Source organism: Lytechinus variegatus, chromosome 11, assembly GCF_018143015.1.
Source record: "Lytechinus variegatus isolate NC3 chromosome 11, Lvar_3.0, whole genome shotgun sequence".
NCBI lineage: Eukaryota > Metazoa > Echinodermata > Echinoidea > Temnopleuroida > Toxopneustidae > Lytechinus > Lytechinus variegatus.
Window position 1 is genome coordinate 26,614,901 of NC_054750.1, and position 107,044 is coordinate 26,721,944.

Here is a 107,044-nt window from a genome sequence, read left to right on the forward strand (position 1 = left end):
TAGTCAGTTCTTGTATAGCACATAACACATTATGAATGACGTCTCTATGCGCTTCCAAAGGACTTGGATATTATTACCCCGGCTGTAGCTCAAGCAGCCTTTCCAGCGCTCGGCATTTCAAGGAATAAATTCCTGCCAGGTACCCATTCACCTCACCTGGTGATTTCAACCTTAGTTAATGTTTCCATATTGGAGGGAGAATGGTCTGATGAGATCAGTACTGAGATTTACATGTACTACTAAAGTTTTTTGTTTTTAAATTTGATTATTTCAAGCATACTCAGATTCTAAATGTATTTCTTTGGTAAATGAAACAGATCTATATTTGTCAAAGAAAAGTATCTGTATTGCAGCAGGCAGTGGTTTCATGAGAAAGTCATTAAAATCAAATTCAATTTTCACCATATCATGGCAGATCTAGATCTGTTTTAATGTTCTTTTTTTTGGTGAAATCATGAAATCTAAGCTTGAAAATGACCAAATAGTGGATCACCAACACAGATAAGTACATGTGGGATAGTGTATTATTGCATTAAAAATGCTTATTTTGTCTATTTCTCAACAATTTACATATTTTCTTCCAAAATCGTTTCATTGGCACATATTTTTTATTCATACCCTTCATTGGTTATTCAGTTGTGTTCTTTTCGAATTCTTTACCAAAACTGGCATTTGTGATATATGATTATTCATTTCTGGATTCTAAACTCATTAATATACATTTGTTAAATTTTTTTTAAAGAAAATCATTATGATCAAATCAATGCCTGGAATCTTTATTTATAGTAAAACTTTCTTTTGTAAACAAATCACGATTTATTCTTTTCAGTATATGTCTAATATTTTTAATTCAGTAGTTACAATATTATGTTAAAAGTTATTGAACCTGTATTAGAATGAATGTGTGTATTTCTGCTGACATGGAATTGATTTATATTTGTTATCTCCATAAACTCCATTCCTTTAAGGATTGCTTCTGTTAAGTAAACATCATTCATTAGGATCGATACATGCCTGGAATCTTAAGTTATAGTAAACATTTGTGGATCACCAACATGTGTGGGACAGTGTATGATTATTTCTTGGAAAAAGACCCAACATTTGGCTGGAATTCCATGATTGTTTCATTCATATCTCAGCAATTGCCCATTTTCTGCCAGAATCGTTTGGCACATATTTTTTCTCTTCACACATATCAGTGGTCATTTAATTTGATTTCGTTCAACTCTATTGGTTCGTTATTAACAACAGGCATTTACATTTTACATTATTTCTTCTGTAAACGAAACATCATTCGTTACGATCAAATGCATTGGTGAAATCAAAATTCATAGTAGATTGTTGACTCTATTCTTTTGTTAGCAAATCATGATTTTGTTCAACTCTAATGGTTCGTTATTAACAACAGGCATTTACATTTTACATTATTTCTTCTGTAAACGAAACATCATTCGTTACGATCAAATGCATTGGTGGAATCCAAATTCATAGTAGTTGATTGTTAACTCTGTTCTTATGATAATGGATCATGATGTGTTTATGAATCGTCAAATGTATGTCCGGATTTTTAGTTCAATAGTTAAAATCTATATTTGTAAACTTTATTTATCGGTGATGCACCAGTGAAATGCAAATTTCCCATATTGGGATAATAAAGTTCAATGCAATTCAATCTTACAAATGTTATGACTGCGTATCCTTAACCAAGTGTCTATCCTATAGTGTAAAATATAGCCATGAAAAATAGCGTGTCAAACGTGTTTTGCTGTGAATTTCTACAAAGTCGATTGAGCCTTTTGAGTCCAAACAAGGCACAAAATGACCTTAGACCCCATAGAATATTGAACACTGGAGACAACTTCAGTAAAAGTTATAGGCTAAAAGATAATAACGATGTAGTTGCAGAAGATGCATCACGTTAATTTATCACAATCGCTCATCATATAGGGAGGTGTGATAGCTCAGTTGGTAGAGCGGGGTTTCAGTGACCCGGGTTCGATTCCCACTTGGTGCAGTGCCTTTGATAAGGCATTAATCCTCATTACCAGGTCCCCCGGTCCTTTGCTTGCTTACAAGCATTCATGCTTTCTTATTAATCAAGTAATCAAGATTGTATCACTCATTAGACCCTAACAAGTCTTTACAGCAATGCAACAATACACACAAAAATTAAGCAAGATACATATTAAAAAGTTATTGTTTCCAGACTTTTATTGGATCTTTCAAATACACCATTTTTTTTTCTTGAAATAAAGCTTCATTTAAAAGTTCTTCACAAAAGCATAAAGTCAATGTATACTGCAGTGCACATCGTAATAAAGGTAATCCAAATTTAGAAGGCCAGGATTCAAAGATTCCTCAATAATACAATTTCAATTATTATATGAATATGAAAGACAAACTCCTACCACTAACAACTCTAATACCTGAAAGAATTGATCTGAAAGTTCAAAGGTATTAATGCCAGTTTTCCTTAATGTTTAGTCTATTGGATGAGGGGGACGGAAACAGATCAGTTAATTCAGTGGGGGAGGGGACAACCTTTCCAGACTGGCATTCATCAGCATACTTTTCAACAAAGGGCTTTTCATGTTCAGTGGTCACGTCAGCAAAGTTAACACATCAATATTACATACCAAAACTTGGGGAAAATGAAATTCATACAGTTCTGTTGTCTTAGAGAGTTGTGTTAGAGCTACAAGGTATCAGCAAAACGCTGAAGAGTTTTTTTTTATTGTGATATTCCAAACTCTCTGAATCTCAAGACTTCTAAACTTGGATTACCTTTTTATATATATAAATATATATTTGCACTGTACAATACTGATAGTTCAAGGGAAATTTCCTCCAAAACCTTTTACATACATGATGGCCACTCTGTACTTAATACAAGGAACATATACCTCCCAGCGGAGAGGAGAAAATGGATTAATAAAAATGTCTAAAATGCCGTGAAAAAACAAATTTGGTATCCAATCTTGTTAGTTCTTTAACCCGAATAAGACTGTTTTTGTGGGGTGGGCCTTTACCCCATAAGATCTCGGCTGTTGATTGCAATGAACGTGCATGTCAAAATATTTTCCTATATATTTGTTTTTTATGGATAATTTTGGCAACACTTTTCCGGTCATGGACAACGTGAGAACAATTGATGATTAAGTTATGAATTTCAGCTAGAAATGGACTTTGAATTGTATTTGTACACAAAATTGTGTTTTTCTTTTTACAAATTTTTGGTAGGTAATGCACATACATAATGTTGCGTACTTTCGGAACCACATGCCGTGGTGTCGCAAATTTGGCCTCGAAATAAAGAAGAGCTATAAAATGATGAGGTATAAACCTTTCATATTGAAGATTTATCGCAAAAAATGCACCACCTCAGTCTTTTCAGGGTAAAAAAATAATTTATTGTGAAAAATGCCCCCCCCCCGTCTTTTTGAGTAACACAGACTTAGCTGAATACCTCTGTGGGCAGTACTGTAAATTGTAATTAATGATGTCAATTTTGAGAGGTTGACAAATAATTAGTATATTGTATACTTAAATAACCACATCAGTACGCTATCCCCCTTATTAAACCATTAATTATTAACAGGATTTGTTGTTACATTGTAACGTGTATCTGTTCCATACAAATGACCAATGCATGTCATTTACATTATCTCATATAGCACATGATAGTTTTTAAGATAAAGGAACTATATCCCGTATTATACTCCAACCAAAAGACCTTTCACACATAAAGGAATGGTTGTTTTCTTCCAAACATTACAAAAAGGCACTGCATAATGGTATGTACATATTAGACATCATTCTTCTGATTCCGAAGTGTGGCCTTTACATACAACCCATTTTACAAATGTACATAATAATCTCTTGGGGCCTTGCAAGAAACCTTTGATTTCAAATCAAGCGTAAGTCCCAAAATCAAGCGTTATTTGGTGTCGCAAATAAGTGTACTTGCAATTGAACAGAAATCAACAACCAATTTGCGTCTAATCAAATGACTAACAATTGATTTTGGAACTTACATGTACGCTTGATTTGGAACTGAACTTAGTTTTCACTTAATGAAAAAAAAATGTAGAATGAAATACTGTAGTAATTCTGCAAACATGTTATTTTCCATAAATAGTACACTTAAAAGAAAGTTTAATTTATTAATGCTGTGTATTTCTCACAAAAAACAGTATAGAGGTCTGAAAAAATAACATCAAAAGCCTGACCAGCAGGCTAATAATCATTACTCTTTTTTTCTTTTCACTGAAAGCTTGTCAATACAGGATGGTTTTTCATAAAGCTATTTGTAAAGTTACGTCTGACTTTACACATGACTGGCACATATGTGATAAGTCAGCTACCGTGGGATATGTCAGCACAAGAGAGTAAAGGTCATTCGTAACTTACGAACAGCTTTATGAAACAATCACCTGGAAGCGTAAGTAGCTATAATTTAACTTAAATATACAGTCCGACCTTGTTTACGAATTCTCAGTCAGACTTAAATATTTTGAACCACCCCCTGATGCAGAAAACAATTACAGACTTTGATGGTTTCAACATTGAGAACTTTAAAAAATGAAACATGCCCATCAAAATGACGTCCCTCGCTTGGGAATTAATTATAAACAATATAAAACGTAATATAAAAAGAAACAGTAGCAACTCTGTACAGAATGCCAAGCTTCTACAACGCACCAAAGGAAAATGAAAACCCGATATATTTGATATACAAAACAATTTATATGATGGAAATCTATAAAAAAAAATTGCATTTCCTATTTATATTTGCTTCAACTGACCAGTTTGAGGAAAATCTCAGTGTATGTGTGATTATTGAGAGTATGAGGGTGATAGCAAGCGATATCCCATGCACACCACTACATCAAGCTTTCTGGCATCCGGGAGGGTGAGGGCTATAGTAAAGAATATCACATGCACACCCCTACATCAAGCTTTCTGGCACCAGCCCTTCTTCATGATCTTAATCAAATTCAATTCCATTCGAACTTAATTGTCGGCATGGAAAGTCTTTTCGCTCACATTTCATAACAAAAATCATAGTCAAATACAAAATGACAAGGCATAGAACTTCAAAATACTGGTGGTAAAAATAAACGAGAGCAACTACAAAACTGAATGTACAGATAATGATACAAACGGTAATGACAACCTATTACATCCTCAATGATCACACACACCTAGCCATTAATATAGCATGTATATATCAGGAAAATCAGCATTTTGTAAAGCTCAACTTATATTGCACATATATTCTTGAGCAAAAGGTAACCTTATTTTCTTATGTGGTAGGTTTTGCGTAACAACAAATAAACTTAATATGTTTTATTTGAATATATCACAATCTTAACACATTGGCCATGAGCATCTCTGTCCCGTCACTGGCAATATTCTGCTTAAATAATCCACAGAGAGAAAAGAGTGTCAACGACACCTATAAAACTTTGATAGAAGACCAGCTTCTAATTGTCTCTTGAAAGAGATCAACATATAACATACGAGTAGATTCCTGAAGTCAAACCTGACTTTCTTGGTGACTAACAAAAGTTTTGAGAATACATGGAACCGTAAAGAGCCACGTGAAAGTCTGAATGAACGGAAGTAGAGCAATGATTGTACCGGGTTCTTATTAACAGCAGTTACAAAGGAGCACAACAGGGTCCACTCTTACAAAGAGTTGCGATCGATCACAACTAATATGGAAATCCATCAATGTCATAATTTTTCGTACAGGATATTTACACAATGCCCCTTGTTAACCAAAGAGGAGCACACTGTATTGTCCAAAAAATAATGCAAGTGTGAACATTGACATACATCATAGGAATCGTCTAAAAAAAACATTAAACAGAAACAGATGTTGGCACAGCTGGCTTTCCATAGTTGCAGTTGATCAGATCAATTGCAACTCTTTGTAAGGCGGGGCCCTGGACTCCAATCACACCAACCCTCTTAATCAAGATTGCACAAATAATAATTCATTGTCTAAAGAAGTCAAATTGTCTAGTTTATGTTATAAATTCTTTTAAAAGAAAATACAGAAGGATGTATGATTGGAAAAGATCCCTTTCAATTTTTTTTAAGTCTATTTTTTTCCTTTAAATTGTGCATATTTTTTCATACTCTCTTTTACAAACATTTTTCCATAATGCCCCCCCCCCATGCCTTTTAACCTTCCACTTTTTTTCAGAGTCTAAGAAATATGACCAATAATAAAAATGATGCACCATTGTTTAACATTTTAAACAACCATCAATAGCACAAACCAATCATTCGTTTAGTAAACCTTTTTGACCGTAAGAGGGGGAATCCACCTTGAATTGGTGGAGAAATCAATCAAGCCATAACAAAATGTTAGATTGATCAGTTGATAAATATCCCTTACACATACTCGGTGAATGAAAGACGATCTCCAACATAGCATCTTAGTAGTAACACTCAACTTTAGATTGTATATTAAAGTGTGTATCATCTGTTGTTTTAACCAACAATTACAAGGAAGACTTGAATAGTTACCACTCATACCAGGCCGCCATAATTTCACGACACAAACAAACATGGAATCCCAAACAAATCAACCATGTTAACCTTAACAAGATATAGCCACAGCTAGGGTAAGACATACCAGTGTCCATAATAGCCATAACTTCTGGTTGAAATATCAAGATATCATGCACACGAGTTAACATACAAAATAAACAAATGTGTCTCCATCTCCGGGAAAAATGACTTATCCCCAAAAAGACGTTCCAAACCAACCACCTCAAAGTGATGTTTTCAATGTTCTCTTCATGCAATGTAACAAAAATTTAGTTCTTTCCCAAAGTCATGGTATATTATTTACAAATCTTTACCAAACCTAATATGTACACAAAACTGATTTTGCAAAAAAGGTCATTGGAAAAAAAACTTTGCATGATTTACGTAGAAAACAATCACTGTCATGAAATGGACTTGTTGTAAATTTTATCTGACAGCTCCCACAGAAATTGTTCCACTCTGGCAATCAAAATCAAGGAACGTTGCCAGATCTGACACCTTTTGGATACAAAATTTTGAGGAAACGATCTGCTGGAGTGCATACAATACCAACTCTCCCCCCCAAAAAAAAAAATTAATATATAAAGTAAAAAAATAACGATGATAAATTAACTCTTTTATTTATTTCAGGCAATGTCATACCAATGTAAAATACAAATTACAAAATTGAACACCTATTAAAACTAATTTTCTTTTCAAACAAATGGAATGGTTTAATCTAGGGTTGAGTTGGTGCAGTCGGTCAACCAGTACCTGACCCAGACGGACGGACACCGGTGTGAATTTATCCAGACCAGTGCCCCAACAAAATGAAGAAATAAGAAATTCATCAAGTCATAGAATAATCGTTCCACATTTCATCAGGAGATAACAGCACATGGTTACCCCAAATCTAATGTTACTCCCTTCTGACGGGAAGACTATCAAATCACTGACAATAACTCAAAAAATTAAAAAAATACACTGATGTTTAAAAAAAATATTTGATCTTTTATTTTACTTGTCTACGAATACCAAAATGCTGTTAAAAAACAACAACAACATTACAGACCTCTTTTCATGGTTCAGTTGCCCAATAATGTTGATATGTTATTTCTCGCATTATCAATGCATGGAAATATAAAACATGTATATGAATATCATATACATATCTCAAGAAATAAATTCAATAGCCAAATAAACCTCTCCCTTTACCGTATTCTGTCTTTCGGCCTGAATACACTGGTCTATCACTTTATTGAACATCTCTCTTTAGGCCTGGTCTATCCGTTAACTGTGCTTCTCTCTTTAGACCTGAAAAGTAAAACACTGGTCTATCCCTTTACTATGCATCTCTCTTTAGGCCTGGTCTATCCATTAACTGTGCTTCTCTCTCTCTCTCTCTCTAGGCCTAAATAGTAATACACTGGTCTATCCCTTTACTGCCCATCTCTCTTTAGGCCTGGTCTATCTGTTAACTGTGCTTTTCTCTTTAGACCTGAAAAGTAAAACAATGGTCTATCCCTTTACTGTGCATCTTAGGCCTTGTATATGCCTTTACTCTGCATTTCTGTTTAGACCTGAAAACTTGTCTATCCCTTTAACTGTGCATCTCTCTGAAGGCCTGGTCTATCCATTAACTGTGCTTCACTCTTTAGACCTGAAAAGTAAAACACTGGTCTATCCCTTGACTGTGCACCCCTCTTTAGGCCTGGTCTATCCCCTGGCTCTGCTTCTCTCTTTTAGTCCTTAGGCCTAACTAGTAATACACTGGTCTATCCCTTTACCGTGTATCTCTCTTTAGGCCTGGTCTATCCATCAACTGAGCTTCTCTCTTTAGGCCTGGTCTATCTCTTGACTTTGCATCTCTCCTTAGACCTGGTCTATCCCTTGACTGTTCATCTCTATTTAGGCCTGAATAGTAATACACTGTTCTCTCCCCTGACTATGCATCGCTGCTCGTCGCTTCGCCAGCGCCGACTGACCCGGAGGTGAAAGGCCAAAGTTGATGCCACCGTTGTTGAGTTGACCCGAGGGTCTGATGATGCAGATTCCATCATCGTCGTCTTCTTCTTTGTTGACTTCGTCCTCTTCTTGGATTTCATCCTCTTCTTTCTGCGCAACGAGGCGGTTGCAAGCCACGGCTTCTGCTGCAAACTGACTAAGATCTTTGGCACTGTTATTACGTTTGATGATTGCTGGCGTCAGTAGAGGTGTGCTTGGAGGCTGTAGGAATACAATCGATCAAAAGTATTTTTAGTCTTTTGATGGATTTGTGCCAGGTCTTAATTAAAATTTTTTCTGCTTTTATCACCACCAAATTCCCATCAGGGTGGACTCCCCATTAACCCTAACATGACCTGCCTTTGGGACTTTCGGTACAATTCTTTCTTAATATTATGATTTCAATGATAATGCAAATTCATGCATGAAAGCAGAATTTCTGCTGTAGATATAGACAATACTCTCCAAATATGATAAATACAAATAAAAAAGAATGAGCCATTTTTGGCACGATAATGTCAAATATCATGTCACATGTTGTCTTGATGCTATACCCATATCCATCAATTTTGGTTTAAAAAGCTCTGTTCTTTGAGCATTCCAGGAAAATGCTGTGAGCAGGACTATGATACCCCCCCCAAAAAAAAAGGGGGGGGGTCAATTTAGTGTTGCATAGGGACGTCAGTGATCACAAAGAAACAGAACCGAAGAGAATGAAGAGTGTTGGAAAAGGTCGAAACTGAAAGAGCTTCCATACTTTTGTACGGAGGAAACAAATACAAGCTAAAAAAATTTTTTTTAAAAGCCGATCTCTCACAGCCCAAGGGTTCGTTGCAGAAAGAGTTGCGTTTAAACACAAGTCAAATATCAATCGCAAGTCCCGAATGCGCGCTGTTGATTGGTTGAAAATCAAGTCGCGCATGATTTTTAGAGTTCTGATTGATTGCAACTCTTTTTGCAACGGGCCCCAGGACTTCAGAGAAGTTTTGCTCAACGTACCTGTTTGACCCAGGGGTGATTGAGGACCATGTCTGCAGTGTACCTCTGTTTGGCGTCCCGGACCAGTAGGTGTGAGATGAGATCCTTGGCTCCACAAGAGATGTGTTCCCACTCAACACCATGGAAGTCGTACTCTCCGGACTGGATGCAGTGCAACAGCAATTCCTGTAATCATCAGGGAATATTAAAGATAAATGAATGCAGTTGCAGTAAACACTGATATCATGAGAAAGTAAAAACTATGGTCAATTTTCACTATATCATTGTAGATTGAGACCTGGGCCCTGTCTTACAAAGAGTTACAACTGATCCAATCAATCTCAAGTATATGGAAATCCATCAATGTCATAATTTTTTTGGGGAAATTTTCTCAATGTCCTTTGAAAACAAAGAGAAGCATACATTGCGACGCGATTTAGAGGCTGAATATGACTTGCATGCATTGGTGATCTGCAGCTGGTGCGTCTCTGACAACTCCATTTACACATATTCCTATATCCTCTGAGGGAGGGCGATACAAGATTATGACATCATATGCATAAGGTCTACATAAAAGAAAATTTTAAAGGAGAGATTAATTACCTCACAGTCTGGACACGCCTCTCCCCTGTCCCAGCCACAGTCCTCTCCACACGAACCCACAAACGGCGGATGACCGCACAACAGGATGTACAGGATCACCCCAAGACTCCAGAGATCGCACCTCTTGTCGTACACCGTCGCCTGAAGGTCGTAGATGAACGCCTCCACGATCTCCGGAGCCATGAACTCCGCCGAGCCGACGGGGGTGAGGAGCTCCGGCGTCGTGACGGGGGTGTTGTACTGGCTACTCAGGTGGATCCCGCTCCCGAGTCCAAAGTCGCATATCTTGATCGGCGAGATGCTTAGCTGGCTCTCGCAGAGAATGTTTTCGGGTTTCAGGTCACGGTGGGCGATACCTATTTAAAAACAGCAATTCAAGGAGAATGATTTATACCAGGTAAAAATAAATTTATTTTCGGATGCTGCTTTCTCAATTGACTCCCAAAATTTGCAACATTGGATAGGCTTTAATAATGCACCGAATGGTTATTTTCCTACGCTCTTTTTCATTTCGGGAGCAAAATCACCTCAAGCCCCTCTGTAAGTTTTTTTCCATGATTCATTGGTATCAAACAAAATTAATATTTATGAGCCAACCTGAAAACATCAAAGGACATCACATATCACCATTTGTTCTGTTCTTGATTCTTGTTTATCTAAAAAAAAAACCTGTTAACTGAAATTAAAAATAGGGATTTACCTTTATTGTGCAAGAATGAGAGAGCGCTGGCGATGTCTTTGATGACAAGACTAGCTTCCTGTTCTGTGAACGTTTTACGCTGCTCAATGTGCTGCAGTAAGGCACCGCCGTACATCTTCTCAAAGATAAGGTAGAACCTGACAACGAACAAATGTGAGCTTATTGTGAGCAAACAAATGATATAAGTACTTGGTATAATTCTGATTATTTCTAGATTGTATTGCTAACTAGTTGACGCAACAATGGCTTGACATTGAAATTTATTTCATATTCATGAAATGTTGTGTAATTTATACTTTTATCTTTTCTTTTTAAATTGCACTTTGAAACATGCGAAAGGCACTCCATAATTTTTCTGTATTATTAACACCATTTTCATAATTGACACATGCATATACTGAAAAATTTGGAAGGGTTCAATGAATTGTCACTCAGAGGAACCCTTTAATTTCATTTTTTGAATATAAACACAACACACTTGAAATTTATTTTTAAAATCAACAAGAGTAACAGGAGTTATAGGCAACTACATTATGTTGTCCAAGTAAAAATGAAATGTGAATTTGTGATAACTTCAGCCCCGTCTTACAAATAATTGTGATTGATCCGATCAACCATAACTATGGACAGCCAGCAACGTCAACATCTAGAATGCAAGTTCGTTCAAAATATTTACTCGATATTATGTTCAATCATACACTCATCATTCTCTTTAAAATTCAATGTGTTTACTTAGGAAATCGTGCAAATTTCCTGGGAAAAAAATCATGTTATGGAATGGACTTCCACACAGTTGAGATTGATTGGATCAATCAAAACTTCCGGAAGAAGGGGCCAAGATATCTTGCAATCAAGTAATACCTGCGTCAGGTTCTGTGAGCCTTACCTGTCATTGTCTTCGAAGTATTCAATAAGCTGCAGAATGTTATTATGTCCCTGACAGTGGTAGAGAGTTTCTACCTCCCTGAAGATCTTGGTACGGCTGTTTCCTGGTCTCTTCTCCATCACCTACAACATCCAAAGACAAAGGACCGGAAGACCAAGGACCAATAAAAAAGACTGGTGTACAGCTCAACCATCAATCGCTTTACCAGTGCTGGTGATAGCAATTGGCGTTGGTAGTAGTGATGGTTATGGCAGTGAGAATCAAAGTCCTGGCCCCCCATTGCATCAAGAGCTACAATTGTTTTAACTTTGCCATTATGGCAACTACCATGGAAACCTTGATTTTGACTGGCTGTTGAGCTCTGCTGCCATGGTAGTTGCCATAATGGCAAAGTTACCACAGTTGTAAAACCTTTATGAAATGGTCATCAGGGCGCCGTTGCATTAAAGTTATTACTATGGTAACCTTGCCATACAATGGTTACTACCATGGTAACGTTGTCAAACAGATTCAAAGATTCCATGATCGATACCATTGGATGGCAAAGTTACTATGATAGGTACTTATATGCAACCAGACCCTGATACTAGATCACTGGACCAAAAAACGTTCCAGCTATCAGCACAAACTTGTTGCTTTGTTTTATAGAAAGGTGGTTATCAGATATTACTGGTAAACCACATATTCAAAAAGGTAAATAGACTCCATGGTTGTAGACTTTCGTTTGACTGCTTATCAGGCCTAGTGCATGTTGGACACATTGGTTATCGTCATGAAGTTTTACAAAGTGCGAATGTACAAAAGGAAGCACGGGGGGAAAGAACGTACCTTGACTGCATACTCCTTCCCTGTAGATATCTGTCGACATGTTTTCACTGAAGCATATGACCCAGAACCTAACAGCTCATCAGTCAACTCATACACATCTAGAGAAATGAATACAAAAAAAAATGTATGCTTTCTATTGACTCATTCCCAGGATATAAATTTAGATAATCAAATACCCAGACAAAATAGTTTAGGTCTATTATTGCCAACATTTCTGTTCAAAATTGTTTATACACTAGATGGGTATTTTTTTAGACACTGCAGAATGACACCTACATCTCTTCCATTGCTAGATATTAAGCAATCTAGCTTTTTAATATACCTACATGTATTCAGAGATATACACTGTTCATAAATCAAGTTTACATCTTATTTTTTATTGAAAAGTTATTGAAAAAATAAGACTTCTTTGACCTAGGATCCTGTGACATGAAAATCTGATTAGTTTTTTTTTATCTCATGTACACCCAAAATAAGCAGTTGCACAGTGCAACCAAAAATAGATGAGCCATCATTATTAGCACAGCTATAACTTTTGGATGACTTGGGGGGTGGCACCAAACTATACAATCATCCTATAAACTTCATGAAATCAAGTCAACTGAATTGAGAAAAAGAACAAATAATTAGAGCCAGGGAGAGCGTGGGTTTTCATAGCAGTCTCACCTTCGAATCTATTTGGCACAATTCCTGAAGTTCTCTTTTTCTTCTTCTTGCGTTTTCTCCTTGAGTCTTCGAGACCGTGATGGAAGTCTTCCACTGATGATATACTCATCATCAAATCCATTTGCTCTGTAACATTAAAAAACATTATAAGTCATAATACAGATAAAGAAAACAGATTTAGGAATTACATGTAATAATAGATAACAAAATGGAACTGTATGAATTCATTTTGCCACAAAAGGATTATAATTTACTTTGCCCAATGTCAAAGCCACATCTCTCCATCCCAGTTACACCATACCTCTAATAAACATAACCATAAACAAATTATTTAAATCCAATAATATTTCCCACCCAGTAATTCATAAGGAGATAGTGAAAGAGAATCCCACGAATGCTGGCAGGTTGAGTGTGTGTCCATGTACACATACAATCAGTAGCATACGCAGGATTTTTTTTAAAGGGGAGGAGGTTCAAGTTGACACCCCCCTCAAAAAAATCAACAACAAAAAAAGGTCTTCACCACCAATTTTAAGTCATTTCCTACCCCAAAAATTGACAAGAAAAAAACAAGTCTTCCAAATAATTTTAGGGGGGGTTGGGTATCAAAAAAATTTAAGGGGGGAGGGGTTGAACCCCTGTAACCACCCCCTGTGTACGTCACTGCATACGGTTATTACATGACTTTCATGAAAGGGTATGTTGTAACTCACATTGCGCAATATCTTTCAATCCCTTGGAACATGTGAATTGCAACATGCATGGCCAGGTAAACAAATATCTCTGCTATGACATCATCCATTACGGATGATCTGAATGCAAATTGTGGTTTCTCTTTCTGCTTTCGTTTCTGAATACCCCCACCAATGTGAAATCTTTTTGGGTGGTTCACTATGGTGTATATTTCAAAGGGGAACTTGCTGAGTGAATTGGCACTGCGAGTTGGGGGATTTTGTAATTTTTTAACTCTAGAGGCTGACTCCGAGGAAGGTAGATTTCCCTGAATATGAACCACACTGTTCCCCATCTTACAAAGCTATAGAAATTCATCAATATCATAATTTTCCACACAGGAAATGGGCGCAATGTCCATTTGGAGACAAATAGAAGCCCACTGAACGGTCAAGTTAATGTTGCATCCATGATCATGTCTAGAACACACTTTGAAAAGACATACATTTTTTATGCTGGAGTTGTAGGCTTCCATACTGCAGTAAGTCAAGGCCCACTCTAAAGGTAACTGGGCCATGTGCATCGGGATAGTATTGATAACAGTATAAGAAATAGATAGCGAATTTCGGTTCAAATATTGTAATATTCATTTGATCTATGATGAAATTAGGGAATGCTTGGAAGATTACAGTAAACATCATTCTAGGTAAATAATGCGATATAAATGTTGTTAAGAGTTGTAGAAATCTATAGCCGGTTACCTGATAGTAAGCATGTATCACCGGCTATATTGTTGTTAGCGTAGTTCTCAGCTGTGGCCTTACAGTCTGGCATCTGGACGGCTGCAGTGGCAGGCGGGCGCTGAGAGACACCCATTTGATCACCTGTTGGCATCTTGGTTACCTAGGAAGAAATAATGTTACAAAAAGGTAAAATGAATTGAAATATGAATTTTTATGTGTCACATATAGTAACTTTGGCTGGCTGTATGTCGTTTCCTACATGTAAGCAGGTTGTACGTTCGTGTAGATAGCCATAGTACATTGTTTGAGCATTCGCTGTGTTGATCCATGCAGTGGTTCATCTACAATCTTTCTTATACAATACGATACAATATTGGTATTTATATAGCCCTCTTCACATTGACTCTAATGCTTTACAGAGAAGCAAACACTCAAAGAATAGAATTGATGGTGCTTTACAAAGAACTGAATATTCCTGGAATATTGTGAATGAAATAAACAACAAATGACAAGTACACTTATGTAATTAACCATTACAAAAAAAGGTCTTCATGAATGACCACTGGAAAGCTCCCAGAAATGACGATTCACTGATACAGCAGAGGAGCTTGTTCCAGAGGTGTGGAACCTTTTAATTACATAGATAACAAGCCCAATCAATTTCATTATAAGATGAAAAGAGGGCTAATGTTTAAAGATAAATTCCGGTTTTGGTAACAATCTCAAAATGACTTTTGACAGAATCTAATATAATGACCACCCAAGTGTCTGTTTGTATGAATAAAAAATAGGTGCCAAAGGATTCTGGAAGAAATTTTGTAATTGCTGAGAAATAAGCAAAATAAGCACGGATTCGGTCACTTCCGTTGGGTCTTTATTCCAGCAATATTAATACACTGTCCCACATGTGCCTATCTGTGTTGGTGATCTCCACTGTGAACATTTTTCTGCGTAGATTTCAAGATTTCACAAAGTTCAGTTTATGTAACTGTACGGATCTAAATCCTCGATGATATTCTGACAATTAAGCCTGGTTCTACAGACTTTCGCATGAAATCAGTGTTTACTGCAGCTACTGGCATTTCTCTTTAATGCAGTACTCTGTTTGCAGTATTTGTTTGTGCTGGCAGTATTATAGCGTATTATCATGTTTAAGGTTCTCAAGTTTTTTTACCTGTATGGTTTCCTGGCTCTGGGCAGAATCCTGAGAGTTGTCGACAGTTGGGAACACAAAGGAACGCATTACCTGTATCATAAGAAAACAAACAACAAATACATTATTAATTATATTTAATTATATTTTGTTTCAAACTGAAAACTCAGCACTTAGGCATAAATAGTGCAGTGAATGGGGAATGGGGGGGTTCCTTTTTACTTATTTTTAAGGCTCTATGGAACATTTTTTTTTGGGGGGGGGACGAGCCCCACATAATTTTTTCCCTGCATGGCTGGGATTTGAACCCATGGCCCTCCGTTTCAAGGTCCAAAGACAAATCCACAGGGCCATAATGCTCCATCAGGAGAAGAATTTACCAAAATTTAATATTCCCCCCCCAAAAAAAGAAATTCACAACCCCATATATGAATATGCATAAAGCTATGCTATATAGGCCTACATCCTTGAATTCTTTAAAAGGCAATGGAATGGAATTATTGGAAAAACGTCACATCCTCTTCCTCCCCTGCCTTCACTAGGCAAATGAATTCTGCCATGAACTGATCATAATCATATACTCTATAAGCCATCCGGAAGTACAGTCACGTGTCATGTAACTAGTCTGCAGTCACAGACCCTGATTGAAAATTTGATCAACAAGTTGGTTTTCACACAAGACTAGCACAAATTATACAACTTGTTTCAGTTCCTGAAATGAGAGGGGGCATTCTGTACAAGTCATTGGAAGATGCCTTAGGCTGCATGTTCAGACCTCAGAACACTTTCCTCAAGTGAAATAGGTTCATCCTATAGGTTCACCATAGTGAAATCTACTGTATGCCTACATGTACATGCATGTATGTATTACATACAGAGCCTGCCATATCTCCGTTTCAAGAGTTCCTGTGATAATAATCTTGGTTTGAAGAAAGCATCAGATGAGGATCAAAATATCTGATATGAATTAATGATACTGGGTCAATACTTAGTCTGCGGGAAAAGACCCTGATTGAAACTTCGATCAACAAGTTGGTCTATTACACAAGACTTGCACAATTGCATAACAAACATATGCCATAACTTTTTTTTTACTTCATACCCACAATTAGCATGGCTATAGATGTATAGTATACTGTCTTATTTTTCTCTCATAATTGAAATCAAAATATTGTTAGGGTGGTCTTGCCTTGAAACATTACTTAAATTCATCAATATATTTATTTATTGGGGAGGGGGGAATCGGTTTGGTTTCAAATTTATAATTCATAATTGAAATTTCATATTGCATCCATTGTTTCATTCTAATTGTTGAATTTATTGAAATATGTATGAATTCTATATGTTTGTTGGAAATGAGAAATGAAAATAAAAACTGAAAACCGAAACTGAAGCTACATTGTATATGCTTGTATGCTATTAATATTGTAAAGATTTGAAGAAATTACATGCATTCATTTTTCTGATATAAAAAAAATACAACATCCTGACTAAAATGTTGCGTAACCAGGGAATATTTCAGTGGTTGCATTTATTAATGGTGACACTGGCACTGCGGGAGTTTCTATGACGTCACGAATCCAAACTTGGTGGTTTTTAATTCAAAAGGGAAGGGGAATTCCCTCGAGCTAACACTTGGAGGGGAAGTCCATCCTGTCGCAAGTTCATTATAAGGAAAATGTGAGAAATGAATTTTGGCACAATTCCATTTAAGTGATCAAACATCCATTTAAGTGATAAAATTAATGTAAAACAGTTTGGACATGCCCTCCCAAAGAGTTCCATCGAAAGAAAAGGCATTTCCTGTGCATCAATCTTAGCTTGGGTGAAGATATCTTCAAACTATTGAAGAAAAAAAAGAAATTCGGGTGAACAGAACGTCCACTGCAAAAATTTGCAGTTTCACTCTTTCTCTCTCATGCTCTCTCTCTCTATGCATATATATTTTTTTCAATTCATTGCAGCCTCCATGGATATCTTGAAAAGGCATCGTTTGCCACCAACATTGCAGTCCGTTCAATACATACATGTACATGTATGTGGGAATTTTTCCATTGAAATTGATGCGGAAGGGTGTGATCTACATGTACATGTACTTTTCAAGTTTCCACGGCCACGTACCAATACTCCTCGGTATAAATATAATACTACATGTAAATCAACAAAAAATATTAATAATAATAGTACTGTAAAAATGTAGCCTACCTTGACTTAGAGTAGCACACAAAGTAGAAGATAGAATAAGCTTTTTAGCAATGGGCATTTGCATAGTGAAGTTTGAAAACGGTGAGAATCTCAAGTTGATATTGCAGGATGAAGTAGCGTTGGAATAGGAAAATCTATTGATTTCATTGTGCTATATATACCCTACCCAGCCATGTCACAACAAGACACGTACGCTGCCTACATTGTATGCGATGACGAAAGCCCCTAATGTATACACGCATCATGTGAGCTGTTCATACATATATGGAGTGTCCATGCCCTAATAAGGGCAAAGCTATTCCTTTTGTACAAGTAGAGTGATGTGATTGGCTGGCTTGTTCCTGAGGGCTGATGAAATAATCCCTGTTTACGTGGAAAGGTTCACTCAATGCTACAGCCTTCTGGGATAGTCTTTATATTCAGACTCTATGTTTTCAATGGCATAAACTCTACAGACTTGCAACATTGGTTGCATTGCCATGATGTAACCAACACCAGTCTATAACAATATCAATATTACTAAGATAGAAACAATTGCAGTTTAAGCATCGACAGAGAGATTACTGTATCGACTTCATCATCGTATGATTCAGGTATTTGTATTGGATAAGACAATGGAGGTAGAAAAGATAAGACTAACACCTAGTTGTTTGTAAACGTTCGCAGAAGCCTAGTGGACTTTAGAATGTTCAAGAAGCAGTGATACCAGAACCACAATAGCATGAAATTCAATGGGAGGGGGGGGGCAAAAGGGCGACCCCACCTTAATGTAAGAATCATCCATTCAAATTACATATTTACATAGAGATTGTTGAAAAATTAAAATCTGCACTCTCTATTCTCAAATTTCCTATTTGCATCCAGGCATCCTCTCTATTTCAAATCATGGAACTGCCACTATGAACTTTATATAGGTTATTATAACAAGATTGTAATGTTATTGAGAAAACCAAGAAGTTTTCGAGAACGGAGCCACAACGAATGGCAAAGTAATTCATACAGCTTCCCATTTCTAGAGAGATAATATAGAATCCACAAGCGCATTGTAACCTTTGACAGTAACATGTGATGTGATGCCTACGGATTCATGGGACATCTTTAAAGTGATTTTGTGTTAAAAATATATAATTATGAAAATTTTCTGGATTATTTCATTTTTTTCACTCTATGTGCCCACATCGCCAACCAACCCTTTTACATGCTTCGCAAATTTTACAAGAATTGTTTCCACCTTGTCAAAACAGTGCCTTTCCCCACCCCCTCCCATGGCTTCCATATTTTAGACAGTATGTTAAATTATGTTTTAAGAGAAACAAAAAGATTTCGCAAATTTTCATGAAATACAGTTTATTTTCTCAAATGTAATTCTGTACAAATGACATACATATTTCTGCATTGCTAATTTCATATCAATATTTTTATCTTATATTTCTTTCATTTATAAGTAGTGCAAGATATCATTAAGTGAGTCAAAGTGCCTTCAACTATAACATGAATAAAACAAACATCGGATACGGTAGTCTAATCTACGGGTGAACAGACCTTGGAGTTAGGCCAGCCAAACTTCTTTTGTAACCTTTGCCTTGCTGAGAGAAGGCAGTTTTGGTTGGAGTAAGGTTAAAGGAAATGTTGTGATAGTGCCTATTTTGATAATCTTGTGACCAGTAACTTTCTACATTTAGTCAAGAAAATTTGCCACGACCTCTTCCTCCAACAAAGACGCTCCTGAATTTGTTAAACAGTATCTCGCTACTGCGACTAGCCAGTTGGAGTGAATTACCTATTCAGACAAGCCCTGGAGTATGAACTTATGACCTAGCAGAATTCAGCGGTCACAGGCTTATCAAGTTGACTTGCACAGTGCTACCACTTCCATATATTTCACCAACCTCAACGATGATGTCCCCCCCCCAGGCAATGGTAAATTAGGTTGAGTTAACCACAACCATTGTAAGGAAACAGGCTTGTGGTAAGATACCTATCCAATTAGTATCCCTGGAATTTTATTTCTGATGCCAGAAAATTTACTCCAACTCAAAATCAACTTCTCAACATGGTTAATGTTTTTAAGACCCCTGTTACATCTGAGAGATTCCCTACCTCGGGCCGGCCCGGGGCCTACCTCGGGTCGGAAAGAAATCAGATGTAAACATCCCAAACCTACCTCGGGCCACCTTTTAGCGAACCTACCCGAGACCACATCCAGAGGTAGTCTCGGGTAGGTATCGGGCCGGCCCCGGTCCACCGATTGGTAGATGTAAACGCACACAAGCTTTCGAACCTATCTCGGTCCGTTCGCCAGCTGTCAAATTACGTCATATAGTGCGTGCTATCCCCTCCCCAGCCCCGTCGTTCTTCGAATGTTTTTGCGGCATGCGACATGTGAATTGTGATTGATAAAGTCTTTGATTTGAGTGAAAAGAAGCATTTTAAACGTATCCTTTTCAAGTCGATCATATCTTCCACGACTGCTGGGATCATCAGCATTCTTTCAGAATCTCGGGTAACTTCAATTAGCGCGCGCGAATTATTCGGAGATAGATCGAGAGCGCCTTTTAAAGGTGTCAGCAATCAGATGCCGCTCGAAACAGTACAGATAGGGCGATAGGGAGGGAATGAACACTGTGATGTAAACAGACCACATTTCGGACTCGGTCCGTTCGCGAAGCTAATCCACCAATAATCCAGTCAAGGTTGCAAGTGGACTCGGTCGGGTCTCGGGTAGGAAACTTTCAGATGTAACAGGGGTCTTAGTCATCCCTGGATGGACCTGATTGTCCATCCCAAACCTTTGTCCATCCTAAATGTTGGTTAGCTTTATACAACTCTTTGTTTACATGTAGGTCAACATCTTGGAAAGCCCAGGACTGCCTAGTCTGCTCTGCAAACCCTTCACTCCAGATAAGTGGTCTGAATATATACAGCCTATGGTCCCTGCCAATGACTTGTGTACAGAAGGCACCTTACAATTTTTTTTGGTAACAATACATCAAGTTTTATTTGTGCTAGTCTTCTGTGAAGACCAACTTGTTGATCAAAGTTTCAATCAGGGTCTGTGCCTGCAGACTAGGACTACCCGAAATCATTTTCATAAAAAAAATAAGGGTCAATAACATTAGAATAGTAAAAAGTCTGTAGTTGCATACTATGCCATAATGGGGTGATGTTTTTTATCCAGGGAACGAGTAGTCTCGTGATCTGCATGTAAATCTTGGCTACATGCCATGTGTCAACACGAACTATAGCCCCTCCAGGAACTATCGCATGCAATAATATAAATAAACACAATTCAGTTGAACAACAATCTTCATGCCTTACATTGAAGCCTGGCCATAATAAAGATACATGTAGGAAACATCATTTAAAAAAAAAACAAAGGTAGTGCCTCATATCAGTCAGGCAACATTTTTAAGAAAACAAATATGACTAGAAAATATACCTAAATATATCACACCCTTTTCAATAACTAATTTCCCACATTTCAAAAAGAAGAACGGGAGCAGAGACAACCTAGGCTAGACAGAATGAAATGTGAATTTCAAGCAACTTTGGAGAGGCATTTTTTTTTTTGGTTGTCAATATAGAAAACAGTTGTGCTTTAACGTTTTGCGATTTATATTAACTGTATTAATGGTTTACCATTTTGTGTCAACCCTACATGTAGCTGAAAACACAAATTTTTAACCTTTGGTTACTGATAAACTTGACCCCAAATGACCTTTGTCCAGAGCAGTGACCTGAAATCTATTCGCCAATACTTGATAACCATTTGTGTACACTTTCAAAAATTACCAGTATCTTGAAAATTCAAATTCTAAACCAAGATGGGCTCAGAATACTCTATACAAAGCTAAAACACCACATACCTACATGTAATTGTGGGGTTCAACAAAAGTTTTTTTTTGCACTAATACTGTGCAACTACATACTTTTACGGTTTCAGAAAATCGGCAAACAGCTTTTACCAATTGTTCATCCAATTAGCGATTCAATGGGGATGTTAGCCATGAACTTTGGGAGTAAACCCGGAGTGAGCAAACAATGCGATGATGTCATCAGGCTTCCACCTGATGGCAAATCCCAACAAACCAAGCTCGGAGGAACCCAGTGGGTGGACAATCATAATAGACCCTGGGTATTTTCTGGGAAGTTCAAGAATAAACTTGCTATTCACTGGGATGAGTAAGAAAGGGATAATCATATATGGAGGACTATTGAGTTATAACAGGTGAATAGCAATAGACTATGGGCTAGTTATTATTCTATGGGAAGTTCAAGGATAAATACACCATTCACTGGGGTGAGAAACAAAGGGATAGTAAGTAGTTGGTTGGACAGTAAACAATAGACCCTGAGTATCTTCTGAGAAGTTCAAGGATTAACACACTATACACTGGGACCAGAAAGAAAGGGATTATCACATGCAGGGTTACTGAGTAACTGGGTGGATTATAATAGACTCCAAGTGTTTTCTGGGAAGTTCAAGCATAAGCATATTATTAACTGGGATGAGAAAGAAAGGGATAGTTACATACACAGGCGGCAGGCGTCCTATAAAACACCACCCCTTTCCAAACCAATGGAAAAATACATAGGTATTTCTTAATTTGGTTAGGTAAAATGAAAAAATACATTTTTATAAACTGTTTAAAAAAAATTTCAAGTATAAAGAACATGGAAAAACCCAAAACTATATTTCAAAACAGGAAAGAAAATTTCATACCGAAGCATAATTTGTTTCATTTACTTTAAAACTTTTACTTTAAAAAATTTAGCTATTTTAATATCAACAAAAAAGAAGTTTGAGTGCAAAATGTTTAATATACCTTCCCTCAGAAAATATGGCTGGTTTCAATAAAAAAAAACTTCAGGTTCAGGAAATATAAAAATGAAACAGAATACACACAGGGTGTACTAGAAACTGAAAGTCGTGACTGAGTCAGAGTTCTAATAAAATAAGAGATTTACCTCTCTTTGATTACTCCTCCGATCATGGAAGAAAAAAAGTCAAACTAGATCCAAATCTCCTCAACAACAGTCAATTGTTTCTGCCAAAGATAATGCACTTCTCTCAGAGCTCTTGGAAACACAACATCTCTAACCTGAAAGTTGTGACAGAGTCACAGTTCTGATAAAATAATAGATTTACCTCTCTTTGATCACTCTGATCATGGAAGAAAAAAGTCAAACTGGACCCAAATCTCCTCAACAACAGTCAATCAGAGCTCTTGGAAAGACAACACCTCTAACCTGAACATTGTGACCGAGTGACCACAGTTCTAATAAAATAATAGATTTACCACTCTTTTGATCACTCCGTTCAAGGAAGAAAAAAAAGTCAAACTGGATCCAAATCTCCTCAACGACAGTCAATTGCTTCTGCCAAAGATAATGCACTTGTCTCAGAGCTCTTGGAAAGACAACACTTCTAACCTGAAAGTTGTGACCGAGTCACAGTTCTAATAAAATAATTGATTTACCTCTCTTTTGATCACTCCGTTCAAAAAGAAAAGTCAAACTGGATCCAAATCTCCTCAACGTCAGTCAATTGTTTCTGCCAAAGATAATTCACTTGCCTCAAGAGCTCCTAGAAAGACCACACCTCTCACCAACAATGTTCGTATGAATCACTAATTCAGGAGCAATCACAATAAATGAAATATGAATTAAAACAAGTCAAGGTAATCATTGAAGCACGCATGATGCAACAGCTCATATCGATGCAACGACCCACATGTAAACAAGAGACTCATGTGATGTCGGAAGGGGAGCCACGTCAGTGGAAAATACCATGTAACCTAGTCACTCAGTGAGAGATCGACAAGTTTGAAATATCATCACATCTGGCATCGGTCCCACCAGGGGTGTCTTCATCAGCACAAAGGTTGTCTTCTAGCCCTGCTATTCCCGACCCAATGATTCATCTCTGTATTCAGAGCCCCAAACACGCCATTTTACCCTGTTGGTCCAGCCTGTTTTTGTCGGACCAGTAGATACTATACATGTAGTTTTTTAATTTTTACTGGTCCGGACCAAAAATTTACTAGTCCCAAAATAAAGGGGGAAAAGGATTAATAAGCTCATTTTGCAGTCTTTCATTGCTTATTGTTATCTCCCCCCCAAAAAAAAAAAAACGAAAAATAAACAAACAAACAGTACACACACACAACATGATTCATGAGAGACATTTTTATAATTACAAAAAAAGAAAATATCAATTTGTATCAGTTTGATATATTTTTTTCACTGGTCATGTCAGACCAGTAAAACTGTCTATTTCTTAAAAGTTACTGGCCCGACAGCAATTTTTTTCTTGTCTGGGACCATCAGACCAGTGCCAGTGTCGTGCGCTGCTGTAAAGATAACATGGCTTTAGCTCTAAACAAATTATTTTGTTTTCAAAATAACCTGCTACATGTACATATGTAAAAATTGTAAACCACAAATTAGCAGATGTATTTTGCCAGGCATCTTGACAAAATTCAGCCCGCACCAATATTGCCATATATGGAGAACTACCCATTTTCTAATGATGGTCTCTTAGCCCCAGAATATTGTCAATCCCATACTATCCTTCACCCCATAATATAATTTTCTACCTAACCCCAGTCATGGATTTACATGTACATTCTGTTCAATTCCAACACGAAATTTAGTAATCCCAGACTAGTGGTAGCCATTCTTTCATGGGTGCTCATCTCTTATTGGACGATAGTGCTGCTGGCTACTATGTTCCGTGGCTCTCGGGCATACTGCACATGGAGCATCATTCTCGGCCTGGCCAGAGGTCTGTTCTCATCATAGGTGATTTCAAACTGCCTTGATCACAAGAATCCCCGTTAAATTACAAGAACTTTTTCAGGCTATGAAAAAAGACCTGTTTATTATTCTCCCATTCACATCGCCCTGAAACATACACTTCGGGATAAGTTCCTGAAGTATTAAAGCAAGCAAGGCAGGAGATTCAAAATCGCTCACTCAGCAGCCACCCACGGCGCCCGCTCCCAACTACAAGCTGGGCTAAAAGTTCCTATTATTTGCTTTCACACCGCCAAAATACCTGCGACATTAGAAAAATTCCAACGAAAGCTGTCAGTAGGTGGTTTCAAACCGCCTCGATCACAAGAATCCCTGTTAAATTATGAGAACTTTTTAAGGCTAAAAAATACCCGTTAATTATTCCTGCATTCACACCGCCCCGAAACACATCCTTCGGGATAAGTTCCCGAAGTTACGAGCATGCGCAGTGTGGTCTGATAAGCAGGCAAGGCGGGAGATTCAAAATCACTAGCCCAGCAGCCACTTACGCCGCCGCGACCAACGACACGCTGGGATAAAAGTTCTAGTAATTTGCTTTCACATCGCCAAAATACCTGCGACCTTGGAAAAATCCCCACGAAAGTTCTCGTAATTTCGCCAAGTACCTACTATTTAGCGGGTATTTTCTTTCGGGGAAATTACGCGTAGTTTGCTTTCACATTACCAAAATACCTGGTATTTTCTGATCGGGGTAAATTTCCCGATCAGAGAATACCTGGAACTGGCGAACTTCGAGGCGGTCTGAAACCACCTAGTTTCCATTACAAACATTCATTTTATATTATAACCTCTTTTAGTTTTTATTCATTTTTTCTCAATTAAAAATAGAGATTGAAAAATGACAATTTTCTTGAAATTTTACTTTCTCATACAGGGCCGGCCTACACAAAATATGCCTCAAATTTAAGTTTGTGTGCGCTCTGCATGGTTAATACAGAAATAATCACCAAGTTACTAATGAAAAATTAATTGCAATTGTATGAAAATTAGCATTTTGGGTTACAAATGTGGTACCAGTATTTAAATTAATTTTTAAAATGTGTGTTGTATCCTACATGTAGATTTCCCTCAGGCAGGATGGTTGCAGCTAACAAGTAACCTAACCCTGGTATGTGCTATTTTGCATTGCAAGAGAGTTACACATTATCGGTGGGGTTTGCCCACTTCGCAAAAAACACTGTGTGAACAGAAAATTGACTGGGTGTAACCCCAGACTAATTAAAGTAAGCCCCACCTTCATATCTGAATGTTACATGCCTTAAAACCCAAGATAACAACAACACCTATGGTACAGGGTTAAGGAAAATTTTGCTCATGAAAAAATGGAAACACATTATAAACAACACGGGCTTGCAGCACAATAATTATCACATGTACAGTAGGCCTAATGTACATTACGTACACCTACATGTATCACTTGTGCAGCAACAACAGGGTTGAACTTGAGTTCAAACTCCATTCTGACTTTGTTCTGATAGAGTCCGCAGATGCAAACAGACCCACATGAAAGCAGACTACCATTCAGTACAGCCCCACTTTGTTTTGGTGAAGACTCGCCTAATGACATATGAATACAAGACTGATGAGGGGCAAGTGATTCACAATGGGTTTTACTTGGAAGAGTTCATTCAATGGTCATCATATTGAATGCCTCCTTTTCCATGGGTGAAGATGTCACTTTAGTTAAAGGTAGAGTGGGGTCTCTAGACTCTATTAAAAAATTTCCTTTCGCAATGAGGCTTGCAATATATGCACATTCAATGCACTTTAAAAGTTAGGATTTATGTTTTTTAAAACCTAATAATTTCATGAGTGAAAGACATGACGGCAGAAACATTATACAATTGATTATTTCAGGATTAGGCCTGCATTAAGATGCAGACCTTCTCTGAGAGGTGAAAAAAATTGGTATTTGTTTTTTAAAGAGTGAACATTCACACAAAAAACAGGGGAAAAATCTAACGAAAGAACTATTGCGAAGAAGTTTAATTTGCATCATGATGATGGGCCCCAAGTCTGCACACGGGCACACCTAACAATTTGAATTCTTCTTATTTCACAAAATCTTTCAGTTAATAATGTTCCTTATATCATTATGAGTAAATGTACCAAATTTCTCATCAAAAAATGAAAGAAAATATAGGATTTTGATGAGAAAGGCTGCATTTTGAGGCCGTCACATGAAATGCCCTAAATTCAATATTTTTCCACCATTTTGAGTCAGATTTTTTTATGAATACCTGTCTACAGTGTATGTATTGCATGTGTAAAGTTCGTGAAGTTTGTGCTCGTTGCGTATCTTCTTTTACTAGAATCATGCAGATACGCGTGTGCGCAGACTTGGGGGAAATTGCCATAAAAAGAAATATAAGCAAAACAAATTTATAAAGAAATTTGGCGAATTGAAATCAGCCTAGTTTGAAAGAAAAAAAAGGAGAAATTTCTTTACAACAAATAAAATGAAGAGAAGAAATAACCAAAAATAAGAAATAAAACACAATTAGGAAAAAAAGTACAAAAGCAGTACAATGTATACTTGTAGATTTTGTACTTTACAATAAATAGATGGGGAACATTTTAAAAGATTTTGGACCTTTGTCTTTCTGGAAAAACGAGTGAAACCCTTGCCAGCCTTGGGGCACTTGTCCATCACTACTTTTAAAAATAATGTCCGACATATGAACAAATTGAGGAAATTTGTTTATGTCAGAAAAAATGGCCAAGTTAATATTATTAGGGACAATATGCTTTCAGATGTTCTAAACAAGATTGTGTAATTAAACCCTCTCGTCTCTCATTCCGAAGCAGGTGGTCTGTCTATGACAGATCACCTATTGATTTCGTCAGAATTTTCTTTCTTTATTATTTATTTTTAGCACCTATGTTTGTCGCCAACTTTTCTCGGAATTGGCTGAATCAATTTTGCTGATTTTTACGTCATACATAGAAACTATGATAGAGACGGCATACTAAGCTTTTGAAGGTCATATGGTTATGATGACGTCATCTACGTGCCATTTTGTAAAATTCTTCATTTGATCATATCTTCATTATCAATTATCCAAAATTAACAATATTTACATGACATTAACTTCATGTCAAGGGTCAAATGTCAATGTCATCAAAGGTCATGTAGAGGTCATGACGCGCGCGTACGCGCGCGTCAAAGGTAAAAACATCGTCCAAATGACCTATAAAATTTTTTGGGTACGTTTCAGGTCATTTTAAGCATTTCAAAAATTTGCGCGCGCGCACATATGCGCGCGCGTTTCCGCGCGTTACACCTTAACGCAACGCAGAAAAACCGTTTTTTTTTAATATCATTGCATTGCTAATAAAATTCTGAGCAATTTGATACCTTGATCAACCTTCTACAACCATTAATAACGAAATTAACACCCGTTAAACTTTGCAGCACGTGTGCGCGCGAGCTCTCACTATAAGCCATATATGGGCAAAAACATGCCTATTGTAAATTCACTGTAGCTCTTTAAAAAGTCCGTTGACCCCCAATTTTTTTTCATATATCGATAGAGTATTAGTTGTAGATTTGATTTCATGTCACCATTGTCCCTAAATTATATCGTGACGTCATCAAATAGGCGCCCAAACTAAAAATTTCATTTTTTTCAAAAATGACGTCATCAAATTTATGCAAATTTGGCTGTAACTTCTCGAATATAGATCATTTTTCGCCCAGATTTCAATATGTTGTAGTTTATAATGTACTCTTTCTCCTCAGATTACATGAATATTCGTTTTGAGAAACGCATCATTGCGTAAAACAGCGATGAAAAGAGGCATGTCATTTTTCCTCATTTTGCGTGTAATCTCTATGGGACATGACTTTTTCCCAAAACTAGATTCGACATTCCTCTATTTCGTGAGCCATATCTCCATTTTTTCTTGTCAGCTTTCCTTGAGCTTTTAACATGTTGTAGCTGAGATTCTGGGCTATCGGAAGTGTGCCCTTCATTTTTTGATCAGATGCCGGGATCATGCCCGTATTTCACTTGCAAAATTGGAATTGTAATTCTCAAAATTGCTTACGTGTAATCTCTATGGGGAATATCGTAGCTCAATGGATAACGCATTTGACTTGCTTTCTCGAGGGCGGAGGTTCGATTCCTGGGGTAGAAAAGATGATTTTTTTCATTTTTTTTTTCTTTTTGCCACCTCTTACATGATCCTTTATGATAATTAAAAGGTATGAAAGTTAAAATTTAGCAAGATAAAACAGATTATAATTGTTTTTTTCATATCACATGTATTTTGTGTGTAATCTCTATGGGACATGACTTTTTCTCAAAACTAGATTTGACATTCCTCTATTTCGTGAGCCATATCTCCATTTCTTCTTGTCAGTTTTGCCAGAGCTTTTAATATGTTATAGCTGAGATTCTGGGCTTTCGGTAATGTGCCCTCCACTTTTTGATCAGATGCCGGGATCATGCCCGTTTTTCACTTGCAATATTGGAATTGTAATTCTCAAAATTGCTTACGTGTAAAGTCTATGGGAAACATTAATAATCACATTGAGCAATGGTCAAAATTTATTCTTAGGATGTCTAGAATCAAGATTATCAATCATATCTAAATTATTCATTTTATACATTAGCCGACTCTGAATGAAAAATCATGACAGACCACCTAATTCGTCCGCATGACGAATTAAATTCTAGTTATATTTTCCTCTTTTTCCGTCTTCTTCATGGATCAAAAAAAAAAAAAAAATTCCAACACATGTTTAAATACATTTTTTTTTTAAGTACCGGTAGACTAGGTAGCCCTTTCATTCAGAAATTATGGTCAAGGTCAACTGTATTAGACAAATCTGGCAAAAACTGAACAGTGGCATCTCTGCTAACATCAATCAATAAACTATGGTATTAGGCCTAGTTGAAAATCAAATTACAGACTAAATTCCTGTGATGTGAAGTGAAAGGTCACTCACTCAGTCACACTCACTCACATGATGATGGAGACACGACACTCGCTCAACAGACAAGGACAAGGTGGTTGCACATTTTACACACTGGGCCAGGCAGGTGCGAAACTGCATAGCGCCGTCAATTGGACTCACCTGAACAAAAACATAAATGATACTTCTTCTAATCTTAGTTAGGACTCAGTCTAAGTTAGGAGTCGACTTGTAAAAAAGCCCTGATTAAAGTCAGTACTCTTGTTAGACATGGAAGCAGGATGGTATGGTTGAGAGTCTAGTAACAGAGTTGGGTTTCTGTCCTGGAATGTTGTCGAAGAGTCCGAAGGCAAAGAAGTTTTCCGAAAATTTCGACGTGGTCGTGGAGCTCAGGCAGGTCCTTGCGAATACTTGCCACGTTACGTTCGGCATTTAACGTGATTTTCATTGATTAACCAAGCTGAAGGAAAACGGAAAGAGTCTTCGAAGAGTATCGGTGGGGCCTGGGCCTTCAATGTTGTTATTCCAGTGAGCTTCCCCCTCATTAAAACCTCCAACCATTACCCTTCTCCTCGACCCCCTCCAGCTCTCACATTCCGACGGCCGACTCTAGTGATTTTCCACAGCGCTAGCTCTAGCATCGGCCTCCAGCTAGCTCTGTGTGTATGTACGTACGTGTATATGCGTAGAATCCCAATTTGTTTACAAACATAAGACGATACGTCATGCGTGCGTGTACGTGTACAGTAATATGAAAAAGCAATGGACGCGGACGTAGAGGGTTTACTCTGGTTAATTTGATTGACAAATTGACTACCATGCACCTGTATTTGATTTTACGTGTAATCCTCTACAGCTGACTGCTGTTGATCTCCGCCACCCCTAGTTAGCGGAGGAAGAAGAAGTTTCCTCGAACGAATTCCAACATCCTTGATTTATTTGCCACTGGCAGATGTAAATACTTATTGAATTTTTCAAAAATATATAATTCGGAGCGCGAAGCTCGAACTGAAAGTATTTATATACTTTTTTTATTTGTAAAATCAATTCAGTTCAAATCATTGTTATATAAAGCAGTGCTTCTCAACCTTTTTTTACTCGAGGACCACTTTGACTCTCAGATTTTTTTCGAGGCCCACCTGATAAAATCTAAAAAAAAAGGATATGACTTCTTGTCTCGACAATTATAAAGAGCATGAGTGCGTAACTTTATGATCTTCTGCTGCAGTGGCTGAGCTAAAAATTGAGGGGGGGGGGTTGATGTGGCATATCGCGTACAATTAATTAAATTTTGCAAGCGAGCATGGCGATCAAGCAAAAATTTTGACATTTTTATTATAAAAATCCAATTTTGTGATAGATTTTGACACAATATTTAAAAAATAATATCATATTTCACCCTTATCCCTTTTCTTTGCTTTTCTCTTTTTTTCTTGGTCGAGAAACATTTGGGGCCAAGAGCCCCCCCCCTATCTGTACGCAAGTGTCCAGTCTTTTTCCTACTGAAACAGTCTTTTGGTTTTCCTGCACTCTTCGGATGTTTTGTGTTTAGGTGTCTCTGAAGCTCTAACTTCAGCACATTCGACACACATTGCTTTGGCTTATGTCGAAAGGGTGGGTGCTGTCGCGTTAGGGTGCGTCAACGCGAACGCGAAGATTCGTCCAAAGCCCCCCCCCCCCCGGTTTGGCCGAAAGGGTGCGTTGGGAGCGCCACGTCGCGTCGCGTTCACTGGAACGCGCCCTTTCGTCCAAAGCCCCCCCCCCCCCCCGGTTTGGACGAAAGGGTGTATTTAATAATAATGAATAAATAAATACAAATATTTATAAGAAAGCTGAATATAAGGTATTTTGTCAAACATTGCCAATTTGCACGTAAGATAGTGGATTTTCAAACATTTAAAGCATTGACAATTTGAGGAAAAGAAAGAAAAGTTCAACTAAGAATAATAATGATAATAATAATAATGATAATAATTATGATAATAAAATCAGATACCCACCTTTCCAATTAGCCACTTGGCGCCAATTTTTCACTCCAAATTCATTTCCATAAATTCACTCTTTGGGGTGAAAATTATTATTATTATCATTATTATAAGTATTATTATTATTATTGTTATTATTTTTATTATTATAAGTATTATTATTATTATTATTATACAAACAACACGCACATATTATTATTATTATTATTATACACACAGCACGCACACATACACAACAGATACATCTCACAAAATATACTGAGGCAGGGTCTCAAGTGTAAAATATAGTAAGGTAGGGTCTGAAGAGTTAAACGTTGTGAATGCTGACCCGACATCAATTTTGGCCTTGCCCTTCCAGGACACATCTGCCGTAAGTTTTATAATTTGGGGGACACCAAATATCTCCAGGTATACGAATGTTTTCCTTTGTAATAAATACACACCTGCAAAGTATAAAATTGAAGGTAAGTTACTTTTTTTATTTGAAAGAACCTTGAAATCAGTCATAATTTTTACATGTATCAATATCACACCATAAAACATTTCCACCGAAAAATCCTCATGCAGCATGCCGTCATTGTTTTTTTTTTTTTACCTTAAAAAGAATGTTTGTGCCATATGATGATTTATGTTCCTATGCAAATTTCACATATCACTCGTCTTTTTTGTTTGTTCAGCTTTCTTATAAATATTTGTATTTATTTATTCATTATTATTAAACACACCCTTTCGTCCAAACCGGGGGCTTTGGACGAAAGGGTGCGTTCCAGTAAACGCGACGCGACGTGGCGCTCCCAACGCACCCTTTCGGCCAAACCGGGGGGGCTTTGGACGAATCTTCGCGTTCGCGTTGACGCACCCTAACGCGACAGCACCCACCCTTTCGAAATAAGCCCATTGCTTTTGGTTTTGCATCACTGCGCAGTTATGATAAATCCAAATTTAAAATATTAAGGGTCATATATTTTTAGTTATCTTCTGAGACTTTTCAACAGTAGTTTGTTTCCTCCTTCACCCTTTCGCTTTAAAACACAGTCCATTTTGATGAAAGTATGTTTCATAAAATTTGAACATTAAGCTCTTATAAGCACATTCGAAGCAATCATTTTGAGAAATGAATGCATTTGCAAAGGTCCGGTGCCTGGGCGATAATTAACTACATTCAAAATATGCATACATGAGGCCCGAGGTTCACATGAAAGTTATATGTCTAAAGTCCTTTTTAACTGCATGTAGGCCTAATACACACCCATACATAATTATACACATACACACCCTCACTTTTTTTGACAAGTGCACACCTATTAACCAATAATGCATATAGCATTTCCATAATTTATTTGAAAGCAGGATAAAAGAGCATTGTAGATTAAATGCCGGACTCCATAGCCAGGCGCCTATAGACACTCGGCCACGGCACCTCCACACATGCACACACACAGACTCAAGATAATTATTTAAAAAAAAACACACAAAATCACAAAAAGAGGGGATAGAAAAGAAAGGAAATGAAATGAGAACAGAATTAAGAGAGAAAAGGAATTATTATATAAACGAAAGGAAAAAAGAATAAAGAGGCAAATTGAAAGGAAAAGAGGCAAAGAAAAAATTGAAAGCTTTGTATCAAAGATTTCAGCTTGTGCTTCGCGCTCTCATACCTCTGTTTCAGCGATAAATGTATCTTATAGGCCTAATGTAGCTATTTTTTTAGACCGCTATTTCCGCTCGCATGTATCATCTTGTATGAAATAATTAAGCTACTTAAAACGTCAGTGTTTAGATATACCCTCCTCCTTCAGAAAATCGAACCCCTAATCCAAAACAGCTATATATAGCCGCCGATCTTGGAGAATGTGGATGAAAATCCTTGCCCCCCCCCCCCTCTTTGGCGAAAGTTGTATCCGCCAATGGGCATGGCGAATTAAAATGTGACTGAGGAGAGTAAGGAACACTGTCATCACGATTTTTTTATGTAACTGCTTCCCATTACGTAACCATCTGCAAGATAGTGAGTCCTGATGCAGTGAACGCAAAATGCTGTTCCAAGAAAAAAGGGGACCATTCTCGCCTTGAAATCGTTTTATTTTTGAGGAAAAGGTGATCGCCGGCAAATTCCCTCACCCTTTAATCGCTTGAAAATGCTGAAAAAATATATAAATCGTTAGAGGGCTGTTGCCATTAAAAAAAATGCAGAGTTCTACTTTTTGCCGTTCCGAGGGTACTCACCCTATTAGGCGCACTATTGGTTGAATGAAGAACAAATGTATTCTCTCCATAAGCTGTGCCTCGTCCACTGATCTCCCCTCTAAGTCAGTGGCCCGGCCCGTCAGTGGCAAAAAAATACCCAGAATGAAAATCAAAATTAGTGAGAAATATGTAGGCCTACTCATATAATTAATTATACAGGTTTCAATGCACTCGATAATTTGGGAACAAATTTTGCTAACCCTTGAGGGCACTATGAGATGCCCCCCCAAAAGTCCTTTTTAGGCCTAAAACACAAGTTGAATATAATTCATCTAAGATTTCGCCTTCTCTTTAGTGCATAGTGCCCGGCCCCTCGGTAATGAAAATAAAAGGAAATAATTCACAATATGAAAAACATAAAAATAAAAAAAGAAAATGTGCAGATTTTAAATAGTTTTATTTCACAACGACCACATTTCATTTTGAAAAAAAAAATTTCATGTGGGAAATGTTGTGGGCAAGTGACCCCGGTTCTACCGCTCCGATAATGTCTCGACTTCCGTATTATTACGTGCATTTTTTAAACTTCCAGATTTTACCCAGGTACAAATTGTTCCAATTATCGTCTCGTCCTGATTTATGAATTATGTAAAAAAAAAAATAATAATAATAATACTAACATTCTTAGCTAGTTTACTTGTAAGATTGTAAAATTTTATTGACTCTATCAACCCCCTCGCGGGGAATGAGAGTACAAACATATTTACAATACATGAATACAAAAACATAAGCGATAATATTAACATGTACATGTGAAAATAAAAGATAACATATTTACAAGTCAAGTCGTTTGACTACTTTACCACTACATACACACATTCTCATCTATAGATCCACTTTACTTTCTATTTAGATCATTAAGCATTCCCATAGGTATGTACAGAAAATTTATGACGTTTTCAAAATTTTGCCTCCCCCCTCCCACATTCGAAATTAACATGGATAGATGCAAATGGTATATTTGTTTGTTGTTTCTGTTTCACTTTGAAGTTGGTTTCATGTTACCATGACATCTTATTCTTTGGTACTTGCCGCATCCATGCCATACGTACACTATCTATAGGGGAAGGCGGGGTAAGTTGTGACAGTTTTTGCTTTTTGCATGTTAGAATTGATGTGATTAATAGTCTTGTCGAAATCAGTACCTTGCCTTGAAATTTAATTATTCTGAAATATTTTCCACCTATATATAACTTTCTATCCCCACACTGAAAGTCATCGTGACCTTTGAAAAAAACGATGTCAAATGGCTCAACTTGCCCCATATATGGGGTAAGTTTGAGCCACCTTCTGGGGTAAGTTGAGCCACAAAAACTATGTACAAAATGTATGAGGAGAGAACCAGCATGTCAATTTTTTGTTTAAAGTTTTTTCACTTGCTAATTCTCTATAAATACTAACATCCTTTAAAAGGAAAAGAGCAGTCATGTAAATTTGCTCCTTTCAGCAAGCATTTCAATCGATTTTTATGGTTTGTTTGTTTTTTAAGATACATTACCATAGGAATTACCATGGCTCAACTTGCCCCATGCTGTTTGGCTCAACTTACCCCAGTCCGAACTTAGTGCGATAATTTTGTATCCACACATTTATTATGCATCCATCATATAAAAGACTATGACAAGAATGAAGATCCATACCTGGACTAATAATGTTGTTATTATGTCTTTATTATATTTAAAGACGTGTGTATTTATAAAGCACTTATCTATTTCACACTCTTTTTTACTTTTTTGGCTGAAATTCATATTTTTCCCTCTAAAAAACTACTTTTTGTTTCAAAGTTGAAAACAATGTGGTGGGGTTAGGGGTTACGCTGTGGGTCATCAATACATGACACCACCACAATGTCTGACTCATTCATTATTGGCCTGGGGCTGGTGGCTCAACTTGCCCCTATGCTCAACTTACCCCGCCTTCCCCTACACTTAACGATCAGTTTCTTTTGGGTACGTGCGTTTTAAGGAGAATGAAGAATTTAATCGAGAGGTGAGGGTCGTGCACATCCCGGATGCACGTGTGTGATTTAAAGAGGAAGAGAGGAAGGAGAGACTGGGGGGGAAACCCAATACTGAAGGAAGTAAGACGGATAAAAGAGAATGAAGAGGAAGAAAGAGTCACTGTCATTTCCGGAAGCACCTTTTCATTTTTTCCTCACATTAAAAAAAGGGGGGGGTAGATACGGATGCCACATCAGGCATGCTCTCATGTGACCAGGGATCAAGAGAAACTCAATCCTGACGTCAGATCCGGGGGGGGGACATCCCGCCCGTGCCCCTCCCCTTGAGAGCCCCCCCCAATAATAATAATAATATTAGTGGAATATATCATACTTACTTAGGCATGGACCCCCACCCCTTTTTTTTTTGCTTGTCAAAAAGTGCAACAAATTACCTCGATTTGGTAGCCAATTAATGTTTTTTTTTTTGAGGGGGTGTCAAAACTTTCCTGTACAAAATTTTCCCTCGTTTTGAAAATCCTGGATCCGCGACTGCCTGCTAGCAGGTATAGACTTTCAGTTTCGCCACTGCCGGGCGCCATATGCCCCCACAAGATCCCAACCACAGATAAAACGACTGAGGCGAGAATTGATATCAATACTCGATTGCATAGCTAAGTTTCACTAAATAAGATTTATATATTTAATTATCCGACGAAGATTCTGCTAGGATCGAAAGCTTAGGCCCCTTTTGACTCTCTATATTTAATTCTGTATGAATTATTATACTAATCTTTTCACGAAATCATTTTGCTCTATTTCACTAAAAAAGCTCCAAGAATGCTTATTTTTTTTGGGGGTGTAAAGTTTCTTTATATATAGAGCATTCCTTATATCATGACTGAAGAAAAAAATAATTACCAAAGTTCGACTTCTTATGTATTTCATTGTTTATTTTGACCTTTTTATTTCAGTTATTTTTTTCTAAAAAAAGAAAATCGCCGGCGACCTTATTCAGGTCATAAATAGCATAAAAGCAATTGAATGTAAATTGTCAATAATAGCAAATATAATAAATCATTCATAAATTTTGGCGGGAAGTACCGGTATAGTATGTATTAACTTTATACATGCATGAGATCACATTTGGGGCTATTTTTTGTGACATGCACTTATAATAATTTAAAAATTTTGTAACTGCTTTTCCGCTATAGGGTCGTGAAATTAGTCTCAAAAGTTGTCCGAGACTTGCCGAGAAATAAACGACGAAGCTCGATATTTAAAGAACAATTAAGTCCACTTCAACAAAATTTGATTTGAATAAAAAGAGAAAAATTCAACAAGCATAACACTGAAAATTTCATCAAAATCGGATGTAAGATAAGAAAGTTATGGCATTTTTTAAATTTTGCTTCATTTCACAAAACAGTTATATGCACATCTCGGTCGGTATGCAAATGAGAGAGTTGATGACATCACTCACTCACCATTTCTTTTGTATTTTATTATATGAAATATGAAATATTTTTATTTTCTCGTCATTAACATGTGAAATGAAGTTCATTTCTCCCTGAACAAGTGGAATTCCATTATTTTAACATTTTGTGCTTCAGGCAAGGAGGTCCTAATCGTCAAATTCGTAAAAATTCTAATATTGTATAATTCAAACAATAAAAAAGAAAAGAAATAGTGAGTGAGTGACATCATCGACTTTTCTCATTTGGATGTAACTGGCTCGTTCATATAACTATTTTGTTAAAAATTACCGAAACCTTGAAATGTCATAACTTTCTTATTTTACATCCGATTTTGATGAAATTTTCAGCATTGTGCTTGTGTGATTTTTCTCTATTGATTCAAATCAACATTTTTCTGAGGTGGACTTGACCTTTAAATGCTGCAGATTCATCGTGAAAAATGTCGAAGGTTAAGGGGCATGTTAAGGGGTCATATTACAAGGCTTTTGGGTCATTGGCACGGGCGTAAATCCCGGGGGGGGGGGGAAGTTGCCTGTACAAACATCCCCCCACTTTTTAAGAAAGAAATGAAGAAAAAAAATCACAAGAGATAATTGTTTTATTGTGAAAATTCTTCCGAAAATACCGCTTAACAAATAAAACCATATTATTGAATCATAAAATGCAAATAAAGAGCCAGTTCACCATTTCCAAACGAAATACTTATGTCCTTATTATAGCATTGAAGAGAACCCCCGTTTCTTCCAATTCATCAATGTTAGGGTCTTTGGGAAGGGATTGAGATGGAATGTCAAAAACTTTGAATGTAATCTCTAATAAAACCATTAAACCATCATGGGGTAAAAAAGATAATAATATTGGAGGGGTATTTGCCATATGGACATACAGTGGCGTAACTACGGGGGGCATGAGGGGCACATTACCCCCCCCCCAAAAAAAAAAAAAAAAAAAAAAAACGGGGAAAAGGGGAAAAGGAGAAAAGAGGGAGAAAGGAAGATAAACGTGGTGGGAAATAAGAAAATATAAGTTATAATGTTATATTATGTTATAATTATATTATGTTACATTACATAAGAAACATGTTTATCATAACTTTATGAAACATAATTTGCCCAGGGCCTACGTCTTCAGTTGCTCGCATGTCTGTTTAACTAGATATATAATCCGGTTGTACTAAAACATCCCGTTTTCAAGTCAATATAAACCAAATATATTTTCTAGCACTTGAGTTATCATTGTTTTATATAGTGACATATGCTTCTTGTACATGACTCAAAAAGTGATTGCCCTATGTTAAGGTCTTCGTATAATGAAACATTTCCTGTCCGTGATTACGTTCGCATTAGTGGATTGGTGAGACATGTCTGCTCTTCATGAATTCCTAAAATCAGTCCTTAAAATGTCCCTTCTTCTGATCTGAATATCAGAAATTTTCAGCTCGCGCTTCGCGCTCGCATCATTTGGTTAATGAAATACGTATGGTCCTAGTTAATTCCTACAAAGAAACTTTAGAATGCCCCCACTTCAGGTCTGAATTATCTAAATTTTCAGCTCGCGCTTTGCGCTCGCAATATTTGATTAGTGAGATGCGTGTGATAATCATGATTGCAATGACTACAAAAAGTGTTTCATGTGTTCAGATGTAATTCTAATAAAATCAGCATCGCTTGGCACTCGCATTAGATGATCATGGTGAGATATGCATACTCATGGATTCCTAAAATATATTCCTTAAAATCTCGCTGTTTGGGGTCAAAATATACGAAAATTTCAGCTCGCGCTCACATTGTTTAGCAAGACAGGTACCTATCATGATTATACCAATTTGATTATTCAAAAATTTAGCTGGTGCCCCCACAATGCCGTGACCCACGGTCCGGCCGGCCGGCCCATGCAGGTACGCCACTGTGGACATATCAATGACAATTCCTTGCATATCTAAAAACATGATTGCAAAAAAAATGCCAAAATATTTCAGTCATCCCCCACCTGTCCCCCACCCATCAACACGGATTTACGCCAATGGTCATATTATTAGCCCCTACCCCTCCCCCAAATCCGTTCCCGAGCCCATTTCAGCGTTCCATACTAAAGCTAGAATTGACTGTATGACGAGCGAAATGGACATGTGCGCTGCCGCTGGAAACACTGGAAACGACCAGTTTTCTGTTACTAAAAGCCCAAATGACAAAAAAGATTACAGGTAACGGTATTAATTTGATGTCTGGCCGATATTGTCTTAACAGTTATTTTCTTAATTATTCAATTATCACTCTGATGTACTTGCATATGCTCTGCCTGGCCTGGTAACTTTGTTAGTGTCCCACCCGCTGGCTTCCGTGTGTGTTAGATACTGTTGTGAACTTGTGATTTCGACTGACCCAAGATTCGACATGTATTGTTGTTTTAAATCTCTTTTCACAAAATTACATTCGCAACAACGCTTTTGAAAAATCATCATTTGTGAATTCCAATGTTAATCTTTATCCTTTCATCTCAGTCTCAATAAAAATGGGGAAAAAGAGATAAAGAAAATTTTAGATTAGTCATTAGAAGAAACGAAGGGGAAAAGAAAGGCATAGAAAGAAAAGACAAAATAGGCTTAAATTTAAAGGAAAAAAAGAGAATTTAAGAATGAATAGAAAAAAGAAAAAAATGAAAGAGAAGAAAAATACATTTTAATAAATGACTAAAGAAAAAGATGAAAGAACGAAAAATACCCATCCAGATATTGAGGTATATGCAAACTTTAATTTGATATTTGTCTGAATTATTCCTGAATGACAACATCCGAACAGCTATACAACCCTGATACCAATATTTTCCTCCTTCACACTGCACTGATGCTTTTAATATCCTAAGTTTTGAATCATCGTTATTGATCGTTTCCATCAATATTATGTATATGATACAGACATCAATTATCTGGCCAAAGCGATAATGTATTATTTTGAACGAAGTAGTCAAATTTCGATTTTAGGAAAATAATCCAGCTTTCAAGTTATTGACAATTCCCCACCCCTTCCCCCCAAAAGATGATTGAGTGTTGTCTCTTCTTTTGTCTTTTCTTCCTCACCATTTTCTCTTTTTTTTAAAACTGTTATCGCAATTTGACTGTAAGAATTCAGATTAAAAAGAAAGTGCTCTTATTCTCAGATACTCATTCTAGTTTCACCATCAATAAAAAATTGAATTTGTATTAAAAAAAATAATTCTTTAAATTTTGTGTTGATATTACCCAATAGAATAAAAATGCCTTTGAATTTATCATTGACACTAGGGTTGTAAAACTGGAGAATGGCCTGACTGCTCTACTGATAAAGGACGTAGACAACAATGATGATGATGGTGATGGAGAAGAAGATCAAGGATTGGAGGAGGAGGAGGAGATAGCAGAAGATAAAGATCAAAACTTAAAAAGAAGGAATGTCGGATGTTGTGGAACAGGTGATGAGGAGATGGCAGACGACGGAGAAGATGAAAGCTTGAAGAGAAGGAAGGTTGAGTCTTGTGGAACAGATGATGAGGAGATGGAAGAAGAAGAAGAGGAGGAGGAGGAGGGAGATGAGGAAGAACCAGAAGGGGGAGATGAGGAGGAAGAAGGAGAAGAGTTACCCCAAAGGAAGAATAAAAACAAACGGTCAAAGATGGTGAGAAGTTTAAAAATTGATAAACATTCCTCAACAACATAAGGGAACAGATTGTGAGCTGATTTGAAAAATTATTCAAAGTCATTAAAATTAAGATTGATATGAAAAAAAAATGAAAAAGAATTGAATAAGATGTATTGGATTGGTTGAAATTAGATATTCTGGCAACATATTATTACTACAGGAGAAAATTAGAAACTGCCTAAATCAAGAAAATCAAATCTATGGTATCTTAAGGTATCACTTAGGTTTTCCCTCTTTTAAAACCTCCCAATGAATATAACAATATTACAAAAGACATTTAGATCATTATTTTTCAATTGGAACTCTTGTGTTTTCTCCATTGTTTAGCTAACAAAATTACACATCTCACAGAGAAATCAAATCAACCATTACAGGAGGTTAAAGTTAATGTCAACTGATATTGTTCCATTAATGGCTCAGATATTTTTGCAATCTTCCCATGGATACTACAGTATAAAACTTTGATTCTTATTCTTGGTACACAGCTCATACCATGTTTTTCAGGGGGCTGTTTCATAAAGCTTACACTACAGTTATGCTTGACTTTACCTATGATTTTTTGCGGTACATGGTAATTCTATGTAGTTGACTAAGCACCTAAGAATATATTGCACTTGTGCATAACTTAGGAACAGCATTGTGAAACACCACCCATATCTACTCTTTGTACATGAACAAATGTATTTTTGTTGACAGGCAGCAGCAGCTTTGTGTGTCGGTATTGGAAGCTTTAGTGACCCTGATGACATTCCAGGCTTTGCTCATTTCCTTGAACACAGTAAGTCACAACCTTGCAATCACCATGTTCAGTAGAACACGGCAAGAACCTACAATCAAACTGATCCACCGTAGAATAATATGAGTGCAATAACACTTTTGGGGCCGTTTCATAAAGCTGTTCTTAAGTTAAGAGCGACTTTAAGAACGACTGGTGCGCTAACCACCGGGCTAAACCATTGCCAATTAACATTTACCACAAGAAAGGATCACCAGTCATTCTTAGAGTCACTCTTAACTTACAAACTGCTTTATGAAACACCCACCGGGGGCCCATTTCATAAAGAGTTACAACTGTTGTAACTTTGCCATTATGGCAACTACCATGGTAACCTTGATTTTAATTGGCTGCTGAGCCATGTTGCCATGGTAGTTGCCATGATAGCAAAGCTACAACAGTTGCAAGTCCTTTGTGATGCGGGCCCATGATTAGGATTTTTGTTCCTGAGAGATTGATGACCTCTCAAGAAATAGTAAATACTTTGAATAAGAACATTCATTTTTGAACAGTACCTTTTCATAAGATACTATATACATTGATTGTAACTCAGCCGGGTGAAGAAGCTGCTTTCAGCCCCCCCCCCCCCCCCCCTCGACACTTTTGTGAGATGAGTCCAAACTCACAAGAGTATTTTGTTGTTGTTTTCTTTTCAGTGGTGTTTATGGGGAGTGCGAAGTACCCTTGTGAGAACTCCTTTGATGCGTTCATCCAGAAGCATGGCGGAAGTGATAATGCCGCAACAGGATTTGATAAGGTATGTATGCTGTCCGGTACTATCAGGGGTTGGGTTATAGTGTGTATGCCATCAGTGGTGGGGTGAGGTATGATAGGGTACTATCGGGGTTGGGGAAAGGTGTTATCAGGGGTAGGTAATCAGGGGTGGGGGTGAGGTATGTATGCTTTCATGGATAGGGTACTATCAGGGTTGGGGGAAAGGTGTTATCAGGGGTGGGGTGAGGTATGTATGCTTTCATGGATAGGGTACTATCGGGGTTGGGGGAAGGTGTTATCAGGTGTAGGTAATCAGGGGTAGAGTGAGGTATGTATGCTTTCATGGATAGGGTACTATCAGGGTTGGGGGAAAGGTGTTATCAGGGGAGATTAGGTATTACGCTCTCAGGGGTGGGGTAGGGTTTGTATACTATCAGGTAGGGGTAATCGGGGGTGGGATGGGGTACATGTATGTATACTTTTAGGGGTAGGGTACCATCAGGGTTGGGGGAAGGTGTTATCAAGGATAGGTTGGGTATTAGGATATCAGGGGTGGGGTAGTGTTTATTACTATCAGGTAGGGTAATTGATGGGATGAGGTATGTATGCTTTCATGGGTAGGGTAATATCAGAGTTGGGGAAGGTGTGATCAGCGGAAGGTTAGGTATTACACTATAAGGGGTGGGGTAGTGTTTGTATACTATCAGGTAGGGTTAATCAGGGATGGGGGTGAGGTATGTATGCTTTTATGAGTAGGGTACCATCGGGGTTGGGGAAAGGTGTTATCAGGGGTAGGTTAGGTATTACGCTCTCAGGGGTGGGGTAGTGTTTGTATACTATCAGGTAGGGGTAATCAGGGGTGGGGTGTGGTTTGTATGCTATTAGGTTGGATAAAGTATGTGTACCATGAGGGATGGGAAAGGTATTATAGTATGAGATTGAGGTAAGGTAAGTATGCTATTGGGGGTGGGGTATTAATGGTATCTACGGAATCAGGGGTGGAGTAAGGTATGTATACTATGAATGGTGGGTAGCTTATAGTTGAATGCTCCATTTGTCGCTGAGTGAGAACATGCCAATATTGACCAGAGCCCTGCTGCATATCGGTTACAATTATAGTAACTTTGCCATCTAATGGTAACTTTTCTGGAATCCATGATTTTGATTGGTTACCGTGGTAGTTACCAATGGATGGCAAAGTTACCATAATAGTAACTTTTATGCAACTTGGCCCTAAACTGACATTAGCTATCAAAACGCAATTCAAAGTCACTTAAGAAATATTTATTTCCATCTCTTGCAGACTGTTTTTCAGTTTGAGATTCAGAGGAAGCATTTTCGAGAAGGATTGGACAGGTTTGCTCAGTTCTTTACAGAGCCCCTTCTAAAGCAAGATTCCACCGACAGAGAGCTGGAAGCTGTTGATAGTGGTAAATATATCCCGATAATTATCATATTTGCCTCGTGTATCCCTCGGGGTTTTTTTAATATTTTTTTTTTCCATTGTGATAGCATACAGAGCTGCCAAGTAGTACTGGTTTTCAGTAATTATTACTGAAAAACAAGAAAGATTACTGGTTGTTTCATGCAACTACTCATTTCTAAAGTTTCAGTTTATGTACTGTCCTATGGTATTTCTGTGAAGACACTGATTTTCTTACCAAAATACTGATTTTCAGTCTTTAAAATACTGAAATGTTCTGATCAGGTTGGCAACTCTTGGCAATGTGATAATCTAATATTTTTATACAGAGAAGGTCAAGCAGATTATTTGGGGTGGTTTTCTGCACTTTGATGACTAGTAAAAGCAATGATTCATATTGCACCTGCAATGCCCATATCTGATCAATTGCTTTTTGGACGTACACTTCCGATTTCATGGTGCAGTGCAATATATAATTATGATTCAGAAAAATTAGAGCACCACTGGCAGCCAGATTCGGACAGCTATAGGCAACAGGGAGAATTGGTCCTTGACCATGTTATTGCATCATCTAAAACTTAACCGGGATAAGATTTTGAACTTTCATAATGATTTGAAAAGTATAAGGCCGTGTTTATGCTTCCACTTTTCAGGCCAGAATCAGCGTTTCCAAACGTGATTAGTCCAAAACACGGTTGCGTCCATGCTTACTTTCATTTAAACGCTGTTTCAAAACGCCGATCGTAAACTCACAAAAAGGTGCGTTTGTAAACGTCGTTTGACCATGCAGAATCAGGCTTTCTGGGGAAGTATAAACATAACTACGATCGTAAACGTGTTTAAATGACGTCATTTGGTACATGCTTCCGGTGAGATGAAAATCCGCGGGCAAATACAGTCGTATTGCGCCATGTTATCTCCACGTAATAACAATAAAAAAAAGGCGTGCCCAAGTCGACCTCGCTTTACGATGCGAAGCCAGCTGGAGATCATGATTTGCTCTAAAAAGTTAAGCATAAACAGCACTCCCAGAACCACGTTTACGATCGGCGTTTTGAATCGACGTTTGAAATCGCCGATTCTGTCCTCGCAATGGAAGCATAAACACACCCTTAGTCGCTCTTTCATTAAATCTACATATACTTGTTACAAAGCATTTGCAAATATATATACAATTTAGACCACGAGGCAGCACATGGTATCGGTTAATACCCGGGCCCGTATTCTCAACTTAGACCATGGTCTAACTCTGTGATAAATTTATGGGCAGCCAAACATGTCAAAATTTGTTACCTATTCTTACTGTGCTCTTTCCTAATTCTTCAATGGTGAAGACAATTATCTTATTCATCCTTCCCAGACAGTTAAGAATGACTTGAGAGTCAAATGAGCTTAAACTATGAACCTCTACTGTTAGAGATTTATGTCACAATTGGCTATCCATAGTTAAACCACAACTTTAAACCCGAGTTTAAAGGGGAATCCAACCCAAATGGAAACTTGTTTTTATAAGGACAAGAAAAATCAGACAAGTTGATAGGTGAAAGTTTGAACATTATTGGACAAACAAGAAAGTTATGAATTTTAAAAAGTTGTAAATATTGGTAATCACTATATCCATGGAGATTTCAAATTGGCCGCATATGGGATGTCATGGTGATGTAAGGCAAGGACTACTTTTCCATGTACTCCAATACATATTTTGGCTAAAATGTCATTTTTCCCAAAAGTTTTATTTCAAATTATATTTTTCTTTCATGAGGACATAAAACGAAATACTACCTGGGTTATATTTAGATTACTCCCCCCTGGGAATTGGTACTTAGGAGAAAACCACAAATCCCTGATAATAAAGTACATGGCCTATGGGAAAGTTGTCCTTGCCCCTTGTCATAATTTACTTACCCAGTTGCCAATTTGAAATCTACACAGTATCAGTGATCTCAATTTTAAAACAGCTATAACTTTTTATTGCTTGTCCGATTTCTTTCAAACTTTCACCATTCTGTTTAATTTATTTTTCTCCTTCCCTACACAACATTTTATTGCCAAGGCTGGATTCCCCTTTAAATTAAATCCAACTTTAATATGGCTCGTGTTTTTCACAGCCTGTTCTGAATGAAGAGATTTATGATTTAATTCTTAAGTAATTCTTTATTGATATTATTATCATTAGTATAAAAGTTATTGTTATTGTTATTATTAGTAGTAGTAGTATAATTACTATTATTACTTTATTATCATCATTTATTCGGCCATAAAACAAACAAATCATACAATATAAATACGAAATACACACATTATGTTCAAATATGAATAAGAAAAATTCCAGAAAAGATGAAGTGAGTAAAAGGTGTTATGAATGAGCTTTTATATGTTTCTTTATTGTTTTCTTCTGTCTTCAGAATTTCAGATGAGTGTTCAGAATGACTATCATCGTAAACAGCAGATGATGAGTGTTTTCTGTAAGGAAGGACATCCAATGGGAAAGTTCACCTGGGGTGAGTCATAGACACCGTTCTCATTATACTTTCTGAAACTAGTTTACTGGAAACCGGTTCAGGAAACCAGTTTGGAAGATCGCTTTGCGAGCGTTCCCACTTGACACGAAAGTGGTTTTCAAAACCACTTCGCGGCCGCTTCACTGTTATCCATTTTTTTGGTATTGATACGCTCTCAGTTTCACGCAAAATTTGAAACCGCAGCGTAGGCATTCTACACGCAACATGTGCAAAGATCGCTTCCTGAAGGACGGTTGTGTCCTTACTTATACTAAAACCAGTTTAACGAGGCAAAGCGATCTTGAAATTACATCAAGAGGTGGTTTTCCGAACGGGTTTTGAAAGATCGCTTCCAAGGCCGCTTTGACGTTCTCATAACACACTAGTTTCCACTAAATTAGTTTCCAGTAAATTAGTTTTAGGATGTTAACTAGAATTGGGTCATAATACTCTATACATCCCTGAAATCCAATGGCCAGCACTCACCACACTCTCCAACTATGACACGATTTTGAGCAAATTACACTTTGATTAAAATTTAAAATTTCTGTGAAGTAAAATCATTTATTTGACGTTAGGCATAATGCAAATAATACTGAAGATATATTCTGCGTTGCTGCAAGCCTTATGGTCCGTGTTCAGGCCAAATTGGCTTCAAGTCGCAGCCGATGATGACGTCATTACGAATTGGAATTGATTTGCTTTTATTCCTACAGGGCTTGAAATCAACTTGAATATTTGGTTTTAATATTCATACCACTATTCAGACTTTTGATCTTTCAGATTTTATAGGTTAGAAAGTTCCTATCATGTGGTATGGATTGCAATGGGTCATGTACTGTAGTATGTTCTCTGGGCTTTACCTTCCCACAGCCCATCAGTATATATACATTGAAGAGGTTTATTATGACTATCAACCATATGATTTGAGCTGCAAGATCAGAAATTCCTGGCTGCCCCTCTCATTAAGGACCTAAAACTTTGAAAGCATTTCTTCAACAGTTTTGTCCGACAAGTCGACGAATCTGGCAACTTTCCTTGATTTCGATTGGCTGAGAAGCTAGGTTACTATGGTAACCGTCTGAGAAAACAGGATATGTCAGATAAAGTGTTTTTCAACTCCTTTCTTGTAATGCTCCCCTGGATAAAAATACTGCTACATACAACGCAAGCTGTGACTGACTTAATGCATGTAATCCAATTTTGACCGAATTCAACAACTATCTCTCTATTATGATGAATTATAAAATCTAGGTAACTCTAAATCCTTGAAGGTTGACCCTGCAGCAAAGAATATCAACGTACATGAAAGACTTAAGCAGTTCAGGAAAGACATGTACTCTTCACATTACATGACGCTGGTAGTCCAATCAAAAGGTGAATGTATTATTTATTACTATTATTGTTATTATTGTTATTTGTATTGTTATTTCTTCTCCTTCCTCCTCCTTTTCTTTCTATGTCGCCTTCTTATTATTCTACTTGTTCTTGTTCTTTCCTTCTTCTCCTCCTCCTTTTACTTCTCATCTGTCTCCTTTTCTCTTTTATCCATCTTATTCTCCTCCTCCTCTTTCTCCTTCTCTATCTTCTCCTCCTTCTTCATTATTATTTTTGTTTGTTTGGTGTCACCTTTGCCTTGGAGACAAAGATCAAACTTTTCAGGTGAAAATACAAAAATGGCAATTAATAAAACAAGTTTATTCCTCCTGTAACAATTTTCCTCAGGGTCAACAAAATGATGTCTACTAAAATAAATTTAACCAAAAGATAAGGTATCAAATTTTCAAGAGAATGGTGATATTGTAACTAATATAGGAGTAAAAATTATTTCAAACTTGGATATCATGTTACACAAATGTAAGAATTCAGATAAGTGTAATTTCAGGTTACTTGGTAAAAGGTAAATGTCATTTTCAGATCATTTGATTTGGATAACAATTTGTATTTTTTCTGATATTTATAGATATTAAATCAAATGAAAAAAAATGTATATGAGATGGTTGTAACATATCACAAATAATATAAAATTAATATCAAGTTTCTTAGTCAAGGTCATAGGTCATTTGAGGTCAACAAAATTTTTATTTTACTTTCAAAGGAATGTTCTTTTTCTTCTCTCTTTTGAACAATTTGTCTTTAATTTAGTTGTTTTCAAAGTTAGCACTGCTACTATATTGAATTGCATAATGCAGGCATTACACTTGTTTTATAAGAAAAATCATCTTCCACCCAATCCCCTATTGTTATTTTGAACATTATCACAAAATCTTGAGTAAATATTGCTTAGAGTTTATTACTTTTTGAAATGTTTTGTTTTTTTGTTTTAGATTCTTTGGATGATTTAGAGCAATGGGTTAGGGAATCGTTCAGCAATATACCAAACAAGTAAGTACATAAAACTTCTCCTCATAGCATTTCATTCAGTCAATCGGAATGTGAATTTAGTGGTAATGGTTTATTTAAAAAAAATCATTAGCAGCCAACATGATAATAAGTCACATAATTACACAATTCTTAACAAATTAAAATAGTTATACGACAGTTATTTGTAATTATTAACAACAACATAACATAATTCATGACAAACTACTAACACATACATGCAACCATATTCAAACATTATCAACAAAGTACATTATATGCAAAATTTCAATAACAAATTAAGAATTCCCTATCGTATCAATCGTATTTCGTACATGTATGTATTGTACTTTGAATTGTATGTAGAATTTGGTTGATTTCTTCATAAAAAAAAGAAGTTGCAATAAAATTGAAATTCACAAATGTCAAAAGTGAGAAGATATTCATATTAACTGTAGACACAGAAGAAAAGTTGTTATTAAACAGAAATCCAAAACTTAGCATGACTGATAGTTGAGATTTAAACAGTCACATGTTTTGTAGTAACTTTCCTTTGATAGTGTAATCTAAATTAAAGCCAGGTTGTTAACTTACCAAACTTGTTTACCTTTCTTCCTGTGTAGTGGTTTAGAGAAGCCATCATTTATTTCTTGTGGACAGCCTTTCCAACATGAGAAATTCCATAAGCTTTACAAAGGTAAGCTTTATTCATATTTTTTCTCCTACTAACCCTTTCTAGGCTGGGGTATTTTTGGAGTTCATATGGTCGGGGGGGGGGGCCTCCCAGGCCTCCCCTTGAGATCTTGGCCGTCGATGACGCCGAAAATTGGCACGCGGGTTGTCTTGGAAATAATCTACAAAATTGCACAATAATTCATTTTATGAGAATTGCTATTAAGTGATTATGCTAATTTAAGTGTACATGTAATTAGTAGGCGAAATCATACTTTTTCCTCTAACTCCCTCAATAGAGCTCCAAATGTTCTAATTATTGGTAAAGAAACTCTTTGTGGTGTTCTTAGCAAGTGCACATGAACAAAACTGCGATATCATATCATTTTCTTATGTATTGTTTTTTGCAATTTTTTATGTTTTTCTCTGTTTTTTTACCTTTTGTTTTTCATTGTTTTTTCAAAGAAATTTGTTGGCGACTCTTCTGAGATCATAAAAAGCATAAAGTAAATACATTTGGAAGTAAAAAGTCAGTGAGTGGCGCGGTCAAAATTTGACAGCAAAAAAAAACACTTTATTTTCAAAAGGGGGGGCACACACTTCTGTTCTGACAGCATTTTTACATTACAAATTTTAATTGTGCTTCTCAAAGGGGGGGGGCATGGCCCAGCTTTGACCCCCCCCCCATCCGCCAGTGCTCCCCACACAGTGACACAGTGACCATGATGTTTTCATATGTTTAATATGTAATTTCTAATTATCTTTTGTTTGTATTTTCAAATTTCCTACATTGATATGGATTTCATGAAAAGTGCTATATAAGACTAAGATGTTTTATGATTATTATTATCAATCTATCATGTTTCAGTTATACCAGTTCAGGATGATCACACCCTTGATCTAACATGGTCTCTACCATCACAGCAGAAGCATTACAGGTAAGCTAGAATTCAGAATTAATAATAATAATAATGTTTTATTTATCCAGGTTAGCCACTTCAGTTAGGCAACTGCTCTACCAGTGGGCCCTGCATAACATAATAAGGTTATTATTACCATTCTCTAATCTAAATGCTGAGCAGTCTTTGGTATGACCCGGCCGAGGAATGAACCCATGACCTCCTGTTCATGAGGAGGACGCACTACCACTGAGCCACCTTGCCTGGTTCAACTTCAAGTCTATTTTTTTAAATTCAAATTGGCTATCTTGTCTTTATTTCCTAAAAATTGTATTACTATCGAGAAAATAAAGAATATATGTGTTTTTATCTTGACTCTGAAATATAATTTTAGTCTGTTATGTAGACTTCAATTTTAGTAGAACAGGGGCCCGTTGCAGAAAGAGTTGCAATCAATCGCAACTCTAAATATCATGCGCAACTTGATTTTCAACCAATCAACAACGCACATTTGGGACTTGCGATTGATTTTTTGACTTGCATTTAAACGCAACTTTTTCTGCAATGGACGCCAGGCCCGTTGCAGAATGAGTTGCGATCAAAAAATCTTACGCAACTTGATTTTCAGCCAATGAAGCATCCGTTTTCAGGACTTGCGCTTTATATTTTGATTTGCATTTAAACGCATCTCTTTCTCCATCAGGCCCCTATTGTGACATCAGCAGAAAATGATCTTGCTTACAGAATAGATGTAAACCTCTTAATTTACATGTCTATGAAAACCAATGTCCTTTCTCCCAAGTTATTTGTAAATTCATTTGTAGATGTATAAAGGTGATATACTGCCATACTTTGGCAAAAGGAAGCAAGTTACAAAAGTATCATTTGTTGTAAATGAGCAATGTGTTTGTCATTTATATAGGCGTTGATGCATTTTAACAAGATATTTTCTTCAATATCTTTCCATAGATAGATCATTTCTTCCCCAATTTTGCCTGAACGTGCAACATACAAAGGGTGTTTCAGAAACAACAAAAACTCAAATTTGACTGATGTGTCACCTGCTTCCTTTTGCCAAAGTTGGGCAGTATACATGAACAAGACCTTGAAACCTTTAGCTGTTTGAATTCTGAATAAATTGATAATAGTCGTCATAATGCTTTCTTGTTGCTTTCTTGACAGATGTAAACCTCTTCATTATCTTGGCTGGCTCCTGGGCCATGAAGGTCAAGGAAGCATTATGGCTCTTCTCAAGAAACGGTAAATAAAAAAAAAAACATGTTTTATGATAAAAGAAGTTTACCTGATTTGGAGTAAAAGTATGTGTATGAGCCTTCCATTGTACAGAGGACAATGATATTATCAAGATGCACAAACTGTGTGTGAGAGACTGCAATGTATGACATATTTTTGTTGTAAATATGTTGAAATTGAGTTGGTCTCAACTGCTTTTGAATAACGTAAAACATGTCCCAAATAAAATGTCCATCTATTAGACCACTGATATGTCTGCATTTTATTTTCATTACTTGTTATTAAACCACCAAGTTCAAGTTCATTTACCCCTTTGAGTAAAAAAGAAAAAGTAAGAAAAGTTCAGTTCCACTGGTAATCTTTGCTCTCACAAAGTGTAAGATGCTTAGCATGCAGCAGGGGGTTAGTCATATAACGTGTTGAGCTAAGCTGGTACTATGCTTTTTTCTGAAGGTAGTAAGAGAATTTTCAGGAGGGATGTATGATATTACTTGGTCCATAGCTTTCCGCCTTGAAACAAGAAACATCTTATGCTATATTCAGTTTTGGGGCAGTTCAAAGCCAGTTGGTCATTTCCAGACCATGTTTTGTATATAGATTTATCTGAGCTTTAGTAGGAGGGACAAAAAGATGTAAATGAGACCTTTAGCAACAATTGTTTTAATCTGTTTCATTTGGCTAAAATTTGCAGAGCTCTTGCCTTGAGATTGTTCTGCGGGAACTCAGAGAATAGCACCGAACACAATGAGACATATGCTGCTTTCAACTTTAATATCGTACTATCAGATGAAGGACTAAAGAGAGTTAATGAGGTAAATTCAGCTTTGAAGAGAAATGCCGGTTGTCATTAAATTTAAAATAGAGTGTGTACAGAATCCATTCAAATGACCATCCAAGTGTCTATGTATAAATAAGAAATATGTTCAAGTGTTCTAGAAGAAATCTTGTAATTGCTGAGAAATCAGCAAAACAGGCATGAAATTCAAGCTTAATGTTGGGTCTTTTAAGGATGCTTCACAGTTAAGTGAAATCTATGTCATTTTTACCAAACTTTGCAGATAGATACCTTAGAAAATGAATATTCCAAATATGCAAAAATTAAAATGGGTCCATGTTGTTTTCAAACTATCAGCTTTTTTATTAGAGCAAATGTGCTTTTTAAAACACCAAAATTGTGCGAAATGCTTTGCATCTGTGTGAGGAAAAATTCCAAACCACTCTACCATTTATTCAAACTCGGGGTCATTTTTGCAATACTATGTAGCACTGCAGAGTAAAGTAGTTTGAAATTTTAGAGGTATTTAAAAACATGGTCCGTGGAATAATTCCAGTTTATTAGCTTCATAAAATGACACATCGGATCTGCAGTTAGTGCAGATTAGGAGAAAAATCAGCTAACATATATGTACAGCTGCTTAATCACCTGCTCATCCATTGTGACGTCAGCGCGCAGAGTGTAAAATATGCATAGATCATGATATGCACAAACATAACTGTGGAAGGTCCTTAATTAACTATGTTGGTAAACTTTAAGGAGACCCCTTTTCAGCTTAGATTTCATGATTTCACAAAGTTCAGTTAATGTAAGTGTATCAGATCTAGATGTAGGATGATATATTGGCAATTATCCTTTTTTATACAGACTTTCTCATGAAATCAAATGTTTCCTGCAACTGTAGTAAAACTATTTAAGAATTTTTCTACATACAGCAGAACTAATGTTGTAACCCGCACCCGTTGCGGTACGGGTTAACCTGCCGGTATGCCTCCGATCGCGGGTTGCGGGCCGGGCCGAGTTCATTCTCAAACCCGCAGACCGTCATGCGAAAAAAAGGGAGAATAAACGATGCATAATAAAAACATTCACAGTGAAAATTGAGTTAAGATCATGTGCTTCTTACGTGGCAGATTCTTTTAGAGACGTAGATATTTCCTTTTAAAAATGCCGGCGTATTTTTGTCTTGTGAATAGTGAACAGGACTGAGTCTGAGACAGTTCAACATGATAAATACATCGAGTTGCTCTCTTTCAAAGGCCAGCGCCAGTGCGTGCATGCAGCGCAGTCAAAAGCAACCGCATGGGCCAATGAAACTCGATGTTGAGTTTCCCGTCCCATTTTTTCCAGCTCATAATGAGGAACCGATTTCATTATTCATTATTTTTCAGAAGATGAAAGTTTGACCTTTTGTAACCTTTTAACGAACTTTATTCTGTGGAACGTGAAGCCAGGGAAAAATTAATCATTTTGGGGGGGGGGCTCCATTTTCATTTTTTTTTTGCAATATTTCAGGGGCTCTTTTCAAATGCTACGTTTTTGTATTTTGAGGAATACCTGTTCATGACAATTATGACTTGTTGTTTAATATTGTATGATTTTTAAAGTTTTTTTTTTCATGCCTAGAATCTTGGATGTGGGTGTGTTTGTGTGGGTGAGACTGTGAGTTGAACTTGATATAAATGAATTTAATATCTAAATTTTACTCCATCTAATCCAGTACTTGGCCATGTAATAAAGGCCCACATACCCTTACTTTTCCTGAAGTTCTTTGAAAACGCAGATCTCCACGAAAATTGTATTTCTCTATGGGGGAGTCTAAATTTGGTGAGAATGAACTCATTAATAACTTAAATATACATGACAATGAAGAAATCATCAAACTTCATTGGCAGTTTTGAAAAATATACCCGAAATATAAACTCTGTCTGAAGCAGAAAATCACCATCATTGAGGCCTTTACAGAGCGAATTGTCCCCCAGAGCTCTGGCAGAGAGACAGAGCTCAGACTAGCTAGCACAAGCGCCAATGCGTACGTGGGTGAGTCTCCCGTCGGCCTTGTAACAGATTGAGCTTTGATGATTTTTTTGTCTGATATTTAACTCATCCCCTGGAAAAATAAAACAAATGATTTTTTAAGTTATAATTAGCAAATAAGATAAGTTATTTTGGATGAGTACTAGGCCGTATGATAACTCACCAACGCGAGTTTACTAGACTTTGGGATTTATTGAGGTAGCTCAACCATACCTCGAGCGATGTTCGTGCAGGCTCCACCACTTCTACGGTTGTGGAGCCTACGGGAGTGGAGCCTGCACGAACATCCCTCGAGGTATGGTTGAGCATGCAGCGTCATTCCATTCACAAAAAAAGAAAGAAAGAAAAGATTTGCAGGTATTTACAAGATATACAAGTAATTGTCTTACTGAAAAGCTTATATTAATGTTTTAAATCAGTTTTGAATCTAGATATCCAAATAGTTTATTTTCAGAATTTGATTTTCAAACGCGGGCCAAATTTCATGACGCGGGCGACGGGAAACTGAACATCGAGTTTTAGCGGCCATATTATCGAATGAAATACAAAACAGAAGGAAATAATATAGAGATAAACGAGAAGAAAAAATTGACTGTATCATTATCCAGGTATTTATTGCAATTTTGATTACTTTATAGACGAGGTCCCATGGAATTGAATATTGTAATTATGATTGTTGTGAGTCGCATTGTCGACCGACCTGGACTGAAAAACAACATTGCCGTCTGCCGATCCTTGCTGGGCAGCCTGGGCTAGCTAGCGCGCGCGCTGAGCTGCGGCTCGCTAGCTCCGATCCGAGGCGTTAATTGCGTAATGCTTTCAATTTCGAGATCAGAGCGGACCCATTTCGTGGTACAAAGTCACCCAAAAAACATTTTCTCTCCGGAATAAAAGGCGAATTTGCAAATTGTAAGTAAATTCACTCTAGGCTAGGTAGTAGTAGACATATATTTTCCTGATTTGAGCCTGTATAGTGTGGGGATTGCAGAAATAATGTTTTTCATTTTTCAAAGATAAATTGACTTGCGGGTTAAAACCCGACGGGTCAGCGGGTCCCGCTTGCAAATTATTGGATTATACGGGACGGTACGGTTCGGGTTTTCACTTGTGGGTTACAACATTAAGCAGAACTATAAGAAATGCTTAACAAATACAATATACATGTAATTGCTTGTTGCTCAAATAAATAGCCCGTGAAATGAAAGAAATAACTCTCAAATATTTGGCAATTACTCCAATTTGTAATTAAAAGCCCCTATAAAATGGAATTATTTCCTACCCCTATATAAATAGAGTACGGAAGTGATGACGTCACAAAAAACTTCTTTTTTTTTACATTTCAGCATTTTTGTAACATATTTCGTAAGAGCATGATGAAATATCTCCACAAATCAAATTTGATGGGAATCGGTCCATGGGGGCCTTATATATGACCTCATGAATAAATAATTAGCCCCACTGAAGTCAAAGTATTATTAGCCTGGTTCGAAATATTTGAAAGTTATTTTCTTTCATTTCAAGGACCAGACCAATAATACAATGACTTTGATGGGGCTAATTATGTATTCATTAGGTTATACATGTATCTTGGGGCTCCATGGACCAATTCCCACCAAATTTGTGTTGTAGAGGTATTTCATCATGCTCAACCGAACTATGGTATCAAAAGTGGTAAAATACAAAAAATTAAAATTGATGACGTCATACTTTGTTTCTCTATAGTACATTTTCTCTCACCCTCTGTCAAATTCTCTTTTTTTTATATTGAAGGTGTTGGTGATAATCTTTCAATACATCAATATGCTGCACAAAGAAGGTCCACAAAAGAGGTAATTTAGTCTTTTTTCATCAATGACGTTTACTGTACCACGTACCTACAAATTAGCTGGCTATGTAGCTTTCTCCTCTACTTCTCCAAGGCTGTGGAATAAGCTCCCTCCTCTCCACAGCAACCTAGAATCAATTGAAGCAAAACGTGAAGGCATACCCTTTCTGATGTCTTGATATGCATTGTAGAATACTGTCACTGCCTGGTAATTTGTAACTATTGTTTCTCTTATGCTGACCAGGGACGGCATCTCAAAGTACTTTGTATCTCGCAGAAAAGGCACTTTATAGATATGAACTATTATTATTAGTCTTTCAGGGTAGGGGAGGGTCTCCTAAAGATCTCAGTTGTTGATTGCGCATTTGAGGCTGATTTTATGGTCGGTAAATATATGTGAGAGGAACAGTTTGTGTTGGATTTTATTTTCTTTTTCATGTCCTTTTTTTTGGGAGGGGGATATATACAGTGCTTTAGAATGTTTGATCTCTGTACAAATTTATAAAGTGTCTTATTACTGAGACAATATTGAAAATAAAATAGTCATAAGTCATCTAAACCATGTAATATTGACTTCATGATTTTGACATTATCCAGCTCACCTTGATCAAACAAATGGAAATGTATGAATCTAAATGTAATAATTTATCGTTTTAGTGATATATTTTTTTCTTTGCTCTGGTTCATTATGATTTATCACTATGACCCCATTCTCATCTAATTTCATCAACCAGTTTAATTTAAATCAGTTTACTGGAAACCAGTCAGACGGTACATAGGAACGCCCGATACATTCTTGGAAGTGATCTTCCAAACCAGTTTGGAAATACATCTTGCGATTTGCAAGTTTTCAAGACTGTGTTGCCTCATTAAAAGGAGAAGGATCGAATTGACCCCCTTACTATATGTTGGTCCGAATAGCCCAGTTCAGATAGGGTTAAGGGAAACCAGTTCAATAAAGTAGATAAGAATGGTTTCAAACATTTGTGATTTTGTTTATCCACAGAATATTTGATGAGATCAAGACGGTGGGGGACAACACCTTTAGGTTCTTCTCAGAGGTTAGTCTAGATTCAGACTTTCATCGGTATAAGCTGACTACAGTCAATTTGTTTAGAGGATTTTAATTATGATGATGTTTATGATGGAGTTGATGAGATTTTGTTATTGATGGTCGTGGTGGTAATGATTGTAATAATAATGATGATGATAGTTAAAGTGGTGGTGGTGATGATGATGATGATGGTGGTGGTTATAATGGTGATGATGATGATAATGATGGTGATGATGATGATAATGATGGTGATGATAATGATGGTGATGATGATGATAATGATGGTGGTGATGATGATGGTAACAATCATGATGATGGTAGTAATAATGATAATGATGAATCTGTCAGAACTCTTGCAAAAGTAGTTTCAATTATTCCGTGGTACAAAAAACATGGACTATCCAGATTTCTTGTACATAATCACGCTTATTTCCTCACATGCACAAGAAAAATCCAATTATAAATGCATGGGCACTTGATTTATGCTTTAATGAAGCATGATGATAAAAGAAATCGTCATCCATGGTATTGTACCATGGTACAATTAAAACTTCTTTTGAGAATGCAGGCCTATGTTTTTACTTGTTTTTACCTTTCCTAGATGGATCCTATTGATAATGTAGATGACATGTCAGAGAGGATGCAGCTCTACCCCCTCAGGAATACATCACAGGACCTCTCATACAGACAGAATACAAGCCTCAGGTAATCACTAAAAAAAGCAATTTAGAGATTTAAAAACAACAAAAATTATTTTAAAAAACATATCCACTCCCTACAAACAGTTGATTTGAATAAAAAGAGAAAAATCAAACAACATAACACTGAAAATTTCATCAAATTCAGATGTGAAAAAAAAGTTATGGCATTTTAAATTTTCTCTTAATTTCACAAAACAGTTATATGCACATCCTGGTCAGTATGCAAATGAGGGGACTGATGAAATCATGCACTCGCTTTTTATCTTGTATTGCATTATGTGAAATACGATATATTTACATTTTTTCCTCAATGTCATGTGAAGCAAAGTTTTATTCCTCCCTGAACATGTGGAATTACTATTGTGTTGACAAAATAAAGTTCAGTCAAGTTGGTCATTATATTGTGATATCTGTAAAAATTGAAATATGTAAACTTTAAACAATAAAAAACTAAATAAATAGTGAGTGATGGACATCTTCGACCCCCTGACTTGCATATCATTGAGTTGTGCATATAACTGCTTTGTGAAAAATTAGCAAAATTTAGAATTTTAGTTTACCAGTAAATTAATACTAAATATTTTTTGGTTCTTTGCTTTCATGTGGAAATTCATTGAATTTGCCTTTGTAAAATGGAATTCATTCATTTGCTGTGCTCATTTTCTTTGACATAACAGAATTTCCATTTTTGATCATGTTAGAATTGGAATTGCAGGTTTTTCTGAAATGGAAAAGACCATGTTTTGAAATGGAACATCACTTTCCCTACAATCTGCTCTAATTTTCTTTTCCTTTATTATTTCCACTCTACCATAAATGTCAGGTGATCAAGGAATGTACCGACCACTTGTCTCCGGAGACGGCAAACATCATCATTTCATCTAAAGAGTTTGTTGGGGAGACGGATCAGAAGGAGGAATGGTTTGGTACAGAGTTCACCGTTCAAGACATCCCGGAAGAGTTGATGGCGAATATACGGAGTGAGTTATACATGGTATCATTTTGATAAAGAGTAATTTTTATATGATATTAAATAGCAGAGTAAGTTGTATATTTTATTACCATACCGCTGCCAATCGAAGTTTGGAGGGGATATATGTGGGAATCAGTGTATCAAGTTAAGAGTACCCGGTAAGTTTTATATGGTATTCAGAATGATTAAGAAATAGAAAGTATGATTGAAGAAGCAGATTTTTTCACTATATTTCACAATATTTCACAATATTTCTTGTTTCGCATATCCTGTTTCGTATTTCCTGTCTCATTGTCAAGATATCTATCACTGTATAGTGCCATACATGAAGTAATCAGGCAAAAGATTCACAAAGTTTCACAAGACTAAGATTGATTTTTGAGAATTGACAAATTATGAGAAGCACTGCTTAGAATTACTTCAACTGTCACAGTAATGGCTGTTTTCTGATTATTTTTCTCCATTATCTAGATGCCGGTTTGAACCCTGAATTGTATCTTCCAACACCAAATAAATTCATTGGTAAGTTTTACTTCCTCTGACAAGACATTGGTCAATAATTGCCTCACTTGATCCAGGTGAGGTAAATGGGAACCCAGGAAAGAATTTATTCCTTGAAATGCTAAGTTTTTATTATTGGCAGCGATGCCAAAGCTGGGTAATGATTGTGGCATTGCAGAAGTGTTGTATCTGGTAGACATGAGTGTTTGGGCCTGTTCTATGGTAACTTTGAATTTATTACTATTATAATGGAAACCTTGATTATGATTGGCTGCTGAGCCCTGTTACCATGGTAGTTGCGATAATGGCAAAGTTATAACAGTCTTAAGTCCTGTATGAAATGGGCTCCTGATCTTGTTAAACAAGGATGAATCTTATCGGAGCTTATGAATTCTTTGTATTAAAAGCCACTGGGTCAGGCTTTGCAGATTAACATTATTTTATGTTAAAAGCAATATTATACACATGATGCATGTTCATAATGCAACCATACTCATATTGAGTCTTAATGGCTTATATTTTCAAAAGAGGTTTCAGTTGTACCATGGTACAAAACCATGGCTTATGTAGAGTTCCTGATAATTGCACCTTTAGGCACCCTTTGCACATTTATAAGTTGAATTCTCTTAGTGTATGCAATGAAATATTATAATTATGTACACAAATCTGCTTAGTCCATGCTTTTGTGCCACGGTACAATTGAAACCTCTTATGAGAATACCGGCCTATGTGTATCTTGGAGTGAAAATCAATTGATGGATATACTTTGCAATGTCTTTGAAATTTGTTAATGAACTCCATTCTTAAACCTGATATTGGACATACATGCATATCCAATCACTTTGAAATAAGCTTTAAGTGTTTTTAGAACATTTGGGACAGTATTCGTCAGTTTTGTAACCAATGTGTTCTTTATTGATATCCTGCATTTTTATCAATCCATTTTATAGCAACTGAGTTTGAACTGAAGAAAGCAGACGTACCAGACACCGATTACCCAACATGCATCTTGGATAATGGATACAGCAAGTTATGGTATCGCCGTGACACAAAGTTCAACATGCCAAGAGGTAGTTAGAATCATATTTACTAGTAAATGTTTTTTACCTAGGACATTTGATCACTTTTGGAATATCTATTCACAATTGTATCAAAGAGAATGCAGGTGACTGGGTCAAGGTCAAAGGTCATTTCCGCTATTTTTTTTATTAACCCTTTGAACCCTAAATTATTAGGGGCGGTGGTGACCTTTATCCTGAATTATTTGCACATATTGACCACATTCACAAAGTCCAATGATATGAGACCCAACGGCACCTTCCCTCCGCTAGTACCCGGACCAAGCTGACTGGAGTTGTTTACCTTCCCGTAGACCTAGTCTACAAACAGAAATATCAACTTTAGTGTCTGTTTTGGGCTCAAAATCACTGTTTTACCAAAGTCAGATATATCAGTTGCTTCCCCATAGTAAGCACATGACTCGCCGCGTATTACATCATGTGTTACCGCCACTTTTGGCCACTTTTGATGCGAAAGTTTCCAAAACCATTGCTGCACTTGACTGAAATTATCAACTAAATATTCCTACACGTTTTGCTACGTACGCGTACTAGAGAGATGACGTCATTGTAAAAGATCACCTGACATTTTGAAGTCATGTGGCTCTAGGCTGGTATTCCGGCTATCGGGTATAAGTGCGTTCACCAGCCTATCGGGTTCAAAGGGTTAATCAATACAGACAATTATATTTTGCCATAACTCCAAAGTATTTAATCAAATCCATTCATTCATCCGTCCATCTTACAGTTTTTATAAAGCAAGCTTTCCAATAAAATTGGAAAGTATTTGTACCTGTTTCATTTTTTATGTTCATGTATGAATTTAAATTGTCCCAGGAAATGTTTGACAATTAGATGTCCCAAAATCAACTATGTTTAATTTCGTAATTCAGACAAGACTCCAGGGGCATTCCACAAGTTTTTTTTTCAGATGTTATTTTCCCCTGGAATAGCATTCATGCACTTCCATTTTATGGCCCTTCTGCCTAACCTCTCGTTTAAATAGTGACTTTTGACCTTTATATCTATCTTTCCCTTCAGTCACATCCATGTACTTTCCACTTGTTGAGCCCTCTCGTTAACCTCTCACCTAGACATGTGACCTTTGAACCCTTTTTTCTATCTTTTCTTGAATAGCATCCATGTACTTCCACTTGATGACCCCGCTGGCCTACCTCTCACCTAAACATGCCGTGACCTTTGACCTCTTTGTGTCTCTCCTGGAGCATCAGTTGACGGAGACAGCGTACGAAGCCGAGGCGGCCGAGCTGAATTATACATTGAAGGCCTTGGAGACTGGGCTGGAGATCAGGCTTGATGGCTTCAATCACAAGCTTCCTGTAAGTTGATGATATGATTAAAATCAAATACTTATATTGTTATAGGTAGTGTGGATAAGCCTCTGGACTTACAGCCAAGAGGTTCGGGGTTCGATTCCCGCAGCAGCACTCGCATTTATCTACATTTGCCATTCTCCATCCCGGTAAGGTTTTCATATTACGGTGCGCCATCTATCAGTTGCCGTAATTCCTAATGCCCCATGAAAAAAGTCGACATCTGTTGTGCATGCATGCACAGTGGCGGACTGTGACCCGGAGGAGACAAAGCATTGGCGGGACACTATTGTTTGTGAACAATGCTGTGCCCCTCCAATGCTTTGTCTCCTCCGGGTCATGGTCCGCCACTGTGCATGCATTCATGCACAACAGATGTCTGCATGCACGCGTGCGATTATTCAGCACTGACCGACGCGGCTCGACCGGCTTGGATATATTGTTGTTTACTAGGGTCCAGGAGGTGGGAGAGAAATATACCCGCATATTTCTTTGCGTAATTTAGTCTGTTGGTGAATTCTTTGTCCGCTTTTGCCATATAGATTTCATTTCGAAGCATCACAGTCACATACCACACTACGCGTGATGTTGACCCCGAAGTTAGAAATTTGGCCTATTCGCTGCAACCGATACGTGGCGCACTGTATTGTAAATCTACCGAATTATTGTTCATGTGTATATTCATTTTATTCATTTCCTTTAAGCACCATGAGCACTGAAAGTTGGACCTGTGCGCTGTAATATGTAGGCACTATTTGGTGAATTGTTTGTTCGGTCTTGCCATATAGATTTCATTTTGAAGCATCACAGTCACATACTACACTTTGCGCGTGAATGTCAACACCAAAGTTAGAAATTTGGGCTATTCACTGCAACCGATAGATGGCGCTTTGTATTGTGAATCCACCAAATTAATGTTCATTGTGTATATTTATTTTCTTCAAGTACCATGAGAACTGAAGGTTGGACCTGTGCACCATAATAAGTAATCACTTTTATTATGGGTGTGGATAATTATAATTATTTTTGGTAGATTGAAGCAATAAGTACCATTAACTTTTGTTATGCAAATGAGCTTCAACATTAGCTTTAAACATGATTGAGTAGCACCACTTCGTTGAAAGTAGAAATGTGTTGAAATGATTTTCATTGAGACTTCATCAGGGAAAAATCGTGGAAAAATTAGGGAATTTATTTTCTTGAAATGCCGGGAATTCGATATAGGGCCTGGTGAAAAGCTACTGCATTTGAGTGTTAATGAATTTCTCTTTACCCTTCCTCATTCTGTCAGCTTCTCTTTAAGACCATCGTAGAGGCTATGACAAACTTCAACTTCTCACAAGACATGTTTGTAGCTGTGAAGGAGAATCTCAAGAATTCTTACCACAACTACATCCTCAAACCAGCCAAGATCTGCAGGTAAATTCTGATTTGCTACATCTCCCAAATCAACTTGATGCAGTTCTCCAGATCCTCGTATGCTTACATAGAGGTATTTCTACCCTTTAGTCAAAGGAGATTGAAACCTTGGAAATGAGGAGAATTGTACAGTATAATCGACAAAAAATATAAAGAAAACAGAACAATGAGAATTAAGGGGAAATTGAATGAGTATCAAGGTTTTGACAGGGGTGTGAGAGTTCAGATTTTAAGCTGATTTCAGATTTTTTTGTTTTGATTTTCAGCTTGATTTCAGCTTATTCTTGGCTTTCCTCTGTACAAAAACTATGGAAGCTCTTTTTATTTCATACTTTTTCAACACTCTTCAGCTTTTTTCAGATCTTTTTTTTGTGACCACTCACACCCCTGTTTCAATCATTTTGGCCAAAAATAACAGATTTTCTGCCAGAGTCATTTTTCTTCGTGCATACAAAACTATTTGTGATAAATCTGATTATTTTTTTGTTGTCTTTCAGAGACCTGCGACTGTCTATTCTCCAGAAGGTCAAGTGGACTGCAATGGACAAGAACAGCGTCGTCCAAGCGGTCAGCTCAACAGACGTCATGAAGATGGCCAAAGACTTCAGATCCAAGCTCTTCTTTGAGGCATTAGTACAGGGAAATTTTACCTCACAGGTAATTCTTATTCATCTCCATGCTGTAGTAAATGTATCACAATAAACTTGTGTGTCTTTGAATATACATTATATCATATTGTGATATGCACTACGCAAGAACTTTTTGTTACTGTATTATTATTATTATTACTAGTGTGTTGGCTCAGTTGGTAGAGCGTCCATCTCACAACTGGGAGGGGGGTCAAACACTGGCCACGTCAGACCAAAGACATTAAAAGATGGGAGTTGCTGCTACCCTGTTTTGACTTCAGCAATTAAAGGAATGGAGCCTCGTTGATCTGGCGCTGCACAGCAGCTGCCGGGCCCATGATCAGTTGGGCAAAGCAAATTTTATCTCATTTCATGTCTATTTCAAACAATAAAACAAAATATTGATTTTCATTATTAATATTTATTATTATTATTACAGTCTTTCAACAGTATGTGGGTTTTTTTTTTTATTTGCAGGAGGTTAAGATGCTGGAAGAGCACTTCCGTGAGAAGCTTTGCTTTGCATCCATCCCAGAGGATGAGAGGCCGGTAACCAGGGTTCTATGTGTTCCAGGAGGGTGCCACACACTGAGATGGAAGGCATATAATGAGTCTGATACAAACACAGTCATCACTAACTACTTTCAGACCGGTCCAGGCACAGTCCAGAGTTTAAGTGTTCTTGATGCACTCGCGGTATGTTAAGGAAATGGAAAAAGGAAAGAAAAAAAGAATAGGAAAAATTTATTTTACAATCGAAATAAAAACTTGTATTTTGAAGGAAAAAGAAACATCAGACAAGTTGATAGGTGAAAGTTTTAACAATATCAGACAAACAATAAAAAAGTTATGATTTTTTTTCAAAAGTTTTGCTTCAAATCAAATTCTTCTTTCATAAGGACATTAAACATTATGCTACCTGGGTCATATTTAGATTACTGCCCCAGGAGATTGGGTACTTTGGAGAAAACCACAAATCCCTGATAATTAAGTCCATGACCTATGAGAAAGTTATCCTTGTCATAATATACTTACACAGTTGCCAATTTGAAATGTACATAGTCTTAGGGATATCAATTGTAAAGCAGCCATAATTTTCTTATTTGCTGGTCCAATATCTTTCAAACTTTCAGCATTCTGTTTTATTTATATTCCTCCTTTCCAACAAAACATTTTTGACCAAGGCTGGATTCCCCTTTAATGATTACTGAAGACACACACATGCACTTCATTATATCTACACGAATCTTCATCATTGCACAGTAGGTGGTAGTTTATGCAAAGGAGGAGTATGGGGAAGAGAAAATGGAGGGAAAGTAGGAGGAGAAGGGGAAGTAGAGAAGGAGATGGTGCAAGACCTTTGTGTGTTATGTTAATGAGATATTATGTAATATTCTCTTTTATAAAACGGGTTCAAGGATGTAGCCAATGGTGAGTGCGTATTCAAGTCACGTGTTCATGCTTTAATTATGCGCAACCTTCCAGTCGTGCATTTTTCGTGCAGCACTGTGCATTTTTTGTGCAGCATTAGTTCCAATAGCACGTAAAAACTGATACGCGTTCAGTAAAAGAGGCTGGCTAGGATTTTGATGCGCTTACTTAGGCGCGCATAGTAGATACGCCTGTGATGTCATAATTGACAGTTTTGTGATCTCTTTGTCTGTGCGATCGTACACAAGTTGGAGGGATTTGAACAAGATTTCAATGAAAAATTCATTTTGCCGACCCGTTTTATAAAACAATTAATGCACATTTTAAGATTCGTGATGTTAGTGACGATGCGAGCAACTCTCGGGCATTCACAATATTATGCAAAAGCACTCGGCGCAAGCGCCTCTTGCTTTCGCATAATTGTAAATACCCTCGAGTGTGCTGCATCGTCATAACACACTCATAAATGTGCATTAATTGTATATCATATAATATTGTCTTTATAACTTTTTTTCACTGTATTCTCATGTATATCGCTGTGAATTATGTGAAACAACAATAAATAAGTAAATAAAAAAGAAGAAGAAAGAGAAAAGAAGGAGAAGAAGAAGGAGGAGGATGAGGAGAAGAAGAAAGAAGAAAAGGAATAAGCAGAAGAAGAAAAAGGAGGAGGAGAAGAAGAAGAAGGAGGAGGGGATGAATTTCCACTGATGTTGAATTTCCTTCAAAGTAAGGATCACTTGTGCATAAACTGTTATGAAGCACCCATGTGATAATCATCATCCTAACTAATTATGCACTGTTTGCCTCTTCTACTTCTTTCTCTCAATAGATTGTTATGGAAGAGCCATGCTTCCATGTTTTGAGAACACAACAACAATTAGGGTAAGTAGCAGGGATACATTCAACATTTCATCTTTGTTTTCAGTACAAGGGGAACGCAAGTCCCAAATCATGGGGATATTGAACTGTAAGCAAACTACAAAGGCCTTATTTTCTTATACAAATCTGTCCTTCATTCGAATTTGTCTTACCTGTGAGATAAATGATATTGATTGTAATGTTAACTGTCTCTGTTAATTGAACTCATCACCTATTAACTCATGGAATAGATTAGATAAGTTTAATTCAATATATTAAATTGTAAGATCGATAGATGATTCAATATTAAGTGTTGTGAACTTAAATCTAACATCATTGTAATTATTAAATGGAGCATTGTGGCCCAGTGGAATAGTCCTCTGACTTTGAAACAGAGGGTCTTAGGTTCGCATCCCAGCCATGGCATAATTTTCTTCAGGAAGAAATTTACCCACTTTTGCTGCACTCGACCCAGGTGAGGTAAATGGGTATCTGGCAAGAATTGATTCCTTGAAATGCCACTACACTGTAAAAGGCTGCGGGGCTAAAGCCAGGGTAATATTATCCAATTGTGCGCATAGGGACGCATTTGGCAGTGATATGCACGATGTAAGCATGTTGGTAGTATTATTATTAATATTATTATTGTTATCATTTTCATTATTAGTTTTATGTTGATCTTGTGTTTTCTATTCACCACGTTCTTCAATAAAGAAATGATGGATACCAGCTAATTTCTATATGAATTTGTATTAATGTCTTGTATTGATGGGTTGGTGTATACATTTATGTTTATACATCACATTTACATTGTTATTATCTTATCACAATCAACAGGTATACAGTGCATGCATCTATGAGAAATACCTTTGGTGTGCTAGGTTTTGCCATTTCAGTCCACACGCAAGCAAGTAAATTCAGGTAAAAAATTTGCATTCTAACTCTTTATTAACATTATGGGGAGCCATAAAATTCAGAATTGCATTTTCCATATGTTTCCGATCCTAACTTTGCTCTTTCCTTGTGTTTTGAAGATGACGAGGAGGTAAATTGTCAATTCGTCTACTGCCAACTTGTCCACTCACCAAATGGTCTACCTTCATTTTGTCTAATGCCATTCCGTCCATCAACATTTGGTCCAATAACCATTTGGTCCAATCATCACTTCGTCTAAACACCAATTCGTCTGACCATTTTGTCTTGTAAACAGTTGGTTTAATATCCATGTTATTTTCATTCATTTTGCCCAATGAACACTTAATCCAATTAGACCAAATGATAAATGGACAATTAGTCATTGTTCGTACCGTGCATTGTTTGATACGAGTAGAGTCTCATTTACATGTACTAAATGAACCAACAAATCTAGGTCAGAAATATTGTGGATAATTGAGAAAATGATTGAAGTGTGTACACCTTGTATTATATATCCACTAAATTGGTATAAGTGTTAGTGCTTAAAGGAGAATGAAACCTTTGGAACAAGATAGCTTGTGTGAAAACAGAAAAAATCAAAGAAACAGATCAACAAAAGTTTGAGAAAAATCGGACAAATAATAAGAAAGTTATGAACATTTGAATATTGCGATCACTAATGCTATGGAGATCCTCAAATTGGCACTGCGACAAAGATGTGTGATGTCACTTGTGAACAACTCTCCCATTATTTTAGTATATATTTCACTTAAACTGCCTCTTTTATCACATCTCTCAGTAGATCATGTGTTCTTTCTATAGGAGGACATGTAATACAGATTTTTAAAGAATACATCATGGATAAAGAGTTTGTATCACTATAAGAAAAAGTAAAAAGAGACATTTTGAGGGTATTCATAGTCCATCAAAGGGAAAGTTCATATGTGACATCACATCCTTGTTGCATTGCCAATGGGAGGATCTCCATAGCATTAGTGATTGCAATATTCAAATTTTATTTGTCAAATTGTTTATTTTGTCCCCCTTTAATAATAGTATTAGTAATAGTATTGGTAATAAGTATTAGTATTAGTACTAGTATGATTGTTTTTGTTCAGTGCCAGCTATGTGGATGGTCGTATGGATGCCTTCCTGAAGACGTTCAGTGAGCAGCTTGATGATATGCCTCAAGAGGACTTCAGGACTCAAATGGACGGTCTGATTAACATGCTCCTTTGCGAAGACGCTTCGTTACTGGAAGAATCGGATAGAAACTGGGGATATGTCCTCAATCAGGAATACACATTCGATAGGATTCACAGAAAGGTGAGGAGGGGGGAGGGAAGGAGAGAAGAACTAAGATGTGGAGGAGGAGAATGGTGGTGATGATGATGATGATAGTGATGATGATGATGATAGTGGTGATGATGATGATGATGATGATGGTGATGATGATGGTGATGATGATGATGATGAATATGAAGATGGTGATGAGGAGTACTATGAAGATGATGGTGGTGATGATGATGATAAGTTGATGATGATATGATGGTGATGATGATGATATAATGGTGAAGATGATGATATGGTGAAGATGATGATGATGGTGGTGATGATGATAATGATGGTGGTGATGATGATGATGATGGTGATGATTATGATGAGGAGGAGGAGGAGGATTATGATGATGATGATGGTGATGACGTTAGTGATGATAGTAATGATGGTGATGATGATGAGGAGGGGGGAGAATTATGATTATGGTGGTGATGATGGTGATTTTGGTGAAAATGATGATGATGATCATCATGATCATGATGGTGATGATATGGTGGTGGTGATGATTTTAATGATTATGATGATGATGAATAAATTGTTCGATGGCAGTGAAATTGACTGTAAGGTTACATTTTTGTTCTAGAAATTGATATTTTGGATGCTGAAATGTTCCATTCATGAATATTAAACCGTAATGTCAACCAACTGAATTAATTAAATTTTTGCCATGGTGTTCAAATTCTCAAAATTGAAACCTTGTTATGTATTCCATTTATTAACGTGATCATCTCAAACTCAACAATGTAGGGGGAGCGTTTCATGAAAGGACTAGTGAGACATTTTATCCGACAAGTCCTGTTTTATCCAACAGTTACCATAGTAACAGTACCTCAGCCAATCAGAATCAATGAAAGATGTCAGATCCGACAACTTGTCTGACAAAAATGTTGATGAAACCCGGGGAGCGTTTCATGAAGGACTTGTCGGACGTTTTATCCAACAAGTCCCATTTTATCCGACAGTTGCCATAGGAACAGCGCCTCTCAGCCAATCAAAATCATGGAAAGATGTCAGATCTGACAACTTGTTGGATGAAAATATTGATGAAACGCTCCCGGGGGGAGCGTTTCATGAAAGGACTTGTCGGACGTTTTATCCGACTTTACTATAGTAACGGTGCCTCTCAGCCAATCAACATCAGAGAAAGATGTCAGATCTGACAACTTGTCGGATGAAAATGTTGATGAAACGCTCCCCTGGTCTCTATTCTGGCTTTGATATTATTGAATGTGCCTGATTTTTTTTTAAGGTTGAAGTCTTGCGATCTCTGACTCTGAGCGACATTAAATCCTTCTTACTGGATCACATACATGATGGTACTCACTTCCGCAAGCTGAGCGTTCAGGTATTCATCATTTGCAGTCTTAATGTTGTTAAGCTGACACATTGTAACTAAAGATAACAACTTGAGAATGACTTGTATAATGTCTGCCAGTGGCATATTACTTGTTTTTGTATCTGCCATCAGTTGCAAACTTTGATGATACCGGGGGGGGGGGGGGGGGGATGTACACTTTTGCTCTTGCAACAATTGCATTAATATATCTAAACTGTACCTGTTGGGTTAGGGGTATGTTATGGTTTGCAATATAGAGGTGTATGCTAGGTTTAGGGTAGTGTTAAATTTAGGGTTGAAGTTGTCATTCGATTAAAGGAGAATGAAACCATTGGAACAAGATAGCTTGTATGAAAACAGAAAAATCAAAGAAACAGATCAACGAAAGTTTGAGAAAAATCGGACAAATAATGAGAAAGTTATGTGCATCTGAATATTGCAATCACTAATGCTATGGAGATAGCAAATTGGCAATGCGACAAAGATGTGTGATGTCACTTGTGAACAACTCTCCCCATTACTTTAGTATATATTTCACTTGAATTGCCCCTTTTATCACATCTATCCATAGATCATGTGTTCTTTCTACATGAGGGCATGTAATACACATTTTTAAGAATACATCATGGATAAAGAGTTTGTATCATCATAAGAAAAAGCAAAAAGAGACATTTTGAGGGTATTTTATAGTCAACCAAAGGGAAAGTTGTTCATCAGTGACATCACACATCCTTGTCGCATTGCCAATAGGAGGATCTCCATAGCATTAGTGATTGCAATATTCAAATGCTCATAACTTTCTCATTATTGGTCTGATTTTTCTCAAACTTTCTTTATTCTTATTCTTTGATTTTTCTGTTTCTACACAAGCCTATTTGTTCCAAAGGTTTCATTCCCCTTTAATGTGTTGAATTCATAGCGGAGCAATATTAGCTGGAGCAAATGTCATGGAAGCGTTACATTTGTTGTATTCAAGACTAATTATGCAAGGCAATTAAAGGGGAAGTTCACCCTGACAAAAAGTTTATTGTAAAAATAGCAGAAAAAATAATAAAAAAATATTGCCAAAGGTTTGAGAAAAATTCATCAAATAATTAAAAAGTTATTAGAATTTCAATTATTTGATTTGTGACGTCATATGCGAGCAGCATTCCTACATAGCGAATGGTAAAAAATCAATGAAATGTCATTTTCTCAGAAAATTGAAAATGGTTTTCACTGTAACTTTTGTATGTCAATAGACAAATTATTTCACACCCGATCATGAAAAGAAAACAAAATTAAGTTATCAGGAACCATACAAAATTTGAAATTCATACATTTTATATTACATAACACATGGGGCAGCTGCTCGTTTATGACGTCACAAATCCTAAATTTGGAACTCTAATAACTTTCTTACCCCTTAGCGGATTTTCCTCAAACCTTCACCAATATTTTTTACTATTTTTCTGCTATTTTTACAACAAAGTTTTCTTCAGGGTGAATTTCCCCTTTAAGGTTGACAATATGGACCGGGTGACTCAAAAAGTCATGGCATCACACAGTTTGTATTTGTTTGTGATGCAGACTTATCCCACACAGTGCCAAGAGTATAGGCCTTGATTGTTTGCACATTGTTGGCCATGCGATGCCTCATAAAAATCAGCTCTGCAATCAGGGAGAAAGATGCCAAATTGACAACGTTCCTCTCTTTCATTTGTTTAGGTCATCGGATACGGTGAGCACGAGAAGAACAACCCCTTGAAATCCTCCTCCAATGAAAACACAGACATGGATGACATCGCCATCACATCAGCCAATCAAAATGGAGATGAGATGGATTCAACCAATCAGAGCTTGATCCACACAAAGATTGACCAATCGGAATCAAGAGTTGTCCCCCAGGATGAGGGCGTGTCGGGGGCTTGTATAACGGACATTGGGACTTTTAAACAAGATCTGTCACTTCTACCAGTTAGTAAGATAGATCATTGATGAAGGCCCTTTCATGATAGGTAGCTCCTATTTCATTTACATTTGGAGATGAATAAATACATGTTTGTTCCAACTGCAACCCGTCATATAGTATACATATACGCCCATGACAGAAATGCTGCCGTCCCATGACAAAAAAGAAGCAACCCAGTGGATTGATTTCTCTTTAATAGCGAATGAGAAAAATGTGATATTGTTTAATAGGGAAATTTATAGAGTTACTAGCTTTTTGAAATGTCTATATTTCAAAAATAGGGGTCTGTGTGACTCTGATTCTAATCATGTAGAGCATACAGAAAATATCCCAATTCAATAAAAAGAAGTCAATTTTGAAAAATAGTTGCTCCTGTTTGTCACAGGATGGCAGAAAAGCTTGGTGACAATATCATTGCTATGTGACTCTTTGACTTTGGTTTTGCTTATTTTTAATTACAGATCAAGTATGCAATCTTTTTATCTGGGTACAAACCAAAAAATAGAATATCCCCACTTTCTCCTGACACACACATGTATAGTGATGTAGGGACATTCTTTCTTAACTATCATTTTTAGATATTTTAAAGTTACAATTTATGAGTTAGATTTGTAAAGTGTTATACTGAATATGTATGAAATAAGTTATACCCTACAATATATATCATGTCCTTCAGATTAAAATCTTATTTCAATTCCAGAGTATTTAACACTGATCATGATACATCAGTTCATATTTAAAACCTATCATGAGTGAATTCATAAACATGGAAACTAGGTTCTGGCCTTTGTTATCACAATCCTCCTGACACATTTTGGTCATCATATAATTCAGGCTGCTAACAAGCAAAATACATGTAAAGTCTAGTTTCAAACATAATTTTTTTTCCCAAGCAAAATACTCTACTGGCAACAGTAAATATGCATAAAACTTATATTGTTGCACTTTAGCTGATTTTGTTGCTAAATTTCAGTTTTACTGATTTTTGAAAAATTATAACAATGGATGATTTTTAAGTTTTATTTCCATTTGCATATGGCTATATTTTTATAACACCTGAATGTATTTTCAAATTTTAATATAGATGGCAGCATTATGTTTTATCATATATTCATATTTAATTGATCAGAAATAATGAATGATTTTATTTGGGGTATTTGTAAATGAATTCTGTAATTGTAATCTTGAGCTTTTTCATATCAGGGTTAAATGAATGCATCATTCGTTCATTGCTACCTCCTTAACTTAAAGAAGTCTAGATGAGACTGATTGTAGATTCTACGTTCCTCTTTGATAAACTAAGTATTTGTTTTTAAATCATTTTAATCAGTGTATTCTACAAGAAAAATTACAAGTTAAAGACAATGCTTTAATAGTTTCCAAAACTTTGGTATAAAAATACTCAAATTTGTATATTCAGTGGTACAGCTCGGTTTATTAAAAAGGAAAAGAGAAGCTAGGACCATTCTCATATATCTTTCATTTCTTTTATGTATAGATTTAGAATACATGTGACTTATAAAGCATTGAATCCACTCTGTAGAGTGCTCAAGGTGCATAAAGAAATTAATAATATAATAATAGTGGTATATTTACCTAGGGTAGCCACTTCTGTTCCGGAAACTGTTCTCCCAGCGGGCCCTGCTATTATAACCCCGGCTTTAGCTGGGCTGCCTAGGCGCTCAAGCATCCAAGGAATTAATCCTGCCGGGTACCCATTCACCTCATCTGGGTCGAGTGCAGCACAGTGTGGATAAATTTCTTGCTGAAGGAAAACACACCATGGCTAGGATTCGAACCCACGGCCCTCTGTTTGAAAGGCAAGAGTCAGAACCACTAGACCACGACGCGACCAAGAAGTGAATAGGAATGTTTTAAGATAATTTTCGAAGGACTCAACAGAGATAGCCAACAGTTTTTTATGTCTTCAGGTAGTCTATTCCACAGCATCATGGGGCATGCATGAACAAAGGATCTTTTCCTGCAATTATAATATTTCATGGATTGCTTCTGTATTGTCATGTAATTTGGCTCACACATTGGTTTCAAGGTTAAGATGTGCCAGACACATATTTTGTGTCTGTCAGAAATGCCCCAAATTAGTGAAAAAAATCTTGCAGTTCATACTACTTCATCAGTTTTCAACCAATTCTCATGAAATTTGACTCACATGTTGGTCTTGAGGTAAAAATAGGCAAAACATATTTTTCATAATAATAATAGGCATTTATATAGTGCCATCTAACACATTGGTTTCAAGGTTAAGATGTGCCAGACACATATTTTGTGTCTGTCAGAAATGCCCCAAATTAGTAAAAAAAATCTTGCAGTTCATACTACTTCATCAGTTTTCAACCAATTCTCATGAAATTTGACTCACATGTTGGTCTTGAGGTAAAAATAGGCAAGACATATTTTTCATAATAATAATAATAGGCATTTATATAGTGCCATCTATCTAGAAATATTCTATTCCGAGGCACACAAGAAAGGAAAGAATGAAAGAGTTTGGATGAGTGTCAAAGTGCCAATGACTAATACTGTTTGAAAAGATAAGACTTCGGTTTAGATTTGAAGGTCCCTAGTGATGGTATAACTCATGTGATGGAAACTGTTGCCATGGTAACGGTGTACGGCAGGGGTATCAGTCACCTTCAGTGATCGTTATAGTTTTCAATGATTTCATGTCCAGTGTTCAAATATTCTTTTCTTAATTTGTACAACACTGTATTTTGCATGGGTAAGAACCTTTGTGCTGCCATTATTGTTTCAGGCTATCTTACTAAGGCAATGATTTGTTGTGTCGGTGCAGGAACGCCCTTAGCACCACACTTCCGCGCACCTCACTGGTGCAGAAACATCCTTAATGCCCTTATGCACGCAACTAAGGGATTTTCTGCGCTCATGCAATGTGCGATAGTATGATGCTAAGGGCATTCCTGCAATGGCACAATGAATTTAGGTCCTCACAAATATACATGTACAAAGTGAAACATATCTCTTGGTCTTTTGTTTGTGATGTGCCTTTCATTCTTTCAGATGGGGCTGGCTTATAGAAAGATAGGGGGTGAGACTATCATATAGGAGCTGCTTTTCTGACAGCAACGGTGGCGGTTGCTTAACCAAGGTTAAGTTTTTGAAATGTCATCAAAACCTGAGACCTATTTAATGAAACGCTTTTACTGTACAATTGCTATCAAGGGGCGTAGTCTGAGGCAATCGAGACCAACCCCCCCCCCCCTGACGGATTTTGCTGAGAAAATCAAAAATATACCGGGGGAAATAAGAGCAGAGGAGAGAAGGAAAGAAATGGGAGAAGTGACAAGGGTAGAACTAAAGGAAAAGGGAAAGAAATTAAGAAAAGGAGAAGAGAAAAGGGAGGTCGAGAGAGGGGGAAAATGTAAAAATGATTGTGGAAAATAGTAAAACATCCAGGAATACTAAGAAATCAGGGAGAGGGGGGGGGGGGTAAATTATTGAATGGTAAAATGGAACAGGAAGAGAAAGAAAAAGTATCCTCTTCTTCCTCTTACTGGTATTCTGTTCCTCCTCTCTTCCTAATCTTCTTGTTTTTCTTCCCTTTGCCCTTCTCCTCCTCTGTTCTTTCTTTCTCCCTCTTTTTCTTTCTTTCTTTCTATTCTTCTCTTCGCCTTCTTCTCTTCCATCTTTTTATCTTCTTTTCCTATTTCCCCCTTCTTCACAACTTTATGTCATATGTTTTTTTTCATAATAAACATAAATAAAACACATAAAAAGCAGATATATATCGCACAAGCATATCGAGCTTGCTTTTGCTAATGGGAGGTTAGTACCACAAAAACAGCACTGGGAAACGTACAAGATTTTTAACATTAATACTAAAAACAGGGTTTGAAAATGGTAAACAAATATTGACAGTAATGAAAAATGAGGACAAAATGACAATAACCCTACTGACGCGGACAAAGTACCATTATGGATAAGTATGCAGACTATTTAGGCACGAAACTCGTGATAATGAAATTCCCTTATATAAACTTGGATGTAAAAAAAAAAAAGTTTACTTCCATGACATGGCGAACCCCAAACTGGAGCACGGCTGTCGGGCAAAAACAAACTGGCGTGCGATGGTAGTCTTTCAGCCTAAACTTTTTTTAATGACAAGTATATGCATAAATTACAAGTATGATGAAAAACATGGAATATAATTGGGGTGGATAAAACGGGGTGAAACTTTGATGTGACGCACTTCGGAAATTCGTCATCTTTTTGTTGACATTCCTATATCTGGTACGGTCATAGATGACCAAGTGCGTCTCTAGATCCAAGTCTATATATATATATATATATAGATATATATAATAATGGAGCAAATAAAATAGGCCTACTGACAGTGGAATATACTGAAAATACTATACTTTATCAGATGGAAGCATTGGTGAAGACGAGAAAAAAAATATCGACGTCTGAATGATTGAGACTAGACCGCAGAGCTTTTTAAACCAGTTTAAACTGGTTCCCTTTAGATTTTCACGCATCTCTCAAATCGGTTGTAAACAGGTGAATCACAATAGAGACGAACTTTTTATATCCATGTCTATTTTTTATATTTTCATTGTTGGCTAGAAGCGATTCCCAGGTAACATTGTGTGGGAGTTTTTCATTCTTCTTTCTTTCGTATTTCCCTTCTCTCTCACTAATTGAATTAACTATTTCCTCTAATTGAAATAAATATTTCCTCTTCTTTTGCAGCGAGATATCTCACCAAATCAAATAATAAAAATCACAAAAATCAAGCTTTCAAATCAACTAAAAGTTTATTTTCGTGTCATTGCAATACCGGAATTGCCTTCCAATCGCTTTTGCCCTATACCTACCCCCCCCCCTCCCTCTCCTTTAAAAGTGGGGGATACTAATATATCCCCTGGACTTACGCGAGTGCTCTCAACCAGTGGGGTAGAGGGCCGAAAAAATTGAGGGCGGGGCCCGTACGGTGTATCGGCAAAAATTGTGAAGTTGCGAGCGAGCAATAATTTCGAAAGTTCTATTACAAAATCCAATTTCGGGATAGATTTTGACATAATTTTCAGAAGATATCATTCTTTGATTTCCATTCTCTCTTTCCTTTTCTCGTTTTGTCAGAAAAACTCGCCATTTGCATTTCAACACATCATTTTATTCCAGGGGTACGTTCTTCCGCACCCTCAGAAGAATATTGCACCCCCCCCCCCCCCACTTCCAGGGGTACGTTCTCCCGCACCCTCAGAAGAATCTTGCACCCCCGCTTCGAGGTGGCCTATCTGCGGAAATGTTATTGCGACGGTCTCCTTGTCGACGCAACACACCATGACCAGCATGATAAACAACGTGACTTCGCAAGAACATGCCATTGTCCATGTGACCGTGAATGTGCCCCACTGATCTGTGTATCAGCGATAATGACCTCGAATGTTCTAAAGTCCACGATTAGTCTTGGTTTCCCAGACATCGTTTTTCAGTAAAAATTGTTTTCTTAAAACGAGTTTATTATATGCCATCGTGAAAAGATATTGTGACTACAATAGAGTTAAATTTGGAAGTTAAACACACTTCCAAGCCCTTTCACTTTGACCTGTCAAATATTTTATTTACAAGCTTACCTCATCTCATGATTATCTTCAGCGTAGGCCTATAATAGGCCCTATACTATACAGAATTCTTTCCACAAGGTATAGGCCCCATTGTTTCCTTGTCAAGGAGAATAATAACATTTTGAAACTTTGATATCAATAAACATTTTCCTATTTCATATTAATTATATCCTGTATTGTCTTCCAATCACTCCCACCTAAGATCTATACCCCTCCTCTCCCCCCCCCAAAAAAAGTGGGTGATACCCCTCCTTGGAGATAACACCGTTGATATCACGAGCAGATCACGAGCACTGATCTATCAAGAGATCAGTGATCACGAGTCTCATTCTCATTATTGGAACGTTTGAATTTATTTTTTCAACCATAAAATGATCATAGCTTGAAAGAGAGAGATGAGGGGGGGGGGGGCTTATGTAACTATGAAAGCAGGGCCCTGGGAACAATTTTTTTTCTGGGGGTGCTGATGTAAATTTGACACCAAAAAAAATCACTTGATATTAAAAGTTATTTCTGTCGCGAGAAATTTGACAAGCAAAAAAAAAATTGGTTTTGCTTATATTTCTCATTTTTTAAAACTAACCAGAATTCATGGGTGCTGCCTATGGAGAATAATCCACGCAGCGCCCCAAGGATTTTTTTTCACAAAAAAGGTGGGTGTATACGGACAGGGCCTGGGAACGATTTTTAATGGGGGGTGGCTAATTTTTTTTCGGTTTTTTTTTTTTTTTTTTTTAGTTTGTCAAAAAAAACTTTTTCAATTCCAAATAATGTTCAAAATAGTTAGACCATTTCGGTGAAAACCGAATAGCTTACCAATCTATAATTTCCAGTGGTTGCGCTGCACCCCCCCCCCCAAAAAAAAAATGCACCCCGCGACCCATGCAGAAGGACCTTGTCCGGAAATATTATGACAATTTACTCTTTTTTTCTTCGACGACCGACGCTACATTGTTCGACCAGCATGATATGCAACGTGACTTCGTATAACATGCCATCGTCCATGTGACCGTGAATTTGACCCACATGCATGTGACCTCGAATGCTTCGAAATCCGCGACTAGCCTTGATTTTCCAGACGTTGTTATTCAGTACAAACCGTTTATACAATTTCAATAATTATGTCATAATGAAAAAGAATTGTGAGTACAATGGAGTTAGATTTTGAAGTTTAAACACTTTGAAACCTCTCTAATTTAGCTATCCTTATTTATACAACCATATACCTCGTCTCATAAGTCTCATATAATTTTAGCACAAAAAGGCCCTAGAATTTTGCTTATATTATGATCGCTGATGGCCCCTGCGTTTTAATATAATTATTTGACGCGGCAATACTAAAGACTTATGTATGTTTGTAATGAAAATTTTGAAAAGAGCTATAATCTTATATCAATATTCATGAACTTCATCGATGTTATCTCCGTTTGTCAGCATAATAATCACAAGATGCAAGTACATTTTTATATCAAATGTTAATTCATAATATATTGATCTTTTCTTTTGTGTCAGCAGATTTGATGTACACTTCATACGCCAGTGCTACCTGAAGATCAAACTCAGCAATTGAAAATTAATGTAAACAAGTGTACAAAAGTGTCATAAGCAGGGGGGGGGGCGATTATTTATTTATTTATTTATTTCACATCTTTATCCAGAGTAGCCTGTTCAGCTTTATACAAACAAATATGTAAAATTACACAATATATACAATTAAAATATTCATTAAAAATCGCTGGTCTTCCACAGGGCTCTGCATAAATACCAAAAAATAATTCATAACATAAAGAAAACATAAGTAAAGAAAACATATATACACATCAAAATAAGATTTGGAATGAGAAAGTAAAAGGACATGGTAAGATAGGAAGAGATAGAGAGAGAAAGGGGGCAGAGGTAAACAGAGAGAGAGAGACTCAGGAGCAAAGGTAATTATGTAATATTTGACCAGTCAGGCATATTCTTATGAATAGCATAAGATAGCATAGGATAAAAACCAAATCGAGGAAGTGATCATGCATTTCTAATAAAACACAATACATTTAGCATGTGCTGTATGAGAAGTGATGTCATATTCTTATCTGTGATTGCATTATATCATTTTAGGAGTAATTTAAAGGAGGCTGGCCGCTTTTCATTAAGTGATCTTCATCTGCACTCCCCCTCTCTCTATCTCTCTATCTACACACTAGAACAGTACCAGGAACCGAACCCAGGACTTTCATGTATACAGTATGTAGCCCAAGCATAGACCGCACCATCGCCACCATTCGAACAATGTCAATCCGTGAGACCACATACAGCAAAGATTCACAAACCGGTTTATACTGGTTCTCGATCGATTTCTCTACTGCCTCAGTCGTCGCAATCCAAAGTCAAAACCGAGGCGGGTGAACTTTTGTCCCATATCTGTATCTATTTTTAAATACTATTTCCAAAATACTATTGTTGCATGTTCAACGATCGTTATCAAACATACACCTTTCAACAACAATTCCGATTTGACCGTTGTTTTCCGCTGTTTTGTGATGTTTTTTTTTTCTTGAAATGAAATTATAACTGGTCGAACGGTAGCCTACGCTGAAAAAAAAAATCTCAAAAAAGAAAACAGATGTACAGTCGTATGTTATGTTGCATAATATTACATATTATGAAATATATGAATTAAATAATATTACATATTACTTTGGAATATACACAACTGAATTGATACGTAATGTGAGAGTATTATGATAGCCATAGCCATATATATTTTGAATATTATGAGTACATTCATGATGCAGCCTAGCTTTGCCTCACTGAGGGTGGCATATTGTCCCTTATCGCTTCTTACAAGCCAACTTATAAAACATGTATAAAGCGAACTCATGCAGAATTTGAAGTGCTATTTAAGAGCTATAGGAAGGGGGCACTATCTAGGAAAAAATACCCCCCAAAAAAAAAAAGTTTACCCAATATTGGGTAAAATGGGAATATGTATTGTATGTTGTAAATTTTACGCAACGTTGCGTTGAAATTTACCCTTCAAACACGCATTTTGCTCAAAGTTTTTTTGGGGAAATTACCCAGCAAACATGGATGTTCCCTTTCTACCAAATATTGGGTAAATTTCTCACTGTTTTTAGAGTGAAGGCAATAACATTAATGTAGGGCATTTTATACGGTGAAATGATGCATATATTTAAAGAAAGGGGGTCATTATTTACGAAACAAAACTGTGATCAGCACATTTAAAAAGGACACTTTTAGAGTGACGCTCTGTACCCAGTGTTGTAGTGCCTTGATGCTCGACCTTGGCCTTAAGGCCTACTTTTTCAAAGCCTTGGCCTTGGCCTTGGAGGTTTATGCCTTGACTACAACACTGCATGTGTCTGTAGCCCCCCCCCCCACACCCCCTTGCGAATGGCACCTCATTTATCGTTATTAGGTTATCTGGGTTTATGATCGACTATAACTTTTTTAATGGCAAAAAAAATGACAAAGTTTTGGTACACTTCGCGCTCGGGTGACTCATGCCTAGAGTTTACTCGAGCCAAGGATGTCATAAAGAGATGATTATCAGTCGTGCCCTCGACACACCCCCCAAATACACTCTCATGATAGTCTAAGGTTCCAGACACTTCTTATCCTCAATGGAATGAAAGCTACCGTTATCCAAACATGCATGGAGATATTATCTAGTAGGGGCATAATTTCAAGGTGGTCATATTGATACTTTGTGTAGCCGAAAGTATGTATATATAGGCCCCCTATCAGAAATTGTTTTGAAAATCTTGCCATCACTATTGAAACAGATTAAAGGGGAAGTTCACCCTGACAAAAAGTTTATTGTAAAAATAGCAGAAAAACTAATAAAAAATATTGCCGAAGGTTTGAGAAAAATTCATCAAATAATTAAAAAGTTATTAGAATTTCAATTATTTGATTTGTGACGTCATATGCGAGCAGCATTCATACAGAGCGAATGGTAAAAAAATCAAAGAAATGTCATTTTCTCAGAAAATTGAAAATGGTTTTCACTGTACCTTTTACATATCAATAGACAAATCATTTCACACCCAATCATGAATAGAAAACAAAATTAAGTCATCAGGAACCATACAAAAGTTGAAATTCATGCATTTTATATTACATAACACATGGTGCAGCTGCTCGTTTATGACGTCACAAATCCAAAACTTTGAACTCTAATAACTTTCTTACTTTCCAACGGATTTTCCTCAAACCTTCACCAATATTTTTTACTAATTTTTCTGCTATTTTTACAACAAAGTTTTTTTCAGGGTGAACTTCCCCTTTAAAACAGATAAAAACCAGCGCTTTTTTCACAAAAAGGATACTATCGCCAATACTGTAAAAAACGTTGTTTAAAATTTCAAGCAACGTTATTTTAGCCCGTCGCTCTTACAGCGATTGTTTAAACTTTTAAACAATTTCTTTAAAATTTTAAAGAATTTGTTTAAAAATTTAAAAAATATTGTTAAACATTTTTTTTATTTCAAATAGTTCATTCAGAGAATGACGGACTTATACAGCGTTCCATTTGCTTGCATCTCCGGTTTCTTCTCCAAGCTAAATATGTATTTCTAAAACAAGGGCCGTGTTAAGGAAGAAATGTTATCCCCAGTCACGGAGGCCATCCCCCTCCCACACACACACCCACGCCCTTGTATATGCATAGGCCTTGTCCATTTGCATGCGCAACCAAGCTCACTGTGTCTTGTGACATCTATGCACTCATAATATTTTTTTAAGATGATGTTATAATTTTCCCTCAGAAATTATGTCGGCGAATCTTTTGAACTCTCCAATAAGATATCAGGTAACTTTGAAGCATATAAGGAGATTGAATATATGGGGGAGGGATGGGATACAGGAACGGGGAGAACTTGTTGTACTTTCTTTTTCTTTTGTTATCCAATAAATTGAACAGTAAAAGGGACAAAACAAATTAACTGCCAATAGGTCCCATCAACCAAGAGGGGGAAAGAGGCCAAGTGTGAAAAATGACAGGCGAATCCATTAGGATCGAAAGGACCGCCAGAGGGGGGGGGGGGCCAGAAGAAAAATAATCTCCTAAAAATGTCAACTCGCGCTTGACACTGTATTTTTCATTTCCTGACATATAGGCCTATCCATCTCACGATTTTCATGCATCACACATGTCAAACAGTTCTTCAAATATCCCGATTTCATTTTTTTTTCAGATCGCGCTCGCATCATGTGAAATACGTTTGCTTTTAATTGATACCTCCTAACACTCCTTAAAATGTATCCCCTTCACTTAAATTTTGCCTTTGCGCTTCGCGCTCGCATCGTTTTTAGTCATTGTGAAATAAAATGATATTGAAAGCATTAAGTTAACATGTACTTAAGCTTTAAGACCCCGCCCTAAAGATTCTTTTATATTTGTTAGCAGCTGATCGAAAAAAAAAACATGTTGGGGAAACAAAAAAGCTTTTTTATGTATTAAAGCAGGCGATCGCGGAAAATGATGACACCCCCCCCCCATATTGGACTATGCTTGATACGCCCCTGAAAATCAGTAAATAATTGGTTGACTATTACAATGATTTATTTTTAGTACGTTTGTTTGACTCAAGTAAATATGATATTCGCGTTATCTAAAATTAAACTAAGATATGTTTTTTTCATCTGTAACTGATATCAAAGTTAAACTCATGGAGAACATTTTTATGTTTACATACTGTCAGCAGTTTTCCGTGCAAACGTTTACTAAAATTATTTCTTGATGAAGTAGCAATCATCGGTATCAGTTGGGTAAACTTTGAAAACCGACCACGTGCAGAAATTCACTTGTAACGTTGGGCATTGTCCAATTTTATGGCGTTCCTAAAAATCGTATTGATCATGGACACTTTTAGAGTGACGTACACTCCGCCCCCCCCCCCCCATCCGGCCCCACCCCGCCCTTGTGAACGTTACCTTGCTTGTTTGTATTTAAAATCGTTATTAGGTAATCTTGGTTTTGGATTGACTAACTTCATAAGTGGAAAACAAAAATTGTGATAAAAGTCTTGTGGCACATGCACATGGGTTACTCTAGCCAGGGAGTAGCTTGATGATATCGAAGATAGGATCAGGCGTGCCTCCGACACACCCCCAAAACACACTCTCATGATTGTCAAGACTCAAGGTATCCAGACACTTCTGACCCCAAACACAACCGCTATAAGAACGTCACCGTTATTCAAACATGGCTATATTATAGTAGGAGCATGGTTCAAAAAGGTCTTTTTTCAGGGACGAGTCCACGAATTTATTTCCTGTAGACAAAGGTCTTGTTGGGGAGAAAACTCTACAACAATAATGATAATAATAGTTTTTATATAGCGCATTTTCTTTAACGGATCAAAACGCTTTAACAGCATTACCCCAGTCATTGGATTCATTTCAATCCCGAACAAAAAGTGCGCAATTTCCACTCCCTGGGGGACATTCCTTGCATTAATCGCAGCCTCATAATGGCGCTGGCAAATTCAAACAAACAATAGCTTTCGCATCCTATCGGGTAGCCATTTAGCAGCTGGGTCGAGAGTGGCAAAGTGTGGATTAACGCCTTGCCAAAGGACGCTAGACCGTGGTTGGATTCGAACACACGCCCTTCTGTTCACAAGGCGAGAATCAGAAACACTTCACCACTCACGAAGACCACCCCCCCCCATGGGATTTACGCCTAGTCCATTTTGTGTGGACAACCAGCAACAAGATGTTGACATATGATGGAATAATTTCCCCTCAGAAATTATGTCGGAGAACCATTTGAATTCTCCAATAAAAATCAGGTAACGTTGAAGCATATATTGAAAGTATACAGGAGATTTAATTTAAGGGGGAGAAATGGGATTAAGGGACGGGGGAGGGCTTGTTGTTTATTCCTTTTAAAGACAACACAAAATTAACTGTCAAAATATCAAAACAAAGAGGGGAAATGAGGCAAAATGTCAAAATTGACAGGCGAATCCAGTAGCAGGCGATCACGGAAAATGATGATACACCCCCCCCCATTGGACTATGCTGGATACACCCCTGGAAATCAGTAAATTTATTGACTGTTATAACAATGATTTATTTTTAGTACGTTTGTTTGACTCATGTAAATATGATATCTGAAATAAAATTAAGATATATTTTTATCATTTACAACTGATATCAAAGGTAAACTCATGGAGAGAATTCTTGTTTGCTTACTGTCAGCAGTTTTCTGTGCAAACGTTTACTAAAATAATAGCTAGATGAAGTGGCGATTAAAATGCAATCAGCGGTATCAGTTGGGTAAACTCTGAAAATCGACCACATGCAGACATTCACTAGCAATAATTGGGCATTTTCCAAGTTTAGTGCGTTCTCAAGTTGAAATGATCTTGATCGGCTAGAGATTCAAGTAGGAGAGACAAGGAGTTTTGTACCTTGAAAATCAGAAAGAAATCATACCCTCGTCAACATCCCCCCGGTCCCCCTCTCAGTCTTCCTTTTCCTCTCCCCCTTTCCTTCACCCTCTCATGACTGACTTGTGTGGACAAAACTCAGTTTGAAATGCAAGGTCATTATTACGCTGAAAAAAAATCAGTCGTTTCGGAGGAGCCTTTTTTAAAACGAAGCCAGACGAAGTCTCAGCGGAGCATATCCTGATAGAAATTTATTTATAGACTGGTTTTTCGGTATAGGTCATTATAAGACCATTAAAATAATAAAATTGTACATCCATATACTGGTTAGTGCTCCCCTTAGAAGAGGCGATTTAAAGACTTCAGAATGGTGGGGGTGCAGAAAAAAAATCAAATTTGGGCACTTTTGGTACCCAAAATCTGACAACCTTCAATTCTTTTATGGATTTATTTCAATCTTCATTTTTCCCTCCCTAAAAGGTTAAGGTCACAACGGGATATTCCTAAATGTTCACCCCCAAATAAAAACAGACCAACTCCCACCCCCCTCTTTCTCTCTTGGTTTTCCAGGGGCGGATCCAGCTTTCGCAATGGGGGGGGGGGAATTTTTTACCGTATTTTCCCCGATCGGCCGCTCAAAGTTGAGTTTTGTTTGATTGTTTCTTTGAAGGGGTAGTCCTAACAGTTTTTATCTTTATTCTTTTAAAACAATTTGAATAGGTAATGATCCCATAAAGCCATATTCAAATAGTGCCAGTACAAAGTGCGAGCTGAAATATTATGTATTTTGTCCTGATAATTGAACCTCCTGGGCAATGTTTGTGATCCTGAACAAGATGCGTATGTAACTAGATAATTTAAGCGCGAAGCGCGAGCAGATTTAAACAAAAAAAAGTTCTGACCTGACCTTAAGGGACATGTTAAGTACTGTTTGCAGTTAGCCATGAAGACGATACATATTTCAACAATTACATGGTGCGCACGGGAAGCCCGAGCTGAAAGTTTTTGACATTCCGACCTTAAAAAATGGCAACATTATATTCCAAGCACTTTTTGTAATCATGAACAGGATAGGTATAACTAATGCGAACGCAAAGCGCGAGCGGAAAATGAGATTTCAGACCTGAAAAAAGAACACTCTATTCATCTCTTGTGAATTAGGAAAAGAGTGGGTATTTGGGTATCTTCCTATATAAAGGGGAAGTTCACCCTGACAAAAAGTTTATTGTAAAAATAGCAGAAAAAATAATAAAAAATATTGCCGAAGATTTGAGAAAAATTCATCAAATAATTAAAAAGTTATTAGAATTTCTATCATTCGATTTGTGACGTCATATGCGAGCAGCATTCCTACATATATAGCGAATGGTAAAAAATAAATGAAATGTCATTTTCTCAGAAAATTGAAAATGGTTTTCACTGTAGCTTTTGTATATCAATAGACAAATCATTTCACACCCGATCATGAATAGAAAACAAAATTAAGTTATCAGGAACCATACAAAATTTGGAATTCATGCATTTTATATTACATAACACATGGGGCAGCTGCTCGTTTATGACGTCACAAATCCCAAACTTTGAACTCTAATAACTTTCTTACTCTTTAACGGATTTTCCTCAAACCTTCACCAATATTTTTTACTATTTTTTCTGCTATTTTTACAACAGAGTTTTCTTCAGGGTGAACTTCCCCTTTAATAATGCAAGCCAAAATGCAAGTGCGAAGCGCAAACAAATATTATTGATATTCTGAGGTGAAACTGGATAATAACGTTTTAAGTGAAGAACAAGCTGCGTATCTCATAAACATGCGAGCGCGTGTTTTAGATTTAGACCTGACATCTGGGCTTTCTGAGTACATTTTTTTATCATGAACATAAATGATGCGAGCGCGAAGCGCAAGTTGAAAATATTTCGATCTGGAAAAACATGGTCAATTTAAACCCTATTCGAAGCACTGTGTAGGAAAATTGTGAAGGAGATGTAGATCACACTTAAAAAATGATGCGAGCGCGAAGCGCGAGCTTATATTTGTTCTTATCATTTTGACCCAGGACGGGGACATTACAAGGACATTGTGTTAACATATGAAAATGATCACTATCTTCCTATTCATTTTACCAAGCGCGAGACGAAACTTGTCGATATTCAATTCTGAAAAAAGGGGACAATTCAGTTATTAGGAATTCATGAATAATGTTATCATCTTATTCATGAATCTAATACCGTATAAGCATATCGTGAGGGCGAAATCTTTTTATATTAAAGTCTGAAAACTCGACATTTTAGGCAATTTTGTAATTATGAATAGGAAGCATGGGTTGATAAATTAATGTGAGCACAAATCGCGAGCCGACATTTTTGATAAAATGTCATGAAAAGGGGATTTTAATTAGTTTGTTATAGAGGTATACATAACTTACCTAGCTAATACATTTTGAAGATCATACAATCCTGAATAGGGATATTTTGAAAACCTTATGGAATAAAAAAATATGGTACTTGGCAAGCACTATTTTGACAATCAAGCTTGATGTCTGAGCTGAAATATGTTTTGTATATTGACTTCAAATACTTGATAAGTTTAAGCCCCATATCAGCCCATTGAGCAGGCATTGCGAGCCAAAATTATAGAGTGACATAATTGCTTTGTTTCCCCCCCCCCCCCAAGTCTTTATTCACTCGTCTTTCTTCTCAATTTTCCCTTATTTTTGTTGCTCTAATAGGGGGCCCGGGCCCCTCCCCTGGATCCGCCTATGGATTTCGGATGGAACATCTTTTCGCAGCTATCTCAATTCATACTCTCATCTATTATTTCCTTATTTTCATGAACGACCCCCCCCCCTCTCGCTGATCTTCCTCTCACTCTCATTCTATCTCCGCAACCCCCCCCCCCTCTATAAATCAATTTGTTTTCTCATGAACATCAATTGTCAAACCTTAGCTTTCTTTCAGCCTCTGAATTCAACACACCTACATTTTACAAACATGAATGAAATGACAAGACACACACTATATAGATTATGTTTGAATGTAAATCATTTTTATGTATTTTTTTCTTTGTTTTTCAGGTTTTCTTAAATAACGGGTAAGATATTCACATAGTACATTATCGAAAAAAAAACTTCCAACTAGCCTACTGATTAAATCTCTATACAATTTCAGTAGGCATTAAAATAACATTTTTACATTCCTTCACTATACAAATATCATTCTTATTAAATACATAGCATAGAGCTGAGCATAGATATACTGCATGAGAGAGCAGTGTGGGGGGGTATGAACATGAATTTTTACTTAAGATAAATTAAAACAAAGCACACACACAATATAGAACTCAAAAAGCATATCTTGACAATGTAAAAGGAAATAAAAGCATTCTTGGTCGTACAAATATAAACATGTATGCCAAGAGTTGCCACAATGCATTTTGAATAAATAAGTTACTACACTTTCATTCATGTATAAAAAAATACATGTACATCCCCCAATTAAATGCTCGAGAAAACATGACATAAAAAACACGCAGCTATACATCATACTCACCAAGAAATATCTTGTTTTTAGTATGACCAATATCTTATCATTCAGAATAACAGCTCAACATCAACCATTATCACAGTGAAATGGGGTATAAAACTTAAGCAATGAGATCAGATTCACATACACACATCTTATGCAAAATAAGTCAACTATGCCTTTAAAACAAGGCTAGTATCGAAAGTGTTACAGAATAATAATAATAAATGACCTTCGATGCTTCAAGGAATGTTTTCACATTGAAAAAAAAATGAAATTCTACCGCTTGTGACCTACACAGTTTAAGCCAAGATATTAGAATACAGAATTATTAAAATTCTTCTCATCGATTGTAACGTTATTTTAATGAATACTTGAGCTAGTTCCATCACTTTTATGACAGTAGAATCCCCCCCACAAAAAAAACATAACTAAACGCAAGCAAAGAATTCTTACAGAACTTTCAAATCATAGGGTTTTAAGTCCTATTCCTATTGAGATTATCCATTTACATTGCACTTTAAGATGAAACAAAATTAATCAAAACAGATAAAACATTTACCTGGACTGACTGATCATTAACCCTGATCAATTTCAGATTATTTTTTACTATAATCCCAAAACTTAACAAAACCATGTTATATCTCCCAGTCTTATCATTTTAAAAAGGCACTTAATATGCATGTAGATATGAAGTCCTAGTAGTGACGATCCTCTTTCCATCACAAGGAAGTCTGTAAGACAATGCTGATGCATGCCGTTGCACCAGCTCTTACGAGGTGATATCAAATCTTTGACAGTCTTAGGGCCCGATACTGCCCTTCATGAATTGTCCTCTCAATTCGGGAAGTCTTATTTCAGATACTGTTGGCAATGCTGGAGTACCATCCACCCTCCACTGCATACTCATTGCTTCATTTTTAGGATCACTAAATCCACGAGTTGTAGTTGCTTCTCATTCTTTGGTTGACAGCTTTAAGTCTAGAGTCTCTACATCTCATTTGTCCAATTTGAAGTTTACTTAGTTATCACTTCTGTTTAAGTTTCTAGCCGTTTAGATTTCCAGCTCGTAGAAGGGCTCTGCGTCGGAGTCCGACTCGGAATAAGCCTCGACTGGTGGGCAGCTGCATTTCAGGTTCTGATCCCCAAAGACATCGTCCACTCTGCCTACAGACGGCCAAAACTTGGTGTCAGGACGGACGAAGGGCTGTTGGAAAAGAGGAAAGATTTATGAGCAAGTTAGCACTGTTTGCCACAGTGTACAACAATCATATGTTTCTTTGATTAGTAAATACCTTTGTACATTGATTCATCACATTAAACATGTTCAAAATACAATTACCAGAATTCATAATTGGAATTCTGTCCAGGCATTGCTTAGGGTATTTTTAGGGGATATTTTTCAAACTCTACTGTATAAACTTTAACATTGGATAAGTTTTCACACTGCAATAAATCAGGGTTTTGGGGACTCTTATTGTCTAAGGACATTTTGACCATTTCAGGGGTAAAATCTACCCAAGACACTCATGTAATTTATCCCCGATTCTGGCAAAATTTAGTGTTAAACACACAATTCCATTTCCAACAGATATTTGTTCATTTATATGTTTTGTTTGATGATAAAGTATACACTCACCAGAGGATAGACAGCCTGTTCCCTTGTGTACGGTCTGTTCCAATCAGCAGTCATGACGGAAGCAGCAGTGTGTGGGGCATTCTTGATAGAACTGTCTTTTGCTTCAATGCGGCCATCTTGGATGTCCTGGATCTCAGAGCGGATGTCTGTAGTGGAGAAAGAATATGGAGATTTAGAATTCAACAATTACCAACGTTATCTGGAACTACTAAAATGAATTGTTGCCTTAAGATATGCATCCTATTCACAGTAAGGTGCTTTGTTAAAATGTCCTGCTTTTTTTAGGTTTTACTCTGACAATTTTAACTCTTCAATAATGATAACTTTCTTAGGGGCATGCAAGCGGAGTTCCGAGGAAAAGTTTGTAGTAGCCATCAAGTAATGTTATCAAACTTACACAAAAGGGCATCACAGTATCTGTCCATCTCGGCCTTATCCTCGCTCTCTGTTGGCTCAACCATCAACGTGTTTGTGACTGGCCACGAAACCGTGGGAGCGTGGAAGCCAAAGTCCTGGAGACGTTTAGCGATGTCGATAGCCTCGATGCCATCCTTCTTGAACTCACGGGTGTCGAGGATGAACTCGTGCGCCACAAATCCGTTGGTGCCTTTGTAGAGGATGCTGTAGGCGTCTTCCAACCTCTTCATCATGTAGTTGGCATTGAGGATTGCTAGTTCAGAGGCCTTCCTCAGTCCTCTGGCTCCCATCATCTTGATGTATGCATAGGAGATTGGAAGGATGGACGAGGAGCCCCAAGGGGCAGCACTGACGGAGCCAAAGGCTTGGTTGGTTCCAGGGACGGGGATGACATCATGGGTTGGCAAGAATGGAGCAAGATGTGCCTTACTGTAGGGCAAAAAAGATAAGAAAAGAAAGTCCATTTATTATCCAGTTGGCATTGAAAAAAATCTATTCTGCTAAGTAATTTCAATTGAAACAGAAATTAATTACCAAACAGTCTATAATCAGAATTTTCAAATTCAGTGCATAGAATCTTGAAGCTCCCATTATATATGAACTGAATAGATCACCAGATTGGCAATGAAGGGGTTATGGCATAAAAAAAGATACTCACACTCCAATGGGTCCCATGCCTGGTCCTCCACCTCCATGGGGGATGCAGAAAGTTTTGTGAAGATTAAGATGCGACACGTCAGAGCCGTAGTCTCCCGGGCGGCAGAGTCCCACCTGGGCGTTCATGTTGGCGCCATCTAGGTACACCTGGCCTCCAAAATGATGAACCATCTCGCAGAGTTCCTTGATGCCCTCGTCGAAGATGCCATTGGTGGATGGGTACGTGACCATGATGGCACCAAGTCTGTCCTTGTACTTGTTGACCTTCTTCTCGAGGTCCGTGAAGTCGATGCTTCCAGAGGGAGTGACCTTGACGGATTTAACACTCATACCAGCCATCTGAGCACTGGCTGGGTTGGTACCGTGGGCAGAAGTTGGAATCAGACAAACCTAAGGGGAAAAAGAATAAAATAATTTTCTGTTCAAATAAAAAATGGAAACTGTTCATCCCTCTCCTTTCTCATTTGAACATGTTATTCCCTATATATTCAAAGGCCATAATAGTTTGGATACTCTAAATGTAGATGTCATTTGACAAAACGTACTCTCATCTCACGAGATACCAGGATTTCACTAATAATTCAGTGACGATATTAAGTTTTGTGAAATATCCCCTTCTCATCACTACATATCCATTCTTTCTTATGATGCTATCCTTAAGGAAGTTGACTTACATTTCTGTGTCCCTGGTCGATACTCTGCTGGTAGGCACGGATGGACATCAGGCCAGCAAACTCGCCCTGAGCACCGCTGTTTGGCTGGAATGAAAACTTGTCATAGCCTGTGATCTCGCAAAGGTCCTTTTCTAGTTCATTAAAGAGTTCTGTGTAACCCTCTGCCTGGTCGACTGGGACAAATGGATGAAGACTGTTGAACTCGGGCCAGGAGATGGGCTGTAGAAGAAGAAAATCAGAAAAGTTACTTCTGCTACTGTGAGAATAATGGCAATGACCAGAACATAAAAACATTAGCCAATAGAAATTACTTCAAGTTCCTAGCAGTCAGATCAACAAAGCTTTGTATCAAATTGGCCAATCATTTCAGTTGCTAGAGCAAGCTCAGATTAGTTCCATTTCCAGTGCTTTAATTGGCGAAAAATGGGACAGAAAGCTTCCAAGGTTTTAGTAGGTCCACCAGGGAACTTACCGCAAGTTCTGATGTGCTGTTGAGTTTCATGGTGCAGGAGCCAAGAGGCATCATGGAATGAACGAGGGACAGGTCCTTGTTCTCCAGTTCTTTCATGTAGCGGACGATGGCAGTCTCTGCATGGTAGCTGCAAGGGTGCAAACCAGAAATCAGGTGTTAATCTCAGTATAGCATAATGCCACAATCAATACTTATTCAAGACTGAGAATCTATACAAGTGTGGTCATTTCGGAAATTGAAACAGGATTCACCCAACTCATTGAGCATCAGATAGGAAACTATTTCTTGTATAATCAAAATTCCTTGGGCAGCTCATCTGAAGCCAGAAATATGCATCCACACTTTTCTCATTTGATTTAAAAGACTGTAAATTTAAAAGTTATGAATATTGTACAAGAATTGTTTCCGGAGGGGTCAAACATGGTTAACTGACCTGTTGAAGACCTCATGGGTGAGGATCTCTGACCTCCTGGAAAACTGGCCGTCTATGACACCGGTTGCAGGAGGCGCCTGAGCAATCTCTTGAGCAACCTCTGCAGCGGTTTGTTCGCTGCCCATCACCCAAAGGAGATCGTTGAGGTCCCTCTCTTCCACGGTTTCATCAAGGGCAATGCCAACCTGTAAGTGGAAGAAAAAAGCATGATTAATAAGTGGTAGATATTCCTTAAGCTTTAAAAGCACAAAGCTGGGTGTTTGACAAAGATTCAAGTGTACTAAAATTCCCAGTTGTGCTGAAAATGCCTCAGATACTACATTTTGATTCCTTAATGAGTGTCAAAGAGCCAAGACATCGGCAATAGTTACATATTTATTTTCAATGATTGAGTGAATTGACTATGAGCGAATTGACTAAATTTTCCATATATGCTACTTACATCACTGGATAACTCTTTTTCTTTAACATCCTTTAAAAATTGTTGTAGTGTACTTACACATCCATCATCATAGATCCTAAAGTTGATCTGTTTCTCCTCGGCTCTCTTCAAGATGCTAGCTTTCTGGCCATTGCACTGGACCTTGATTGTATCAAAGAACTGACCATTGTTTTTGAGTTCAAGTCCACAGTTCTGAATACCTGAAAATAAAAGAACCAAGATGAATACTATTAACATTCTTTAGATAAGTTCTGCAGAGTATCGTGTTAAAGATATGTCTTTAGGTTACTTACTTAGACTCCAGAGCACACATTACTTTAAACAGATATCTTTTTTCAATCTATAGTTTTACAGAGATGGAGAGTCTCGATCCAGCCATTTGGGAACATTCAGAAACAACGTTCTTTATCTTAAGTGTAGAGATAAAAAGGTAATGACAACCTACCTTGAGATAGGATGACTGTAGCCATGTGGATTCTCCTGGCGATGTGGTGTAGTCCCTGAGGTCCATGATAAACTGCGTACATGGCCGACAGGTTTGCGAGAAGAGCCTGAGATGTGCAGATGTTACTGGTTGCCTTCTCCCTCCTGATATGTTGTTCCCGAGTCTGAAGCGAAAGCCTCATGGCTGGGTTTCCAGCGGAGTCCCTGTTTGGATAAAGTGTGATCAGACCAAGAGTTAACCAAGTCTAGTTTTCAAGCAAAACAATCAGTTTAAATCCCCAATTAGATTACTTCAAAAGATTCTTATAAATCAAGATCAAGCCATTTAATATAGTGAACTCAATATACTAACATAATTTATCCAAAAATATTCTCCTATCAGCAATCTCCCATCTTCCCAATGAGAGGAACCGATTGTATACTTACTTTGTGATACCAACAATGCGACCAGGCATCTGACGCTTCAGGTAGTCTTTGACGGCAAAGAAGGCAGCGTGCGGTCCACCGTAGCCTGGGGAAGTACCAAAGCGCTGACTGCTTCCAAGAGCGATGTCAACTCCAAACTCACCCGGGGGCGTCAACAAGACAAGGGCCATCAGGTCTGTGGCACATGCTGTTAGAGTCTGAAAAAAAAAAAATAACAAAGGTCAATGTTAATAAATAATAATAATAAAGGTCAATGTTAAGAACCTTCCCATATCATCAAAAACATACAGCTTTCCAACATCCAATGAACATTCCGAATAAAATATAAAAAAGGTTTGCAATTCAAAAAGGTATTGAGTTATCTTTACCTGGTGTTTCTTGGCATTCTGGACCAGCTTGGTGAAATCCTCAATGGTTCCTTCTGTGTTTGGATATTGAAACAGAACCCCAGCAACATCATCCCCACTGAAGTCCATCTCATCGTGAGGCATGACTTTCACTTCAACATCGATTGGCCTGTAAATACAAAGAAAAAAAGGAAAGAAAAAAAAAGTTCATAAGTGACATGTTGACAGATACTGCACTTCAGGTTTCAATATGAAGAACTTCCTGTGAACAAAAATTTGAAAGAAAAGTTAGTCATTTAGTAAACACTTAACCATGTTAACGACTTACACTTGATCCCATGCATTTACCTTTTTTGGATATATATGCCAATTACACTATTGCACCCAACTTGACTGGCACCATTGGTTACTAGCGCATCTCGATCCTTCATTCAATCACTGGCATTTCCTTCCCACATTTTGGCTGTCTTGCAGACTTGGTTGCCTTCAAGGTTGGTTAGTCCTGGTGATTCGAGTTTTTGTCAGTTTGTATGGCAGGGCAGTCTTTGCCTCAAGCTCAAGCTGCCCAACCGTCACCATTCAATCAAGGTGCTATCACAGTTTCTTGTGATGGACATTCAGTTCAACAAAGTTCTCTCCTCACAGAGGACGATCTGGGTTCTACTGTCTTTTATCTCTCTGCGACCAAAGTAATGGGTTACTAGTAATCGGTGATGACCTCGTTGCTCTCCAGCGATGTTCTCAACAAGGTATAGATCAGTTAATCGGCGTTGGTAAAACACTGTAAAAGATGCATTGCATAAACCATGCAGCAACAAATTAAGAGGGAGAAAAAAAGAAAAAAAAAGGACATTAGTTCCCTTGTCTGTTGGAATATATCACACACACACACATTACGCGTTTAAAACCACTGACATAACCACTCATGAGCGCTAGCGAATAGCAGAAAAAGAGGAAAGGTCGAGGTCACAGAAATTGAGAAAATGCAGGCGAAGCGGAGATATTGAAATAATTTTCCTTTGACTCAAGTTGGGTGTCATGCATTAATCACTTGTGTCCTGCTAGAAGCAAAAAAATAGTTTATTAATTCCTCCCTGTTCCTTTGGCCAATAATCATTTGATATGTACAAGTAGGTACCCAAATAAACCATGATGAATACAATGTGCAATACAGGGAATGATACAACTCACAAGTATTAATAAGTGCTATTGTTTTTTGTACAATTACAAGGTGATTGTTTTAAATGCATGAGACTAGGTTTTTGATGACCAATGAATTAGTGGACTATACTAAAAACACAACAACTGCAACAGGAACAAAAAATCTGGATAAAACACTGATTAAAAAGAGATCATTGAACTTACCCAGCACGTGTCTTGACAAGTGCAATAGTGTGAGGATGGCACTTATCATCAACATAGAAGAGTGTCCTCTTGGTATGCCTAGAATAGGAGAGAACAAATAAAATCAAATTAAATCAAAGTCAGAATTTTCTAAACAAAGATCTTAGACTAAATTTGAATTAACTGCAATTATAGCATCTCTATGACCTTCTACAGTCTTCTGGATAGCATAAAGTAAGGCAAGTCGTGTTAATTCAGTTATCGTCAAGATCAAAATCTAAATAAAATTTTCATTTTGTGTCAAGATGATTCGAATTAGAAAACAGAGGAATGAATGAATTAAAGATGTTAATTAAAGAGTAGAGAATGAATAAATTTGGTAAATCATAGGATAAGTGAATGAATTGAAGTACCTTTTTGCAAGGCCCATGGCTTCCGCTGCTGCTGTCCCTTCGTCGAGTAGGGATGCATTAGCTATATCAAGACCAGTCAGATCAGCAACCATGGTCTGGTAGTTGAGAAGACCAGTCAGACGGCCTTGTGAGAGCTCTGCCTGGTATGGCGTATACTGGGTGATCCTGTGAAAAAGATGATTTCATCATTTTATCTTTTTCATCTCTCAATGAAGTTTGAGTTTCATGAATCAAATTGATGCCTCTAGAGCGATTTTTTTTCTTCTCTTATTCAGTAAAAGATATGTTTTGCACATTTCCAATAAGGACGTCATGTGTATTTTTTTCCTACATTTTTCATTCATTTTATAATTTTAGCTTTGACTTTTCAATGTTTCCATATCACAACATGTCCTTACACAACAGCAAAGTTTTGAATGGGTGTCAATACTGTCAAATACAGTGTAGTGGCTTAAGTATAAAGATATTAAAATCAAGGTACAATGCTAAAAAAAAAAACATGCTGTTTTTTTCAAAGAAATAAGATTACTAACCATCCTGGATTCTCCAGCATGTTCCTGGCAATTGTAAGAGGGATGTGGCAGCTATGGTAGCCGAGGCCGATATAACTCCGAAACATCTTGTTCTTAGACGCTACCTCTTTCAGTTTCTCCAACATTTCTGTCTCGCCTGAAACAAGACATGATTGAACAAAATCAGTTTTGAGTTATAACCAAGCTCAAACTTGTTAATATTCCACATTTTGTGGGGGGAGGGGGCGGGTGACAACATATATATTTTTGTTTTGTCTTATAATACAATTACATTTTTAAAATGTAAATAAGCCCAAGACAAAAATGGGGAATTCAAATTTGAAAGGCAAGCAATTTACTTGCTTTTATCGTGTTACAACAAACACACTCGAAAAAGAGCTGTCTATAATATAATCATGCTCTATAAATCCATGCTCCAATTATTTTGAATTACCAGGGCATACAAAAGTTTAGTAATATTCTCCAGTAGATTCCATCATTCTCATTCAGTTAACTTAAATTACTTAATGATCATTATCAAATGTCCTTATTGGGTTCTTCTGTTGATGCTTTTAAAACAGATATGACAAGATTTATATGAGATCAATATGATTTATGGTGATATGCCAGTACTTACCTTGTGCAGGTGAAATATCGAGGTCCCTCTGGAGCTTGATGGACTCTGGAACAGTGAGGTCGAGTAATTCCTGCAAGCTCTGGAATGAAAAAAATATATACCTCGCAATTAACCTAATGAATATTCATGACTGTTATCACAACATATTGCTAAATTTTAAACTTCAATAACTTTATTATCCAATTTTGATGAAATTATTGGCGTTTGGCTCAGTGAATTCTACTGTATGTATTAAGATATAAATATTTTCATCCCGGACCATCCCTTTCAATTTCTAGTGTTAAACTGCAAGTTCAACTGGCTGCATGTAATAGATGTATGTACATTCTACCTTTTTTTCTCTTTTAAATTATATTCTTAATATTTATCATTTTCATGTTCTGACTTTTGTGTTATCCGTGTCAATTTCAGAAAACATAGTGATTGTTGATGATTCATAATAAAAGCACAAAAAATAATAAAGTTTACATAAGATTCAGTTCTGGAAACAGTAGGCCAATACCTGTTAGTGTTACAAGGTCACTACAATACTCTTTTAAAAGCTAGCATTTGACCTTCTTGTGATCTTCAACCTTTTCCCTCCAAAACCATCACAAAGGACCAAGGACAATGACAAAGAGGAAGGGGATAAGATCACTTTGTTTACAATAGTCAAGCTGGCTGATCGAGCAGAGCGCGGGGACCCCCGAATTTGTTTTGAAATTCCCTCCCTGCGGTTCAACGAACTTCTCAAACCCCAATACACATACATGTAAATGTACACACTATTACGCATACACAACAAACCCATTCATAAAGAACAATAGCGTACTTCTGTTGCACAACCAATCAGCGCTGAAAGCCTGCGACCTTGGTTCTGCTCCTAGCCAATCAGCGCGCCGGGAGAACACGCAGAGTGCGAAGCTAACACACAGGCTTTCTGCTCAATGAACGCATGAGACGACCGTGGGAATTGAATGACATGCAACAAAAAAATGTAAACAAAAAATGACCAGCGGCCGCCAGCGCCCTTGTGCATGAACGGAACTATGACAAGACAAGGTCGCAGGCAAAAACATTGTTCATTGAATGAGTGGTCGCAGTCTTCCTTTGGAGGGAAGTTCAAATTATCATCCATCTCAAACAAATACAATTACTAGGGGAAAAAAGTAATGAAAGTAAAGGAATGTACAAATTGGCCCTTTCATTGTCAATCTCCAAAGAAAAAACAAAAAGAGAGAAGCCCGCGGGCGTTTGGAACATAAACCGCTGACGTTGTTGTAAAAATATCAAAAATACTAAGCCGGTCCATAACTAAGTCGATGGAATCATTCAGATTCAGCCACCACTTTCCTCCTAAATTTTCTCATTTGATCGCGTTTAGAACGTGGTATTTTTTTCAAATGCTTTGCTAGCTGCTCTCAGCTTAGAGAAAGCTGGGTAAGAAATCTAACTGATTAAGGAGCTAAAAAAGACAAATTAATTCACAGCATTGCACCATAACAAATGATACCAGAAATGAAATAAATTTAACTGCTCATTGAAATAAAAATCAGCGTGATATATTATAACTAATACCGTTGCAGGTAGATTATTATAATATGACGAATCACAAAAACAGCATAATTATTTGGAATTTAAATCAGGCCTGGCTGAATCTAATTCTAAATGACACTTTTAGTTTTACCTCACTCCTAATCAGTGAACTCCCCAGTCACAGGTTAAGATTTTTTAAACTTAAAGTTTAAGTCTACCGGTACTAATAATAGTTTGCCTATTTAAAAGGGGAAGTTATTATATTAATAACATTGAAAAAACAAGATATTAATACCAGACAAGTCACAAATAAAATGAAAATATACTCACATCTGCCCCAATGACATTGAGCATCTCTCTGACATCGCCCTTACGTGGTCCAAGATGACGCTGAGCAAAGGCATCGTGCTTCTGGTAAATCTTGTCAAACATTCGACCATTCTTGAGGAGTTGTCGCATGGTCTCTGCTGCTAGCTGATGACGGTGTCGGCGGTGCTCAACGACGACGGCGGCCGAGGCTGTCGGGGCAGCCACCAACTGCGATTGGGGTGCCCGGTCCCTGATCAATTTCTGGCTGCTCCTCCTGGCGGCTGCAGTGTAGGGAAGTCGTGCAAGTCGCATCATTTTGGCTTCTTGAAAAGTTGACTCTTCACAACAAATTAAAGGGAAACAAAATCTGATCCTCCTACCAAGAATTAGCCTCACGGCAAATATGATGTTGCAAAATGTTTTTGACTGTCCGATGTTAATTTAGTCAAGAAAAGTTATGGCTTTGAAAGCCGTTCACCTATGTTACCTCTCGATGTAGTACCCCAACATGATCACTGTCAAATGAAAATTAACCGGTCGGCGAGATTCCGTCATCTTTTATACCCCCCTGAACCACAACAATACTCGGTGGAGTTCTTGTAGCGTAGCAGCGTGATGATGCGGATTCAAGATCGAGCGCAGTGCTTCCTGTGCAGAAGATCTGCTTAGAACCGGTTTGAAGCGAGTGGAGAGAAAGCTTCGCTGTGCACATGGCGTAACGTCATTAGCATATTTCATGCAAATTAGGATTACTACGTAGTCAGCTGATCCGTGTTAAGGGGCTCGCCTTTGGAGTGCAGCCAATCGAGAAACGCTATTGTGTACACACCTTCAAAATATTCATGAGCTCGCAGTCATGTGATTTACGTTTTGTCGAAGCCATTGTTGACATTCAACGAACTTTCGCGCCGCGCTCTTGGCCATCCAGCAAACGCGATATAGGTTTCCCATTTACCGGGTTACCGGGCCTCATATACCTGCTTAAATCACACGAAGCTCTTCAGATATGAATAAATAATCGGTGGATATAGGCCCTATGTAAGGAAAATATTATACAGGCATAATTGCTTCAACTTTAAAAGTAAATGACCTACAGTCGAACATGTAGTGTACAACAACTAGACACCTAAACATTGCATTTCAAGCTTGTGTAACAAGTTTAGAGCCTTGTCCTTGGGGTCCAGTTGTTGGGGTCCTTGACCAATTGATTCATTTGAAATAGATAAAATATAGCCTTCCTAAATGGGTCAAAAACCCAATTCCTCGTTCTTAATCCGAATGTTTACCCTTTGCCACTGCTCGTTCTACAATACAGGCCTTCATGTTCACCACTAAATATGAAATAGATAGCAATGATAATCTTAATTATGAAGGTAAATAACATAAGTTTCAACGCGCTATAATTATGTGGCAATGATTTGGATTGTTGATTGGGCTAGAATATATATTTGTCCGTAAATACGAGGGCCTTCCTGAGGCTCATTCCCGTGTCAATATTATAGAGATAGGGCCTATATTTCTCGTAATATGTGTATAGGATGGCTTTATGATTTCGACATCGTAAGGAAAATGTGTCATACAAAACCTCTTTAGGCCTACCATCAAGTTTATACCCCTACCCTGTATAAAATCATAACAATGCAGCTGACCAAACGAATGGATTCTCGTATTATCAATCGCCCGTTACGTCATGCATGATTGGACCCGTTTCAAAATACTACACTGGCGATGTTTTATTTATATATAGTACAGTGGTATTGTTTTTTATTATGATATCGGTAAGATATTGTATTGGTGAGTTATTAGCTCACAGTTCTCTGTTTATTTTGTAATATTAATTATTGGTGAGTTGTATATCGTGTATCCACCTCCAATGACGTACTAGTATATGTATATGTATTGATCTGGAGAGAGAGGGGGAGAGAAATGAGGAGAGACGAGAAAAAAAATCGCTTCGCTCTCGATCTTCGGAACTGGTTATAACTGGTACTCGACGTCCCACTCGTAGTCTGCGCTTCCAGTCGCTGTAGTTGCTTCTGAACGAATTACACCCAGCATCACTATACTAGACTTTCGTAGGCCTATAATACATCTCGTTGAAATATATATATATATATATATATATATATATATATATATATATATATATATATATATATATATATATTATATATATATATATATATATATATATATTTATATATATATATATATATATATATATTATATATATTTCAACGAGATTTATATATATATTATATATATATATATATATATATTTGCTATTGGTCCTTATGGGTAAGATATACAACGCAATTTTAGCAGATAGTGAGGATATGAAATGATCCATCTCGATGAAAACGATAAATTAATATCTTTGTTATACTATTTTTCGCTCAGCACCAAACTTGTCTTGCATGATAAGTAACTGAACAAACACATTTGAAATGTTGGAATAAATCTAATCTAGGCATCTAGCGATGGGACATAATTTCCTCATAATTAATTTTGTGTGACGTCTTTATATATACAAATTGAATCAATTTCTGTGATTTGAATAATATATGGATGGATCATGCATGCCCTTTGCATATACAATTAAAGGAGTATTCCGGGCTGAAAATAATAAAAACTAGACTAGAGTAAAATTTTTAGTGAGCAAAATGCTGAACATTTCATTAAAATCTGATTACAAATAATGAAGTTATTGGATGTTAAAGTTTAGCAATATTTTGTGAAAACATGCAGATATGCACGTTGTCATGAATATTCAGTAGGTGGGCTGATGATAATTTTCACATCCCCAATTTCATCTTTCTTGTGTTATTGCATGAAATCATATAATTATTTCATTTGTCATACATTTTGTGACTGATTATGCCTCCCTTATGATAAAATAATTTGCAGCAAAAATATATATATAATGCATGAAATCAGTTGTCAATAAAGTCTTTTAGTTCACTGCATTGTAAAAAAAATGGGTAAAATTGCAGCACGAGGGTAATTATGTATCTAACCAATAATTTGGGGCAATATTTTACTCAATCCGGGAAGCATATTGCCCAATAAGGCTAAAAACATAAGCAGCAATTTAGAATTGAGAAAATTTTCATCAAATTTCCAAAGAAATGCCAGTGTTGGTTGGACACATAATTAACCCACGGAGCATTTTTATTAACTAATATAGTGTGGAGGGAAAAAATGAATAAACATGATTTCGTGTAATACAATACATAAGAATAAGTGGGAACATGACATAATCAGTTTGCTCATTGAACATTCATTAAGACATGTACATAGAACAGTTTCAATGAAATAATGCGCATACATTCGTAATTCCGAAGCTTCGTAATTCCGAAGGTTCGGTTATTCCGAAGGTTCGTATTTCCGAAGGTTCGTATTTCCGAAGGTTCGTAATTCCGAAGGTTCGTCAATCCGAAAACGAAATAAGGTTCGTAATTCCGAAGGTTCATTTATCCGAAAACGAAATAAGGTTCGTAATTCCGAAGGTTCGTTTATCCGAAAACGAAATAAGGTTCGTAATTCCGAAGGTTCGTTAATCCGAAAACGAAATAAGGTTCGTTAATCCGAAAACAAAATAAGGTTCGTAATTCCTAAGGTTCGTTAATCCGAAAACAAAATAAGGTTCGTTAATCCGAAAATTGAATAAGGTTCGTATTTCCGAAAATGAAAATTATTCATTTTGATAACAAACACGGTGTTGTCATTACAAGATAACACAATATTATGCAATGATAGTAATAACGATCGATGATACATGCGTGTGTTGTGGCCAAAAGCATGTATTTCATTAATAGGCGCCCGGATCACGCATAGGTTAATTTTAATTGATTTTATCTGAGCAATTGCTGCCTTTAGCTAATGGTTCAAGGATACAGGGGATTAAGTTTGTTGGTCGCGTGCAAGTAACCTCTAGATAATAGGACTTGTATTGGAGGGGATGTCATTTTTAATAACAGCTTCTGCTGGTAATAAAAATAATACTAATAATGATCCTTGTGAGATGTTGAAAGCGCGAATCGCAAGCTCAAACTAGTAGACATTTCATGTAACAAGACTTGAACTTAAACATTCTGAGCTATTTTGTAATCGTGAGAAAGATGTGTATCTGACTAAAGAATTAACGCGAACGCGAAGCGCGAGCTGTAATTTGTTTATATACTGACCTGGGGCCGTTGCATAAACTTTTTACCTGAGAAAACTCAGATTGTTTTTACCGGAGTTTTTGCCCTGTGCTAAAGTCAATGGCGGAAATCGGACTAACCTTAGTTTTCAGTTTTACCAAAGTTTTCTCAAATAAAAAGTTTTATGCAATAGGCTTCAGAAAGTAATCTTTTAAAGACTGCATTTAGTAACTCATGAATCGAATATATATCTCATGAAAGCGCGAACTGCAAGCTTAAAATTTGTGATATTCCAACCTGAAAACTGGACATTTTATACATTTTTTTGTAACCAGGAATAGAATGAGTTCCTCAATAAATAATACTTGATGCGAGCGAGAAACGTGAGCCAAATTTTTCCGATTTTCCAACCTGAAAACTGGACATTCTAAGCATTCTTGTGAAAAAATGGAATACCCAAAAGGGTATTCCATTTTGAAAAAGGTTACTTTTTTCCGACGGGATTTTTTTGGGACAAGTATCCACCCCCCCTTGCCTCTGCCTCTGCTTTCCCGGTTTTCATTTTTCGGATTAACGAACCTTATTTTGTTTTCGGATTAACGAACCTTATTTCGTTTCGGATTAACGAACCTTATTTTGTTTTCGGATTAACGAACCTTCGGAAAAACGAACCTTATTTCGTTTTCGGATTAACGAACCTCATTTCGTTTTCGGATTAACGAACCTTCGGAAAAACGAACCTTATTTCGTTTTCGGATTAACGAACCTTCGGAACAACGAACCCTATTTCGTTTTCGGATTATCGAACCTTCGGAACAACGAACCTTATTTCGTTTTCGGATTATCGAACCTTCGGAATAACGAACCGTCGGAATAACGCCACAAATGTTCGGATTAACGAACCCTTTTTCGTTTTCGGATTAACGAACATCGAGGTATAGGCAATTTACGTGTTTCGGAATTACGAACCTTCGGAATTACGAAGCTTCGGAATTACGAAGTGTAACCGAAATAATGCACATTTTAAAAATTTCATAACCTTGTAATTCCTTGTCCGAATTCCTATTAATTTTGGGGGGTCTTCTGTATCTCACTTTCATCCCTCTTTCATTTCTTTTTTTTTTTGGTGTTATTACTTAAAATCACAATTATTTCATTTATGATACATTTATGAATGATATAATGTCTCCCTTCCAATAAAATTATTTGCAGCAAAACATATCTAATGCATTAAATCAGTTGTCAATCTATTCTTTAGTTCATTTGAGGAACAGTTCGGGATATGTCATCATCAGTTTTATGCTCATACATGAAGACACAGTGCACTGTTTCACCGAAATAATAAATACTTTTTTTAAATGTCAAAACCTTCTTATTATTTCTTTGTCCGTTTTTTTTAATAGAAAATAGTGTTTTGTTTTTCTGATTTGTCCTTTACTGTTTAAATCATATCATTTTCACTTTTCAGCATGGACTACCCCTCTAACATTGATTAGCCATCATGTAATACGATGACTTCAAGTGTAATGGCTCACCGCTTATATCCGTTGAATATCCCCCCTCCCACACACAGTTTTACGGGAATTATTGCTTTTTTATATGATTTATTTTTATTTAACATCAATAGATTGCATTATTGAAATTTCTAATTCGAACAAACACATTCATATTCTTTTATTTGATTGTTCAATAAGCTCTATCTATTTTACGTTTATATTTTTTTGTTTGATTGAAATAAATCAATTGTTATATTCACTGATATAGGGACCTTTTACAATTATTGTTAAGTTATCAGTCACAGTTGTCATTTTATTTTTTTTTCAAATATGCTAATTAATAACTTGTGTCCAATATCTTGTTTATATAATTGAACATTTTCAGCCTGCGAGCTGCCTGTTTCATGTTGTTTTAAATAAACAAATTCATTCAATTAAATTCAATTTAAAACTCACAAAAAGTCGCACTGCTGTGCAAGAGTAATTTTGGTAAGAATCCTTTGTCTCAGTCAGATTTCCGTATTTGAAAAAAAATCTATATGCACTGTAGAAAATGTCACTGACCTATAAATACATTGTAAAAATGTTGGGTAAAATTTTAACCAGCACGAGGGTAATTTTTTGTCCAACCAATCCGTCCAGCAGGGGCAGATCCAAGATTTTCCAAAGGTGGGTGGCACATATTTTTTCCGAGGAAAAAAATGACAAAAAATGGGTTTAACCAAAAATTAAGGATATTGCGTCCCCGCCTTTAACAAGCAAAAAAGTCTTTACTTTCAAAAGGGGTGCACACTTCTGTTTTAACGGCATTTTTACATTACATATTTTAATTTTGCTTCTCAAAAAGGGGGCCACGGACTTTAGAATGGGCAACATTTTCATCACACTGGATAAATAAAAATGCCCAATGTTGGTTGGACACATGTACCCTCATAGTGCATTTTCGACCAATATTTTTTTCAGAGTGTATGTTGTTTTGACAGTTGCTTTCAATTTTGGTTCATCTTGCTGAAAACAAAGTAATCCCCCTAATTTGAACTCCGATCAATATTTTATTGAAAACTGGTTAAGTTCTTGTATTATACTTCTTTGTAATCATGAACAGGATGTAATTAGTGTAACAACTTTGGAGCTATATATGTCTCCAGCTGGGCAAATTTCAATGAATTATAATCCTCCTTTTGTTATCTTTGCACAATAGTATGAGGGTAATTGCGCTTAAAAAGTCTTTTCACTCTTTTCTCAAAGGGAATATTACCCTCTTTGTAATGAGACGAGGGTTAATTAAGGTCACCTTAATTAAAGTATATAGTGAGTCCACTATCATTTTAAAGTTAAGAATCTCCTCTGACAACAGTAGGGATATTTAACTGAAATTTCATTTCTTGTGACTTTTTTAGGGTTTTACCATGCCTTTTCACATTTTTTTTTTATTATAAGGACCTATATTATGTCTTAATTCAGCAGGAGAGGGGCACAATTACTATGAGGCCCTCAGCACATACACATCACGTTCTGTTTTCAAGAATTGCATTCTGTATACCTTATTAGTACAGCTGTGGTAATGCTACGATAATTACACTACAGGGTTGTCTATATTAAAACGGAAATATTAACAGAAGGGAGGAGAACACGGAATTAACCGAATAGTTCATGGAAAACGTATTTTTCAGGCCATATTTTAAAATGCAGTGAAACACATCGAAACCAAACAAACAATAAAACCATTGCTGTAGCATTTATTTGTATGGCAGTAAGAATCGCCCATAGCCCAGCTCTTTCAGTGCCGTGTTTAGTATGATTTTAAGCCAAATCTGATTTGATTTTTGTAGGGAAAGATCAACCTGACAAAAAGTTAATTGCATTTTTCATTGGTTTGGTTTCAGTTACCGTATATCACAATAAAATACATTGCACAAGATATGAGATTAAAAACATGCACATGGATCACTCTATTCAGAGCCATAATACGGCTCTGTTCTTCCTAGAGGAAGAAAATCGAAGTCTGAGGAACATCAGAATGTATTTTTTTATTTGAGATGTCAGCTCCCCCCCCCATCCACATCCCGAAAATGAGAAATAAACTGGAAGGGGTCTGGTCATCGCGACTAATCCGAATTCTCGGTAATCCACCCAAGTTCAAAGTTCGCCCAACCTTTTTACTCGTGGGATGTATCGACGCGCGCTCTGGCCTGCTGGTATTGTTGTTACGCTAAACGAAAGCAATGCGTCTGATGCGACGAGACTATACTGGATGCTGCAGGCTCTATATTCTCATCGCGTCAGACCTTTCCATTAAAATGTTTCGTATCATGGTAAAAGCATCGAAGAAATGAACTCCAAAGGCTGCGAGCGCAAAAGCAAGCCAGCAAGACCGTTTTAATACATGCAGAATCCTAAT

The 107,044-nt window shown here is 36.9% G+C and overlaps 3 protein-coding genes across 6 annotated transcripts; 1 reads left to right on the forward strand and 2 right to left on the reverse strand.

Annotated features, from left to right (window-relative positions):
• Window positions 1–8,299: 8,299 nt before the first annotated feature.
• Window positions 8,300–30,361, reverse strand: LOC121423799 (MAP kinase-interacting serine/threonine-protein kinase 1-like). Of its 4 annotated transcripts, none has more exons than XM_041619289.1 (10): window positions 29,884–30,361; window positions 15,798–15,869; window positions 14,642–14,783; window positions 13,209–13,334; window positions 12,543–12,640; window positions 11,715–11,836; window positions 10,829–10,965; window positions 10,129–10,484; window positions 9,547–9,711; window positions 8,300–8,769 (listed from the first exon to the last, which is right to left on the reverse strand). In XM_041619289.1, the coding sequence occupies exons 2-10, from the start codon at window positions 15,864–15,866 to the stop codon at window positions 8,452–8,454; spliced, it is 1,533 nt and encodes a 510-aa protein (XP_041475223.1). In that variant the 5' UTR covers window positions 15,867–15,869; window positions 29,884–30,361; the 3' UTR covers window positions 8,300–8,451. The 4 variants fall into 4 exon arrangements, with proteins under 4 accessions (XP_041475223.1, XP_041475220.1, XP_041475219.1 ...); XM_041619286.1 differs by lacking the exon at window positions 29,884–30,361 and adding an exon at window positions 29,773–29,877; XM_041619285.1 differs by lacking the exon at window positions 29,884–30,361 and adding an exon at window positions 26,209–26,274.
• Window positions 30,362–39,456: 9,095 nt separating this feature from the next.
• LOC121423878 (nardilysin-like) lies at window positions 39,457–72,618 on the forward strand. The gene is given in 28 exon segments (XM_041619397.1): window positions 39,457–39,573; window positions 40,651–41,020; window positions 41,741–41,822; window positions 42,476–42,576; window positions 43,837–43,963; window positions 46,362–46,457; window positions 47,712–47,834; window positions 48,785–48,842; window positions 49,442–49,515; window positions 50,359–50,428; window positions 51,572–51,649; window positions 52,335–52,455; window positions 56,226–56,284; window positions 57,287–57,341; window positions 57,936–57,987; window positions 57,990–58,039; window positions 58,859–59,015; window positions 59,480–59,530; window positions 60,460–60,579; window positions 61,705–61,907; window positions 63,193–63,320; window positions 63,818–63,977; window positions 64,427–64,645; window positions 66,213–66,265; window positions 67,079–67,162; window positions 68,275–68,482; window positions 69,744–69,839; window positions 71,538–72,618. Coding segments are annotated over 28 exon segments (3,360 nt in total). The 5' UTR covers window positions 39,457–39,478; the 3' UTR covers window positions 71,808–72,618.
• Window positions 72,619–87,823: 15,205 nt separating this feature from the next.
• LOC121424289 (glycine dehydrogenase (decarboxylating), mitochondrial-like) lies at window positions 87,824–99,554 on the reverse strand. Its single transcript, XM_041619919.1, has 16 exons — window positions 99,024–99,554; window positions 97,179–97,257; window positions 96,563–96,698; window positions 96,030–96,194; window positions 95,638–95,715; window positions 94,294–94,441; window positions 93,926–94,122; window positions 93,501–93,703; window positions 93,113–93,255; window positions 92,614–92,798; window positions 92,181–92,307; window positions 91,709–91,927; window positions 91,036–91,424; window positions 90,358–90,806; window positions 89,961–90,106; window positions 87,824–89,528 (listed from the first exon to the last, which is right to left on the reverse strand). Exons 1-16 carry the CDS (start codon window positions 99,315–99,317, stop codon window positions 89,376–89,378), a joined length of 3,111 nt encoding a protein of 1,036 aa, XP_041475853.1. The 5' UTR covers window positions 99,318–99,554; the 3' UTR covers window positions 87,824–89,375.
• Between the last annotated feature and the right edge of the window lie 7,490 nt (window positions 99,555–107,044).

What these genes read in the sequence shown, in the direction of transcription:
- LOC121424289 (XM_041619919.1), bottom strand. Translation starts at nt 99,317, where the DNA reads ATGATGCGACTTGCACGACTTCCCTACACTGCAGCCGCCAGGAGGAGC. An exon ending in TCAATGTCATTGGGGCAGAT is followed by an intron (nt 97,258 to 99,023) that starts GTGAGTATATTT and finishes TTTTCATTCCAG; the next exon opens with AGCTTGCAGGAATTACTCGA. An exon ending in GGCATGGGACCCATTGGAGT is followed by an intron (nt 90,807 to 91,035) that starts GTGAGTATCTTT and finishes TTTGCCCTACAG; the next exon opens with TAAGGCACATCTTGCTCCAT.
- LOC121423799 (XM_041619286.1), bottom strand. Translation starts at nt 29,862, where the DNA reads ATGCAGTTTCGCACCTGCCTGGCCCAGTGTGTAAAATGTGCAACCACC. An exon ending in AGAGCCAGGAAACCATACAG is followed by an intron (nt 14,784 to 15,797) that starts GTAAAAAAACTT and finishes ATTTCTTCCTAG; the next exon opens with GTAACCAAGATGCCAACAGG. An exon ending in ATCACCCCTGGGTCAAACAG is followed by an intron (nt 8,770 to 9,546) that starts GTACGTTGAGCA and finishes GTATTCCTACAG; the next exon opens with CCTCCAAGCACACCTCTACT.